General features: G+C 48.2%; 3 protein-coding genes, 1 long non-coding RNA gene and 2 pseudogenes across 39 annotated transcripts in view; 2 read left to right on the forward strand and 4 right to left on the reverse strand.

The window, feature by feature from the left end:
* Positions 1 to 7,241, reverse strand: part of LOC107968213 (uncharacterized) — an 11,830-nt gene extending 4,589 nt beyond the window's left edge. Inside the window, exon 1 of the long non-coding RNA XR_008539055.1 lies at positions 4,197 to 7,241. This is a non-coding gene — a long non-coding RNA (uncharacterized LOC107968213). The remainder of the gene's footprint in view (positions 1 to 4,196) is intronic.
* A 4,631-nt stretch (positions 7,242 to 11,872) lies between these two features.
* VASH1 (vasohibin 1) lies at positions 11,873 to 33,144 on the forward strand. Its single transcript, XM_522911.8, has 7 exons — positions 11,873 to 13,250; positions 20,115 to 20,203; positions 21,354 to 21,410; positions 23,304 to 23,378; positions 26,054 to 26,435; positions 28,109 to 28,221; positions 29,099 to 33,144. The coding sequence occupies exons 1-7, from the start codon at positions 12,942 to 12,944 to the stop codon at positions 29,169 to 29,171; spliced, it is 1,098 nt and encodes a 365-aa protein (XP_522911.2). The 5' UTR covers positions 11,873 to 12,941; the 3' UTR covers positions 29,172 to 33,144.
* A 3,219-nt stretch (positions 33,145 to 36,363) lies between these two features.
* On the reverse strand, positions 36,364 to 86,906 carry ANGEL1 (angel homolog 1). Of its 16 annotated transcripts, none has more exons than XM_054666162.2 (13): positions 86,840 to 86,906; positions 64,514 to 64,628; positions 59,290 to 59,874; positions 58,153 to 58,379; positions 57,664 to 57,733; positions 56,645 to 57,078; positions 55,127 to 55,244; positions 54,617 to 54,657; positions 54,028 to 54,154; positions 53,613 to 53,723; positions 41,426 to 41,495; positions 40,740 to 40,903; positions 37,377 to 39,521 (listed from the first exon to the last, which is right to left on the reverse strand). In XM_054666162.2, exons 2-13 carry the CDS (start codon positions 64,614 to 64,616, stop codon positions 39,361 to 39,363), a joined length of 2,211 nt encoding a protein of 736 aa, XP_054522137.1. In that variant the 5' UTR covers positions 64,617 to 64,628; positions 86,840 to 86,906; the 3' UTR covers positions 37,377 to 39,360. The 16 variants fall into 16 exon arrangements, with proteins under 16 accessions (XP_054522140.1, XP_054522141.1, XP_054522137.1 ...); XM_054666164.2 differs by lacking the exons at positions 64,514 to 64,628; positions 86,840 to 86,906 and adding exons at positions 60,320 to 60,485; positions 62,971 to 63,068; XM_063793779.1 differs by lacking the exons at positions 64,514 to 64,628; positions 86,840 to 86,906 and adding exons at positions 60,320 to 60,485; positions 62,512 to 62,727.
* On the reverse strand, positions 37,846 to 38,481 carry LOC134808379 (uncharacterized; annotated as a pseudogene).
* On the forward strand, positions 75,308 to 119,161 carry LRRC74A (leucine rich repeat containing 74A). 21 transcript variants are annotated; one of them, XM_063793801.1, is made up of 17 exons: positions 75,308 to 75,721; positions 77,279 to 77,407; positions 77,501 to 77,678; positions 80,191 to 80,363; positions 85,193 to 85,300; positions 86,863 to 86,959; positions 93,394 to 93,443; positions 93,791 to 93,872; positions 101,340 to 101,425; positions 102,197 to 102,391; positions 106,254 to 106,349; positions 109,582 to 109,728; positions 114,438 to 114,640; positions 114,837 to 114,944; positions 116,167 to 116,249; positions 116,434 to 116,564; positions 118,984 to 119,161. In XM_063793801.1, exons 3-13 carry the CDS (start codon positions 77,531 to 77,533, stop codon positions 114,474 to 114,476), a joined length of 1,221 nt encoding a protein of 406 aa, XP_063649871.1. In that variant the 5' UTR covers positions 75,308 to 75,721; positions 77,279 to 77,407; positions 77,501 to 77,530; the 3' UTR covers positions 114,477 to 114,640; positions 114,837 to 114,944; positions 116,167 to 116,249; positions 116,434 to 116,564; positions 118,984 to 119,161. The 21 variants fall into 21 exon arrangements, with proteins under 21 accessions (XP_063649871.1, XP_063649870.1, XP_063649858.1 ...); XM_063793800.1 differs by lacking the exon at positions 116,434 to 116,564; XM_063793788.1 differs by lacking the exons at positions 114,438 to 114,640; positions 116,434 to 116,564.
* Positions 119,162 to 135,224: 16,063 nt separating this feature from the next.
* Positions 135,225 to 135,702, reverse strand: LOC101058791 (large ribosomal subunit protein eL22-like; annotated as a pseudogene).
* Between the last annotated feature and the right edge of the window lie 5,788 nt (positions 135,703 to 141,490).

Here is a 141,490-nt window from a genome sequence, read left to right on the forward strand (position 1 = left end):
AGAATTTTAGACCAATATCCCTGATGAACACTGATGCAAAAATCCTCAATAAAATACTGGCAAACTGAATCCAGCAACACATCAAAAAGCTTATGCACCATGATCAAGTGGGCTTCATCCCTGGGATGCAAGGCTGGTTCAACATACGCAAATCAATAAACATAATCCAGCATATAAACAGAACCAACGACAAAAACCACATGATTATCTCAATAGATGCAGAAAAGGCCTTTGACAAAATTCAACAGCCCTTCATGCTAAAAACTCTCAATAAATTAGGTATTGATGGGACGTATCTCAAAATGATAAGAGCTATTTATGACAAACCCACAGCCAATATCATACTGAATGGGTAAAAGCTGGAAGCATTCCCTTTGAAAACTGGGCACAAGACAGGGATGCCCTCTCTCACCACTCCTATTCAACACAGTGTTGGAAGTTCTGGCCAGGGCAATCAGGCAGGAGAAGGAAATAAAGGGTATTCAATTAGGAAAAGAGGAAGTCAAATTGTCCCTGTTCGCAGATGACATGATTGTATATCTAGAAAACCCCATCGTCTCAGCCCCAAATCTCCTTAAGCTGATAAGCAAGTTCAGCAAAGTCTCAGGATACAAAATCAATGTGCAAAAATCACAAGCATTCTTATACACCAATAACAGACAAACAGCCAAATCATGAGTGAACTCCCATTCACAATTGCTTCAAAGAGAATAAAATACCTAGGAATCCAACTTACAAGGGATGTGAAGGACCTCTTCAAGGAGAGCTACAAACCACTGCTCAACGTAATAAAAGAGGATACAAACAAATGGAAAAACATTCCATGCTCATGGGTAGGAAGAATCAATATTGTGAAAATGGCCATACTGCCCAAGGTAATTTATAGATTCAATGCCATCCCCATCAAGCTACCAATGACTTTCTTCACAGAATTGGAAAAAACTACTTTAAAGTTCATGTGGAACTAAAAAAGAGCCTGCATTGCCAAGTCAATCCTAAGCCGAAAGAACAAAGCTGGAGGCATCACACTACCTGACTTCAAACTATACTACAAGGCTACAGTAACCAAAACAGCATGGTACTGATACCAAAACAGAGATATAGACCAATGGAACAGAACAGAGCCCTAGAAATAATGCCACATATCTACAACTATCTGATCTTTGACAAACCTGACAAAAACAAGAAATGGGGAAAGGATTCCCTATTTAATAAATGGTGCTAGGAAAACTGGCTAGCCATATGCAGAAAGCTGAAACTGGATCCCTTCCCTACACCTTATACAAAAATTAATTCAAGATGGATTAAAGACTTAAATGTTAGACCTAAAAACCATAAAAACCCTAGAAGAAAACCTTGGCAATACCATTCAGGACAGAGGCATGGGCAAGGACTTCATGTCTAAAACACCAAAAGCAATGGCAACACAAGCCAAAACTGACAAATGGGATCTAATTAAACTAAAGAGCTTCTGCACAGCAAAAGAAACGACCATCAGAGTGAACAGGCAACCTACAGAATGGGAGAAAATGTTTGCAATCTACTCATCTGACAAAGGGCTAATATCCAGAATCTACAAAGAACTCAAACAAATTTACAAGAAAAAAACAAACAACCCCATCAACAAGCAGGCGAAGGATATGAACAGACATTTCTCAAAAGAAGACATTTATGCAGCCAAAAGACAACATGAAAAAATGCTCATCATCACTGGCCATCAGAGAAATGCAAATCAAAACCACAATGAGATACCATCTCACACCAGTTAGAATGGCAATCATTAAAAAGTCAGGAAACAACAGGTGCTGGAGAGGATGTGGAGAAATAGGAACACTTTTACACTGTTGGTGGGACTGTAAACTAGTTCAACCATTGTGGAAGTCAGTGTGGCGATTCCTCAGGGATCTAGAACTAGAAATACCATTTGACCCAGCCATCCCATTACTGGGTATATACCCAAAGGATTATAAATCATGCTGCTATAAAGACACAAGCACTCGTATGTTTATTGCGGCACTATTCACAATAGCAAAGACTTGGAACCAACCCAAATGTCCAACTATGATAGACTGGATTAAGAAAATGTGGCACATATACACCATGGAATACTATGCAGCCATAAAAAATGATGAGTTCATGTCCTTTGTAGGGACATGGATGAAGCTGGAAACCATCATTCTCAGCGAACTATCGCAAGGACAAAAAACCAAACACCGCATGTTCTCACTCATAGGTGGGAATTGAACAATGAGAACACTTGGACACAGGAAGGGGAATATCACACACCGGGGCCTGTTGTGGGGTCGGGGGAGGGGGGGAGGGATGGCATTAGGAGATATACCTAATGTAAATGACAAGTTAATGGGTGCAGCACACCAACATGGTACATGTATACATATGTAACAAACCTGCACGTTGTGCACGTGTACCCTAAAACTTAAAGTATAAAAAAAAAAGAAAAGAAATGCAGGTTCTCAGACCTCGCCCAAATCTGCTGAGTAGGAAACTCTCGAGGCAGGGTCCAGCCATCTGTGCTGTAAGGAGCCCCCCAGGTTCTTCTGAGGCACACTCAGGTTTGAGAAGCCCTGCTTTATCCAACCCAGCAAACACTAACAAGATGCTACTTTAGTCCCGACTCAAGAAAATTTGGAACCTGACCATCTTTGTTGTCCCTAACCCAGCCTGCCTGTGATGGATGTAAACAGGCCACCCTTCTCTCTCATCTCCAGGGACTACCTCAGTGGTCCCATCACTTTTTCCCTGTCTTTCCCCACAGCAATAAGGGAGTGAACAAGAGTGTTCTGTGAGCTGGACAGAACAGGAATGTCAACGTTTCCTCCAGGGGGTTCGCCTAGGGCCTGTTTGCACCTGCAGGTCTGACCCTGTGGAGCTAAACCCCCTACAAGCTTCATAACTAATGTTCCCAAAGCAGGGAGCATCTGGCCATGACCCCAGAGAGAAGGGATGAGGACAGAGGTAAAAACAATCTCAGGACCCAGCCTCGGATGTTATGTTTCTTCGCTCCTCCTGCAGTAATAGAGCGTTATTTCCCTGCTGGCAGATGCAGAATCACAAGCTGATTGTGCACTGGGCTGGAGTGCATATGCCACCCATTTGTCTTGCAGTCTGGCTGGGCGCTCTGCCCTGTTCATGGGAAGCCTTCTCTCATTGCTGAATGCCAAGCAGGCTGGATAATCACCCCTCAACGGGGAGAGGATCCACCAGAAACACTGTCTTCCCTTTCCCAGCACAACTGATGGGTAGGAAGGGCACTCTCGCCCCCCTTCACCCCACCCCCACCAAGCCAGCTGGAGCTGGCTGCTGCCTATGTTCTCCTGTGAGCATATCACAGGGGTAGATAGAGCCCTGTGGGCAGCACGATGGGGAAAGGGCATTCTTGGGAGGCAACAGAGCACAGTGGTGAAGAGAGGAGGCTCAGCAAGGTCTGGGTTCAAGTCCTGCCTCCTTCCCTACTTAGCAGGGTTGTGAATTGGGCACGTTTCTTCCCTCTCCTAAACTTCATTTCCTCCAGAATGGGGATGATAAGGACACCTTTCCTCTAGGGGTGCTATGCAAAGCCCTTAACACAGAGTTAACCCCCAAATGAGTGTCTGTAGTTGATGGCAGCTGTTGATGATAAAATAGATACCCTAAAAAGCCCCCTGGAAGGAGAGTAGATGAAGGACAGAAAATAGGCATTAAACACAGACTGAACACAAAGGCCACAAAGGAGCTGGGTACTGAGGAAACTTGCAATGGATGAGAAGCCCCCAGCCTGCATTGCAGCCCGCTAGCAACTGTATGTCGCTGTAATTTGCTTTGTAAGTTGATGCACTCAACCACAGGACAAATGCAAAGACCAAATTGGAAAATCTAAGTGGACACCCTTTGTCAAATGGAAAAACATTAGACGAATGAGTGTTTTCTTCCCTTTTTTGTTTGCGAAATCCTTGTCTACAAAATCTTTATAAGCCTAGGTTGAAGACCCTTTCTTACCTAAAACCAGTGGTTCCCAAGTGGGAGTGAGTGTCACAATGGGAAAGGTTGCCACTGGCATCTAGTGAGTACAGGGCCTGAATGCCACTAGCCATCCTACAGTGCACAGGACAGGCCCCACAACAAAGAAGTGTGCAGCTTTAAATATCAACAGTGCTTAAAGCCAAACACGGTTGCCTAGATTAGAACAAATCACTCACTCTGTGCTCCTCAAACACCTTGTTGAAGCCTGGTTTGGAGAACTGGCCTGAGTCTGCCAGGTCTTGTGGTTAGCTGGTAGCCTCCTGGTACCGCAGAAAGGGCACAGCTTCTGAACGTGCTCAGCCACTCACTGGCCATGACAGAGGAACAGTTGTTTAGCTTCTCTCAGGCCATTTCTTCATCTAAAAAATGGAAAATAGAATCCCCATTTGCAGGATTATGGTAAGGATTACATAAATGCAGAGCCCCTGGCCCATGGTAAGGGTTCAAAAAGTTATTGGGATGTGTCATCTTCAACGCAACCTCAGGGGGCCATAGCACTGTCTTACATATCTGCATCTCCTGCAGCAAATTATGCTACACCATGCATATAGTATAGGCACTCAGAAACTTGTCGAATTAAAGTGAAGTCTCCCTTGAGAACCAAGCCTCAAGAAATAAACCCAGCCCACCTCATGGATCTATAGACTTGCATCTTGTAAATGGTTTTGATCTAGTCTTCAGGATGTACCAGCATCTCAGAACTCCCTCTGTTTCTCCCTGTCTCCAAGTCTGGGTCCTATCCATTGAACAGGGAGGCTGAGATCAGACTTTGATTCTTTCGGGGACACCCAGAGCCTTGACCACAGCTTGAGAGCAACTACCACAGCCTGACCATTCCTGCCTGACTCAATCGCCGATCGCTCCCCGACTATCCAAACACCTGCCACAGTGCATGGAGAAAAACGTTGGGGGAAATACCATGTTTTCTAACAATGGGAGGGATACAAGTCTGGATGAGTGTGATTTGCCTGGAAAAGAGAGTGGCCATCACCCAGTCCTTCAAGTTGAAGACAGCTTTTCTAAATACACACCCCATCCACAGCCACCCATTGACACACACAGCTTGGCCACACCCTGAAACAAATATGGGAAGACCTTCTCTCTCCCTTTTGCCACTGCAGTGCTTTCAAGGGCTCACCTACTACCAGCTTCTTCCCTGCTAGTGGACACATCAGGGAAGGCAGACTGGGCCAGGAATCAGGAGAGCCCTGAGTTCAAGTGTAATCCCACCACCAGCTGGCTGTGTAATCCTAAATCCTGTCACTTCTCTGAGCCTCAGTATTTTATCTGTGAAATGAGAGTTAGACAAGAAAATCTTGAAGGGTCTTTCAAGCTGTGCTCTACTGCACTCTTTTTTTTTTTTTTTTTTTTTTTGAGACAGAGTCTTGCTCGGTCGCCCAGGCTGGAGTGCAGTGGCACCATCTCGGCTCACTGCAAGCTCTGCCTCCCAGGTTCACGCCATTCTCCTGCCTCAGCCTCCCGAGTACCTGGGACTACAGGCGCCCGCCACCATGCCCGGCTAATTTTTTGTATTTTTAGTACAGACAGGGTTTCACTGTGTTAGCCAGGATGGTCTCGATCTCCTGACCTCATGATCCACCCGCCTCGGCCTCCCAAAGTGCTGAGATTACAGGCATGAGCCACCGCGCCCGGCCTACTCTGCACTCTTTCTACCAGCAGTCGTGGCTTTGCTCCCACGTGGACCTGCTGAATGAGACGCAGACAAGCCCTGATCCATTCTAAGACCAGCCCTTGCTGCTTGTCAAGGCCTGGATCTCCTACTACTGTATAAGGTGGCCCCCAGAGAATGGCAGGGGTGAGATCTCTCTGTTAGAGTTCTTTGGAATGGACACAATGAGTCCTGGCCCTTCCGAGCCCCTGGAGGCCACACCAGGCTGCCCGGGAAGTATCAGGCAGAGATCAGATTGCAAAGATACATGGCAACACAGCCACTCTGCCAGCCCACGGGAATCCAGGCCAAGAATAGATAATGCTTATACCAAGCATGCATCATCATTGCTAGGTGTCTTAGAACTAACTGCTTCAGGCGCCACATTGCTCTTAGCTGCTTCTTCCAAATCCCTCAGTAAAAGGAATCCAGGCATAACCATCAACAAAAAGAACTCAACTCCAAATCTGCGCATCTGTCTTATCCCCAAGTCCCCCTTTCCTCCAGGCCCCTAGTACTGTCACTGAGCTCAGGTAACAATTGTCCGGATCATGTCTGGAGCTTCACCAGCACAAAGCTTTCTTTCCTATGTGAAGCCAGAGTAGAATGCTGCCATCTGCCAGCTGCCCCACGCTCTCGGCTGTGGGGTAGCTGCAGAGCGGTGTAGGGGAAAGAACATGAACTCTGAAGTTATCATTTCAGCTGTGCCACCTTGAACAAATTACAATCCTCGATGGCTCTGAATCTCAGTTTGCCCACTTGTAAACTGATGTCAGCAATACCTACCCTGTGAGATTGACCTGGGAATTAACTGAAACTCTGCAGGTAAAGCACCTGACCTACACTCGGGGCTCAGTGAAGAGGAACTATTTTTATAGACTTTCACTCACTTGGCTGAGTAATTCAGTTCCAGAAACAAAACGGACAGTTTGAGAAAGCAGTGATTTAAAATGAATCCCAAGCCAGAGGTCCTTTTGGCACTTTACCTGAAGTGAATTGGATTCTGTTTGGATTAAGGAAAAACAGACTTGTTCTCTAAGAATTTAGCAGTCAATTCAGACAGATGCCAAATCCATGAAAAACTCTCTGATTTTGTCACGCAAACCCCAGAGCGGAAGTCAGACCCATGCAGATTCAGGTTTTCCGGTGACCTGAAGCAAATCGTTTCACTGGCCAGTCTAGATTTCAGTGGTTCCAAGCCCAGCTACCATTCGCATTACCTGGAGAGCTTTTCTAGACTATGGGTACCAAGCCCCACTCCAAACCAGTTTCATCAGGATTTCTGCAGGGTGCAGACTTAGGATCAAGAATTTTAAGAGCCGCTGGGGTGATCCTAATGTAAGCTCCACTGGACCAGAAGTGCTCCAAGATCCCCGCCAGGTATCCCTGGTGCCTACAACCATGTACGATTCAGAGTAGATATTTAGTGTATGTTTATTGAGTAAATGAATGAAGATTCTGACTCAACTTTTTGCTGTTTTCATGTTCATAATTTATGAGGTAAAAGAAGAAAAGAAAAGGAGTTTAATCCCAAGAAAGAATCACAGAGCAGAACTGTCCAATAGAAATTTCTGCAATGGGCCAGGCGCAGTGGCTCACGCCTGTAATCCCAGCACTTTGGGAGGTTGAGGCGGGTGAATCACGAGGTCAGGAGTTCAAGACCAGCCTGGCCAATATGGTAAAATCCCGTCTGTACTAAAAATTACAAAAAATTAGCTGGGCACAGTGGCAAGTGCCTGTAATCCCAGCTACTGGGGAGGCTGAGGCAGGAGAATTGCTTGAACTTAAGCGGCAGGGGTTGCAGTGAGCCGAGATTGCATCACTGCACTACAGCCTAGGTGATAGGGTGAGACTCCATCTCAAAAAAAAAAAAAAAAAAAGAAAAGAAAAGAAATTTCTGCAGTGAGGGACATGTTCTATAATCTGTACTATTCATTACAGTATCTATGAGCCAAAATGGCTACTGAGTACTTGAAATATAGCTAGCGTGATTGGAGTAACTGAACTTTTAATTCTATTTAATGTTAATTAAATTCAAATTTAAATAGACACATATGACTTCTGGCTACCATACTGAACTTCTGGCTACCATTGCAGAAATTTCTTTTCTTTTTTTTTTTTTTTTTTTTTGAGATGGAGTCTCACCCTATCACCTAGGCTGTGGTGCAGTGATGCAATCTCGGCTCACTGCAACCCCTGCCGCTTGAGTTCAAGCAATTCTCCTGCCTCAGCCTCCCCAGTAGCTGGGATTACAGGCGCTTGCCACTGCGCCCAGCTATTTTTTTGTAGTTTTTAGTACAGACGGGATTTTGCCATATTGGCCAGGCTGGTCTTGAACTCCTGACCTCGTGATTCACCCGCCTCAGCCTCCCAAAGTGCTGGGATTACAGGCGTGAGCCACTGCGCCTGGCCCATTGCAGAAATTTCTATTGGACAGTTCTGCTCTGTGATTCTTTCTTGGGATTAAACTCCTTTTCTTTTCTTCTTTTACCTCATAAATTATGAACATGAAAACAGCAAAAAGTTGAGTCAGAACATCTACCTTTTATAAACACATCTATACCTGTGTGCCTCCATGCCCCTCTTTTACTAACAGCACCCCATTTACCTTTAGGGCAGTCCTTCTCCCCCAACCACCTGTAGTCTTGGCTAATGAAATTGCCCCATCCTCCTCTAGCCAAGGATCCAAGCTAAGTCAACAGACTCTTCTCTCTGGAAATTTCACTCTAGCTTCTGTGTCACAAGAATAGAAAATGTGTCAGAGCAGATTAATATGAGTGTTGATGCCCTAAGACAACATGCGTTCGTTTGCAGACCATTAGTCCAGAGTGTGACGATAACAAATGTGGCACATGATATGAGTTAGGTGTCATTATCATCATCCTTGTCATCATGAAAGTGACTTGTACCCAGCAGCTCGGATGTGCCTGCTCCTGTACTAGGTATGTAATTTGCCTAGCTTCTCTTATGCATCCTTTCTTCATCTGTAAAATGGAAATCATACTCATCCTAACTCTTCCACGGTTTTTGTGAAGACAGCAAAAGGAATAATTGTCATGAGGGCCGGGTGCAGTGGCTCACGCCTGTAAGCCCAGCAATTTGGGAGGCCGAAGCAGGCGGATCACTTGAGGTCAGGAGTTGGAGACCAGCCTGGCCAACATGGTGAAACCCCATCTCTACTAAAAATACAAAAATTAGACAGACATGGTGGCAGGCACCTATAATTCCAGCTACTCAGGAGACTGAGGCAGAGAATCACTTGAACCTGGGAGGCAGAGGCTGCAGTGAGCAGAGATCGAGCCACTGCACTCCAGCCTGGGTGACAGAGCGAGACTCTGTCTCGGGGAAAAAAAAAAAAAAAGAAAGAAAAGAAAGAAAAATAACGGTCACGAAAGCTTTGAGCCAAATAAGGAGTTACCCAAGTGTCTGTTGGAGGAGTTGTTCCCAAGGCATAGGTGTGGGGAGTCATGGGAGGGCTTGATGAAGGACCCAGGATCTGAGACCAATTCACAAGTTGTGCCATACCAGGTTAAGTCACTTGTTCTCTCTGGGCTTTTGGCTTAGATAAGACTGGGTTATACACATCTCTTTCCAGTTTCACCATTTTCTAATCTATTTGCAAGCCCCCTTGCCTGACGCATACCCTCTTCCACTTCTATGCACACATGCCAGAAAATTCTCTAGCCTAGTCCATGCTGACCTTGTACCCAACTCATTTCTTCTTTTCCCAGCTCCTCACCTGACTGGGAAGTTGCTCTGGGTATGCACTCCCACAGCTTCCTGAATAACCCTCTGGCAGAGCACCTTATGGAAATCATGCTTAACTATCTCCTCCACTAGTAGGCCATAAGTCCAACTAGAGCAAAGGCCATGTCCCTCTTGTTCACTACTGCATCTCCAGTGCCTAGTACAGAGTCAAACACATAGAAGATGTTCTGTGAGTACTTACTCTTTGAATGAATACCCAACATCTATTTTATTTGTTATTTCAGAAAACACATGGTATTATCTCATGCTGTGTAACAAGTTAGTCCAAAACTTAGCAGCTTAAAACGAGAATAGTCACTTATCCTCTCTCAATTTCTGTGGGACAGAAAGTCAGACAGGGCACAGCAGGGCTGGTTGTTCTCTGCTCCATGTCTGGGACCTCAACTCTAAGACTTAAAGGCCGAGGGCTGGCAAGATCTGAAGTCTCCGTTTGCCATGATCTGGTGATTGACTCTGGCTGTTGGCTGAGAGCCCAGCAGCAGCTGTCAGCGAGAACACCCTCATGTGGCCTCACCATGTGGCTTGGGCTTCTTCACAACATGGTAGCTGGTTTCTTCTGAGGAACCAAGAAGAAGCTGTCTCCTTTTTATGACCTGGTCTTAAGAGTCATACAGCTTCACTTTCATCACATTTTATTCATTAGACACCAGTCACCAAGTACATCCCACATTCAGGGGGAAAGGAATTAGATCCCATCTTTTGAAAAGAATGGTCAAGAGCTTGCAAGCCAGTTTTAAAACCAGCACCACTTGGCTAACACAAGAAGCAATGTATAGAGTGAAAAACAAGTGTCTGAAGAAGTAAGACTTCTGTTCACATTCTAGCTCTGCCACTTACTAGCTGTGTGAGTTTGGGGAAATTACCCTCTGAGACTTGGTTTATACAATACAGGGTGATAGTTGTTGATCCCTAGTGACTTTTCTATGCTTGGAGTCTTCTTGCCTTAGTGAGTTTAAGAAGATCCAGGCTGAACTAACTTTCTTGGAGTCTTGCAATCCTTCCCATCACTGATAACCCTTGGTTTCTGACCCCGGAGGTAGTAAGAGGTTGCTATGGGAGCACAGGGTACCCAGAAAGTTCAGATACTAGGGACAGCTTTAGGGAACAGATGTGAAACCACTGAGGCCCTGGGGTCTCTCTAAGGCCTTTAACCCAGCCCTTGTGTAGTAACCTCAGCTTGTCAAGAAATGCAACGACCCCACAACTAAGGAATCTGAATCTGCCGGCTAAGGCCAAGGAATCTGCATTCTCCCACAAGACTGTGATTCATGCCAACTACAGGCAGGGGAGAGGGGGAGCGTCTTAAAGCACACACTCGGCCGTCTCTTCCTAAAGTTCTTGGCTTCAGCCTAGAGATAGTGCCTTTCTCACCATTTACAACTCTACGGCATGAGGGAGGCGGAGGGTGCGTCCAGTGCCCAACCACGCACCACAGCTGCTTGTACTTTCACCTTCCTCTAGGCCAGCCGACCCTCCCCAAGCATTGCCTCCCACGCCCACGTCGCGGTCCCACCCTGGTCCGCGGGGTCCGGAGCGTCCAAAGCCCGGTCTAGGCAGATGGTCTAGGGGTGAGCTCTGCGCACCCCATTCCCACCAGTGCAGGCAATCGAATAAAACAGGGTGACTTTTAACCCTTTTCGTTTCCAGAGACAGTGACCCCCCGTCTCAATCCCTAGATGTCCTCCTGTAAGAACTGTGCGCGCTGGGAGGGACTCTCTGCGCTCACTCACTGTGACCACCTCGGCTGAGATATGGGGAAACTGAGGCCTACAGAGGGAAGGGAACTGCTGAACGTCCCAAAGCAACACAGGCACTGAATCCGGTCTAGAATCCCAGTCTTCCAGGCCAGTGCTCTCGGTCCTACCGGCTCAGGGCCCCTGCGAAGAATCTTTTTCAAGAAATTCCCGACCGCAGGAATTCCTTCTGCGCTAGGAATCTCCATGGAGTTTGCGCTCCCTCTGGCACGTTGAAAACGTCCTCCGCAGCTTCGCACCGGCTTCGCGGCGCCCTGACAGCTGGGTGAGGAGGGAGCGAATGCCCACCGGCGTCCTTGGGGTAACTTGGGACAGAGGCACCGCCGCGGGGGGCGGAGGACTGGGCGCGAAGGCGCTGGCCCTTTAAGGGGGGGACGGAGCGCATGCGCGGCGCGGGCCGGAGTCGAGCCCGGTGGGCGGCTGGCGGGCAGGGGACGCGGTCGGCGGCAGCGGGGCCCAGGGGCGGCGGGGCTGCAGCAGCGGCGGCCCCAGCTTCGCCGAGCAGCGATCGGCTGGTGGGCTCCTCGTTGGCGGGCTGCTCCCCAGGCACCAGCGCAGCGCGCGCTCGCCGGCTTCGTCACTCGCCTCCAGCTACATCCGCCGGCCGAGGCTGCGCAAGCCTCCGGGCTTGCGGTCCCCGCCTCGCGGTCCTTCCTCCACCCTCAGCCAGGGCAGCTGCAGCCCGAGCGAACAGCCACGGAGCATCCTCCGCCCGCCCGGGCCGCGCCACCGCCCATGCTGCAGCCAGTCCCAGGCAGCGACCCCGCGGCCGCAGCCCGCCGCTCAGTGACCTCAGCCTGGCCCCTGCGCGCCGCCCGAGCCGGTCCCGCTGAGCCGCGGGCCCCGTGCCCTGCGATGGCTCGGCTGGTGCAGCGCGGCGCCAGGTGCCAGCCGTCCTCCCGCTGAGACGCGCCCGAGTGGGGACCCGCTGGGCCTCGGGGCTCGCAGCCTTCGCCTCCCCGCCGCGCCCGCTCCCTTTCTGGGGACTCCGCCGCTGTTTCTGGGGACGAGGGGACAGGGGACCCAGACAAAGCCCACTTTGTGCGGGGAGTTGGCCGCAGGCGTGGAATGTGCGCGTCGGCGCGCGCCCCCTCCCCGCTCCCCGCCAGCTGCGAGTCTTGGCTCCCGGACTTGTCTCGTCGCGTCGGAGAAATCGCCCCCCAGCGCCGCTCTCCCGCCCGGGGGTCTTGGTTCGGAGCTCGCGCGGCCGGGAGTCGCCTCGGTCTTCCTTGGGGCGCGCGCAGATGTGAGCGTGCGAGAGTTGTGTAGGGGATTTTGTTCCCTCCGAAACTGAGACCCAGGGCGCCCAGTGGGCACCCGTGCCTTGACTCTGTCCTTTCTGCAGCCGCTGGTCCGAGCTGTCTGGCCTCAGTTTCCCTCCGACTTTTCTCCGCGCTGCCAGCCCTCACTGCTGCCCGTCATTGTTCTCGCAGTTAGATGGGGGTGCTTTGTGACGGCTGCCAAGTTGGGGTGTGTTCTCTTTATTCCGTTTTTCAAACAGAACAAGGCCTCCAAGGCTGACCCCAGACAACCCACCCCCTCGGACCCTAATTCACCTTATTGCACTGATTTTTTTTATCAAGTCGTATTTTATTGTACAGGAGCCACGCCCTGATTTCTTAAAGGCGCCTTGCACTCTGGCCATGTGTTATCTCTGCAGCTGGTGTGTGGGAGGCCTCTTGTGAGCCACTTGTTTTCCCGCCTCCACCACCCCCCTCGAAAATTTAGGGATGCCAGGGGGGAAGAAGGTGGTTGGGGGTGGCAGCAGCGGTGCCACTCCAACGTCCGCTGCGGCCACTGCCCCCTCTGGGGTCAGGCGTTTGGAGACCAGCGAAGGAACCTCAGCCGAGAGAGATGAGGAGCCAGAAGAGGAAGGGGAAGAGGACCTGCGAGACGGAGGCGTCCCCTTCTTTGTCAACCGGGGTGGGCTACCTGTGGATGAGGCCACCTGGGAAAGGATGTGGAAACACGTGGCCAAGATCCACCCCGATGGAGAGAAGGTGGCGCAACGGATCCGTGGGGCCACAGACCTGCCCAAGGTGAGACACACGGGTCGGGGGGGTGACAGCACAGTCTAGGTTTTAGTGACTTTGGGGCTAAGAGTAAAGCCACACTCTCCTCCCACGGCGCAGGGGACCACTGGCTCGGTAAGATCTTTAAAATGCAGAGATATCATACCTGTCTAGGAGAACTTTCTCTCACTGCCATTCTAGGAGGGAGGTTCACATACATTGTCTCCAGGAGGCCCTCCCCGCTGTCTTTTAAAATGCCCACGTTTTACAGGAGGGGACAGCAGCAGATGGAACTAACAAACACAGTAGGATGGCTTGACGTCTCATTTGCTTGATGACACTTGCCAAGCCAGAGAACTGTGAGCAGACAAATGTAATGAATGACTAAGGAGATGCAGGGCTTCATATGTTGAGAAAATATTTTCGTGCATTATGTCATTGAATTCTCCCAACAGCCTTGTGACGTAAGTACAGTTTGGATTCCCATTTTACAGATGAGAAAGCTGAAAACTCAAGTAGGAACTCGAGATCCCACAGCCAGTAAGTGGCAGAACTGAGATTCAATTTCAGGTCTTCAGGAGAAGGGCGGGGGGTGGTGGTGGAGGGAAGTGTCCAGGTCCTCTTCTCTGTTGGACACTAGATTCAAGCACATTAGAAGAGGTCTCATGGAGAAGCATAAAATGAAGTAATTTTTCTGTGTTGGCTGTAACTCCTCCTCCATGACAGCTATGCTTCAGTTGTGTCACCAACGAAAACAGAGGCTGTATCTCATTCATCTTTGTCTTCCCAAGGCCTCCTGTGTGCCTGGCACAGAACAGGCACTAGTGTGTGTGTTTGCTGAATGAAAGGGTATTTGAGAGTTTCTGTGCTGTACGCTGCTATATGGAAATACATGCCAGATATTTAAAAAAAAAAAAACATGATCAAGACTAGGAGGCACTTTGCCAAATGCAGATGCCTGAAATCTCCAAAAAAGAGCCCTTTGGACTGAGTTCAGAGCCCAGTGCTTAGCCCTGCCTGCCCAGGTTGGAAGGAAGGGGGCTAGGAAGAATGGAAGTTAGTGTGAATTAGACATGAGGACAAGTGGCCCGTTTTGTTTTTACCAAGTTATTGGTACAGCCATCAGAAAGTGTCTTCTGGGAAAAAGAGAATCAAAGGTTGAAGGTTAAAATACTGCCTAATGTTTCCAGGGGAAACAAAATGTAGATTGATTTGGAATGGCCGCATAAATGTGCTCTGCACTGACTTAGTATTTATTTAGCTAATCCCCTAGAGTTGGATGTTGTTTCCAGTTTTATTCCTAAAATGAATACTATGGTGAACATTCTAAAATATAAATTTTGGGGTTCATCTCTGATTATTTCCTTGGGAAAAATTCTGAAAGCGAAAGTATTGCGTCAAAGGATATTGACATTGGTAGGGGTCACCTGCTTATCTATATGGCCCCTTCCACCTATTTGAGATGCAGTTTTCTTATCAATAAGATGAGGTTGATTGTGGGGAAGAAATGAGAGACTGTGTGTTAAAGTATTTGACAAACTGTAAAGCCCCAAACCAGTACCTGGTTATTGGATATCAGTTACCTTTTTTTTTTTTTTTTTTTTGAGATGGAGTCTCACTCTTTCCACCAGGCTGGAGTGCAGTGGCACGATCTTGGCTCACTGCAGCCTCCACCTCCCTGGTTCCAGTGATTCTCCTGCCTCAGCCTCCTGAGTATCTGGGATTATAGGCACCTACCACCACACCTGGCTAATTTTTGTATTTTTGGTAGAGATGGGGTTTCATTTTCAACATTTTGTCCAGGCTGGTCTCAAACTCCAGACCTCAGGTAATCCACCCACCTCAGCCTCCCAAAGTGCTGGGATTACAGGCGTGAACCACTATGCCCGGCCAGACATCCATCACCTTTACTTATGTGCTTTATCAAGCGGCAAGACTAGGTTTTGCTCAGATCATTTGTCCCGATGAGGCCAGAGTCACACCCTGCTCCCACATGAACAAGTTGGGCAGCTCTCCAGCCATCTTGCTTATGTCTAAATCAGGCCATAAAAGAGTGTGAATGGTTCCCTGCAGAACTGCCACCACTCCTGGGAACTAAAAAAAAAATAGTGAGCTCACTAGTAACTGGTCTGTAATGTCATTTTGTCATCTTCAGTCCTCATGTGCAGGAAAGACACGGATGAAGGAAGTCTAGGGGTGGGGGCTGTGTTGTGACGGACCCCTAGACTTCCATCGCTAGGGTAGAAGGAATTTTGTGAGAGGTTTGGAAAAATTTGAACTTCCCCCTCTTCAAACCACAGATCTCAGATAAATCGCATGAGTCTGCATGAGGTCCCTCCTCTATCTGGGCTCTGAGTAGAAAGGTACCCTTAGAGTCTGGGAGTGCAGTGGAGTCCAGGAGGCCTTGGAGAGAAGCAGCGTGGGTTGGGTGCCTGGGTGCCAGGGTGCCAGTGGCAGGGTGGGCTGACCCCGCCCTTACCATCCCTAGGGGCCATGCCACTGGAGCTGGCACAGGGTCATTCCCTACAGCGGCCACACAGTGTGGGGCTCAAGAAGTGTTTTGTTGGGACTGTACAATGCTTTAAAAGGCCACTTGAGCCAAAATTTAAAATTGGGAGATTTCTCACATAAAGATCCAGATTTTTGGCATCTTTTCAGAAAATAAGAAGACTTGGGAACACATGGGAATCTGCAGTCCCACGTGGCAGCTGTCAGCTGGGGCTGGGGAGTGAGTCCTACTCCCCCATCTTGCCACTGTCTCCACCACTCACCTACCAGGCCTGCCTGCCCCGTGTATGTTACTTGCCCGGCCCCTGCATGTGGTTGAGTCTGGGACCCCTGCAGGCTGGTGTCATAAAAGGAGAGCACTCTGGAGTCAAAGCTACCATGTTCAAATCCTTGATCTCCCATAACTACTTATATGAGGAAGACAGGCAACTTTCTTGTGCCTCAGTTTTCCGCAGCTGTGAAATGGAGCTAATAGCAATGCCCATCAAGAGGATGTTAGAGGAATTAATGATGCAAAGCATGTGATGCTTCATTAAGTGCCTCTAATAGATACCCAGTAATGGAGCAGGGAGTGAGTGTTCATCGACACCCCACTAGCGCTTTGGAGAAGCAGCCTTTACAGGGATGATGCCAGTATGTTATAGGGCAACAATTTCTAGAAAGATCCCAAATCCAGCAACAGCTTAGGCTCCTTGATAAGAGTCTGTCCTTGATGTTTCAGGCTTCCACCCCCTTTAAAAGCTTAGTGGCCACTGACCCCAGACCCAGCTGCTGAAGGTCTTTTATGGTCTCTTATGGCTCAGGCCACAGAGCTCCTGCAGAATGGGAATTTGGACATCTCCTCTAGCTACTTATTATGACTCCAGAGTGCTTTCCTTTGATTTATTTATGAGACAGAGTCTCGCTTGGTCACCTAAGATGGAATGCAGTGGCACAGTCATGGCTCACAGCAGCCTCTACCTTCTGGGCTCAAGTGATCCTCCCACCTCAGCCTCCAGAGTAGCTGGGGCTACCGGTGTGCCCTACCATGCCTGGCTAATTTTTTTATTTTTTGGTTGAGATGGGGTCTCTCTATATTGCCCAGGCTGGTCTCAAACTCCTGGGCTCAAGCCATCCTCCCGCCTCAGCCTCCCAAAGTGCTGGGATTACAGGCAGGAGCTACTACACCCAGCCTGGACATCTCCTCTAAAAGGGTAACGTTGCTGGGATTAGCATGTGCGAGGCACACTGATAATGATGACAGTGAACACAAATTAAGTCTGTGCTGTGTGCCTGACCCTGCTCTAAGGCCTCGACCTGCAGCATCTCATTCGCACTATAAGGCTGATTTTGTGTTGGTGCCCACTTTATAAATGAAGTGTCTGAGGCACAGGGGAGGTCAGGAGCTTCATTAAAGTCACGACTAGGCCGGGTGCGGTGTAATCCCAGCACTTTGGGAGGTCGAGGCAGGTGGATCACTTGAGGTCAGGAGTTCGAGACGAGTCTGGCCAATGTGGTGAAACCCCATCTCTACTAAAAATACAAAAATTAGCTGGATGTGGTGGTGCATGCCTGTGATCCTAGCTACTCTGGAGGCTGAGGCAGGAGATCACTTGAACCCGGGAGATGAGGGTTTCAGTGAGCCGAAGTTGAGCCACTGCACTCCAGCCTGGGCGACAGGGTGAAACTCTGTCTCAATAAATAAATAAATAAATAAATAAATAAAAAGTCACGACTGTAAATGGCAGAGCTGAATATCCATAGTGATGATCTAGTTGGAGACTCAGCCCTATTGCCCTCTAGGCCACACTTTTTGGGCACACACATCCAGCCGCAAGCTCTCCCCACCTCCCCCAGGCCTCATTGTGTTAGATTGAAATAGACCCCTCCAGTGAGAATGTCTCTGTAGAACTCAGGACTAGGGGTTCCTGGAGCCGGGGGAATCCTTGGCCTTGGCTGTGGAGGAGGAGTGCTCCCTGGGGAGATCTGGTGGCTATACCACTCCCCCTTACCTTGCCCCACTTAAACCCACCACTCAACAGTGAGGAAATATTTCCCGACTCCTGTTTCGGAGGTGGGGGTGAGGGGCAAGACCTAAAATGGGCCTGGTCATTTGCATACATAGAATCTTTCTTATTTGTGTTTGAGTGAACGAGTCTATGTGGGTAATGAACATTCAGACAAAAAGGTGCAGGTGCTGTCTGCAGTGGGGTGACATGAGTCAAGGAGCTAGCCTCGGTGATGGTGGCCTTAAGGTCTTGCCTCTGAATCCCCAGGTATTTTCTTGACCTTCCTTCTCCCAGAGCAGCCAGCTCCTGGGTCCTTTGTCTGCACAGCAGGTGCTAGTGCTTTCGTGGGTACTGCCTGGTCCCGGCCCAGGCCTGGCTCTGGGTGAATGATCCAGTCCTGGGACTGCAGCTCCCTTTTTGCAGCTTCTTGTGGGAGGGTGTACTACAATCTTTATCCCAAGCTCCTCAAGGTCACTGGATCCCCACTTGTGCATGGGGATGATCTGCCTGCTTCCCTGCCTGGCAGGGGCTGCCACCTGCAGAGATCAGGTGACTGGGTGGATGTGCCATGCTATTTAAATTGCTAAGTAATTCCTCTAATTCCCCTTCCACCTCCCCACCCCTGTATCCTTGACATGGGGAGGCCAGGCCAGGCCCTGGGGCCCATTTGGTACACAGAGTGGCCAGACAGGAAGAGGGGGGAGCCCCCCACCCCGGGTTTTATCTTGCTGGTGACTGTAAGTGGTGGTGCCAGTTTGGGGAGGGGGAGCAATGTGAAAGGGAAATGGATCCCTCCAGACAGAGACGTCAGCGGCTCAGGAGCCAGGGCAGCCAGTGCGGTTGCTAGGGACTCCCCAGACAGGAAGGAGAAGACCGACGGGAGGGAGGGCGAGGAAGTGCAGGCGACGCTGTGGCCCTGGACCAGGGCCCCTTCCCTCCTGCGTCTCCACCCCTTAGAGGAGGTGTCTTTCAGACACTGTCCCGTGTGCCTGTGCCATCAGCAACACCCCAGACATGAGTGTGCAGTGATAACTGGAGTGTCACTTCCCTCCTTGTCAGAGCCCCAGCCACTGCGGTCACATTATTTAAAAAGCTGGGCTGGCATCTCCACCACTCGAGAGCCTCCCAAGGAAAGGAGGAAAAGAGCTTCATCCTTCCCTCCTTACCCAGCCCTACCCCCTTCCCTTCACACGTGCCCCTGAGCACAGACTGTGACTCTCAGCAGTCCCGTCGGGTGGGTGGGCTCAGTGTGGCCTTGGAGGGCCACGTGGAGGCTTGGGGGCAGGGGGTGGGACCTCTCTATGTGGGGAGCCTTACAGCTACTGTGCTGGTGGCCAAGGGGGAGCCCTGAGGGGTGGGCCTTGTCCCTGGAAGTCTGGTTCTTCTACCCAAGGAATTCTGTTCTGAAACCTCGGAGGACCCTAGCTGATGTATCTCTTGGCCTCCTTGGCCTCACTGACTTGTTGGCAGCCAAACTGCCAGATCCGGGCTCCCCTGGCTGGAGAGGGGCCCATACTGGCATAATGGTCTCTTTTCTGGAGACTGGAGGCTGAGGGAAGCCTGGGGGTCAGCTGTTCTTGACCTTACCCCCAGCAGCCTCCAGGCTCCCAGGCATCGGGAAACACTGCCTGTTCTCTCCTCCGCCATTTCTGGGCTGGGTGCTGGAAAGTGCGTTCTGGGGAGGAAGACTGTCTGGGTACCTGGAAACCTGTACTGATTAGGTGTGGAGCTGGCAGGAAAGAGAAGACTTGGAGGAGGACCCGGGCCCTCTGTGCATGCCCCAGCCACAGAGCTACAGCAAGACCTGTTCCAAAATATGTCCTTCTGGCCTGCTACCGCTGACTGACTCCTTGACAGTTCAAGTTGGTGCTCTGGAAGGCATGGCGAATATGCCCATGATACTGGGTGGGTCCCCTACCAAGGATGCTCACCCCCCTCAGGACCACTCCCAAAGCCTAGGGCACCACCTGAGAAGATGGGACCCCGGATATACCAGCTTTGATCCGGCACTTGAACCACAGCAAACTTCAAACCTAAAATAACCCCAATATTATATTCTTAAGTCTTGAAACTAATGAATATTTAAAATTTAAAATAGTCAGTGAATTAACCTATGTTTTTCTGAAGTTATTAAAGAAGCATAAAATTGGAACATCAGCATACACTCTGAATGAGGAATGCTGTTAAGTCCCAGGAGGGAAGGAATGGCTGGGCTGGGGCCCTGGCAAGAGTCTTCGAATGAGTGGGGTGCCAAGAAAGGAAGCTCAAGTGGGAGGGAGGGGAGGCTGTGCCTCCCCGGGGTGGGGTGCCTCTGGGGCCAGTCCTAGGTGTTTGGTGGACTGGAAGCTGCAAGGTGAGCCTCTTCTTGTGACCGGAGCTCTTTCTCTGTCCCCAGATCCCCATACCGAGTGTGCCTACGTTCCAGCCGTCTACACCTGTCCCTGAGCGCCTGGAAGCTGTGCAGCGCTACATCAGAGAGCTGCAGTATCCTCTCTGGTCAAGGGTCATGGCCACCTTCTGGCCGGTGTGGTGGGCCTTGTTTCCGGGCAGAGCTGGAGAGGTATCAGCAGAGCCGCCTCATTCCACAACGCCAGGGCCACCATTCACGTGACATCTCTGTGCTCCCTGGTGCTGTGGGACGCGGCGCGTGTGCCTCCTGGGTGTCGGAGGAATTTTGTCTGATGAGTGCAGGGCCCACTCTGCACTCTCTGCCACCCCCTTCCCGCTCCTGCCATGTGATGGGGTAAAGAGAGGAAAATGGGTCCTGAGTGACTTGCTGGTGGGGTGGCCAAGTCTAGATAGATCTCCTGCTCTGTTGTCCACCCAGCCCTAGCAGAGGGGGAGAGAGGGAGCTGCCTTGGGGCTTTTAAAAGTCTGATTTTGAATAAAGGGAAAAATGGCAGAGAAAAAGGATTTTCTGCTCCAGGAGGTAACTTCAGGATCCTAGAATTTTCTCCAGTTCTTCTCCTTTTTTTCCCTGGCAGTAGGATGGTTGGCCAGCAGGGGAAGAGCTGGGCTCCCCTGGGTCCAGATTCCTCTGTGTCCCTGCTCTGGGCCCTCTAGCCCCTGCACCCTGCCCCTGCACCCTGCCCCAGAGCTGTGTGTCCTGGGTCCTCTCTCCCAGGCTTCTGGCTGCAGAGGTCAGAGATGGGAGAGCTAGGCATGGGTCCTGGGTCGGGAGAAGCCAGGCTGATGACTGCAAATCGGGTCCAGCTCCTCCTTCTGCCAGTGGGGAAACCGGTCCAGTGAGGCAGGTGGCTGGCTCAGGAGCAATTAAAGGCTGAGTTGGACCCCCTACCCTAGCCTCCTCTCAGTTCCTGTGGCTTCTCAGCTGGTTGGAAGATGAAGTGCTATAGGGCGCTGTTCCCAGCCACAGCCTCTTTCTGGCCCTCGCCGAACTGGTCGCCTGCTCCATGTCTCTTGTCCTAAGAAGAGAAGCCAGGGGAGAACAAGGGAGAAAGCCAAGGAGGGTGAGGGAGAGGGAAAGAGAAGGAGGCGTGAGGCGGGGAGAAGAATTCATGCTGTGCCCCCATCACCCCTCCAGGAGACTTGGCTCTTGAGCTTCAGGATAGGCAGGAAGAGAGGGTCAACCTCCTTCAGGCCAAGCTAGGAAGCCCTTAACCCGTGCGCACAGGTACAATCACACAGGGACACAGTTCTTTGAAATTAAGAAGAGCAGACCTCTGACAGGGTAAGTATGGGGAGGCCAGTCCTCTGCCCCAAGACTGGCTTGGAGCTTCTTGAAAGCCCTATAGTGCACCTTGGAGAGGAAGTTTATGGGGCAGTCAGGGAGTCTTCTGAAGGAAGCCAGCCTTTGGGGGCAGGTGCCACCCTGGGGCCTTATGGATGTCATAAAGAGAAAAATCCGGCTGAGATGAACAGCCAGGGCTGCCTTGATGAAAAGGAAATCCCGGGTCCATGCTGAGCTAGAGGGTGGGAGAGCCGCCCCCAGCTCTTGCCTTGGCCAGGAGAGAGGGTGGTCCTAGGTGGATTGTAGGTGAGCCTCAGATCTTTTGTTTTTTAGTGAGAGGTGGACCTTGCAGGAGAGAGCCCTCCCCCTTCTCTGTTCTGCGGCTGCCGCACTCCCCATTGCTGGTTCCCATTGCAGGGTACTTGCATGGTCACCCCATTTGCCTTACTCCGTGGACTCTTTTCTGGGCATTGAGTAGCAGGCTCAAGGTCTGAGAACAGGGAGCTCCCTGGAGAGAATGTTGCATCTCTCACTTCCCATCCCGCCACCCCATGTGTAGCCCCCTGCCTGGATTCACTTCCCCTGGAAAGTTTCTGCCCATGAAGCCCTGAGGGCAGAGGAGAGTGAAGAGTGAATGCCACAGCTGGGTCTAGGGGCTCTGCCCCAAAGATGCCCACAGACTTAAGACCCCTGGGCTTTAAAAATTCATGTGAATTGGCCAGGCACGGTGGCTCACACCTGTAATCCCAGCACTTTGGGAGGCCGAGGTGGGCGGATCATGAGGTCAGGAGTTTGAGACCAGCCTGGCCAACATGGTGAAACCCCATCTCTACTAAAAATACAAAAATTAGCTGGGCGTGGTGGTGGGCGCCTGTAATCCCAGCTACTTGGGAGGCTGAGGCAGGAGAATCGTTTGAACCTGAGAGGCGGTGGTTACAGTGAGCCGAGATCACGCCACCGCACTCCAGCCTGGGTGACAGGGCGAGACTCTGTCTCAAAAGAAAAGAAAAAGAAAAAGAAAAAAATTTTAATATGAATTTTACATCTTGCCCCACACATAATCTATGTTTGCTTCTTTGTGAAAATGCATTTAAATGGCTTATTAGCAAAATTACTTAATTACACCCTCTCCAAGGCCCTGGATGGAGTCCACCCTCCCTATCCCCAAAGCTTTGCTTTTGTTGGCCTGTGGCTGCTGTGTGCTGGGGAACCACTCCAGCCTTACTTGGCATGGAGGAGTCTGGGTGCCCTCCTGGGCAAAGCCAGTGACCAGGCTGAATTCCCAGGCTGGGGACAGAGGGAGGAACCACGCCTCAGGGAAAGGCTGTCTTAAAATGGCCTGAATTCCAAGTTCAGGAGCAGATCTGTAGTCAGCAGGTAACTATCTGCCTAAGATCCCACATCCAGGCTCAGGCAGCTGCAGGGAGGCAGTTGCAGTCAATTAACAAGCTCCTGGGAGAAGCCATGGTTGGGTCAGTGGTGTCTACTGTGCTTCAGAAGGGAAGAGATCGATGCTGACGTCCCTCCTCCCCCGACTGCCTCGCAGAAGGCCCCAGCCTGGTGGCTGGAGAGAAGTTGCCCCCAGCTTCTGCTGCCCTCCCCCAGAGCTCTTTGGAGCAAGAGCCAGGCGTGGGAGGTGGAAGTGAAAGAAGGGAAGAGCAGGGAGAGTGGGCCTCCTTCCTATCAGCAGTGGCCGCCTCTTTCCCACCCCCTCAGGCTCCAGACTTCCGTCCGTCGGGAGTGTGGAGGGAGGTGCTGGGCCTGAGCTGAGAGCAGCTTAGGGGGCAGCCTCTGTCCTTCTAGCATTTCTAGTCCACCCTGCCCCCTCCTTCTCACATTCCCCTGGAGGGGCTGGAGGCGCTGTCCTTACTGACCTGCCTCCCTTTCCCACAGGCTGATGGACCTGGCCAAGGAAATGACCAAAGAGGCCCTGCCAATCAAATGCCTGGAAGCCGTGATCCTGGGAATGTATCCTTCCTCGCCTGAAGGGGAGGGGTCCGGGCTTCTCCGGGCCTCAGCTTCCTGCTCTGAAAGTGAGGGTGGGGTAGGTTGAATGGGTTCCAGGGCTCTCCCATATGCAGTCATCTGCTTGGCCCCAAGATGGAGAAGCACCCCACTAAAGTGGAAGAACCCCCCAAAATGGAGGAGCCCTGAGGTCCCAGTACCCCACATCTCAGTTGCTACCTTCCCAGGCTTACCGGGCAGCTCTTTTTTGAGTCACGTGGATACAGGGACCCTGTTTTCTGAACCCCAAATCAGGGCACAGTGTCTCACAAAGACAGTTGTACCATTTCCAAGAACTAGACAGTCTGGGAGGCACAGTTGGAATGCCCAGATGTTGGCATTTCCAGAACATGTTGATTTCTGGACGAGATATTAAAGCAAAACTGCCTTAAAAAAAAAACAAAACCACAAACAAGGTTTTCCAGTCACACCCCCGCCTCCAACCCAAAGGGCAGAAGTGGGGCCTGTAGCTGAGTCACCAGGGTAGCCCTGGAGACAGACCAGCCACCAGGAGAGGCTGTCCTCCCCAGCCCCACAGTCAACAGCGGGAGAGGAGGAAGTGTTTATGGCTGGTTCTCCATCCTAACTGGTCAATGCCTGAGCCCTACCTTTTCTTCTCAGTCATTTTATTATTAAAAATTCATAAATACACGTGAAACCTAGAACAACATCATGAACTCCTGTGCACCCATTACTCAGCTTCACCAACTCAAAGCCAATTCTGTTTCATCTCTTCCACCCTGCCCGTATTCTTTACCAGCTTTTAAACATTTTGCCTGTGCCCCTGGGGTAGGCAGCCCACTGGGCTCAGTGCTGCAGAGGAGCACAGATTAGGTGGGAGCCAAGAGGGTGACGGGGAGGGGGTCTGATGGAACAGGAGTCCCATCTGAGGGCAGGTCCTGGGAGGACTGTGATCCAGGGGTCCATCCCCACCCCCCACACAGACATGCCTGCCTAAAGTTCACACAAAGAGGCTGCAGGTGCCCTTCTCTTCCCGCAGAGGTCTCGGAGGGAACGCCACTATGGCAGGCATTTGCTAACAGGGCAGGCCCATTTCTGGAGCCCGACATCCCTGCCCTGTTTATGGGGTTCTTTGCTGGGATAAGCCTGAGGCCACCCGAGAAATTCAGGCTGCAGGCAGTGCCTCCTTCATGTCTTCACGTTCACTTCTCCCTCAGGGGTCACACACCAAAGTGGAGGCTCCCACCCTCATAGGAGAGAGACTGGTCCTTTTCCCCAGGAGGACACACAGAAGTCACTCCAGGCAGGGTCCTATGGTCTCAAAGCTTTTCAGGGGTCACCTGGTGGCTTGTGGGCAGGAATAAAATAGGAACAGCCCCCATCTGGGTGAGGGGCTCCTTCTCAGTGTCCCCACAGCTCCCTCAGGCACAGCGCACGCCGTGGTTCTCACGTCTTGTCCTCGCCGCACTCTGAGCCTCTGCAGGGCCGGGCTGTGCATTTCTCATCACTGTATCCTTGGTCATTTACAAGGAGTCAGGCTCAGTAAGCATTGGTAGAATGAGAGTAGCGCTGGAGGGACCGTGGCATAATGTCTCAACACAGACTTTAGGGTCAGGTTGACCTGGACTTGAATCATGGCTGGGCTGCTGACTCACTGTGTGACCCCCAAGGAAGTTCCTTAACATCTCTGAGCCTGCGAGTCCTCCTCTGCAAAGGGGGATAGTGGCAGTGTGTAGAGTTGTTAGGACAATGGGCCGAGCCGGTGCCGTGAGACGCAGCACAGTGCTGGACATGGTGTCTGCTGCACGCTTCTATCCATTCATCTCCTTCTACCCATTTGTTCGAGAACTTTCACTAAGTAACTGTTGTGTGCCCGGCTTGATGCTGGGCCCTGAAGAACATGACAGACAAGGGCCCTGTGCTTGGGAGGTTTGCATTCTAGTGGAGGAGACAAAATAAGCAAGTAAGGAAAAAGAAGCAGTAAACACTGGTCATGGTGAGAGTGCCGTGGAGGAGGTGGACGGTGGCGCAGGCTCAGCTTCAGTCCTGAGCAGCAGCCAACTTTGGCAGGCAGGGGAAAAGGCCAGTGTGAGACACTCAGGTGGGAGGCCCCGGGGGCTGGAGAGGTGAGCAGGTGGGGCAGAGGTGTAGGAAGTGGGAGTGGGCCTGGGGCTGGCTGGGGGCACCTCCCAGGCCTCAGTAGTACACGTGATTGTATTTGAAGGGCCACAGGCAGGGGTGCATGTGGATATGGGGAGAGGACAGGGTGAGGGTAAGAGAAGAGTGAAGCCGTGTCTGTGGCCTGTGTGTGTGCCAAGGTGCGGGATGGAGGACAAGGTAGTGAGGCAGGGGAGGGAAGGCTTCTCTTCCGTCCTTGGGCCACTGGGCTCTGGAAAGCCCTGCAGTGTGGCACCAGCCCTGCTGGACTTTAGAGCGGTGGCCACAAATCCCTGGAAGCCCCGTGCCTATTCGAGGTTCCCTTTATTGAGCTCCAGCTGGATACCAGGCTCAATGCTAGATGGCAGGAATACCAGGAGGAGAGGCCAGGCGTATGGAGATGAGCAGGACTGGTGTCTGCACCCCAAGGCTGGTGGTGCGTGGACCCCGTGGCTCCCGGTCCCAGTCCCTCCCGGTGTGCTGGCCCCGTGCTTATCTTTCCTTAGCGGGGCACTGGCCAGTTACCTCACCAACAGCATGCCCACCCTGGAGCGCTTCCCCATCAGCTTCAAGACTTACTTCTCAGGGAACTACTTCCGCCACATCGTGCTGGGGGTGAACTTCGCGGGCCGCTACGGTGCGCTGGGCATGAGCCGGCGCGAGGACCTGATGTACAAGCCGCCCGCCTTCCGCACGCTCAGCGAGCTCGTGCTGGACTTCGAGGCCGCCTACGGCCGCTGCTGGCACGTGCTCAAGAAGGTGAAGCTGGGCCAGAGCGTGTCACACGACCCACACAGCGTGGAGCAGATCGAGTGGAAGCACTCGGTGCTGGACGTGGAGCGCCTGGGCCGCGATGACTTCCGCAAGGAGCTGGAGCGCCACGCCCGCGACATGCGGCTCAAGGTCTGCCCGCCTTCCACACCCTCGCCCCCTCCCCCGCCCCAGCAGAGGCGATGTGAGGATTGAGAGGACTGGGGAGCTTCTCAGGGGACTGGGGTGCTGGGACCTTGCTTAGTGGTCGATATTGTTCAGGTGGTCCCCTGGGGTGGGCAGACCAGGACGGCTGCGGAGGGAGGAGGTGGGTGGGCTGGGTTTGGATGGTGGTAGGTGTTGGGCACATGGCAAGGTCACTGGTGGAGAATCACGGCCTGTCTGGAGGGTGTGATCAGGTGCTGTGATGGGCAGCCTCCCCACTCCTCCTGTAACACATCCTGACTCTGCCCCCCAACCCTAGCAACCATTAAAGGACTAGGAGGTGGTCAGAAGAAAGGGAAGTCAGACCATGTGGAAGACAATGAGGGCAGTGTTCCTTCTTCCTCTTCCCACCCACACTTGAGCAGGAGGTGATAGGGAGTTGGGCTGGGGACTGTTGTACCAAAAACAGCTGGGCTGAGCTGTTGAGCCCTAGAGCCTTTCAGCAGGCAGAATTCTGACATCTGCCTGGGTTCTCCTGGGGCTGCCAGGGCCCCCTGCTGGATATCTCCATAGCTCAGTCACTGCTGCACTGTGACTGCCCCTCCAGGCAGCCTGGAGCCTCCGCCTCAACCACCGACCTCTGCACTCCCAAGTGCACTGCTTCTCTTGACAGCCCTGGGAGGCCAGCGGGTGGTAGGTGGTAGCTCCATTTTCAGGGTTGGAAGCCCAGAGTCTTGCTCACAGGCAGTGAGAGGCAGATCAGACTGGAGCTCAGCCTCCTGATGGGGTGATGGGGAACCCAGGTGTGTTGCAGGTGCCTGCAGGTGTCCTGGCAGGGGTTTGTAAGAGCTACGGCTGCCCTAGCCATTGCCAGCCCTAGGCCAAGATCTCCTGGGGTGACAGTGCCTTCCCCTAGGGCAGAGGCAGGCTGCAGCCAACCCTGCGTTAGAGAGGGGCTGCTCTCTTCTGCCCCTGAGCTGCCGCTCCCCACCTAGCTCTGGGTCCCCCAGCACCCTGGCTCTTGCTGCTCAGTTTGCTATCGTGTCTTTAAGGCATCAGATTGGATCTAGGGTGAGAGCCAACAGTTCCCTAGTGTTTAGAGCTGTGATAGATTCCCAGCCTATTCAGTGCTAAACACTCACCTGTGTTACTTGCCCCTCTCCAGCGCTCCTGCATTTTGAAAACTCAAGTCAAGCTGACGGTGTGCCATATAAAGGATGACTCTTGTTTTTCTCATTTTTTTCTTAAGCAGAGCTAAAGCTACCAGTCTGACTTCTCAATGGCTGGAGATAACCAGCATCACCCTTGGGGTGAGTGGGATCTCAGCCCCAAGTTCAGTGTGGGCTGCTCCCACAACTGGCACGTTTACCTGGCCTTTGTTGGGGACTTTTTGCAATATTATGGTATCTCAGTGACTTCCCCCACTTCCACTCTGCCTTCAAGAGCCCACAGGGATTGGACAGCCCCATGGAGGAACTCCTGCTCTGGCAGCTTTAGTGCCTGGGAAATAGGTTGGGAAAGATCCAGACAGGGAAGAGCCATGCTTGAGGTTCCCCGGGCCTTCCCCAGGGCAGCCTCCAGGGACCTGTGGCTCCTGGAAGGAGAGGTTGGGCTCCAGGGCAGTCCTGGAGTGATGCTGTTGCTTCCTCCTCTGCACCTAGATTGGCAAAGGGACGGGCCCTCCCTCTCCCACCAAGGACCGGAAGAAGGATGTTTCTTCCCCGCAGCGGGCCCAGTCCAGCCCCCACCGCAGGAACAGCCGCAGTGAAAGACGGTGAGAGAGGGACCACGCCTGGGTGGGTCCAAAGAGGGTTTTTTTCCTTTCCTCTCATCGTGTGGGTCCCTCTTTTTTTTTTGTATCTCTCTCCCACCCTTCTCTCTTTTTCGCTCCCACCCAAGGGAGGTGACTTGGGATGGTGGGTTTAGAGGTTTGTGTATTGACATTTCCCACAGCAAGGCAGTTCTACTTCCCCAGAGAAACCAAACTCTGCTAGCCCACTAGTCTGAGCATGGGTTATGTGAGAGAAAAGGTGGAAAGGATGGGGCCCCTGCAAGGCAGTGAGCCACCCAGGAATGTCATGGGGGAGGGCGTGAATATTAGATGGCTTTGAACATAACTTTGCCCCCCACCCAAGAGTCTGGTTTTTGTCTGTATCCAGGTAGCAAGAACAAGCCATTGAAATACCAGCTCTCCTCCTCTGATTTCAGCTCCTACACATCACTCTGACTCTTGCTTTAAATATAATTGTCATTCAGGAGCCACCTCTCTGGTATGAATTCAGGGGTGGGGTACTAAGCAGGCCTCTGGCACCAAAATATCCATCATCTGTGACTTTTATCTAAGAGGCTTTTGTAGACGACAGATTCCCCTCAGACAGATTTATACTTTAAGCTGTTACCTACCAACTGCAGCCAGATTAGCCAGCCTCCAGCAGCGAGAAAGCCTGTGAGAGCGAGCCGGGGCCACATTCAGACAGCACAGGCGGGCCAGGGTGTCCAAAAACACACTTCCATACGCACTGTGCTGTGCGTTGGAGGGCCACTTGGAGAATGTGGCCGGGAAGCCACCAGGCAGCCGCTGCTGGCTCCCCAACTCCATCTCCCTAACAGACCACTCACTGTCCTCCCGCTCTGCTCTCTTCCTCCCACAGGCCCTCGGGTGACAAGAAGCCTTCCGAGCCCAAAGCCATGCCAGACCTCAATGGGTACCAGATCCGGGTCTGAGGCGGATGCCAGCACCCCAGGCCCCACCCACTCCTGGGGGCCAGGATCCACCTGCTGGAACCAGCCTCATGCATGGGGAAGGCGGGGCTGGTGACAAGGCAGGGCAAGAGGCTGCAGGAAGAGTGTGTTCCAGCTCAGCCCCGCAAGCTGCTCTCGCTCCCACTGAGCCAAGCCCCCTAACTTTGGGCCTAGAGGCCGTTAGTATTTTATTTGGAGTTTTTAACTCTACAACTGAAGTTTAAGGTATTTGGGGAAAACTTAGTCCAAATGGATCTGCTGATGGTGGGAAGGCCAGTGCTTAACAGATCCATGTGTCATGGGGCCAGGTGAGGGAAACTGCTGGTTCTGCTGGTGCCTCTGCCCCTGGCTTCTCTCTGGGAGTTGGGTGCATCTTATCAGTGGGAAATCTCCCAGCCTTACCAGGCCTGTGATGGGGGGTGGGGGTGGGGTGGAGATGTTTCTCCAGTTCTGCCTGCCCTGGCAGAATCTTGACCCAGGGAAAGGGAAGCAGGGTAGGAGTCCTTCTGAGAAAGGTCTGTGTAGCCCATTAACCAGGAGCTTGGCACAGGCCACATCTGCCCCAAGAGCATGAGCTCGTGGCTCAGGAGAGCCTTCAGGCCCTTGAGGCCCCCATGGGCAGTGCTGTGTGGGCAGAGGAGGGGTGATAGGAGAGCAAGCCCAGGGAAGGACCTCTGGGCAAAAAGTTCCCAGGCCCTAACTGCGTCTACTTGCTTAGTCCCAGCTCTGCCTGTTGCTCTAGCCCACAGGCTCCCTGCGGAGGGTCTGGGCTTGGCGGAGGACCCAGAATGGCACTGAGGCCAGCATGGCTGTGGGAGTTGAGCAAACCCTGGGTGCCAGTCCAGGAGCTGTGGCTGGACATGGGGTGATGGGGCGGGATGCTTGGGCCTGGGTCTCTCCGCCAGCAGTGCCAGGAGCCCTTGCTGGGGAAATCAAGACCAGACTAGGATGCTTCTGCCCCAGGCCTGCCTTCCATTCTTTAACAGCCCATCTTGGCTTGGGGTTGCAATGATGGCTGGGCCAGTCACTTGTGGCAGGGCATCAGGGCCCTGGCAGGGAAGAACCTAGGCACCTGGGGTTGTCCCCAGCCTGCCCGTCAGCATGAGATACCCAGTGGGAAAGTGAGAGGATGCGGAGAGGTTGGCAGAGCCAAGGGTAGGTTCTGGAGGCTCAAGCAACAAGGAGGTGCAGGGAAAGGGTGCAGTGCAGCCACTGAGGGACAGCTGGGAACTGGGGGATGCAAGTGAGAAAGGGATGTGGGGGAGAGTTCAGGATCAGGCTGCTTGAGGAGTAATGGGTTACCTACAGCAGAGACGAGATGGCTGTTTGTCAGGAGGCGGTAGAAAGGTAGAAAGGATTCAGATTATGGAAGGGTAAATGGATGAGATGACCATTAAGGTTTTGTTTTACTGAGAGGCTGTAAGGCTGCAGAAGGGCTGGGGGGCTACACAAGGAAGAGCAGAACTAGGGTTGTAAGCTCAAATGACGAGCAAACGGTGAGAAGGAGGCCTGAAGGGCTGTGTGGGGACTGTGGCTACCTGAAGAGGGCACACCCTGTTAAAGGGGCCACAGCTGCTCAGCTGTTCTTACAGTGCCGGCCCTGTGTTGCCAGATTGTCTGCTTTGTCAGAGGCCAGAATTCTGACTTTTTATGTGAAATAGGATTTTTAAATGCTGGTGATCACTTAAAAAAAACTTAAAAACCCAATACTGGCAAAAGAGGATGCCAGTTTGCAATCCCTGAAGTAGAGAGAGCTCGTGCTGGGGAGAAGTCCACCAAGATGCTCTGAGGTGGGCTGTAGCAAAGTCCTGTTTCTCAGAGCTGGGCTGGGCTGGGGTAGGATCCTTGCAGCTGAGGAGGAGGAAAAGCCACTGAGACCCCTCCCAGAGCGGGACAAACCAGAGGCCCTTTGCAGTTGCTGGGTCACCAGCGGGGGTGGCGCATGGAGTATAGACAGTGTAGCTCTTGGCCTGCCAGGGAGACGGATGGTGCCTTCGAAGCAAAGAGGAAGGGAAGGCAGAACCAGGGATGCCTTTGCTGATGAGAGTGCCTGTCAGGGAAGGCGCCACAGGCTGGCAGCTCTTCAAACCAGCAGCGCTTGACCCAGAGCCAGATCCAGCATGACCTGGCCAGAGGCACCCTGGGAGGCCAGCTGGTCAGCCCCTTGCCTCCCCAAGTTCCCCCTGGGGTCAATGAGCCCTGGGAGGATGCCTAACCTAACTCCAGCCAGACTAATAGGGGCATGGTGACCCTTGACTCACCATCCCATCCCAGCTTTCAGGGAGTGGGGGTAGTGTGGTCTCCATGTTCCTACTATGCCTAAGAAGAGATGGCTCACCTTGGGAGGTGCCAGGCTGAAACTAGGTCCTTTCCGGGTCTGGATGCTGCCACTCAGGAGCAGGGGCGTGGCCTCAGCTGCCTCTGGGAGCTTCCCGGGAATGACAGGGTTTGAGGGGAGTAGATATGAGAGGGAGCCGCTCCTGGTTCTGGAGTCTTAGGAGGTTCCAACTTGCAGGATCCTTTCCCAGAGCCCTCCATGGAGAAAACAGCAAAATGAAGCCCTTACCTGCTTGCTGTCTGCAAGGGAGGGAGCCGAGCCCCAGCTGATAATCCCCCAGCACTCACCCTTCCTGAGCTGAGACTTCAGGGCTGTGGAGACCAGCACAGGACATAGTGGTGCTTTTTAAATTTATTTTTAACTGGTTCTCATATGTAGCAACCCCTCCTCCCCTCCTGGGCGTGTTTACACAGGCTCTGCTCTGGGGGCTGGCCTGGCTGTGAGGTTTCTGGGGAGGCAGAGAGGCAGGGACTTTGGGGCCTTAGTCACCATCCATGGTATCACCTCATCTCACTTCCTGTGAGGGAAGGGCCTGGCTGATGTGATCCCAGCTCCCCCCAGTTCAGGACTGTCTTCCAGCTCCTTTGCCCCTGGAGGTGGGGGCTGCTGGCTGAGGAGGGGTCAAGGTGAGTTCAAGAAAGCTACCTGTGGAAAATGGACCAGGTTGGGGGGGTGATTGCAAAGTCTCCCCAAAGCCTGGCTCCTCATGCTCAGTGCCAGGGGCAGAACACTGGGGAGCCAGGTATAGAGAGCCTTCCTGTCATAACTGCCAGTCCTCTTCCTCCAAGGCCTCTGCATATTCTCATGTTCCCCTCACCCATCATGCCAGCCACCCCTATCCCTCTTCTAGCAGGGCCAAGATGGGGACAGCAGCAGCCCTCTGGCCTTGGGATGCGATGATAAAGCAAGCCTAGGGCCAGGGTTTGGGGAGCAGAGAGAGCCAAGAAGTTGACCACGTGTGATTTCCAGCCCTTCCCGCTGGGACTTGACTTCCCGGGTCAAGGAGTCTGTCTCATTCTGGCTGGTCGAGTGACCAGAGGCCTGTGTGAATGTGTGCACCTGCTTTTCCTGCCTGGAATGTTTTCTGGCTCAGCTGCAGCAACATCTGTGAGCCCAGTGTCTGCCCTGTGTCCCTGGGCTCGCTCCAAGTGCAGGAACATACATGCAGGGCCCAACATGATGATGGTGTGAAGGGCAGGAAACAGTCCTCTGAAGGAGTGGGGAGGTGGGCAGTCTGCCCCCGCCAGGTACCATCGCCTCCTGCCAGCTTCCTTAGACCAGGCAGGGCTGCCATGGTGCTAGCTGCAAGTCCATCAGTATTGACCGTCTCGCTCCATCTTGGTCCTCCGGAGTCCCAAGTTTCCCTTTTTCATCAAATCTGACAAGAGAGAAGAAACATGGGTGTGCTTGGCCCACAGGGCCTGGTGGTGATGGACCTCCCCGCTCCCTCAAGCTCTGGATGGCTGCAGTGTTGTACTAGACTTTGTTCAGGCTGTTCTCATCTCAGTATTGCCCCTTCCTTTCACTTTCACACTTCATCTCATTCCTGTTGTCACTTTCCCCGAAACGAATAAAGTCTCCCCAGCTCCTGCTGTGTGGGCTGGGCAGAAACCACAACACGTAAGCCTTGTCTCCTTTCCTTTGGAGCTGGGGCCCGAGCCCTCCCCCAGCCCAGCGGCATTAGCCCCATTGGCTCTGGGAAGAGCCTGACCTGAGGTGAGCCTGAAGCCAGGGAACAGGAAACCTCCCAGCCCCTGCAGTCATGATGAAACTTCTGGGGTTCCAGACTTTCTCAGCCTGCTGAAGCCCCTCAGGCCTTGTTAACCCTGATCTGTGAGCAGTGCTTTCCCCCTCTCTTCACACAGTGGGCCTGGCCTCCAGAGGCTCAAGTTAGCACCCAGGATGTATTCCAGGACCCTGCTCTTCCGGTCTCAGTCCACAGCAGTCCATCAGGAGCAAAGGAGAAATGAGGCATGTTCTCCTGGGAGATGAGTGTAGCTCAGGAAACCATAGCAACCTTCTCATCACTTGACATCCAGAACCCATGGTGTGGAAAACACTTCGGGTCCCATCCATCACCCCCCATTCTTCCTCTCTGTTGTCCCTCCAGCTCTGGACCTCTTCCCACACTTTCAGACAACCCCAAACAGTTGAAACCAGACTTGCACAGAAAATATCTTTTGGATTTCACAGCATATTTCACCCATAACCCTTCCTGCCCTTGTCTCAGCTCTCCTTTCATTCAGCTTAAGGGTAAAACCCAGACCTGTGAGAGAGGAAACAGTGTATTTCTTTCTTTTCATCCCAGCCAGTCCCCACAAGATCGTGGCTAGAAGTGTAGCTTCGCACCGCCAAGACCCCCTCATTTTCAGTGGTGTGGTAGTGACCGGGGGAGGAGGAGGCATGGCAGCGGGAAAAGGAGAGGTGACTTGCAGGAATCCATAGACATCTGGGACTGTACACCAGTAAATGGAGGCAGTTTTGTTACAGGCTCCTTTAAATCCAGCTAAAGCATTACCCAAAAAAAGCACTTCAAAGTAACCAGAATTTATGAATACCTTGCATTGCACACCCTTTCATAGATGCAGTGTTGTAATTTTCATATTTAAGTCCAGCTAATATGATACCAAGTAAAGGGCCTCAGGCTTCAACAAGACAGGTTCATACACAGTGGGGCCCCTGGCCTGCTCTTGTACAAATGAGGGGCTGGGTAAGTAAGTGCTGGGGTGAGAATCTCTACGTAATGAGTCAGGTAGGCTCTTTGTGGACACTGGCCATTTTCTTAGCAGAAGGAAATGTCATTGCAGACTCCTGGAGGATCAGAACCCAACCTGCTTGGGGGTGGAAGGGGTTACCTCATTTCCTGCTGTCCCATTCCTCAGGCTCACAGCACGCACCTGCCTAATTTAGGCACGTGACTAACTGGGTTAGACCTTTGGGTGCAGGTGGCCCTTCTCAGAGGCCTGACGATGAAGGGGTTGAAGCTCTGCTGCCCCATTTACCAGGAGCTGGCATTTGGACCACTACCGTGGAGGTAGTGACAGGAAGCAGTCATACCAAGAACCAAGCAGAATGGCCCAGAAGCAGGCTGCCTGTAACCCTTAGTGTCTGCCAGCAAGGTGAGGGGACCAGCTGTTGAGGCCTGGCAGAAGATGAGGAGAGGCCACGTCAGGTCAGCTGGCAGGTCACCTCTCTGAGCCCCGTCCAAATGACAATGTGCACACAGATATACAAACTTTTTCCAACCCTGAGCCTGAAAGGACTTGGTTGTTGGAAGCACAAAACCTCCAAGAATTTTAAGTGTAGGCTCTGTTCTTCTCTCCACAGCGAGCTGAGGCTTCAGGCCTTAGGGTCATAGGAGCTGACTGGGGATGGGACAGAAGTGCAGAGTTCCCTCCACAACCCATGAAGTCCACATTCTCTTGCTTCCAGCAGATCTGCACCCTCACCACCATGCTGCCATCTGGCTGGCCCATACCTGGAACAGTCTTGTCTAGCACATTTGCTCAGGAGGGAGAGGAGAGGGGATGGACCAGAGTGATGGGAGCCCAGGGCTGCAGGGCAGCTCCCCCTGGTGGACCCTAGAGGCGGCCCCTCCCACTCCTGGGAGAAGAGAAGCCACACTGTGCATTTCGCAGCCAATCAAAACACAACCCTCCAATAGAGGGTGGAATGGGGTTACCAGAAGCTGGGAAAAGCAGGGGAGGAGAATGAAGAGCAGGTGGATGGTACAAAAATACGGTGAGGACTAAGTTCTAGTATTTGATAGTACAGTAGGGAGACTATAGTTAACAATTTATTGTATATTTCAAAATAGCTAGAAGAATTGGAATGTTCCCAGCACAAGGAAAAGATAAATGCTTGAGGTGATAAATGTCCTTAAATATCCTGACTGGTCATTACACTTTGTACGCATGTATCAAAATACCATATGCAGCCCCAAAATATGTACAACTATCACATGTCAATTTTAAAAAGGAAAAACAAAACAACCAGAACATTCCTCTAGTTAGTAGCTACAACAGGGCAGGAACTGGAGAGAAAAACAAAACAAAAAAAGCAGCAGCCTCCTGACTGGCCATTTCCCTTCTTGGTCTCCAGTTAAAAGCTGCCTCTGAGCTCCCCCAGCCCCAGGCCCCCACCACCAGCCTCTGCCTTCCAAGATAACCTGTCTTGCCTGATCCTGGAAAGGCTTGTGAGAAACTTGGGGTGGTAAGAAATAAACCAAAGGAGATTCTCAAATTCTATCTCTGGGATTTCTGTTTCCTCAGGTGTAAAGGTAGAATCTGAACACCACCTAAACTGCCACCACACAGTGCCACTGTCTTTGCTAGCTGACGTGGAAGTACTGTGTAAACTTAACAGAAGTGCTGTGGAGATGCTAACTGACTGAGGCAACTAGGAGGAACCCTCCCTGCCAGGAAGAGGTTCTTGGGGATATACCTCAAAGCTTAGGGCTTTCAAATACTTCCCAGCCAATGGGCCCAACTGTCCAGCCTGGCTGGGGTAACGATCTACTCCCAACTTCTACCAATAATTCTCTGGAATTCTTAGCACCCTTTTCTTGCCAAAGCCCAAACAAAGCAATTTCAGATCTGAAAATTCTTCACAAGTAGAAGTGATTATTAACTTTAATTTCTATTTCACCAAGGAATGTGAACTGAAATACAGAGAGGTTAAGTAACTTACCTACAGTCACCAGCTGAACAGGCCAAGAGGACAAATGATGTTTCTAATTCCTAGCTGAGTTTTCTTTCTTTTCTTTTCTTTTTTTTTTTTTTTTTTTTGAGATGGAGTTTCACTCTTGTTGTCCAGGCTGGAGTGCAATGGCATGATCTCGGCTCACCACAACCTCCGCTTCCCAGGTTCAAGCGATTCTCCTGCCTCAGCCTCCAAGTAGCTGGGATTACAGGCATGCACCATCACGCCCAGCTAATTTTGTATTTTTAGTAGAGACGGGATTTCTTCATGTTGGTCAGGCTGGTCTGGAACTCCCGACCTCAGGTGATCCACCCGCCTCAGCCTCCCAAAGTGCTGGGATTACAGGCGTGAGCCACCGCACCCGGCCGCTAAGTTTTCTTTTTACTAAATCAAGTGAGGGGATCGCAACCCAGGTAGTGCAATGGAAGCAACCAAGTGGCTTTAAATCAATCAGATTCTCAGAGACTGATTCAGAGGCCTGGTGTGGGTTCTGGGAACCTGTTCAGGTAAGACAGAAAACCAGATCTGGTTTCAGGGCTCCCAGTGGGCATGTGGGCTTGGCTGGTTTTACTGCATAGGGAGGTTGGAAGAAAAAAGCGCCAGCAGAGGTAGGCCTAGGAAGGAAGAGACATTTTTCCAGCGACAGATGGCCCACTGCTCAGCCCTGGCTCCAGAATGCAAAAGAGATCAGAAATAGATGCTCAGCAAGAGGCATGTGCCACCTGCATCATGTCTCATGCAGCTGCCATAGCTTTAACCAGGAAAACACACATCTTATCCCACTTTGCACAGACCCTCCTGAAGTGCAGAAGATACTAGGAGGAGGCATGGGGGGAGCAGATGGAAGAAGAATGAAAAGCAGTCCAAAGAATCATTCTCTCACTTGGGAAGGACAGAAGAAAGCTGTACCCCAACAGTGTCAAGGCAGGAGGCTTCACTCAAGCCCTGTTCCTCCCAGGCCTCACAGCAGTGGGAATTTACCTCAGCTAATAGAGGGAGATCTTACAACACATTTCTCAATCTAGATTCATGTCTTGAGACCCCACCCCAAGATCAAAAGCACCTTAGTCTCTTCCTCTGCCCACCTCATTCTTCAGGCCCTCTCTCAAGGACCTAATCCCTTCAGGATCCTAATAAAATGACCAACATTGGGGGGAAAAAAGGTAAACCTTTATTTGGAAAAAGAGTTTAAATAACAATTTAAAACCCCATTTCATTTTCAAAACAGAAACAAGAAAGCAAGGAAAAGATAATCTATCGAGCACCTGCCCTCTGCTGTGGTTAGCCATTTTAAAGCTGCATTTCCCAGCAGAAGAGAACAGTGATGGGCCCTAGTCCTAGGAACCCACAGGGCACTGTCTTGAGACCCTTTTAGGCAGTGTCCAGGGGACAGACAGACAGAATGAATGGTGGGGTGTAGACAGACCTGGGGCTCAGACAGGCACATGCCCAGTACCCAGGAAACAAAGTTTGAAAATATATACACATAGAAAAATAAATTCCCTAGAACCTAGGCATGGAAAGCTTCTAACCATGAATGCAGCAGCACAATGCAAACTGGGTCTTTGGCTTTCAAAAAAAGGAAAGAACCTTAACCCCTGGCTCACTGTCCCGAACTCAAGTCTCTTGACCACTGTCTTCAGTCCCACTTTGGAGGTCGAGTGAGGCAAGAGCAAGTCAAATCTACCAGGGCCAGCAGCCACTCTGACTTAGGGAGATGTGTGGAGGGGCTGGCCCAGGATCTCCCAAGGCCACACCCCAGCAATGAAAGATTAAGGCATGCAGGTGACACAGTGTGGACTAAGGAGTCCCCTGAATAAGCCAGGGTACCCTTCTGTTAGAGGAGGGAAAGCAGACGCAACAAGCAGCTGAGGCCTTGCTGGACAGAGCCAATCCGCAAGTACTGCCACTTCAAATTCTTGGACCAGTTTTGTCCAAGGCCACCTTTCTGCTGAGGCAGTTTGGCCTGAGCTAAATACCAGGGTTTTCTAGAAAGGAAATGGAAGGGAAGCGGGAGATGGGAGATAGCAGAAAGTAAAAAGTGGTGGAATGAGAGGAACAGAAAATTGCTTCTTAGGAGTGGAGAGGAAAGAGAATCAGCTTAGGTCTTCAGTCCCAGCTGAGGCAGCTGAAGAGTCTACCTGCTCCTTCCCCTACTGGAACTCCTACCCTTGCCCCAGTTCTGCAGGCTGCAGAGTCCAGTGAAACAAGAGTTTCCTGAAGACTCTTTCTCCTCCTAATCCTTAAATAGTTTTAAACCTCATACCACTACCCTAGCCCAATGAACCCCACATAAGGGTTCAAACTTCGCCTCCCTCAGGGAAGCCTGGGGAAAGGGATGGCCCTTGAGAAATTACACCAGGTCTGTGGGGAGCTCTGGGTTGGAGGCACAGGGCCCGCTGGGACAGGTAGCGCATCCCCCAAAATTTGCCACTCCAGGATGTGGGCCCCATTTGTTCCCAGAGCCCAGATGCCGGGCCTGCCCTGGTTGGCAGGATAAATGCCTAATGAAACACAGAGGCTAAAAGGAGAGATGGGGCCATGCCCTGCTGCTGCCTGCTCATACATAGGTACTTGGGTAGACTCTGAACCTGCCCCAGGCCTACAGCCCCAACATGAAAAGTGGACTGGTCAGAGGCAGGCATGGCTGTGCCGAAGTCTCACCCCAAGAGGACACATACATGATATGCATATCTCACATGTGCATGCCTGGCAAGAGGGCTGGGCCCAGAAGTCCTGAAGGCAGGGAAAAGGTCAGGTCAGAAGGTACACCAAGAAACGGCCTGAAAGCAAATAACCAATGAAATCAAGAACTCCCATAACCCTGGTAATTAAAAATCAAGGGGGAGCACTGGATACATGGAAGGAAGGGGGAGCCCCCCTTCTGCCTCTCCCAGGGCCACTGAGTGTGTGGCACAGGATTAGGAAGAGGCTGGGGTGGGGCAAGGACCACAGGCAGAGAACGCAGCCAGGCCTGGAGAAAGTCTAACCATGGGAAAAAGGGAACAAGGAGGGGGAAGGGAGGGGATGTAAGTTTCTTGGATCTAAGTTTCTAGATGCATGGGATTTTTCCACAGTCTCTGATCCAGTGAGCTCTTCCGGAAGAGAAGCTCTCTTCCCCTGGGAGCCCTGTCATGGGGCGGTGACTTCCATCCCGAAGCTGGCTAGCAGGCAGAGGTGGTCTGAAGAGCAGAAGGGGTTGGGTAAGCCATTGGCAGCCCAGAGAATCTCTTCAGAGAGAAGGGAGAGACGACCCAGGAGCTTGAGAGTTCCATCTCGATACAGCCTGTGATCTGGGGCACAAAGCAGAAGCCAATGGGTAAAAGCAGCCGCAGCCACACTGCATGGGCAGGCAGTGGCAGAGTCCTTTGGGAACGCCTTCTGCAGGCTGCATCCCCTTGGCTGCCCACTGCCCCTCACCTCCTCTTGCAGCATCTGGCTGAGGAGGCCCCATTTTCTCAGAGATACTCCATAATATCATCAACGAATGAAGACAGGTGAGTTCCGGGGAACTGGGGCAAGCTGGAGAGCCCACCATTATAAGATCTTTTGATTTTCCAAGAGAAGCTAGAGATCCAGCTTTTCTATATAAAATCTGATTTTTTTTTTTCTTTTTTTTAGATGGAGTCTTACTTTGTTGCCCAGGCTGGAGTGCAGTGGCGCAATCTCAGCTCACTGCAACCTCTGACCCCCAGGTTCAAGCGATTCTCCTGCCTCAGCCTCCTGAGTAGCTGGGATTATAGGTACCCGCCACCATGCCTGGCTAATTTTTTTTTTTTTTTAAGACGGAGTTTTACGCTTGTTGCCCAGGCTGGAGTGCAGTGGCACGATCTCGGCTCACTGTAACCTCTGCCTCCCGAGTTCAAGCGATTCTCCTGCCTCAGCCTCCCAAGTAGCTGGGATTACAGGCACCGTCACCACACCCGGCTAATTTTTTGAATTTTTAGTAGAGATGGGGTTTCATCATGTGGCCAGGCTGGTCTCACTCCTAACCTCAAGTGATCTACCCACCTCGGCCTCCCAGAGTGCTGGGATTACCAGTGTGAACCAGTAATACACGTGCCTGGCCATAACAGTAATACACATGCCTGGCCAAAAAGAAACATTCTTTACACAATACAGGCATGGGGCTGGGAGACTGCTATACTGTGCCCACTGGTATGGGGAGAGGAGACAGAAAATAAGGTCTCTTACCTAACCAAGTCCCCCATTCAGTGGCTGTCATTAAACAAACTCAACCAATTCCTAGATCTCTATTTTTACCTCTAAAATGGGGATTGGGAGTGACTGTCCTACCCTCCTCTCTTTAATGCTGCAAGGGTAAAAAGAGACAAGGCAGGCAAGTGGCCTATGGGGAGAATGATAAGGATGACCAGTGCAAGGGAGGTATGAAATCTGCTCCTTTGCTGGTTAAATCCCAGCAGCTGAAGACATGCTACCAAATGCCTGACCTACCATTAGCTGTTCCCAGGGACCTGGGGGTGGAGGAACCCAGGATCCATCAGGCTTACCAGTTCTGTTCCCATTCTCACAGGACTCAGCTGAGAAGAAGATGTAATCTACTGTCATTCCAAGACCCAATGGCATTGTAGTGACCTCTGGGCGGCCACGCTGGGGCAGGAAGTGGGTATATACTGACGTCAGGTGGAGACAGTGCTGGATGGTACCTACAGTCCTACAGGGATGAAGGGGGAAACATTAGTTAACAAAAATTACTAAATTTTCCCTAGATCACTTTTTCTATGGGTTTTATGAAGATTTTTTAAAAGGATGATCTCAGATGACTCAATCTCAGCCAATTCCTCCCCATGCTAAGAAGGGGCTGGCAGTCTTAGCTAAAATTAGCCTAGAAACACACATTTGTACTGAGACTCCCTAACACTCCTAATCCCCCACTATCTGCTTGTTACCTGGTAAAGTATCCCCAATGTACCCCTGTCTGGGGCCCAGGCCTCTTCTGTGAGGCTTTACCCTCTGAGGAAAGAGTACATAGCCTTTTCACCTGCAGGAACATGGGTGGGTCACCTCTGGCTTCTGCATACCTACATAACCCTCTATAAGTTTAGCAGATATTAGGGGAAAAAGAGCTTATCAAAAAGTGCTCCCCCAAGTCAACCTCAGGACAACCAATGGGAATCTCTCTCTTACACCTAGGCAAGGGCTGGATTGAAAACAGAAGAGAACTGGAGAAGGTTACCTGGAGAAGGCAGGCTCAAGCTCCGATGCATCTTCCTCAAGGACAGACTCAGCCCAACCCGCAGGTCGCTCTGCAGAGGACCAGAGAGAAAAACATTTTCTCATCCACAGACAGTGAAGCAGGATCAGAACCTTTCACCCTAAAATCCCTCTCAGATCCTTGACTGGATTGCTTCAGAAGGATCCAGAAGGAGAAAGGGAGAGAGAAACAGTGAGGAGGAGAAGATGACCATAAACCAAAGTCAAGAACCTCAGAAAGCAGATGTAGGGCATCTAACACAGACATTGTCTTCTGTGGCTCCTCACCTTTGTTTTTCTTTAATTTGATTAAAAAAAAATAAGTCATATAGTCACATGGTACAAAATCAAAATGTAGCAAAAAGTATCATTGAAGTTTCCCTCTCACTTGTCCTCCTCTGCCACTCAATTCCCCTCTCCAGAAGCCACCAATGTTACCAAATTCCTGGTATATTCCTTCAAAGACTTTCTATTACATACCATCCATTGTGTGTGTCTATGTATGTATGCATACATGTATATATACATACATATTACATATATGTATACATCTATAAGCACACACACACATACATATCATACACACGAATGTTAAAAAAGGAAGATACAAATTACCAATATCAGGAAAGAAAGAAGGGACATTAGTACAGATCCTACCAACATTAACAGGATAATAAGGATCAGCAACAGTGACAAGCCCTTAGCTAGACCAAGAAAACAGAATACTCAAATTACTAAAATCAGAAATGAAAGAGGGGCCATCACCACCAACCATTTAGAAATAAAAAATAACTGTAAGTGAATGCTATAAATAACTGGATACCAACAAATTGGATAACTTATATAAAATTGAAAAATTCCTAGAAAGACACAAACCATGCAAAATAACTCAAGAAAAAACTGAAAATCTGAATAGGCCTATAATAAATAAAGAGATTGAATCTGTAATTTTAAAACATCCCACAAAGAAAACACCAGGCTCAATGGCTTCACTGGTGAATTCCAGCAAACATTTCAAGAGGAATTCATACAAATCCTTCACAAACACTTCCAAGAAAAAGAGGAGACACTTCTCAACTCATTCTATGAGGCACTACTCTGACATCAAAACTAGATAAAATGTCACAACAAAAACTATAGACCAATATCCCTTATGAATACAGATGCAAAATTCCTCAATAAAATATCAGCAAACCAAATCCAGCAAAATATAAAATTATATACTATGACCAAATAAGATTTATCCTAGGAATGTAAGCATGGTTTAACATCTGAAAAATCACATAATGTGATATGTCACAATAGAATACTTAAGTTTAAAAAAAAGCCACATGATTATCTAAACAGACAGAAGAAAAACATTTGACACACTCCAACACCCATTCATGAGTTAAAAACACTCAAAAAACTAGGAATAGAAGAAAACTTTCTCAATCTGATAAAGAGAATCTATGAAAAACTCACAGCTAATATCATACTTAATGGTGAAAGACTGAACGCTTTACCCCTAAGATCAGGAACAAGGAAAGGGTGTCTGTTCTCACTACTTCTATTTGACATTGTACCAAAAGTTTTAGTCAGAGTAATTATGAAAGAAAAAGAAATAAAAGGTATCCAGATTGGAGTAGAAGGAATACTATTTCTATTTGCAAGATAACATGATCTTATATAGAGAAAATCCTAAGAAATCCACTAAGAAACTATTAGAACTAATAAATGAATTCAGCAAGATTGCAGGTACACGATCAATACACAAAAATACTTCTATACACTAGCAATGAACAATCCAAATATGAAATAAAGAAAATTCCATCTACAATAGCATCAAAAATGAAATAATTAGGAAAAATTTAATAAAAATAGTGTAGGCACACTAAAAATTACAAAACTTGGAAAGAAACTAAAGATCTAAATAAGGAAAACCAGCCCATGTTCATTGGCCATAAGACAATATTGTTAAAATGGCAATACTTCCCTAGGCAACAGACTGAGTCCCTGTCACACAAAGGAAAGAAGGAAAGGAAAGGGGAGATGGGAAAGAGGAGAGGAGAAAGAGGAGAGGGGAAAGAGGAGAGGGGAGAGGAGGGGAGAGGGGAGAGGAGGGGAGGGTAGGGGAGAGGAGGGGAGGGTAGGGGAGAGGAGGGGAGGGTAGGGGAGAGGAGGGGAGGGTAGGGGAGAGGAGGGGAGGGGAGGAGAGGGGAGGGGAGAGGAGAGGAGGGGAGGGGAGAGGGGATAAAAGGAAAGAGGAGAGAGGAGGAGGAGGAGGGGAGGAGAAGGAAGAAGAGGGAGGAAAGGGGAGAGGAGGAGAAAAAGGAGGAGGAAAAAAGGAAAGGAAAGATTTGTAGATGCCTATCAAAATCCCAACTGGTTGGTTTTTTGGTTTTGTTTTTTTTTTTTTGTCTTTTTTTGCAGACATGGATATGATGATCCTAAATTTCATACGGGAATGCAAGAGACCCAGAAGAGACAAAAATCATCTTAAAAACAACAAAGTCAGAGGACTTACTCGTCCTTATTTCAAAAGTACAGTAATCTATCTTATCCATGGGGGATACATACCGAGTCCCCCAGCGGATGCCTGAAACAATGGATACTACCAAATCCTAAATATACTGTTTTTTTCCTAAACATACCTATGATAAAGCTGACTTTATAAATTATGTACAGTAAAAGATTAACAATAATAAAATAGAAAAATTATAACAATATATTGTAATAAGGTATGTGAATGTGGTCTCTCTCTCCCTCAAAGTATCTTAATGTTTTTGAATCTCAGTTGACCAGGGGTAACTGAAACCAAAGAAGGCAAAATCACTGAGAAGGCGGACTACTATATACAAAACTATAGTAACCAAGACAGTGTGGTTCTGGCATAAGGACAGATACAGACAGGAAGGGAACAGAACTGAGAGTCCAGAAATCCATACATCTATGGTCAATTGATTTTTGACAAGGGGAGAAGTAAATGGAAAGTGACTCATGGGTGTAAGGTTTCTTTTGTGGGTGATGAAAATGTTCTAAAATTACATCATGGTGATGGTCACACAACCCAGAATATACTAAAAGCCAATTAATTATACACTTAAAATGGGTGGATTTTATGACATGTGAATTTCATCTCAATAAAGCTGTTCAAAAAAAAGGATATGGGAATGTTACGAACAACTTCACGCCAATATATCTGATAATTTAGATGAAATGAAATACCCCTTTAAGCCAGGCGCAGTGGCTCACGCCTGTAATCCCAGCACTTTGGGAGGCTGGGGCGGACGCATCATGAGGTCAGGAGATCGAGACCATCCTGGCTAATACGGTGAAACCCCGTCTCTACTAAAAATACAAAAAATCAGCCAGGCGTGGTGGTGGGTGCCTGTAATCCCAGCTACTCGGGAGGCTGAGGCAGAAGAATCGCTTGAACATGGGAGGCAGAGGTTGCAGTGAGCCGAGATCATGCCACTGCACTCCAGCGTGGGCAACGGAGCGAGACTCCGTCTCAAAAAAAAAAAAAAGAAAGGAATGCCCTTTTATATGCCTTATATTCTTCCTGTTAGATTTATTTCTATATTTTTTCTTTTTGTTGCTCTTACACAGTGTATTTTTTTCATTATATCTTTTAATAAACATGTATTTCTATATAGGAACACTACTAAGTTCTGCACATTAATTTTGTACCTATCTACCTTCCAGAATTATCTTAATGCTTAATGCTGCTTAGTTTATTCTCTTGGATTACCAGTTATAAAATAATATCATCAGCAAGTAATAATTTACCCCCTCCTTTCCATTTTTATACTTCTATTTTGCTATATTTCTATTTTCTACTTCTAATTCTGTTGGCTGGTATCTCCAAACACAGTTAAATTATGATAGTCTTGTCCTTGTCTTGTTCCTAACTTTAACAGGAACGCCATTAGAGTTTTTTTCTTTAATCAAGATGCTGTTTGGAGTTGAAATAAATACATTTCAATGGTGTAGGAAATTATCCATTGTTTTCTTAAGAGGGTTCATTTTAAAAGAATCTAGAATAGATGTTGAATGTTAACAGATGTCTCTTCAACATCTATACAGAGGATGGCACAGGTTTCATGTATTTTAGATTTCACATATATATAAAATTATATTAATAGATATCTCAATATTGAACTATCCCTATACTTCTAATAAACTTTAGTTGGTCTGTGGTATATTAGTCTTTCAATATGCTGCTAGATTTTGTTTCCTGATCTTCTATTTAAAATTTTTTGCATCAATATTCATAGGTGGAGAACATTAGAGTCTGTAGTTTTCTCTTTCTGTGTGTTTACTGTCAGGTGTCAGTGTCAATATTATACTTGTTTCATAAAAATAACCTGGCCCCTTTCTCTCTCTGTGCTTTGTAACAATTTAAACAATAATGGAAATATATGTTTTTTAAAGGTTTGAGGACACTCCCTATCAATCTGAGCCTGGTGTTTCTGAGGGACTGTATCTCTGAGAACTTTTCCTATTATTTTTCACTCCATGGTCATTAGTCTATTTAGACAATCTCCATGGGAATCAGTTTTAGTAAATTACATTTATATGCCATCCAAATTTTCCATTTCTTTTGCACTTAGTTGAGCAAAAACAACAACAAAAAACCCTTGTGATTCTTGATTCCGCTGCATCTGGATGCTTGTTCCTGCTCTTTTCCCACTTACATAGGTTAGCTAATGAGCTTCTTTAATCGACAGCTATTTTTCATCCAAGCAACCAACTCTTAAGAATTTATGAGTTCTTCCATTTTTCTGTTTTTAAAATTATTTCCATTTGAATCTTCTTTCCTTTTGCTTTCTTTCAGTTTCTTTCTTTTTTCTAATTTCTTGAATTGGGTGCTTAACTCACTTTCATCCCTTCATATCTATTAATATAATTCTATGATTCTAAATATTTTATGTAATTCTATGAATTTTTTCTTGAACACCATTTTAGCTATAACCAACAAATATAATGGTATTTTCATTATTGTTATTTTCTAGATATTCCGCAATTTCCGTTTAAATTTTCCTCTTTGATCAAAAAGTTTTTTAAATGTCCAGTTCATAGTATTTTTTTTTTTTCTTTTTTTTTTTTTTTTTGAGATAGGGTCTCACTCTGTCACTCAGGCAGGGGTGTGATCACAACTCACTGCAGCCTTGACCTTCTGGGCTCAAGTTATCCTTTTACCTTAGCCTCTCGGTAGCTGGGAGTATAGGCACATGCCACTACGCCAGGCTAATTTTTCTATTTTTCCATTTTGTGTAGAGACAGGGTTTTGCCACATTGCACAGGCTTATTTCGAACTCCAGGACTCAAGGGAATCACTTGCCTCAGTCTCCCAAAGTTCTGGATTACAGGCATGAGCCACTGTGCCCAGCTTTTCACTTTTAACTTATATGTTTATTGCATGTGCTTTATGATCTAACATATGATCAATTCCTAAGAATTTCCTATGAATACTTAAAAAGAAAATGTCCTCTCTGCTGTCAATGTTCGGTGTTTGATATATATGAATCAGATTTATCATCCGACATGTTACTTAGTTATTCTATATTCTTAGTCATCTTTTATCTACTTGATCTGTTGCAGACTCAGAAAGATCAATTAAAGCCTTCTACCTTTAGTTATTGTCTATTACTCCATGTTACAGCCTATGGTTTCACTTTGTGATTGTTGATGCAATGTTATTTGGAGCATAAACATTTTTAACACTAGTATCTTTAAGTTACATCCTTTGTCATTACAATATGCCACACACACACACACACACACACAAAATCACAGTGACCTGCAGGATCTTAAACATGATTTCCCTAGACACCATTCTTACCATGCAGCACTGTGAACAATCAGCACTGCTCTGGCAGTTATACAGGACTCAAGGCTTCCACCTACTCTGCTCCAGGTCACATAAGCTGCTACCTCTACATGAGCTACAGCCTCTTCCTGGGCCCATTCAGCAATAGTAGCAGCCACGCATGCAAGTTCCTCTGCAAGAACTTGGGAAGAGGATCCTCAGTTGTATCACACAACAGCCAGTAAAGAAGCTGGATTTAGGACTTTCCTGCTCTTTATGATGTTAGCTGTAGGCTTGTTAAAAAACAAACAAGCTAAAAAGAACTTTTCTGCTTAGAAAACTGACCAGATAGGCCAGACACAGTGGCTCACACCTGTAATCCTAGCACTTTGGGAGGCCGAAGCCGGGGGATCACTTGAGGCCAGGATTCAAGACCAGCCTGGCCAACATGGTGAACCCCTATCTCTACTAAGACTACAAAAAATTAGCTGGGTGTGGTGGCACACACCTGTAATCCCAGCTACTCAGGAGGCTGAGGCAGGAGAATCACTTGAACCCAGGAGACAGAGATTGCAGTGAGCTGAGATCGCGCCAATGCACTCCAGCCCTGGTGATAGAGTGAGACTCCGTCTCAAAAAAAAAAGAAAACTGACCAGATAGCCTTAGCCTTTGCTGTGTGACTGTGTGACCTTCCAGTCAGTTTGTTAACTAGGAGTTTACAAAAATCGCCCATTAGCAATTGCCTTTTCTGTAATGTGCTAAATTGTGCATAAGGTTTGCTCTTACTTGTTAAAAGACTTAAAGCCCCAAGATTCAGTGTAATGTGCCAGTGTCTATGAGAAAGAAAACACAGTAATTCCTTTTAATGTCTGCTACGGTCTAAATGTTTGTGTCCCCACAACCAAATTCATATGTTGAAATCCTAACCCCCACGGTGATGAAGTGGCACCTTGGGAGGTGATTAGGTCACGAGTGTGGAGTCCTCATGGATAGGATTAGTGCTCTTATAAAAGATGCCCAGAAGAGACCCCTTTCCTCTTCCTCTTCTACCACTGAGAAGATGATGCTCATGAACCAGGAACCAGGCCCTCACCAGACACTAAATTTGCCAGTGCCTTTTTTTGTTTTTTGTTTTTTAAAGACAGGGTCTCTGTTGCCCCAGGCGGGAGTGCAGTAGGGCAATCATAACTCACTGTAACTTCAAACTTCTGGGCTCAAGTGATCCTCCCACCTCAGCCTCCTGAGTAGCTAAGGCTACAGTCGCATGCCACCATGCCCAGCTAATCTTTTTGAATTTTCTGTAGAGATGGGGTTTTGCTATGTTGCTCAGGCTGGTCTCAAACTCCTGGCCTCAAGTAATCCTTCCACCTCAGCCTTCCAAAGTGCTGGGATTACAGGTGTGAACCACTGTACCCAGCCTCTGCCAGTGCCTTGATCTTCAACTTCCTGGCCTCCAGAACCATGAGAAATAAATTTCTGTTGTTTAAAAGCTATCCAGTTTATGGTATCTTATTACAGCAGCCCAAATGGACTAAGACAATATCTTTAAGAACCATACTGGAAAAAAGAAATCAGTTATAATAGAAATGCTGACAATGAGGGAGACTTAAAACTTAAATACCCTTTTTACAAATTATTCCATTACAAAGGGGGTTGGGAGCTGGGCCTGGTGGTTCACACCTGTAATCCCAGCACTTTGGGAGGCCGAGGTGGGTGGATCATTTGAGGCCAGGAGTTCAAGACCAGCCTGGCCAACGTGGTGAAACCCCGTTTCTACTAAAAATACAAAAACTAGCTGGGCATGGTGTGTCGCATGTCTGTAATCCCAGCTACTGGGGAGGCTGAGGCACGAGAATTGCCTGAACCCGGGGGCAAAGGTTGCAGTAAGCCAAGACTGTGTCACGGCACTCTAGCCTGAGTGATAGAGTGAGACTCCGTCTCAAAAAAAAACAAAAACAAAAAAAAAAAAACAAAGGGAGTTGGAAATAGTAAGAATCACAATGTATTTTATTATACACATTGGATGGCACAGAATGCTCCAGTACAATGCAATGTCAGCTTATGGGAAAATCAAACCATCACTACCTAGCACTGAATCTTCCTTTGTACTCAGAGGCTCCCCATTCAAGCTAGTGTCACAGTTAAGTTGTCATGTTTTGAAATGCACAGTTGGGTTGGATGATTCTGGTACTGAACTGGAAATATTGTTAGCATATCTAATCAGAGCCTCTAGAAAAATGAACTCACACACTAAGATCTCGTTGTACTCCATTCATGGCCTCCTTTTTTTTTTTTTTTTTTGAGACACAGTCTTGCTCTGTCGCCCAGGCTGGAGTACAGCGGTGTAATCTCGGCTCACTGCAAGCTCTGCCTCCCGCGTTCACACCATTCTCCTGCCTCAGCCTCCCGAGTAGCTGGGACTACAGGTGCCCGCCACCACACCTGGCTAATCTTTTGTATTTTTAGTAGAGACAGGGTTTCACCATGTTAGCCAAGATGGTCTCGATCTCCTGACCTCATGATCCGCCCGCCTCAGCCTCCCAAAGTGCTGGGATTACAGGCGTGAGCCACCGCGCCCGGCCCATTCATGGCCCTTTTAAAATAAAGATAGTTGGCTGGGCATGGTGGCTCACTCCTGTAATCCTAGCACTTTGAGAGGTCGAGCCGGGAGGATGGCTTGAGCTCAAGAGTTCAGGACCAGCCTGGGCAAGATGGTGAAACCCAGTCTCTACAAAATACAAAAATTAGCTGGGCATGGTATCATGTGCCTATAGTCCCAGCTACTCGGAAGGTTGAGGTGGGAGGATCACACGAGCCTAGGAGATCAAGGCTACACAGTGAGCCATGACTGTACCACTGCACTCCAGCCTGGGTGAAACAGTGAGACTCTGTCATGAAAAAAAAAAAAAAAAATTTAGATTTGAGATTCATCAAGAGCCTGTTCAGCCCTGGGTAGGAGCATTGAACAAATAGAAGGGTACATTCAAAGTATGTGGAGAATAAGTATGTTTACCCAAATCTAATCTCAATTTTGAAAATACTGTTATTTTGCACCGCTGGTGAACTGGCTATTTTGCCCCTATAGAATGAGTCTTTTCTACCTACAAAGTGATTGTCAGTATATATTTTAAAGGTCTTGGTTTAATTTTGTTACTATTTATTTTATGTTTCATTCAAGTACATCACTGATTTAAATAACCTATTCTTACTATGAAATTATCTAAGTGAGATCCTGTTACTGTTTTTATAATCCTAAATCACTGAGCTACGGCTCCCCTGGCTGAACCTGACTGACACAGAATTTACTTAACCCAGTTCCTGCTACCTGCTGGTTCACTCAATACAGGGTGGCCATCATTGTTATCACTATTGCTATTGCCATAGCTGTAATAATACTTTGACTTTGCAATTAAAATAAACTGGGCCACTGACATATTTGTTGCTCTGTGCAAAATGCCAATTCAAGTTAAATTCTTACAAGAAGAGAATAAATTCAGTGTTCATCAGCAGTCCTTTTACTATAGTTTTCCCAGCCATTGCTTGGTTGCCTTCAGTTACTCCTCTAGCAGTTTCTTGAAGAAATGTTGTTAGTTGAGTATAATATTCTTGAACTATATATCCTTTCCTAGAAACCTTAATCCACTGTCTTCTAGAGTTGGATGTCAATATTAAGAAGTCCGAAGTCTTCCGAGTGCACTGGCTCACACCTGTAATCCCAGCACTTTGGGAGGATGAGGTGGGCAAATCTCCTGAGGTCAGGAGTTTGAGACCAGCCCGGCCAACATGGTGAAACCCCGTCTCTACTAAAAATACAAAAAAATTAGCCGTGCATGCTAGCGCATGCCCAGAGCCCCAGCTATTGGGGAGGCTGAGGCAGGAGAATTACTCGAACCCAGGAGGCAGATGTTGCAGTGAGGCACGATCACACCACTGCACTCCAGTCTGGATGACAAAGCAAGACTTTGTCTCAAAAAAAAAAAAAAGTCTGAGGTCAACCTCATCACCGTTAGGCTTCAAAGTACCTCAATCTTTTAACTGCCCAAAAGATTCTTTCATCTTTGACTTCTAGGAACCTCACTGGAATGTCTTAGTATTAATTCTCCTACATTTTTTTTTTTTTTTTTTTTTTTTTGAGACACAGTCTCACTCTGTCACCCAAGCTGGAGTGCAATGGTACGAACATGGCTCACTGCAGCCTTGACCTTCTGGGCTCAAGCAATCCTCTTGCCTCAGCCTCCTGTGTAGCTAGGACCACAGGCATGCATCACCATGCCTGGCTAATTTTTTGATTTTTTTGTAGAGACAGTGTCTCACTTTGTTGCCCAGGCTGGTCTCAAACTCCTGGGCTCAAGCAATCCTTCTGCCTTGGTCTCCCAAGATGCTGGGACTATAGGTGTGAGCCAGGGTGCCTGGCTCCTGTATCATTTTTTACTGAGACACATGTCTTCTTGATCTGAAAATTCACATCTTTTCATTTTGGGAAAATCTTTCTTGGATAATTATCTTTAAATATTTCTTCTGTGTTATTATATTATAGGCTTTCTTCTTTGGGAACTCCAATTATGTATAAGTTAAATCTCCTTTATCTTTCACTACTGTCATTTTCTCTCTAATCCTTTCTAACCTTTAACTTCTCACTGTTTTTTTTTATTTGTTTTGTTTGGATTTCCTTACCTTGTTTTCTACAGTTATCTATTCCTACTTGGGCTGCACACAATTTTGTCTTTATTTTTTGTAATGTTTTTATTTTTTATTCCACTTCTTTTCTGAGCTCTGCAGCTTACATTTCATCTTCTGATGTCTTGCCACATGCCTGAACTTATTTTATAAAGGCAGCTATTTTATTTTTGTGCTCTTTCTTTCATAAAGACAATTTCTTGGCCCAGCGCGGTGGCTCACGCCTGTAATCCTAGCACTTTGGGAGGCCAAGGCAGGCAGACTGCCTGAGGTCAGGAGTTCGAGACCAGCCTGGACAACATAGTGAAACCCCTGTCTCTACTAAAATACAAAAAAAGAAAAAAAAAAATTAGCCAGGCGTGGCAGCATGTGCCTGCAGTCCCAGCTACTCGGGAGGCTGAGGCAAGAGAATTGCTTGAACCCAGGAGGCGGAGGTTGTAGTGAGCCGAGATGGTGCCACTGCACTCCAGCCTGGTGACAGAGTGAGACTCTATCTCAAAAAAAAATAAAATAAAATAAAAAATAAAGACAATTTCTTTATTCATGAGAAAGTAATCGTAATTTCTATGAGCTCCATGGCAATTATTTTTATCTTTGAAGTTAAACATTCTTTATCTGCCTTTTATTTTTCTGTTCCTTTTTTCTTGCAGTATTTTAGCACAGATTCCATGCTTTTCCTTTTTTGACAACCAGCTTTGAATTAGTTGAGGTTTTTCTGCACCAGCTATTTGTACAAAGTTTATATAAGGGAAGGACTGGGTATTTCAAGTAACGGGAATTTTCTTTTTGACACAGGGTTATGTCAGCATCCTTTCAAATCTTTCTCTCTCTCAAGCCAAAAGAGATAGGCAGCTCTACAAATATCTCATCTACCCTCTCTACCACTTGAACAGATTGCTTAATGGAAATATGGCTTGATCCTTGATCAGTCCCTCCTCCACTGCCTCTTAGGATCAAAACGGGTCCAGAGACTCTCCTATCATGACCTGTGCTTTCTACTCTTGTTGAAAAAAAAAAAAAAGGGATTTGGGTTTTATGCTCCACGTGGAAAAAAGTACTCAGCTAGTTCTGAGATCCACATATCCCCACAGATAAGTCTCTCTATACTTCCTCTAGCACCCCTGCACGATCTCCAGTGCTTCTTGCAGGCATTCCTTCTGTGTTGTGGTTCTTGGTGTCAGATATCTTCAAATTTCCCAGTTTTGTCTACAATGGAGTTTACATTTCTTTTTTCCATTCTCCTTGTTGCTTTGAAGTGGTTTCAGAGACAAGAAGGGGAGAATGTCAAGTATACTCTGCTATATTCAATCTGAAATTTCTCAGTAGGAACAACTTTTATTAAAACCAGAACCACTGTCACCTTATGATTTTCAAAGCCCCATCATGTGTAACTTCTCCCCTATATATGCTGTACACATGCTACTCATTAGCAACTTAAGCTTAAAAAGGTTAAATGGCTTACCCAAGCTCTCAAAGCTAGTTACAACCCAGGTGTCTTGATTCCTGGTCCGGCGCTCTTATCACACTGCACATCCATGCAATGGCCACTGAACTCAACTGACCTTCCTTCTAAATATACGTATTACCAGAAGCTAATCTCTAAGAATTTTACTTAGAAAAGAGCAGGAAACCACATAACTGACCAATATCAGGAATGAGGAAGAAAGAAGACCAAGAAACTGGGATTAGTTCCCATTACCTGGCTTAGTATCTGTCACTCCTTCCATAAGGACCAGTCCTACTGGTCGCTGACAAGCGATGCTGCAGAAGCGGAAACGTAGCAGGAAGTCTCGGCCATACTTGCGTCTCTCTGTAAACCAGGAAAAGACATATAGTGAAAGAAAGACGATGAAGCCACATGCTGAGACCTCCTTAGTACCAAGCAACTTCCAGCATAGGTACACAGAGGAAGCATTCAGAAGACAAGGAGATTTTCCAAAGGCTATGATTTAAAGTTGTCCATTTCATTGGACAGCCATTGGGAGGATAGTGAGAAAACAGAGGAATCTGCTAAGAGAAATGAGGGATTACACTTTTTCTTGTCGTTGAGACACCAGCTTTCTCCCAAAATGGGCATGAAGACACAGCCAACCAAGAATGTGACATGTGCTCACCTGATCTCTTGGGGTGACAGGAGGTGACATACTGACAGCAATCAGTGATGCCCAGGGAGCTGGGCCACAGTGGGGCCTGCAGCTTCCTCTGGTAAAGCTGATGGGAGAAGTCTTCCTGTCCAGATACCTGGGAGGAAAAAGAAGGGTGGGAATAAGGAAACCAAGATAGAAAAAGGAAGTAACAGCCCATGTTTTGGGACATGTGGACAAATACAAACACATACAATCACACACTACATACATGGTATAAACAAGCATATAAGTCTCAGGGGCAGGTTAAAAATAAGGACCAAATTAAAACCATTACTTTTTCACTGGCAACACTGAAATGTCCATGAAACAGGAGGAGGGGTAAGAGACTGAATCAAGGGGAATCGAATAGTATGAACATGTGGTTCCCTAAATTTTACCTCTGAAAAATCAATACAATTCTCCTCCACAGGGAATATCAACTCTCAGGGGCTTTAAGTTGCAATGGTTAAAGGTTTATCCTCATCTTTGGATCTTCTGGATCAAGGTCTAATATCCTGAACCTATTACTGGGTAACCACAGGATCAAACCAAATGGGAAAGCACCAAAGCACTTTACCGTATCTACGTCACCATCCTCGGTCAAAGCCAATGAGCAGCCTGGGAACGGACAAAACGTAGTAGGGGAAACATTCGGCAACATCAGTCATCTGCACATCTCCAACGTGTGTAGCAAAAGTCCCTTTATGCCATTTAACAACAACAAATATTTGAAAGCCAAAAGACACTAGCTAGGTGCTGGGGATAGAGCAGCAATAGACAGAATCCCCTTGCCCTGTAAGGGCATAAATTTTCAATATGTCATCAGAAGTAAAACAGATCTGCAATTCAATGGCCACTTAATAGCTGTGTGACTTTCGGCAAGTTAGTTAACTCTCTTGGGTTCAATATCTCCTACTATAAAATGGGATAGGCCAGGCGCAGTGGCTCATGCCTGTAATCCTAGCACTTTGGGAGGCTGAGGTAGGTGGATCACCTGAGTTCAGGAGTTCGAGACCAGCCTGGCCAATGTGGCGAAACCCCGTCTCTACTAAACATACAAAAATCAGCCGAGCATGGTGGCACACACCTGTAATCCCAGCTACTTGGGAGGCTGAGGCAGGAGAATCGCATGAACCCAGGAGGCAGAGGTTGCAGTGAGCCGAGATCGTGCCATTGCACTCCAGCCTGGGCAACAGAGCGAGACTCTGTCTCAAAAAATAAAAAATAAATAAATAAATAAATAAAATGGGATAATAATACCATGTACAATTAAGAATCTTAATAATCACTACCGGTTACTGACTTTGAGCCAGATACTGGAAAACACTTTACACGCATTATTTTATTTAATCCACCCAAAAAAACACCTCTGAGGCAGGTCCCATTATATCCCCCATCGTATAGATGAGGCAAATGGGGTTCAAGAAAGTTAAGTAATTTGCTCAAGGTGGCAGAGCACGGATCTGAACTCGGGACTGTCTGGCTTCAAAGCAAGTGCTCTCATTCACTATGCCTAACAGTGCCTGTCATGTGACAGGCAGTCAGTAAACTCTTTTCCTCGTTCCCTGAGTTCCTTGATTACAGCTCCTTTAGGGCAAGATCATGCCTTTCTCTGCACACATCTGGCTCATTTACATAAAATCCCATGTGCGCAACAGTAATACAATCGTTTTGTGTCCTTCCACCATTGTGCCTTGCCAAAAGTTAGTCAATAAATTGAAACAGTAGGGGCAAAATAGAGGAACAAGGAGATTAAGTGACATAAATAAATCAGCACAAGCTGATAAAACTACGAGGTGTTTGTCATCAACACTCAACAGTTAGAAGGAATGAGATCCATATGCAAATTGCTGAGTGAAAAAAAACAAGCTACAAATGAAACATACAGTAGTGTATCATGTTTATAAAACACACATGGTAGATTACATATTGGCTGTTATAAGCAATGACAGCACAGTATTTGAGGGTAAGAGCTCTGCAGCCAGACCACCTGGTTACAAATCCTGGCTCCACTGCTAACTACCCGCATAACCTAGGGCAAATTACTTCACTTTTCTGAGCTTTAGTTTCCTCATTTATAAAATGGAAGCCATGATGGAAACTGTGAAAACTAATTAGTTAATGAGTATAAAGTGCTTAAAATAGCACATGGCACACAGTTAAGTGCTTAACAAATGTAAACACTGATTACAATATCATAGGAACATAGTTATCACTGTAAATGCAAAGAAAACAAGCTAAAAGACTACCACCAAACTTAGAATGGTCATTATGTGACTCTAAGAGAATAGAATAGGGAATGTGGGTAATAAAACAGGCCTGTGCCTTACTGTATAATGTTTAAGTTCCTTCAAGTATGTACTTACGTATTACTTGTGAATTAAACATATTAATGATAAAAACTGAAAAAAATTCCAATATGCCGAAGTACTCAAGAATTCTTAACTTCCAGGCTTGGGTACAAGCTATTCAACATAACAAGAAAAAGGAGGAGCAGGCCAGAGCAGGTGTACTGAGGTCCCTGCCACAGAAGAAGCACTGATGCTAACGCCTGAATCTCTCTTAGACCATGTTCCCACCCACACCGTGGCCTCTCCCATTTCACCTTCCAGGCTGGCATCCCATGGTATTGGAGCTCTCCATCCCTGATGAAGTTGTAGAGAGGTGAATCAGGGACAGAATTTAGGTCCCCGCACAAGATGATGGGGCAGTGGCTGCCATCTGACAGTCTGGCCACCTTGTCCACTTCCGCCAGGAGAATGGCCATCTGGGCCAGCTTGACATCACCCCGGCGTGGGTTGTAAAGGATATGGGTATTTGCCACACACAGCGGGGCCACCGAGACTTGTCCCAGGCCTTCTGGGACGAGTGGTTGCAGCAGCAACACTAAGCCCACATTATCCCGATTAAGTAGCTCCAAGCCAGGCCGGAAGTACTCCACAGGGCTAGCACAGAGCAGGCGGAATCTGGTAGGCTTGTAGCAGACAGCACAGCCATCGGTTTTACACCCAGTCCTCCTCTTGTAGAAACAGGTAAAGCCTGCAAGGAAAATCCCACCAAAGAGATGGGTCAGAGTCCTTAAAGCCTGAATCCCTTCCAACCAGCACCAGCAGTCCCAGTGTATGCCCCTGAGGCATTGTTCCTGCTACTCAGTAAAGGAGCCTTTGCCACTTCCTTGGTTCAGCAGGTTCCCCCTTACATCGTAACCAGCTGACTGAGGGGCTGGAAGGCAAGGAGGGAAGGGTGTGAAGCAATGTAACATGATAGAAAAGAGCACAGAATCTAGAGTCAGTCAAGCTGGATTCCTAGCTCCACATCTACTAGCTTTGTAGCTTTGTGATTCTGAGGAAGTCACACGAGTTTTCAGAACTTCAGTTTCCTCATCTGTAAAATGGGAATAATAACAGTCTCACCACATTGGTTACTTCAAGGATCAAATAGCAATGTATGTCAGAATTGCTATAAAACTGCAGAATTCTACTTTCTCAGGCACACATGGAAGGAGCTAGCTCACAGGTGAAACTGAGGGTTTACTAAGACAAAAGGAAAGGATGGGGTCTTCAGGAGAGAGTAGACAAGTCTGTGGAAAGAAAAGCTGGCAAGCATCCCAGGGAGCTGCATTACCCATCATTCGCAGAGAGGGTTCCAGCTGCTCCCAGTAATGATCTTCCTGGACTTCCTGGAGACACAGGATCTGGGAAATTGACAAGAAACCCAATCACTCCAGAGTGCTGGAATGTGACCCCCACCCTCTAGGAGCAGGTCCTGAGGCCAGGTGGGAAGCTGCTGGGTCACACTGAAACTTCCCAGAGTCACCAACAGCAAGAACAGGCCCAGACTTAAGCTGAAGAGATTAGAGATGTGCACTGGATTTTCCTGCTCCTTGAATCCCTCAAGCCTCCCTTCCTGCATAAAGGTGCTGGAAAGTGCACATCTAGGGAGATTCTTCTCAGCATCTGCCAACAACTCACTGACACCAGGCAGGCAAGCTCCAGCCCTAGATAGGACTCCAATCATTTGAACAACTATGGGTTGAACTCATCTTCTAAGAGCACTGGGCAACAGCCCAGGTCCAGCAACAATGCAAGATGGCAATTCCCCCTCTTCACTCACATCGGGGTCCCAGTGCTGGAATTCCTGCATGAGGTTCACGAAGCGATAGTTCCAATTGAGGATGTCTGGATGGCAATGTAGATAGAGCTCTGAGCTCTGCTGCATCAGGTCCTGAGCCAGGATGTTATAAGACATCAGAGTGAACTGGAACTGAGGGCCATCTCCTGCCTTCAGGCCCTGAGCATCTGGCTGGGTGGAGAAATCCTCCCATTCTCGCCACAAAATTTCTGCAAAGGATTGGGAGAAGCACTCAATGGCAAGTATGAGTAATGCAGAGGTGCTGCCATCTCCACTCCTGACTCAGTAATATTATGCCTGAAGTTCCTTTTTCCATCTTCCCTGTCACCCATCCCTCTCTGTGGTGAATTGATTTCTATGGACATTCTTCAGATGACATGGTTAGCTCCACAAGGCCAGAGACAATCTTGGCCTGCTCACCACTACATCCCCAGCACCTAGCATCTAATAGATGCTCCATATATGGAAGCTGACACACTCTCATTTTTGATAAATCCATGAATCTCCGGAGAATCACTCAGATGAGTGTGCTTAACAGTCACCTGAGGTTAAAGACATTTCTAGAGTAATTGCAGCCCTAGGTGTTTTCTGACCCCTAAACCTGGAAGAGTCTGTGGGACTAGAAACTATGGTGTGTCCCCATCTCCCCTATGGCATGTGGCAGCATAGTGGATTTCAAATCTATTGACGCCATTCTTCAAATTTTAATGGACTCTCAATATACAACACAAATAAAACTGAGGTAATTGTGACTGAGACAGAGACTAGAGGCCCTGAGACCTCTCTATCCCTACCTCCAGAAAGCCCTAGGGTTACCACCAGAGAAATGACATTGTGGAGAATCAGAACTAGAGTATGCTTTCAGTTCTTCCCCTACCTGGCTTTATGACTTTAGTCATGTTCTACTACCTCTCCGCACTCTGATTATTTCACCTTTAAAACCATGGGGCTGGATGAGATGATCTGTAAGGACCCTCTAGATCTGACATGCCAAGATTCTTAGAAAAATAGAATGCAGTGGCAGAGCTCCCTACCATAGAATCTTCTCTTTAGCAATGGCTCTGCCCACACCTGAGACACCCTGTTCTCTTGGCTCACTCAACCAGTTGTCAGACTCACCATGATATGGTATTTCCACTGCGGGAGGCTGCAACTGCCCCAGGACCTCAAAGGGCCAGATGGAAGCCTCTTCCTGGGGCACAGGCTCAGGTGCTATGCTCCAGGCCAACACCGCTGGGTCCTCTTCCCACTGCTCTGTGGCCAGGGCACCCACTGGGAGGGCAGAACAGTCTGCATACTGGGGGTCCGACTGCATGGGGATAGCTGCCCACATGGAGCCCTCCACCCCCTCCACCTCCAGCAGTGGCTCCTCTCCTAGCATCTCAGGGAAAGGCTCGTCCAGGTTCTCTGCAGCCCGAAGGTCACTCAGCTGCCTGCTGGACCACCTGTCCTCTGAAGCAGCATTCTCTTCTCCAGGATTATCCATCAGAAGTGCCAGGCTGCTCTGGGCTAGTCCTTTATCTATAAGGGGCCCCTCACTTGCAGTTGAGAGCACCTGGCTCAACCCTTCTTCTCGCCACTGCTGCAGCAGGCCCTCACATTCCTCCTGGTCAGGGCCCCGAGGGGCCATGGCAAAGTCGCCCTCTACCTGGGGGGATGAGCTGTTCGCCAGAAGGACATTTTTTCGACATGTGAAGAAAGCATCTAGGAGGAAAGCCAAAATACCAGGTTATAAGACTGTCATCCAACCCACACTATTCTCCCAGCTAAAACATAAGCCCAATAAAAGCAAGACCCATATCCACCTTGCTCATCATTGTACCATCACTGAGCCTGCCCACCTTAATGCCTGATCATCATCATCATCATCAGGGCAAAGTATTCACTATGTGCCAGGCACTGTTCTTTACAAGTGTTGACTAATTTATATGGCAGGGATCTGATAAATATTCAGTGCATGAAAGAACAGCTGTCTCACATAATCTAGAACACAGATGGGCACATATACCCACACTCCTTTTACATGACTTAGTTAAGACTACCATTAACAAACTCTTTGGTTCTAAGAATCACATTACATTGCAACCAGCAACTGACTGTTAATCAGAACTGTGGGTTATGATCTAGCACCAAAATTAATAAAACTGACCTTGAACAATGCCCCTAGTCAGATGAAGTTACTCTTGACTGTAAAATGGGGACAAGAGGCCAGGCGTGGTGGCTCCCAGCACTTTGGGAGGCAGAGACAGAGGCAGCAGGATCACTTGAGGCCAGGAGTTAGAGACCAGCCTGGGCAACATAACGAAACTTCATCTCTACAAAAAATTAAAAATTAGCCAAGTACGGTGGCACATGCCCATAGTCCTAGCTACTTGGGAGGCTGAAATGAGAGGATTGCTTGAGCCCAGGTTGACGCTGCAGCGAGCTATGACTGCCCTTCTGCACTCCCGCCTGGGAGACAAAGTGAGACCTCATCTCAAAAAAAAAAAAAAAAAAAGAAAAGAAAAAAAATAAATTTTAAATTTAAAAAAATAGAGACAAGTTTGAACTAGATAATCTCTGAGCTTTTCTAGCTGTATAAATTCCCTAATCTATTAATGTATTCCAAAAGAAAAAGTCCTAAAGTAGACAGTCTCAAAAATCTATACAATTTACATCTTAGCAAGGGCCCTTAAGCCTTTTCTCAAAGCTACTTATTGTAATAAAATCTTCACAAACTTCATTATCTGCTTTCCCATTCCACAACACATCAGAGGCTATAAATTACAAGGTGCCAACAATCGACAGTAAGAGACAGCTGACATCTCTCTGATACTGCAGCCACCAATGACAGCCAACAGGCAAGAAAGAACGTGGGAAAAACTCTAAAATTAGAGCCCCCAAACTCTGAGCACAGTATTTTGGTGAGAGCAAACAACTCCTACACTCACACACTCAACCATTTATTTACAGCACAGGACGAGTAACATGCACGATGCTGGCCCTCAATCACTAGACTCATTTTATTGGCAATTTTTTTTTAAAGGGAAGAAACCTTAAAAGTGGCTCAAATATTGAAAGACGGTTCAAATATCTTGTTTGGGGTCTATGTATATTTATGTCCTTCTAAACAATGGTTTTAACCACGGTGATTTTGCCCTCGGAAGACATTTAGCAACGTTCAGAGACACTGTGGTTGTCACAACTGCAGCATTGCTACTGGCATCTAGTGGTTAGAGGACAGAGACGCTGCTGAACTTCCAACAATTCACGGGACAGACCCACAACAAATGATCCAAAACGTCAACAGTGCTGAGATTGAGAAACCCTGCTCTAAACCTATGTATGGGCTGGGTCGTTGAGCTTTAGCCTCAAGGACTTCCTGATTATCTGCCCCTTGAAATATCCTCTGTGTATACCAGATGGCAGAGGTTCTTTGGTTCATATGCACGAAGTTACTAGCTTTCAATTTTGGTAGATGTCTTTTGGTGGTGGTGGTGGTGGATTTTCAGCAGCAGAATGATTTTGTTTTTTAAAAATCTTATCTGGAAACCAAATATGCCAAGTAAATATAAGTGGGACTACTGTAATGTCTAGGTGGGGGGGGGGCCCTCCTCTGAGATCCCTAGAACTCTGCTGGTCTGGAAACCTCTGGACTAGTATACTGTATCACTAAGGCATTAGAAGAGCTCCAGGAAAAACAGCAACATAGTTAAAAGAATATGTTTAGTTCTCTGAAAACAATTACTTCTGTGGAGTTTCCCACATTCCTCAAAATATGGACACACAAGACATTCCTGAATTCACTGAGTGCCTACTATATACCAAGCAATGTGTTAACACCAGAGATACAGCGAACAAAATGGACGTGGCCCTGCGCTCCTGAAGTTTGCATTCTAATGGCAGATACACAGTAAAATTTAAAATATTTCTATATGAAATATATATTATCAATGACACACACATTGCGTACCAATTGTGTAAAGTTCCACAAAGGAAAACCACAGAATATACAATTGGAGCCCTCATTCCTAAGTACTTCTTGATCCTGTCCCATAAATGCGAGTTCCATGGGATCTCAGAAACTGATGGTCGCATAAAACCCTCCGTAATTTCAAAGCCCAGAAATAGAGAATGCAGACAAATTATGAAACAATAACGAAATAAACACCCCCTCTTTGAGGTATCGACTGGGCATCGCCCCCACCCCAGCACATCTCCCTCTAAACCGCCGGGAGTGGGGGCAGGAATGCTCCAAAGCTGAGATCTAAATGTGTCTCTGATTGAACGTCCGTTTTTCAACCAAAGACACCGGTGAGCGAGAGCTGCCAGGTGGCAGTGAAAGGCGAGTATGAAGTTAACCTGGGGAAGATCGGTGCGTCCAGTACTTCGGCCATAAACCTCCCAGAGCCGACCCGCCTCGCCCGCCGAGAATTTGGGCACTCGCCTAGGTCCGAGCTACTACCCCTTCCCGACCCCCCGGGGTGCTGACTTGGCCGACCCCACAATTTCTCTGCACCCCCAGGGCCAGGAAAGGGCCCTGCCCGTCCACAGCTCCTCTCCACCTTAACCGCGGCCGGACGCCATCTGACAACAGGCGGGAGGAGGGGCCGCCCACGAGGGACGTCGGCCAGGTCCAGGCCTCGTGGGGTCAGGAGGGGCCCGCGGGGCAGGGGCTCAGGACCGCCTCCCTACACCTCGGCACTGCCCGGGGCACGGTAGTCGTGAGGCCCGGCCAACCGCACGCCGCCCCAGGCCCGCGGAGCCCCGCAGAGGCGGGCCCTGGCCGGGCTCCTGTCTGTCGGTACGCCTGGCCGGTACCTGAGAGGGCGCGGAAGAGGCGCGTGGCCGGCAGCAGCAGGTAACACAAGCACGACGCGATCATGGCCGGCCGCCCGCGCCCGCCTCCGCTCCTCACTGCAGCCAGCAGGTCCTCCCTCAGCTCGGCCCCGCCCCCGGCCCGGTCCGGCCCACGTGGTGCCGCCGCCGCGCTTCAACAACAACTTTATTGGGAGCGCAGGTCTACGGGTGCGCACGCAGGAAGTGGGAGGAGCCGGTTCCCATGGCAACTAGCCTCCCCTAGCACCCGGCTGCCACCCAGGCGTCCCGAATTAAAATTGAGCGCCTCACTGGAGGCCCCATAGTGTTATTCAAAGGCCACAGTTTATTCCCACTTCTGCAGCTGACTAGGTGTCCACCTTGTTACCACACTATAGCCTCTCCGCCCCTCAGTTTCCTCACCTGTAAAATGAAGAGCTGGACTTTCTCTAAGGCTCCACTTAACCTTGACTTCTAGCCCTTCTCGACCCAGAAAGGAAGCGAGTTATTCCCCCATTTCCCCCGTTTTCCTGCCTCTACTTCCCTGTCTCAGATTCTAGGTCACAAATTGAGTCCTACCTTGCTTCAGGAAGTAAGATTTTGTCTCCTTCCCTACTTTCTAAACGGGCCTTCTTTTCCCTAATCTAGAAAAACAGGGTTTCCCATTGGTAAGGAAGTCAAGAAAGAAAGGAGAGAGGACAAAGAGAGGAGAGAGAGAAGGGAGAGAGGAGAGAGACAGAAGAGAGAAACTTCCACAAGGCCAGGGACCAGTTCTGGCTGGTTGTTTGCTCACCTTGAGGTATCTCTAATACAATCCAAGCACCTATTGTAACCAAGTACCCAGCTTGAAAGTTATATTCTTGTTATATTCTTTTATTTCTTTATTTTTGTTCAGTTAACCACTAGGCACCCCCCGACACCCCAGCACCCCCCATACACACTGTTAGCATATCTAATTGTATGTTTGCTTAAAAGTTCCAGAGACTAAATCTTGAAACAATATAGGCATCTGTGGAAATCTCCACCAGGAGATTGCTTCAAGGCTACAGTTAATTTATAACTCAGCCCAGCCCGAGATAATGCCAGCCCATTCACCAGATGGGCAGTAACTCAAGACAAGTCATCAGAACTCGTCATGAAGACCTGCACTGCCTCACCCCTTGCATACCCTCCATGCCAAAACTTCTTAAAGCCTCGCATTTTGCTTGGAAATGTGAAGCAGCTCCATTAAAGCAAAAGCCTGGATCGTTTTTCCCCACTGCTAGCTTTGGTTTATAATAAAGTCAGTCTCCTTCTACCATACCACGACCTTGCTCGTTGGTTTTGCAAGCGGCCGAATCTGCATTCGCTAGCACTACTAGCCACCACATAAGCCTTTACTGACTGGTTGAACAAAGCATATGTCACTAAATGAAGGCCAGTTCTGCCATCACTTCTGTGCCACCTGCGACCTCTTTGAGTCTCTCTTCCCCAGTCCCCCTCCCCCAATCTTCTACCCCAAACAGGCTCTGAAGGAGGGACTGGACAATGCACCCAGTTTCAGTACCCAGTGTCTGAGTTGCACGATTTCCAGTTTGTGGCTGGAGCCTTGGTTGTTCAGGGAAGACTTCTGGGGAGTCACCAGATCCTGGACCAGCTGGGTACATCATAACACTGAAAGGCTAATAGGAGGAAGAAGGAGAGAGTTAGTATTGTGGCCTTCCCACTACTTACCCTTAGTTCTAGAGGTGGCAATGTCTGCCTGCCTTCAGGCAACAGCACTTATCCCTTTGTTTGAGATGAAACAGAGGCCCAGCAATCTGAAGGTTGGGAAGCTGCTTAGAAATTAGTGCACAAATGGTGGATCTACCAAAGGCGCTCCCGAGGTCAGGCCCCCTCCTTTGATGTAGCTTAAGTAAAACCCTCCTTGTACCCTCCTTCCATTTTGTACCATGAGTTATCCAGAAGTCCAAGTTCCAAATCAGATCCTAATCAAGGGTAATGGTTCCCTTATCTCCACTGGGAAAATGCTTTCAAAATACAAATTTCTAGGCCCTACTCCCAGAGTTCTGATTTAGCAGCCCTGGAATGAGGCCCTTAAACACTTACTTATTCCAATGCACGGTTTGGGAACCTCTGCTAAAGGATCCAGTCTCAACTGGGCTGTTCAGTGCACACGTGTGGGCACAATGTGTCAGCCCAACTGATCTATGTTCTTTCAGAGGCTTTTTCTGCGGCCAGTTAAGTGAGGCTTCCCTCTTTTTGTTTCCTGGTCCATAATCAGCCGTGTTGGAAGGTGTAGGGTGATATGAGGATCACAAGCTTTGGAGTTAGACCACCTGAGTTGAAATCCTGGCTCTGCCACTTTTTGCCTGTGGAATCTCTCAGGTTGCCTAAGCTCTTGGGGCCTCAGTTTCCTCATTGTGCCTGACCCAGCATAAACTCTCAATGTTTACTATTGCATTTTTGGATTTGGGCAGAAAAGCAGCTCCAGACGTGGCTGATGTAGGATCTTCTTCCACAATTTCTGGCTAAAATAGAGCTCCTGCCCTCCAAATTGTAATGAGTATTACTAAGCAAGCCAATAACTACAGGTTCCAGGGAGACTTGGCCGAAGGAGTGGAGCCTTAGGCTTCCCCAGTCAGAGGAAAATTACAAGTGCAATCTGCACAGTCTCCAGCCTCATTATTTCAGAAATATCCCAAGAAGAGAGACGATTCCCTCAATTCATTCCAGCTGTGCTAACAATGAAGACAAGTATGAGCACCGGCATCCATCACTACCATGGTTTCCAGGGTGCAGAACCTATGTAATGGAGCAAGTGGGAGGTTTTGCAATACTTTGAGAGACTTAAGATGCTCTCTTAAAGGGACATTTCCAGTCTATAAGAAATTTAAGCCCTTGAGGGCTAAAATTTTACTTATGACAACAAATATATGTGGAATTCCAACAGAGTGGCTGCATTTATTAACTTATTGGTTGAACATGTGCAAATATTGGGGCGGCATAGTGCTTTCTTCAGGATCACAGAGGCTACCAACCAACGCCTGGGACAGTGCTGCCCAAAAGAAATATATTGTGAACCACACATGCAATTTAAAATTTTCTAGTAGCCTCATGTAAAAAGTAAAAATAAATCAATTGATAAAGCAAGTGAAATTAATATAATAATATTTTATTTTACCCCATAGATCCAAAAATTTTGTATTTTAACTTGTAATCAATAGTTCAAGATGAGATATTTTATGTTCTTTTTTTGTACGAAGTCTTCAAAATCCAGTGTGTATTTTACTTGGACATCACATCTGAATTTGGACTAGCCGTATTTCAGGTTCTGAATACTGCAAGGAGCTAATAGCTACCGTACTGAACATGGGCTGTTCTGGAGAGTGCAAACAGCTTCTCAGATAGGATAGGCTGAAAAGATTTGCTCATCTTCAACTCTTATGACAACCTGAGGCCTCTACACTCCTAGTAATCTGCCTTCTCTGAGCCTGATGTTTTCTTTGGGAATCTCAAGATTTATGACTAGGCATTCCCAGAATGTGCCAGATTAGTCTGAATCAATGCATTCATTTGCTCACTTATTCACTGATTCGTGCATCCATGTGTTCATTAGAGATTTATCAGGCAGTCATCAAGGTTTACCCCAACCTCACCCTTGACTTTTCTTGACCTCATGCCCACTCCCCGATTCCTTGAAACTTCAGCCCTGGACTCACAGTCTTCTTCCCTACCTCTAGTCCTCCTGTCACCAGTGTGGATGAGCCATCCTAACCCCTGGAAGCTCATTGCCATGACCTCCTCAATGACCTTCATTTCCATGTGCTTCAGACACTCCCTTCCCTGGCTGCACCTTGGATATGTCATTACTGGGCACTGTTTCTCCTCTGAAATCATAAATTCACACACCCACTCTGATGGCATGGCTTTTTCATGGCTTTCTGCCTCTCCCACTTCTACTTCATCTTTTCTTTTAACTCCATCAAACCCTTGATTTCTCTAGTCTGTCCTTCTCAAGCTTTCCCTCAGTCATCATTTCTTTCCCTATCCAACATGGAATTCCCATGACCCCTCTTTCAAATCACTCTTCCCAATATCGTCAACTCTCCTGCCCACTGTTCTTAGATTATATCTGCATGGGTCAGTAAAACTATTCTTCTTGGCTCTTACATCTGGGCTGCTGAGCAACAATGAATAAAATTACCAACCCCAAAGATTGAGGCCATTAGTGTGCTAGTCTCCAACCTCTCTTCTGCTCGCAACCCTCCCCAGCAATTCTATGCTCTTTAATTAGCTTTCTCTCCCATTCTCACAATGATCATTCTTCTCAAACTTTCTGCCCTATTGCCTCCCTTCTTGCTCTTAGGAGATTATCTCCCCATCAACTTTAGAGAAAAAAATAGAGCCACCAAGTGTAAATTCTCTACTCCCTGTTGCCACAACAATGCATTGACCAGCATCTCTAACCACCTTTTCCTCTTCTCCCAACACAGCAGTTGGCACTTCCACCATGCTCCGGACCCCCTCCCCCTTCCTCTGAGATGATGTTCCTTCTACTAACCCTCTCCTTTCCTTCACTGACCCCTTGTCATCAACATTTAAGCATGCTCAAATCACTCCTGTCAAGAAGCCCTCCTTCAGTGCCAGGTCCCCTCCAGCTAGCCCCTGCGTTCCCACCTCTCACAGCCAATCTTCTTGCAAGAGTTGTCTGCAGCTGCTGTCTACAATTCCTCACTCTTATTCATGCTCATTCCACTGAGATATAGCTTCCACCACCATTACACCACCAAAACTCCCTCCTCACTGTTCCTGATGCTTTCCTTGTTGAGGATAGTAGGGTCCTGCAGAAAGAACACGCCCTAGGCATTATTATTTCTTGAATATTCTGTAATTTTGCATAACTTCCCCCTTCTTGTAAGATTCTCTTCCCTTGGTTTCTGTGACATTCTTGTTTTCCGCTTGTCTTGGTGGATGTCCTATCCTTGTGTCCTTCACTTCTGTTCCTCTCACCACCACCCTTTTCCTGATGATGTTCCTAGGATTTCTCCTTTGGCCTCTCCCCTCCTCTTACTCCACTGCCCCTTCTTGAGAAAGTCTCACCACTCCAATGGCTTCAAATACCATCCATATGCTGACAACTCACACATCTACATTTTTAACCCAAATCCTTTTCCTGGGTCACAGACCCATAAATCTTTTTGCTTGTGGACCTCTCCCAGTGGGCACTCCAGCGGCAACTCAAAGACTCAACCCAGCCAAAGCTGTACTCATCACCTCCCCGCCACCATCCTCCAAAAGACCCCTGCCCCAGCTCCTTTGTTCTCTCCTTTAGGAGTGGCACAGCCATGTACTGAGCTATCCTGGCCCCCGCTTTTTTCTTCTCTGCTTTCTCTTATATATCTGATTGATTCCCAGATCCTTGTGGTTTGGCCTTCTTTGTATTTATTCAATGGGTCCACTTCCTCCAGCCACTCCTGACTAGTGTTGATCCTCCCCTACCTCGATCCATTTTCCACACTGTAGCCAGAGCAATCTTTCCACTGTGTGAATCGTATCAGGTCACTGCTCCCTAAGACCTTTTACTGCAAACTCCCACTGTCCTCAAAATGTCAGCCAAGCTCCTTGGATTAACTGTACAGTCAATGCACCTCCCACCCCTAACTGCTTTCAGACCCACCTCTCAGTACCATGATGGCTTACCTCACAAACCAGTAGTTCAAAAGCAGAACAGTTTAATCAGAGGGTACAGCACATGCTGGTTATGTGGTTTCTGAAATACTAGCCCCACAACAAAATTGAAAAGATACAAATTCAGCTGATTTTCAACAGTGGTCAAAAGACAATTAAATGGCAAAAGAATAGTCTTTTTAATAAATGGCGATGGAACAATTGAACATCCACCTGTGAAACAAATGAATCTCAACCTATAACTTCACACCTTATACAAAAACTAGCTCAAAATGGGTCACAGGAAAAGTTCTGGAAATAGATGGGGGTGATGGTTGCACAACATTGTGCATATACTTAAACTCACTGAATTGTACACTTTAAAATGTTAAATTTAATGGTTAAAATGGCAAATTTTATCATGCATATTTCACCACAATAAAAAAATTAAATGGATCATAAACCTAAATGCAAAAGCCAAAACTATAAAACTTCTAGAACAAAACAGGAGAAAATCCGCATGACCTTGGGATAGGCAAATAATTTTTAGATATGACACCAAAAATGTGATCCATAATAGGAAAAAAAAGATAATATTTGTATAATTTTGACAAAATTTGGCTTTATTAAAATTAAAACTTTTACTCTGTGAAAGACATTGTTAAGCGAATGAGAAGACAAGCCACAGACTGAGAGAAAACATTTGCAAATCCCATTTCTGACAAAAGACTTATTTCCAGAATATATCAAGAATTTGCCAAACTCAGCAATAAAAAAATAAACAACCCAACTTAAAACGAGCAAAAGGGCCAGGCGCAGTGGCTCACACCTGTAATCCCAGCACTTTAGGAGGCTGAGGCGGGCAGACCACCTGAGGTCGGGAGTTCGAGACCAGCCTGACCAACATGGAGAAACCCCATCTCTACTAAAAATACAAAATTAGCCAGGCGTGGTGGTGCATGCCTGTAATCCCAGCTACTCAGGAGGCTGAGGCAGGAGAATTGCTTGAACCCAGGAGGTGGAGGTTGTGGTGAGCCAAGATCACACCATTGCACTCTAGCCTGGGCAACAAGAGCGAAATTCCATCTCAAAAAAAATAGTAAATAAAATGAAGTGAGCAAAAGATCTGAACAAAGAACAAAGGAAATATATAAATGGCAAATAAGCATGCGAAAGGATGCTCAACATCATTAATCATTGGGGAAATGCAAATTAAAACCATCATGAAATACCACTACACACTTACTAGAATGGAAGAACAAAACCAAAAACTGGAAATGGTAAATATTGGCAAGGATGTGGAGCAACTGATGCTGTCATACATTCCTGGTGGGAATTCAAAATGGGCATACACGTTTGGGCACAGTGGTTCACTCCTATAATCCCAGCACTTTGGGAGGCTGAAGCGGGTGGATCACCTGAGGTCAGGAGTTCAAGACCAGCCTGGCCAACATGGTGAAACCCTGTCTCTACTAAAAATACAAAAATTAGCCAGGCATGGTGGCACACACCTGTAATCCCAGCTACTCAGGAGGCTAAGGCAGGAGAATCGCCTGAATCCGGGAGGCGGAGGTTGCAGTGAACCAAGATTGCACTACTGCACTCTAGCCTAGGCGACAGAGCAAGACTCTGTCTCAAAAAAAAAAAAAAGAAAAAAAGAAAAGGAAAGAAATGAGTCCACAGCAATCCCACTCCTAAGTATTTACTCAAGAGAGAAGAAAGCTCATGTTCACACAAAAACCTGCACATGAATGTTGATAGCCATTTTATTCATAATCACCAAAAAAGTGGAAAATATGAAGATGTCTTTCAGCAGGTGAATGCATAAGCAAAGTGTGGTACATCTCTGTAACAGACTATTACTCTGCCATAAAAAGGAACTCTGCAGCAACATGGATGACTCTTAAATGCATTTTGTTAAATGAAAGAAACTAGTTCAAAAAACTACACATTGTATGGCCTCATTAATATAATTTAGGAAAGGCAAAACTATTAGGATAGAAAAGAGAAGGCTGGTTTCCAGCAGACAGGGAGGGACGAGGGGTAAAGGAGGCAGCATGAGAGGCTGTTGAGGGTGATGGAACTCTTTTGAATTGGACTGTGGTGGTGGATATATGACTTCATGGATTTGTCAAAACATGTAGAACTGTACACCACAAAGAATGAATTCTGCCATATATCAGCCACAATAAAATCAACCAGGATATGTGGGGAAAGATGAAATGCAGACTCTGACAAATGAATCTAACTGTATTACAAGTGAATTAAATAACCCACTGAAGGGGGTGGGAAGAAAGAGTTGACCTAAATAACTGGGGAAAAAAGTATTTTGACTGGCTACCATAAGGATAAACAACCACAACTTATATACTGACACCATGCTCTAGTTAGTAAATTTGTTTCTAGGACTATGGCTTAGCAATTCCGAAACTAATTATGTATATATATTAGAGATGAACAAATAAGCAGATATACGGTAGAAAACAAGAGCCAGGTTTCTGGCCAGGAGAAAGAAATGACAAATATGAAAAAGGAGAAGGCATGAATGAGTCATGTAGTGCTAGGCTGGGGATCGAGGCATCATTATAGATGGTTTTTGTTCAATGTACATATATAGATAGACTGGTATGGAAATAAATATATATGTATGTTATGGGTGGGTTAGTTTACATGCACATACACACATTTCCTAGCTCTATTCACCAAAAAGTCTAGAAGTAGTGATACCCACATGGTGATGAATGCACAAGCTCCCAGATCTAGGTTTCCAAATATAATTCTCCTTGGAGAGATAACTTCTTCCTTTTTTTTTTTGAGACAAAGTCTCACTGTCACCCAGGCTAGAGTGCCATGGAAAGATCTCTGCTCATTGCAACCTCCACCTCCTGGGTTCAACTGATTCTTGTGCTTCAGCCTCTTGAGTAGCTGGGACTACAGGCACGTGCCACCACAACTAGCTAAGATAGGGTTTTGCCATGTTGGCCAGGCTGGTCTCGAACTCCTGACCTCAGGTGATCCTCCCGCCTCAGCCTTCCAAAGTTCTGGGATTACAGGCATGCGCCACTGCGCCTGCTCAGAAAAGTAATTTCTGTGACTCCAGAGAGTGAGGAAGGGCTCAAAAAAAGGGGGAGGAGGATGTCAAAAGGGAGCAGGAGCCCACCTGAAGGAACTCTCAATGGCCAAAGTTGGAACTTGAACAGTAAAATAAATGATAGTATTGTATTGTAACCCAAGGAATAAAATAAACCTGAGTCCCTATAGATACAAACAACTGAATAAACAAGTGGCAGAGAGGGACAACTCCTATAGAAAAATTCCAGTTGATAAATGCAAAAGGATTGCGAATACAGAAAATCACCATGAGAACACCACAGTAATTGTTGAGGCACGATCCATTAATAGATGCTAACATTAGTGGGCAAAAATTTAAGCAGAAAGAGGATATTTGCAGAGTCTTGAAGTATCTAAGTCTGTATTCTGTAAAAAAGGAAAAATAGCAACTTTACTGTAGCAAAAGCTGGCAGATACCAACTTGACCAAGTGATCAATATAATACATCTTGACATCACGTACTGCTGACACACACCAAGAAGGGTACATCAACTATGTGGCACCCTTCCCAATAATCATGACAAAAACATCAGCCAAACCAAAACTGGGGACATTCTAAATATCTGACCAGTACTCTTTGAAAGTGTCAAGGTCATGAAAGACAAAGAAAGACTAAGGAAATGTCACAGGTTGGAGGAGATCAACAGAGCCACAATAACGAATGTAATATGGCATCCTGGCACCAAAAAAGGACATTAATGGGAAAACTAGTAAAATCCAAATATAGTCTGTAGTTTAATTAATAGCATTGTACTGATACTAACTTAGTTTTGATCATTTTTCCATGGTTATAGACGTTAACATAAGGTGAAGCTGAGTGAAGAGTAAATGGGAACTCTGTTATATTTGTAATTCTGTTATCTAAAATTATTTCAAAATAAAAAGATTAATTTAAAAAAATGTGCCTGGGGTCGGGCATGGTGGCTCACACCTGTAACCCCAGCACTTTGGGAGGCTGAGGCGGGCATATCACCTGAGGTTGGGAGTTCGAGACCAGCCTGACCAACATGAAGAAACCCCATCTCTACTAAAAATACAAAATTAGCCAGATGTGGTGGTGCATGCTGGTAATCCCAGCTACACAGGAGGCTGAGGCAGGAGAATCGCTTGAACCCGGGAGGCAGAGGTTGCGGTGAGCCAAGATCGTGCCATTGCACTCCAGCATGGGCAATAAAACGAAAGTCTGTCTCAAAAAAAAAAATAAAAAGTGGCTGGGCACAGTGGCTTACGCCTGTAATCCTAGCACTTTGGAAGGTTGAGGCTGGCGGATCACTTGACCAGCCTGGCCAATATGGTGAAACCCTGTCTCTACTAAAAATATGAAAAATTAGCCAGACGTGGTGGTATGCGCCTGTAATCCCAGCTACTTGGGAGGCTGAGGCAGGATAATTGCTTGAACTTAGGAGGCAGAGGTTGCAGTGAGCCAAGATCATGCCATTGCACTCCAGCCTGGGCAACAGACAGAGCAAGACTCCATCTCAAAAAAAAAAAAAAAAAAAAAAGGATACCCTTTAATAATACAGAAATTTTCAAAAATAATAACTTATAAAAAGAGTTTACAGGTATTACATTTCAGGGTTTTTAAAAAATACACATTTTTGGCCGGGTGTGGTGGCTCACACCTGTAATCCCAGCACTTTGGGAGGCCGAGGCAGGCGGATTACGAGGTCCGGAGATCGACACCATCCTGGCTAACACAGTGAAACCCTGTCTCTACTAAAAATACAAAAAATTAGCTGGGCGTGGTAGCGCATGCCTGTAGTCCCAGCTACTTAGGAGGCTGAGGCAGGAGAATGGCATGAACCCGGGAGGCGGAGCTTGCAGTGAGCTGAGATTGCGCCACTGCAATCCAGCCTGGGCAACAGAGCGAGACTCCATCTCAAAAAAAGAAAAAAAAATTTAAAAAAATTATGGTCCTTAAACATTTTTATTTTTTCCAGAATTGACTATTATGCAAAAAATATTGCTGTCAACCATTCTAAAGAAAATATCTGATGATGTCACTCTCCTGTTCAAAAATCTTCATTGTCTCCCTATTGCCTTTTAATTGCATTCCGATCTCACCCTGAAGCTGCCCTGGCCCTGGTGGCCTCCCCTTCTGCTACTCTCTTCACAGCCTGCACTCCTACGCGGGGATCTGCTGCCTTCCTTCATCCTGACCTCCTGGAAATGCCTTTTCCCCAGACTCTACTTGTCCAGAGCCCAAGCAAGTTCCCCAATATGAAGAAACCTCACCCTCCCCTGAACTCCCAGCGCATTTCCCCAAAGACCCTTCTCAGTTTCCCTGCTGCTGTTGGATCCAGGCTGGTGGTGCCTCTATCCAGTGGCTTAGTTGGAGCACCTACCTCTAGATTTTCTCACTCACCCTTCAGTACCTGAGACCAGATGGTGCCGTCCGAGTAGAGCACCCAGAGCCCTAGACCAGGACACACATGCTCTCTGATCCCTCTTTCTCCCCCTTAATGCTTCCTTATCCTCTACAATAGTGTGGGCCAGCCAGATGCCCTGAGGATCACCAGGACTCATGTCTACCTGATCATCCTAGGAGCTGATCACTCTCCCTGGACTGTCTGGTATTTCTTTAGAAGGACCACATGAGATTGGGCCACCAGAATGGTGCTGCCATGCCGATTTAGGGTGACTCAAATTGTTTATACAAGCAAGAACTCTGCCAAAAATATTTGCCCAGGACCCTCACCCTAGGGTGGCCCTGTCAATTCCTATTATGCATTGCACATGCCTTAAAAGGGTCCTGTCTTAATCATGTCTGCATCCCTTCCCCACAGTGGTGCCTATTTTAGCGCCCGTACGTAATAGAGACTCAATAAGTATTTCTCAGCATGAATGCTTGAAGGAATAAGTAACATCTCAGGCATACATATTTCTTCTGATCCATGGTTCTAATCATGTTTTCCCTGCACACATTTCTAGATCTTCCTCATTCTGAGTAGCAAAAAAAAAAAAAAGGAATTTTCACATCCTCAAACCCTCCAGTCACTGACTTGACCGTTGATGTCCTGAAAACTTATCAAGAAAGAACAAATGTGCCTCCAGATTCTCCCGAAACCAAACTGCAACTGGACTTCAACTCCAACACATGTGAGAATGGCCGAGTGTGGGAATGCTAGTTGAACGGTCTCAAGGTAGGCAGCCCCATAGTTTGGATTGAACAATGCTTTGGCTGCAACAAACTGTAGTGATAGAACATATGTTCATTGCGCTGTGCTTTTGATCTTCAGCTCCAAGGTTAAGATGCTCTCCCACGGGGAAAAGAAAAAAGGAAGAAGAGCTGGACAGAAGAAAACTGACTTCACCCGTCACTGAAATACTTCATACCTGAAGCACAGCTCTCTTGCGAGAAGAACATGATGGCAGCTCTTCACAGTCACCTAATTAAGGGGCTTGGGTTGGGTCCTGACTCAGAGGGAAATACAACACCACTGAGAGGAACCCCCCACAGCACCTGAGCACTCACAGCCAAGCCTGGGCTTGGCCCCAGTAGACATATGAGAACAGGTGCCTGCCAGAACCACCCAGAGGGCGGGAAGCCTGGTGTTGCCAGGTCCACCATGTGAATCACAATGACTGCATGAGGTCACAGAATGTTGAAGATGAAATGAAAGTGGCTCCTGAGTCACAAAGTCACAGGCGGGTGGGGATCCTTTCGACAGGGCTCCCAGCAATAGAGCAGTCCCACTCTCCCAGATGAGCTGGAGAAGTAGCTACCTCTCCCAGACAGAGTTGGGGTCAAATTCATGCACATCCAGTTCCCATCAAAGCCCACTCTTCCCAGGGCTTGCTGGGAGGGAAGGATAACTGCAGGCTCCCCTGGGATGCCCCCACGTGAGGGAAGTTCACAGAGTTTGAGACAGAGGTGAATGGACAGGTGTGCTTCTTAGGGAAGCAGTCGAGAGGTGGCAAGAAGTTGGCAGCTGCACTCAAGAGGGTCCTGGCACCATGGACAATGACAAGCCTCTTCAGCCTGAGACAGAAGGTGAAAGGGCATCCCATCTCTCACCACTCAGGCCCGTCCCCGCTGCCTCAGTACAACACCTAGTGATCACAGGACCCTGAAGCCCACTTCTTTCCTCACCTGGGACCCTCTAGAAGTAGGATGATTTGTTATACTGACTGGGGTTCAGGGCTTGGCAAACAGGAAGAATTGGCTGCAGTGCTATGCCACAACTACCTCATACTGGCTCTAGCCAGCTTTAATTTTTATTGTGTGGGCCAGTTGATACCATATTTATAGTTTGAAATCAGTCACATTGGGAATATTTACACCACATGAATTGGCTAACACTATAAATCAGGATGTTTTTGGTGTTGTTTGTTTTTTTTCCTGGAGAATCAATTGTTAAAATTTACCAGCATTCTACTGGTTGAATGGAATTCTAAATTGTTTGACAAGGAAATTAACACTCAGAAATTCATCACTTTTCTAAGGGCACTCAGCAGTCTAACAGCCAAGCTGTTGTCTGTCTTCTAACTACCAGGCCACTGCTACCTGCACTGTGTATCCCAGACAGTCTGGGAGATAAATGTTGGAACCTGGGTCTATGGACAAGGATTAAGAAAGACCTGCATGGACTCATTAGGAACCCCACCATCCTAGAATCTGGGTGGTCAAAACTTGGGACCCCTGCCACAAATGCTCAGCCCACCCAATGAGTAGGTTGGCTAAATTCTGACAGGTCATTCAGAGGCATGGCATGGCTTCTTGAAACTACTGAGTCCTGCCAATGCCTAAGGATTTAGCTCTGGATTTTATGTGTGGCTTCCAGAAGCCCATGGCTTTCAGGAGCCTATGGCTGATCCCAGGTCAATGGCCCAGAGGTGGTAAAACCACATCTAGCAAGTGCAGAGGACTGGTGTGAGGGGAGCTCTGTTCCCAGAAATGAATATGATTAATTCATTACTATGAATTAATCATAGTAATTCATTTCGACCCAAGGGAGATTTTCAAGCCCCTCCTTCTTCCTAATCACAAATCAATGTTAGATTGGAAGGAAGAGAAGCTAAGTCAAATTCTTAGGAATCAAGTTCTCTCTCTTGCTCTCTGGAACTGCTCCTGGTCCATTTTATTTTCTATTTGACCTAAGTTGTCACCTCCCCTGCCCTGCCCTGCCCCTTATACTCCCTGGCACCATTTGTGCCTGACAATAAGGAAGCCTATGTATCGGGACCCACCCTTTCACCTGAAAGAGTAACAGCACACCCCAAAACCCACCCAAACACTTAAGAAGGGGAAAGTGTGAGCAAGGAGCCAATCTCCAAGGCACGCCTCAGACAGGGAAGGGGGAAGGAGCAGCTGGTCTCCAGGGAGCAGAAGGGAGTTGGTTTCACAAGCTCCCGTAGACCCTGCAGCCGGAGGCAGCGCTATTGGGGAAGGGAGGTTTGTAGAGTGGACTTGCCCTGGCAGGGCTTGGCACCTTGAGGACCTGGGACTCAGAGGAAGGGAGCAGAGATGGAGGGGCGGCAGCGGCAGGCTTTATTGGGAGGCCAGCAAGTTTTATTCCTGGCATCAAGGAGATGAGTTTTTTTCTTCCAGATGAGATTGAAATTGAGCCAGTACGACAGAGCAGCGATAAAATGCTCTACTGTGAGGCTGAACCCCCGCCGACTGTTGAAAAAGTGAAACCAGCCCAGGAGAATTCGGAAACAGACCTGGAGATTGAAGGTGAGCATGGGCATTTGGGGGCAGTCAGGGCAGCTTCTCCTCAGAAACTGGAGAAATCTGGTTTCCAGGAGCTGTCATCTCACTCCTTTCCAGAGTCTGCCCTGCGGATGGCCTGTGGAGGAAATGTGGCAGAAAGGCCTGCTCGATTTTGCCTGGAGTCCTCCTCCGGGCTGGCAGGGGAGAGCAGCTGCAGCTTCCCACGCTTGTCACCTGCCTCAGGAGCAGTGCCCTCACGTCGTCTTGTTAAAAGTGGAATCAATACACAAACAAGGTTTTCTAATCTTCTAAATGTTTCCACGTGGGGCATCCTATGCAATCTTTGCAATAGTCCTAGGAGGTAGGCATCTTTGCCCGTTTTCAACAGAAGAGGAACTGGGCCTTAAAGAGATTATAGGCATTGCCCAGGGACAGCGGGAGTTTGCCCAGCACATTGGCTGATCCTGTGTTTGACTCACTCTGATGGTCCTGCCTTCTGTATTCCATATTCCAGGCCCCTGGAGTGTTTCTGTGGCCTATCTTGCATCCCAGTGACTTTCCCACACTCACCTTAGAGCTCTGGTTTCCCCTACTTTTCTTGATAAATCTAAGCATGCCTGGGTATCGGGACTGGCTGAGCTGAAACAAAGACTCTGTTAATGCAAATAACACCTCCACCCTCTCTCTCCTCCCAGTTTCCCCAAGAAGGGAAGCACCGAAAGAGAACACTTGTGAAGCAAGAGAATGACGCTGGTTCCATCTGACAGGGTCAGCCTCAAACTTCCCAGGCCAAGCCTAGCCCAGTCACCCTTCCTCCCCTGTGTCCTTGCAGCTGGCTGGTGGGCAGTGATTCACAGGCAGCAGAGATGGAGGAAGGCCAGTTCTGCCAAATTAAACTGTGAAGTTCATCTGCATAGAGTCAGTTTATAAACCTCCCCACCATGGTCAACATACAACATACATCTTCACCCTTCTACGCAGACCTCCTCACCGCTGACCCCCAGGCAGCTTGTTGCTCTTTTTCTGGCTTCTTGTCCACTTCAAGTCTGTTGCTAACGTTGCTTCTAACACCCAACTTCATTCACGTGGTTGGAGAAGGTAGCAAAGGACAACACTGGATGTTTGGCCAAAGGGTCCTGTTTCTATCTCATTCCCCCATCTCTTCCCCTGACCGCAGCAAGGGCTAACACTGTCGCAAGCTGCCCATAAAATATAACAATAGGGAACACAGCTAGAAAGGGTCAGCATCAAACCCAGCAGAATTAGTCCCAGGGACAAAACCTGGGGGTTACCTTCCCTGCTTTTGCCAACAGGAACCTCTAATGGCTGAATGTGGCACCAAAAACTCTGTCCTGAATGGTAACTCGGGGCTCAGCAGCCCTGGCTCCTGGTGCTCCTGCTGTGGGTGCTGAGACACTGGGAATGGGCAGGGAGGGCATGGGAAATGGGCCAGCTGGGAGCAGTGCTGGCTGTGAGTCTAGAGAAAAGGGGGAGACGAGCCTGGTTTGCTCACTTGCCATGAGCTGTTTTTCTCCACAACAGTGGTTCTCACCTGGAAGCAATTTTGCACCAAGGGGACATTGGGCAAACTAGGGGTAGGGGGTTGCTACTGGCATCTTGTGGGTCCACGCCAGAGATCCTACTAAACACCCTACTATGTATAGGACAGCCCTCAGAACAGAATTATCCAGCCCAAAATACCTGCAGTGCTGAGGCTGAGAAGCGCTGCTGTACAAGCGTCCCAAAGAGAAATCTAATTTGTAGTTGTGCTTGCAAAATCAGCTTCCCTGTAAAGCACTTGTCCTTTCACCAACAAAGCTCCCATTGTCAGCCTTAGATTGTTTGGAGGGGGAGGGGGTTGGCCAAAGGCCCTGGGATCTGAAGGAAAAGCAGATGCAGACATAGACGCCAGCTGGCCTCAGGAAGCCCTGCCATAGGCTGGACTTGCCTAATGAGGACACAGCTGTGGGGCATCCAGAATCCAGGGAGGCCCGATGCCCAGTGACCATGGGCCAGGCTGGCCTAAAGCCTAAGAAATAAAGGCCCCCAGGGGTTAGAATGGAAAGGCGCAGTCCCCACTTCTGTTAGCTGGTTTTAGCATTGACCAACTGTGTGTTATTTGAGGCTAGGTTTGTCGTCGATAAAGCAAGGATGACAGTCCTTTTTATAAGGAAAATGACATGCAAGCTTTTGAAAGAAGAAAGACCATTCACATGCAAGCATGCTTGTTTCTCGCTGATGTGGAGGTCTTTCCATATTCACTGGTTTGCCATTTTGAGAAGTCCACTCTGTCCTAGTTGGGCTTTTTAAATGTTGGTGCCTCTCTAAGTCTTTGGTGAAGCTTTTTTCATGACTCACAACCTTGTGATAGTGGCGGTGAAACTAAAAGTGAAATGAAGACTCCATCAACCATCAAAAGTCATCCGCGTTTGGCCTTTCAGAATTGTCCAAAGGTGGGCAAGAGGGCTTGGGCCTTCTATGTCCTTGATGACCAGTCACTGGATGTGGCCAACCTGGGCAGGTGGGGTGAAGCCCACTGCTCACTTCTAGGAAAGCTTCTGGCCTAAAACCATGGGCCTCATCTCCTACCCAAAGGGAAACATTCATCTGGGACTTTCTGGAGTTAGAGTCTCCCTCTCCCACCATGGACTGACTTCCCAGACAGGAGCAGGCTTCTTAGCACATACCCACAGGGAGAGATCCTCTGGCAGAGGACAGTCTAGACATGAGTGAATGTCACTGGGGCTAGAGGGGAGAGAAGGCAAAGGTGGAAGAGAAATCCTACTTCAGCCCATCTTTCTCTGCAGATGATGATAAATTTTTCACCACTGGACAAAAGGAGCTGTACCTGGAGGCCTGCAAGCTGATGGGTGTAGTGCCTGTCTCCTACTTCATTCGGAACATGGAGGAGTCCTACGTGAACCTCAACCACCACGGCCTGGGCCCCAGGGGTACCAAGGCTATTGCTATAGCCCTGGTGGTGAGCATGCTAGTGGGAGCTCATGAAACCTGGAGGAGGTGGAGGGTTGGCAGAGTGGTAGGCCCAAGATTCAGAGGGCCCCTCCTATGGAGCCTAAACCCACACTTTATGCCCTTATGCCACACTGCCCTGGGCTCTGCTTGGCTGCCAGATGATTTATTTAGCTCCTGGTAGGAGGCTGCTAGCAACCTGGGCCTTAGAAGTCTATGCTCCTTGCAGAGACTTTGAGGAGAAAAAAATAGAAGTCTATATACTCTTTGCTGTTCAGGAAGCAAAGGCACCAGCCCCTGGGCCCAGGAAAAGTGACCAGGCCCAATTATCAATGTAAGAGCACCAACAAAATGCCAGCCTGGGTCTCCATTCCAAAGCTCACCTTTGCTGTAAATGGGTTTACTACTGACCCATTCCATTCAATGTCTGCCTTGTGCAACATTATATTTCATAAAGACCACGGTGTAGAGTAAATCAAGTTTTCCCACAGAAATAGTGTTATCTCTCAGCTTGGTATGACCAAACAAGGACTTGACCTTGAGTTCATCATGACTTTATATAATTATAACTGATTTACACACAAAACTGACTCCTATCACAGAAAAACAGAAAACCTAACAACTGCCTGTCAGCACAGCACTGTTTGTCCACTTAGAAAAGTAAACAGAAAATTCCATTATAAAAAAGCTCAGTAAGGTAGAGAGGTAGATGTGTCTTTAGAGGTGACATTTAAAATTGGTAATAGTTAAATTATCCATGGAAAGAATGAACAGAGAAAAATAAAGAGGACTTACAGGACCACCAGGTTCATATGCTCACTGTGCAGTAAGGACCAATACACTGAAACAGCAGAATTTGCAGCAAAGAAAGAGTTTAATGATCACAGGGTGGCCAAGCAAGGAAATGAAAGGAACCCTTCCATCCATTTCCCTAAGGAGTTCTGGTCTAGAGTTGTTTGTTTGAGACAGGTTTTCTCTGTTGTCCAGTCTGGAATGCAGTAGCATGATCATGGCTCACTGCAGATTTGACCTCCTGAGCTTAAGTGATCCTCCTGCCTCAGCCTCTTGATTATTTAGGACCACAGGTATTCACTACTGCACCCAACTAATTTTTGCATTTTTAGTAAAGAAGGAGTCTTGCTATGTTGCCCAGGCTGGTCTCAAACTCCTGGGCTCAGGTGATCCACCCACCTCAGGATCCTAAACTGCTGGGATTACAGGCATGAGCCACTGGACCTGGCCTGGCCAACAGTTTTTAAGGGGATCTTGGAGGACAAGGGGCTGAAAAATTAGGGTCATTGATTGGTCGGGACAAGGGGGATTAAATCATCAGGAGGTAGCAGCTGCATGCTTTGGTGAGTCAGCTCCTCTTGGGGTCCTTCAGACCAGCTGATGTCAGTAGTAGTTTCACCAGCATCTCAGATGGAAAACTGAACATTTCACAATGTTTGCAATGTTATCTGCAGAGCAGTGAAAAGGAACTATGATCCTGTGACAGAGTCTATGTGGTTCTGGGGCAACAGGCAGCAAACAACTCTGAGGAAGGGGTCAGAGAGCAGCTGACCTCATGACCAATGCTGTGTGTGCTGCAAGCGGGGCTGATTCCCATTTCTCCCCTCCCTTCTTCCCTGATCAATTTTATAAAGTTGATAAGGACAGTTTCAGGACTGAGAAATAATTCTTTAAAAATATTATTTATAAAGGATCTGAAAGAAGAAAAGGAGTCAGTGAATTCAATAGAGAATGAGTGACTGAAAGACAGGAGAAGCTACAGAATGGTAGAGACAGTCAAACACAAGCTGCAGGAAAACTGAGTTGGCCAAGTTCAATGATGCAGACATCTGAGAGAGTGATGAATGAGGAAGGCAATTCTGTGCGTCCATGTCTATTCAGTTATGAAATACATGGCAAGCTCCAAAAAGTCTTGAAATACACTGTCATTGTTGGTTGCTAGAAGGTATAGCAGTCCACCCTTACCCACAGTTTCACTGTCTACTGTTTCAGTTGTTCTTACAGTACAATAAGGTATTTTGAGAGAGAACGAGAGAGAGAGATGCCACATTCACATCACTTTTTTTTTTTTTTTTTTTTGAGACGGAGTCTCACTCTGTCTCCCAGGCTGGAGTGCAGGGTCATGATCTGAGCTCACTGCAACTTCTACCTCCCAGGTTCAAGTGATTCTCCTGCCTCAGCCTCCCGAGTAGCTGGGATTACAGGTGCGCACCACCATGCCTGGCTAATTTTTCGTATTTTTAGTAGAGATGGGGTTTCACCATGTTGGCCAGGCTGGTCTTGAACTTCTGGCCTCAAGTGATCCTCCCTCCTTGACCTCTCAAAGTGCTGGGATTACAGGCATGAGCCACCGTGCCCTGGCAACATTACTTTTATGATAGTATATTATAATAAATGTTCTATTTTATTATTAGTTATTGTTACCCTCTTATTGTGCCTAATTTGTGAATTAAACTTTATCATGGGTAAGTATGTACAGGAAAAAAACATAGTATATTTAGGGTTTGGTACTATCTTTGGTATCAGGCATTTACCAGCGGTCTTGATGTTTTCCCCCAAGGATGGGGGTGAACTACTGTAATCACTGTTAGAATGTAAGTTCCTTGTATGATAGGAAGGATAGGCTTATGTGCTATTCAAGTGCCTAGCCCCCACTTGGCATTGAACGGTGTATTTGTAGAATACATGGTCTTATTTTTCCTCACTTTCCCCAACACACTCATTCTTTCTTAAACATATAACAGCATTTGCGTTTAGCATTTGTGTGCACTTCAAGAAGTGACACAAAATGTGAGATTGCACTGTTTTCCGGGAATGGGAAGAAAGGAGCCGAGAAAGAACAAAGCCGTCTTGAGATTTATCAAGGGTGGAAAGGCTGATTAATGAAGTGTTAGGAACGCACCATTACCTCATGAGCTTCGTGGGAAAAACACGGATGATAATGACATCCTCTCAGGACTTGGACCACTTGTTTCTTAGTAACAGCGGTTTCTGTTTGAGGGGAGTTTCTTCTTCCCCCATTCTCTGTATCATTCATTTGACAATTAATCATCGTGACATTCTGGTAGACTGAACTTCTATTTGCTCTTTGTACTGATTAACTTTTCACATGTTTGTGTTTCCCTGGCCTAGATTAGGAGCACGCTAATAGCAGGCATCGTATTTCATCCTTGTGTGTATCCCTCGACAGCCTAGCACCGTGCCCTTGCATGTGGGGGCAGCAGGTGGTGTGAGAATGGGAATGTTCTCTGTTAATCCTTGTTCCCCAGCAGTGAACACAGATAGTGACAAATACACAATGGCCCATGTGAAATAAATGTGGATGGATTTGGGGACTGGGCCTCCTGCTTCCCCCTGGAATGTGCTGGTCCCCAGTATGAATCTGGCAGTGGTGATTCAACTCATGTTTCTAGACACTCCTAAATAGCACCTAGATGGGAGGCCCCCTGAGCCATCTCCCTCACCTTTGAGCACAACTCAAGGCAATTGAATTTTGCCCAGCCCAGAGAGCTGAGACCAGAAGACATTTCAGGAAGCCCCAGGGTGAACCATCCTGCATTGCAATAGCTTGGACTATCACATTTTCCTTTTTCAGGGGAGAGGGTGGCGGAGGATCAGCATTAACACTCCTTCCACCTGCTACTTCTCTTGCTCCTTAGTGGGCCTTGAAAATGCTCAAATCCAAACCTGTGTCTGTTCTCTGTACCTGTGTGTACTGGGAACAAGGTGGGGAAGGGAAGATCAAAGTTCTGATTAGAGCTAACCCAAGTCCTTCATGCTGCAATGCGAATCCTTTCCTCTCTCTCCTCTTGCCCCTCATAGAAATGCAGACTAGTGGCTCACGCCTGTAATCTCAGCACTTTGGGAGGCCAAGGTGGGTGGATCACCTGAGGTCAGAAGTTTAAGACGAGCCTGGTGAACATGGTGAAACCTCATCTCTACTCAAAAAAATACAAAAATTAGCCAGGTGTGGTGGTGGGCACCTGTAATCCCAGCTACTCAGGAGGCTGAGGCAGGGAGGATTGCTTGAATCCAGGAAGCAGAGGTTGCAGTGAGCCGAGACCACGCCACTGCACTCCATCCTGGGTGACAGAGCAAGACTCCATCTCAAAAAAAAAAAAAAGAAATGCAGACTATCTTGGATCTAGATATTCACCAAAGATTTATATGTCCAATTCCTTCCAAACAGACTTGAGGTCACCTCCTAGTAAAGAGAGTACCAGAGCGAGGTGTGGTGGCTCATGCCTGTAATTCCAGCAACCTGGGAGGCTAAGGCAGGAGGATCACTTGAGCCCAGGAGTTTGAGATCAGCCTGGGCAACATAGACCCCGTCTCAAAAAATAATAATAAATAAATAAATACAAATTAAAAAGAGTGTCCCAGATAAAACTTAAGCGTAAATTAGAAGAAAGGCCTCTGAAGAAAGCAAAATCAATGCTTTAAAGGACCTCCTTGCAAAAATCTTTATGTTTAAATATCCTTATTCAATGTATCAAGTTTTCCTTAATCTTGGAGTAGGTCACAGTTCTGTCCCCTTAGGGCTAAATAGTTAAAATCTGTTTAGCTCATCCTTGTGCCTCCAACTTGTCAGGGTTTTAATTGCTTTCAGGATCCTTTTATAAATTCTCCCAGAATCAGCGTATTGTCCTAGCAAAACTCTACGGGTTGGTTCAGCCCCCGTTCTGGTCTCCTCGCCCTTGCTAGGCCTTCAGAATTCCTAGCCTGCATCTCCACGCCCATTCACATGGCTGGCCCAGGGCGAGCAGGGAACTGACTGGGTCACCAACCACTTCTGTGTCTCTCTCCCTCCCCTTGTGCTGGCTGAAGTCCAACCCGGCTATTACCAAACTGGAGCTGGAAGACAATTGCATCATGGAGGAGGGTGTCTTGAGCCTGGTGGAGATGCTACAAGAGAACTACTACCTCCAGGAGATGGTACTGTGCCCCCCTGTGCTGGCTCTTACCATCATCCCTGGGGATTCACAACCCATTGGAGACAAGCCAGAGGCCCTGCCAGGACCCAGGCTGCCTCTAGGCTCCTGCCCGCCCCTGCCCTTCCCACATGACTTCTTAGAGGAGGGCCACATGTGAGAAGCTGTGTTTCCTATGGCTGTAGGAAAACCTAAGAAACAATTTATGGCTGGGCGCGGTGGCTCACACCTGCAATCCCAGCACTTTAGGAGGCCAAGGTGGGAGGATCGCCTGAGGTCAGGAGTTCAAACCCAGCCTGGCCGACATGGTGAAACCCCGTCTCTACTAAAAGTACAAAAATTAGCCAGGCATGATGGTGTAATCCCAGCTACTTAGGAGGCTGAGGCAGGAGAATGGCTTGAACCCAGCAGGTGGAGATTGCAGTGAGCTGAGATCGCACCACAGCACTCCAGCCTGGGCGACAAGAATGAGACTCCATCTCAAAAAAAAAAAAAAAAACAGAAACCACTTCTGTCTGGACCTTAGAAGCCCTTAAAAATGATAAATGTGGCCAGGCATGATGGCTCACGCCTGTAATCCCGACACTTTGGGAAAGCAAAGTGGGCAGATCACCTGAGGTCAGAAGTTCGAGACCAGCCTGGCCAACATGGTGGAACCCCCGCTTCTACTAAAAATATAAAAACTTAGCTGTGCATGGTGGTGTGTGCCTGTAATCCCAGCTACTCGGGAGGCTGAGGCAGGAGAATCACTTGAACCCCAGAGGCAGAGGTTGCAGTTAGCCGAGATGACGCCACTACACTCCAGCCTGGGTGACAGAGTGAGACTCTGTTTCAAAAAAAAATTGATAAATGTAGCTCTGCATAGTTGCCTTAAAGTGAACTTTCTTAAAGAAAGTAAAGACATGAAATAATGTCATAAAAGACAATGTGCCTAGAGATGGCTGGCGGTGATGGTTACACAATGTGAATATGCTTAATACCACGCCACTGGACACTGAAAAACGGCAAAGATGGTAAATAATATGTTATGCTTATTTTACCATCATAAAAAGAAATTCAAAGAAAAGGGGGAACAACCAATTAAGACAATAATGGCCACTTTATATAAAGTCTCTCCCACTAGCTTAAAAGGACAATTCATACTTCCCAAATCAATGAGTAGAATTTACAATGATTATGCACTCTAAACTCATTTTTCACTGTTTCACTGCCAAGCTCTCCAAATGAAGCCGTTTTGGGTTTTAATACAAAGAAACAAAATAGTATGCTTATCTGAAGCACCAAGGCTAAATTGGGAAAACAGGGAGTCCTTGAAGCCAACTTCAAAAAACTGAGACCAGCTATCCCAAGGGTCCCACCGGGAGGCCCTGGAAAAGCCGGCTCTAGAGCCCGGTTTCCTATTGCCCTTCTCTTCGTCCTTGGCACCTTCCTAATCCTCCTAATCCTTTCCCACCCCAACCCTACTCCCTCAGCACAGGACTCAAGTAAACCACAAAAGACATCATTTTTTCATGAGGGCCCTTTGGTGAGCTTTTTTACATACCGAAGTGTTTTCTTGCCTTTTAGAATATTTCCAACAATCACCTTGGTTTGGAGGGGGCCAGAATCATCTCAGATTTCTTTGAGAGAAATAGTTCTTCTATCTGGAGCCTTGAGCTTTCAGGTGAGCACATGGAAAGGGAGGGAGAAGACACTGGGAATCAGAGGGAGGGAAGAGGGGAAAAACAGAGAATTCAATGTCTCATTGAACCAGACCATGTCCTTCTAGTCTTGGAGACCAGAATACTGCATCTATGCCTGCTAAACCCTCCCAGTCACACTCCCCTAGCCCCCGCCATTTATCATCCATATCTGACATTACAGATGATATATAAACAATAATTTATCATGTACTTTACCACCCAAACTGAATAGGGCACTATTAATTAACTGGAACCACAAGCAAACTGAGATATCTTATACCCAATCACAAACTATGTTTAATATGATTAAGAACATAAAATAAAATCATAAAAGAACAAATCACTTAAAAAGAGACCTCCCCTCCTCTCCACACCAAGAGCTTCTTACAATGAAAAATTTATAGTCACTGATATTAAAGACTGAACAAATAAATTCAATGGCACATTAGTTACAGGTGAATAGAATTAGTGGAAAACATTTTATCTATCTTTGCAGCATAGAAAGACAAAGACATAGAGAATATAAAAGATAAAAGAATGAAACGAATGACTAGTTTCCAGAAGGAGAAGAAATGAATGAGCAGCAATATTTGAACAAATAACAGCTAACATGTTCCCTGAATTGATAAATGTGCAGATACAGGAATCCCAGTAACTCCTAAGAAAGGTATATAAAAAAGAATCCACACTTGATTATATCTCTGAAAAACCATTAACACACAGAGAAGATCTGAAGAGTGTCTAGGGAAAAAATACAGAAATAAAGTTTGTGCATTTTTCTTTATAAAGACGGGTTGTCCCCGTCTCACCATGTTGTCCAGGCTAGTCTCAAACTCCTGGGCTCAAGCAATCCTCCCACCTCAGCCTCCCAAAGTGGTGGGATTACAGGCATAAGCCACCATGCCCAGCCTTAGTTCGTGTATTTTTAACATAAATGTTTTTACATGTCAGTTATTGTTCTCCAATTTTTCTTGTTTTCCACTAAATATATCTTGGATTTCTTTCTATGGCAGAACAAATAGATTTATCTAATTCTCTTGAACTGCTGGCTAGTATTCTGAGTTATGGACATACCATAGTTTATTTAACATCCCCCTATTTGGGAGAAAGGAGATTAAAGTCATTTCTAATTTTGCCTTCAAGTAATGTTTTAAAGGACTTTCTTGTACATGTATCTTTTAGGCACATGTTCTTGTATTTCTAGATCGACACCCAGGAGCACAATTACTGAATATGAAGATGTATCCATTTTTGTGAACTTAACAACTGATTTCCAAATTTCCCTTTAAAAAGACTGCCAGGTTATAATTCTACCAATGGACTGTTGCCTATACCATCCCCAGAAGGGAAATAACAAGCAATTTGTGAATCAAAATGGTTAAGCATGTGGGTGTAGAAGTCACAGTGCTTGGGTTCAAATCCCAGCTTTGACACTGGGCAAGTTTTTTAAACAGTTTGTGCCTCATTTTCTCATTCATAAAATAAGGATAATTATATTACCTCAGATGGTTATTGTGAAGATTAAGTGAATTAAAATCTAAAACTCCTAGAACTATACCTAGTACATAAGTATTCAATGTGTTTCTCGCTATTATTGTCTTTGTTACTGTTACACATTCTATTACTATTGAAATAGAACACTTTTTCAGATGCTCACTTCCACTTCTATTTTCTTTTCTATGAAATGTCAATTGTTGTATGGGGTTGTTAGTGTGACTGAGTTTTAGCCATTCTTCATAAACTATAGATATTCATACTTGAATGTTAGAATGTTAGATACGGCTTTATTTATGGTACTTTCTCAACCTCGACTCACTGCAACCCCCGCCTCCCAGGTTCAAGCAATTCTCCTGCCTCAGCCTCCTGAGTAGCTGGGACTATAGGCGCCCGCCACCACACCCAGCTAATTTTTGTATTTTTAGTAGACACGGGGTTTCACCATGTTGGCCAGGATGGTCTCGATCTCTTGACCTTGTGATCTGCCCGCCTCAGCCTCCCAAAGTGCTGGAATTACAGGCTTGAGACACCGTGCCCAGCCTGTTTATGGTACTTCCTTGTAGCAAAGTTTATATCTTTTATTGATGTCAAGTTTTATAGTCTTTTTCCTTTATGTATTTAATTTTTGTAGCCTGGCTTTAAAACTCTTTCCTAAAGTTTATAAAAATATTTTCCTGAACCAGGAGTGGTGGCATGTACCGATAGTCCCATCTACTCAGGAGGCTGAGGTGGGAAAATTGCTTGAGCCCAGGACTGGCCCCCCTGGGCAACATAGCAAGACCCCATCTGTAAAAAAGAAAAAGAAAAAAAATTAGGTAAAAATATTTTCCTTTATTTTCTTCTATTTTTGTTGTTGTTGTGGTTTCTACTCTTAGCTCTCTAATATATCTAGTACTTGTTTGTGCATGGAATGAAGTAGAAATCAGATGTTTTATTTCCAAAACTGATAACCAGGTACTCCAGCATCATCAATGTAATAATTGATCCTTTTCTCATTAATTTGAAATGTCATCTTTATCATGTATTAAACTCCCATTATAAATATAGGTTTCCTTCTAGAGTCTCTATTTCATTTCATTAATCTATTTATGTATTTCTTTTTTTTTTTTTTTTGAGACGGAGTCTCACTGTCACCCAGGCTGGAGTGCAGTGGCACGATCTCGGCTCACTGCAGGCTCTGCCCCCCAGGGTTCACACCATTCTCCTGCCTCAGCCTCCTGAGTAGCGGGGACTACAGGCGCCCGCCACCTCGCCCGGCTAATTTTTTGTACTTTTAGTAGAGACGGGGTTTCACTGTGTTAGCCAGGATGGTCTTGATCTCCTGACCTCGTGATCCGCCCGCCTCGGCCTCCCAAAGTGCTGGGATTACAGGCATGAGCCACCACACCTGGCCTATTTATGTATTTCTGTGTCAACACTGCATTGTCTTAATATTTGTTTAGAATATTAAAATTATAATTACTACATATTATAAGATGTTGTGACTAATACAAAAAATGATGATGTACTATTTAATATATAAGTTATAAAATCTTATAATAAATATTTTGCATTTCTTTGTTTTTGAGACGGAGTCTCCCTCTGTCGCCCAGGCTGGAGTGCAGTGGTGCCATCTCAGCTTGTTATAACCTCTGCCTCCTGGGCTCAAGTGATTCTCCTGCCTCAGCCTCCCGAGTAGCTGGAATTACAGGCGCCTGCTGCCATGCCCAGCTAATTTTTGTATTTTTAGTAGAGACAGAGTTTTGCCATGTTGGCCAGGCTGTTCTCGAACTCCTGACCTCAAGTGATCCAACTGCCTCAGCCTCCCAGAGTGCTGGGATTACAGGCATGAGCCACTGTGCCCAGCCAATAAATATGTTTTGTGTGTGAGTGGGCAAAGACTACCCCTTTTTTTCAAAGTAATCTTGAATCTTTTTTTCAAAGTAATCTTGAATTTTTTTTTCAAAATAATTCTGCAATCTTGGCTATTAGTATTGTAAGTAATAGTAATCTTGGCTATTCTTGTGCAGTTTCTCCTCCAGGTGAATTTTAGAATCATTTTGTCAAGTTCTATTTAAGAAAAAAAAAAGAAAAAAAACACCTGTTGGGGTTTTGGTTGGGGTTCCATTTAATATTCTAGATTAATTTATGAAAGAACTGACATTCACAATATTGAGTCTCCTCATTTATGAACATGGTTTATCTTTACTCCTTCAGGTATTTTTATATTCTTTTTTTTCTTTTTCTTTTTCTTTTTCTTTTTTAGAAGGAGTTTCACTCTTGTTGCCAGGCTGGAGTGCAATGGCATGATCTTGGCTCACTGCAATCTCTGCCTCCTGGGTTCAAGCGATTCTCCTGCCTCAGCCTACCGAGTAGCTGGGATTACAGGCATGTGCCACCACACCCAGCTAATTTTGTACTTTTAGTAGAGATGGGGTTTCTCCATGTTGGTCAGGCTGCTCTCGAATTCCCAGCCTCAGGTGATCCACCCACCTCAGCCTCCCAAAGTGCTGGGATTACAGGTGTGAGCCACTGTGCCCAGCCCCAGGTCTTTTTACATTCTTGAGTAAAGTTTTAGTTTCTTCTATTATAAGCCTTGCATTATTTATATTAGGTTTATTTCTAGGTCTTCTATTAATTTATCTTATTGGAACAGAATGTTTTTTTCTATCACATTTTCTAATTGGTCATTACCGGTGTGTCTGAAAGCTATTAATTTTTGTACATTAATTCTATATCCAGTCACTTTATTAAATTATCTTATGAGTTCTAACATTTTGTTAATTAATTTTATAGAATTATTTAGATAGGTGATTATACCTGCAAATAATGAAAGTTGTTTCTTTTCCAATATTTATATCTCCTAATTATTTTTCTGGTTGCATTGGCTAAGACCCCTAACATAATGTGTTAACATAGTACAGAAAGTTCTTTGTAAAAATACAAATCACCCAGTCCTATCCCAGACTGGTGAAATCAGAATCTTTAGCAGGAGAAATCTTGGAATCTGTGTTTTATCAAATTTCACAAATAATTCTCTTACAACCAGCTCTGTAGTATCTGTAACCACTGATTTAAACACAAGAATTTGAATAACTAATCACCTAGTTTTATGCATTGACTAGCTTATTATCTCACTTTATTGCACGGCTAACAGACACAGCCAAACAAGTATTTGTGTTCCAGTGAATGCATTCATTCATTCATTCATTCACTCACTTTACTAAGGACCTGTTATGTGCCAAACACTATTTAGGTGGTAGAGATACAAAGCTTATTGAGGGTTCAAAGGAGGAAATTTGGGAATAAGGCTCTATGTCATGTACTTCCCAGAAATCACCAGTGTCTTACATTGCTTAGCAGGGCCACAACTCAGGTAAGGTGAGTGAGCCACTTGCGTTGGTCACAAAATGTAAGGAGTGCCAAAATATCCTGATGAGAAAAATATCAAGACATTAAATAAAAACAGCATCTAGCAGGGATTGAATGGACTGAGGTGAATAAGGTCTAGTCATGTGTGTGCAGGGTCAGATTTTAAAATTATAAAGACACCAGGTGCGAATCCCAGCACTTTAGGAGGCTGAGGTGGGCAGATCACGAGGTCAGGAGTTTGAGACCAGCCTGACCAACATGATGAAACTGTGTCTGTACTAAAAATATAAAAATTAGCTGGGTGTGGTGGTGCACACCTGTAATCCCAGTTACTCAGGAGGCTGAGGCAGGAGAATTGCTTGAACCCAGGAGATGGAGGTTGCAGTAAGCCGAGATCACGCCACTGCACTGCACTCCAGTCTGGGTGACAGAGCGAGACTCCGTCTCAAAAAAAAAAAAAAAAACTTGTTCAATATAGATGATTTTGCACTAATTTTGGTTTTTTAAAATGTTGTATTAGGATATTATTCTTCTTGATTACTGAGTTTTTAGGCACCTCTTAAATTTTGCACGCATGGCAAGTGTCTCACTCACAAGTGTCCCAGTCCTGCTGCTTCAACTTTGATGAGCATTTTTAGGATGTTATAGACTCTAGGCACTAGGCTGGGGTTGATGCTGCTAATGAATGCACAGGGTATGCTACCAACTCCTGGAATTTCATGGCAGAGAGAAAAGGCAATGTTAAAAGAGAGGGTAAACAGTTGCCTTGTTCTCTTTTGTCCACGTAATACTTGCTTTAAGTCCCTTCCTGTCCTGTCCTGTCCTGTCCCTTCCTTTTTTATTTGATTTTATTATTTTATTTTTGAGGTGAAGTCTTTCTCTGTCACCCAGGCTGGAGTGCAGTGGCGTTGTGATCTCAGCTCACTGCAATCTCCACCTCCCAGATTCAAGCATTTCTCGTGCCTCAGCCTCCTGAGTAGCTGGGACCACAGGTGTGCGCCGTCATGCCTAATTTTTGTATTCTTAGTAGAGACAGGGTTTTGCCATATTGGCCAGACTGGTCTCGAACTCCTGACCTCAGGTGATCCACTCACCTTGGCCTGTAAAAGTTCTGGGATTATAGGCATGAGCCACAGTACCCAGCCTCCTTTTCTTTTTTTTAAAACAGGATCTTGGTCTGTCACCCAGGCTGGAGTGCAGTGGCACCAACATGGCACACTGCAGCCTCGACCTCCTGGGTTCAAGTGATCCTCCCACCTCAGCCTCCAAAGTAGCTGGGACCACAGGTTCATGCCACCATGACTGGCTAATTTTTTAAAAAATTCTTTGTAGAGACAAGGGCTCACTATGTTGCCCAGGCTGGTCTCAAACTCCTGGGCTCAAGTGATCCTCCCACCTCCGCCTCCCAAAGTGCTGGGATTACAGGCGTAAGCCAATGCGTCTGGCCCCTACCACCTTTTTTCTGTTTGATTGTTCTAAAGGGAAGTGGACTGGGAGGGGCAGGGGGTGGGAGAGGAAGGGAGCCATGGTCTAGCAGTGCATCACTGACACACCACCCTCACTACAGGAAATGACTTCAAGGAAGACTCCGCAGCACTGCTCTGCCAAGCCCTGTCGGTAAGAGGCAGGGAGTGCAGCCAAGCCACGTGGGCGATGTCCCTGGGAGATCTGGGCAACCTGGGGCTGCTATGGGCACAGTAACGTGAGGCTACTTTCACGTGTTAGGGACTGGGGAGTGTTTAGACCCTGCCAACCCCAACAAAGGCACAGCAAATGGTAGAGCTGTTTATATGGCACTAAGTTCTCCCAGCAGCCATCAACAGTCCAACAAAAAATGCCTAAGACATTGTCTTCACCTAATTTTTGGTACATCAGAGCCCCGCCATCATACTGCCCTGAGATAAGCAAGATATTTGCAATCAGAAGACAAAAAATCCTTCTCTTTCCCCTGTTTGTTTCTGTAGACCAATTACCGAATTAAGAAGCTGGATCTCAGTCACAACCAATTCTCTGATGTAGGAGGGGAGCACCTGGGCCAGATGCTGGGTGAGTCTCCCTGGAGGAAGGGACAGCAAAGGGGAGGGATAGGGGAGGATCGCTTGGCAGTGCGGAATCTCCCTTTTTAACATGATTTTTAAATGTTGTGATTATAAAAGTGATGTAAACATGCCCAAAATACATTCAGAATTTGGGTGCAGTGGCTTATGCCTGTAATCCCAGAACTTCAGGAGCCTGAGGCAGAAGGATTGCTTGAGCCCAGGAGTTCAAGATCACCCTGGGCAACATAGGGACACCCTGTTTCTACAAAATTTCAAAAAATTAGCCAGGTGTGGTGGTGCACACCTGTAATCCCAGCTACTCGGAAGGCTGAGGTGGGAGGATCCCTTGAGCCCAGGAAGTAGAGGCTGCAGTGAGCCATGATTGTGCCACTCCACTGCAGCCTGGGCAACAGAGAGAGACCCTGTCTCAAAAGAAGAAGCACAAGAAGAAGGAAAAGAAGAAGGGGAAGGGAAGGGGAAGAGGGAGGGGGAGGGGCAGCAGCAAACACCTGGACATGGGAAGTAAAACTTTACGATGATTAGAAGAACATAGAAACAACTAACAACTCAGGAAGGCTAAGGACTGTTAAGTATGGCCCAGTAAGCATAAACGGTCCAAAAGCAATGGAAAAAGTACCTTTTGGGTACTATGCTTATTACCTGGGTGATGAAATAATCAGTACACCAAACCCCTGAGATACGCAATTTACCTATATAACAAACCAGCACATGTAGGCCTGAACCTAAAAGTTTTAAAAATTCCCATATTTGACAACAATACATTTGAAACATGCATATGATAAAAAGACACACAACCATGAACAACCTTAAAAGACAAGCAACAGGCTGGGCGTGGTGGCTCACGCCTGTAGTCCCAGCCCTTTGGGAGGCCGAGGTGGGCAGATCACGAGGTCAAGAGATCAAGACCATCCTGGCCAACATGGTGAAACCCCATCTCTACTAAAAATACAAAATTAGCTGGACGTGGTGGTGCATGCCTGTAATCCTAGCTACTCGGGAAGCTGAGGCAGGAGAATCGCCTGAACCCACGAGGCGGCGGTTGCAGTGAGCCAAGATGGCGCCACTGCACTCCAGCCTGGGCAACAGAAGGAGACTCCAGCTCAAAAACAAAAACAAAGACAAGCAACAGACAGGGAGTAAATATTTGCAGCATTTGTAGAGTACAAAAAATAGTATTCAGAATGTTGATAAAAGATCCTTAGCTCAATTAGACAATGATAAATAGCCTCAATAGAGCAATGGTCAAGGCATATGCATAGCAAAAGAAGAAAGTCGAGTGCCCACATCTCTTAACTAGTTAGAGAAATGAAAGGTTCTCCTTGTCATCTTTAAAGCTGTGAAATTTTAAAGCCAGCGAATGTCAAAGGCTGTGGACAACCGAGCGAAATAAGAATACTTCAAGCTGCCGGGCACTTTTGAGAACAACTTGACAGTCCTTGGTAAACTTGAAAATGTGTCTATTCTATGATGCAGAAATTCCCTCCCATCAAAGGGAATTGTCTCAGAGAAGCTCTCACATATACACAGAGAAATGTGTGAGGAGGTTATTACAGCATCACCATAAAAGAGAAAAAAATAAAATAGTAACAACCTAAATAGTCATCCCCAGGCAAATGAGTACAAAAGAGGAAGTTGTCACAGGAGTCTAGGCAAGACAGGAAAATAGCTTGAGCTCAGGGAGGAGGTGGGGATAGAGAAGAGTGAATGAATTCAGAATATACTTTGGGGGTAAAGCCAAAAGGACTTGCTGATGTGAAGAATGGGGGAAGAGAGAGATAGACTCATGGTCATTTTGCTTCAGCTATTGGTTGGATGATGGTGTTGTTTACGTGGATGGAGACAACTCAGGGAGCAACAGGGACAGGAGATAGGAGCCCCGTTTTCCATTTTGGCCACGTGATGTTTGCAATGGCCATTTGACACCTACATAGAGAAGTCAGGTAGATGGTTTGCTATATGAGTTTAGAGCTTGGTGAAGAGATCAGGGCTGAAGATACACATTTGGGGTCATAGGTATATAGATGTATTTAAAACCATGAGGCAAGATGAGGTCATCTAGTCAGGGAGTGTAGACAGAGTTGAGTAGGTGGCCGTCGAACTGACCTTTGGGTCACTCCGACATTTTTAGGTTTCACAGAGGAGGAAGAGGAGTCTGAGGAGTGGTCAGTCAAATAGGAGGGAAACCAGAAAAGCAAGGTGGCAGGAGCCGAGGAAGGGAGCAGTTCAGGAAGAAGATCGACAGTTGCATCAAATGCTGTTGAGAGATCAAATAAGACGAGGATAAAATAGTAACCATGGCACTTGGCAGCATGGAGAGTTAGTGGCTTTGAAAGTCCTATTTTAACTATTCACAGTAACAAAGACATGGAATCAACCTAAATGCCCATCAGTAGTAGACTGGATTTAAAAAATGTGGTGCATATACACCACGGAATACTATGCAGTCACAAAAAAACTGAAATCATGTTCCTTGCAGGAACAGGGTTGGAGCTGGAGGACATTATCCTTAGCAAACTAACATAGGAAGAGAAAACCGAATACCACCTGTTCTCACTTATAAGTGGCAGCTAAATTATGAGAACACACGAACACAGAGAGGGGAACAGACACTGGGGACTAACTGAGGGTGGAGGGAGGGAGGAGGGAGAGGAACGGGAAAAATAACTGAGTACTAGGCTTAATACTTGAGTGATGAAATAATCTGTACGACAAACCCTGTGACACAAGTTTACCTATATAACAAACCTGCCCATGTACCCCTGAACTTAAAATTAAAAAAAAAAAAAAAGAAAGTGCTGTTTTAGTGGAGTGGGTGAGTTATGGAAACCCAAATGGAGGAGGTTGAGTTGAAAATGGAGGCCTGGCACAGTGGCTCATGCCTGTAATCCCAGTGCTTTGGGACGCCAAGATGGGAAGCCAGGAGCTCAAGACCAGCTTGGGCAACATAGTGAGACCCACTCTCTACAAAAAATTCAAAAATTGGGCTGGGTACAGTGTCTAACACCTGTAATCCCAGCACTTTGGGAGGCTGAGGCGGGTGGATCACCTGAGGTCAGGAGTTCCAGACCAGCCTGGCCAACGTGGTGAATCCCTGTCTCTACTAAAAATACAAACATTAGCCGGTGTAGTGGTGTGCGCCTGTAATCCCAGCTGCTACAGAGACTGAGGCACAAGAACCGTTTGAACCCGGGAGGCAGAGGTTGCAGTAAGATGAGATCCTGGGGTGGGGGGAGGGGGGAGGGATAGCATTAGGAGATATACCTAATATTTAATGATGAGTTAATGGGTGCAGCACACCAACATGGCACATGTATACATATGTAACAAACCTGCACGTTGTGCACATGTACCCTAAAACTTAAAGTATGATAAAAAAATAAAATAAAATATTACTTTCAAAAAATAAATAAATAAATAAATAAATAAATAAATAAAAGACGAGATCCTGCTATTGCACTCCAGCCTGGGTGACAGAGTGAGACTCCATCTCAAAAAAAGAAAAAAATTCAAAAACTAGCTGGGCATGGTGGCACATGCCTATAGTCCCAGCTACTTGGGAGGCTAAGGCGGGAGAACTGCTTGAGCCCAGGAGTTAGAGGTTATCGTAAGCTGTGATCATGCCATTGCACTCCAGCCTGAGCAACAGAGTGAGACCCTGTCCTCCAAAAAGAAAAAGAAAATAGGATGCAAAGCAAAAAGAACACTATACGCAACCGCAGAAGTTCTGCTGGGAAGGTTGGAACAGAAAAAGGGGGCAGGAGCCAAGGGAGACATAGAGTCCAAGGAGAGTTCTTAAGGATGGAAAATGCTGAGAGGAAGAAAGAAGAATAAACTGATGCTACAGAAGGAGGAGGAGGTAATTACAGGAGCAAAGTCCATGAGAAGGCTGCAGGCAATAGAGTCCAGAACAAAAGCGCGGAGCTCGCTGGCCTGAGAGAGCAGGAGGGACAGTTCATTCATTGAAAAACGGACGAGGAAAGGGTGGGTGCGGGTGCAGGTAAGTGGGTAGATTTCATGGTGGCATTTGAAGCCTGTCATTGCCGCTATTTTCTCAGTGAAGTAGGAGGCAAGATCTTCAGCTGAAAGTTCAGTTCAGACCACTAGGGTTGATGGGAGAGCAGAAGGTATAAAATACCATATAGGAGGGAGGAGCAACATGTAATGGAAGCACCTTTCCATGTGGGGCAGTTTGAGTCTCTGTCTGAAAACTGAGGTCATAAATTTAACATGAGACAGACTGTGCTCTCTCTTTTGTTTTGTTTTTGAGGCGGAGTCTTGCTCTGTTGCCCAGGCTGGGTGGAGTACAGTGGCACAATCTTGGCTCACTGCAGCCTCTGCCTCCCGGGTGCAAGCAATTCTCGTGCCTCAACCTCCTGAGTAGCTGGGATTATACGCCCAAGCCATCACACCCAGCTAATTTTTTGTATTTTTGGTAGAGATGGGTTTTCACCATGTTGGCCAGGATGGTCTCCAACACCTGACCTCAAGTGATCCACCCTCCTCGGCCTCCCAAAGAGCTGGGATTACAGATGTGAGCCACTGCCCCGGGCCTGTGCTGTCTTTTAAAATTGTTATAATCGTACTGCAAATGCAGCTTTTAAAAACACTTACTATTGCTGGGCGGGGTAGATCATGCCTGTAATCCCAACACTTTCGGAGGCCGAGGCGGGTGGATCACCTGAGGTCAGGAGTTCAAGACCAGCCTGGCCAATATGGTGAAAACCTGTCTCTACTAAAAATACAAAAAATTAGCTGGACGTGGTGACTTGGGTATATAATCCCAGCTACTCGGGAGGGTGAGGCAGGAGAATCACTTGAACCTGGGAGGCAGAGGTTGCAGTGAGCAGAGATCGTGCCACTGCACTCCAGCCTGGGCAACAAGAGCGAAATTCTGCCTCAAAAAAAAAAAAAAACCCAAAAAACAAAAAAAAAAACCCAACACTTATTATTTGAAGTGATTGCTATGTGACAGGCATCAAATTGGGCATTTTACATCAATCCTCATTTTAAAAAATCTCTATATAGGGCCAGGCGTGGTGGCTCACGCCTGTAATCCCAGCACTTTGGGAGGCCGAGGCGGGCGGATCACGAGGTCAGGAGATTGAGACCATCCTGGCTAACACGGTGAAACCCCGTCTCTACTAAAAATACATAAAATTAGCCAGGCATGGTGGCGGGTGCCTGTAGTCCCAGCTACTCAGGAGGCTGAGGCAGGAGAATGGCGTGAATCTGGAAGGTGGAGCTTGCAGTGAGCGGAGATTGTGCCACTGCACTCCAGCCTGGGCGACAGACGGAGACTCCGTCTCAAAAAAAAAAAAAAAAAAAAAAAAAAAAAACTCTATACAGGTTGATATCTCCATCGTACAGATAAGGAAACAGATGTAAAGGAAGGATAAGTAACCTGCCTGGGATCACATGGGTAGTAAGTGGTGAGATCAGAATTATAATCTAACTTGTGTGGCCATTTGAGTGATGCAGGTGTGCAAGGTGTAGCTTAAATGAGGGAACTGGCAGAGAAGAGGAAATAAGGGTAAGAAGAGACTGAGGGAGGGGAGGGGGGAATGAAGGCAGGAGAAAGTTTGTTCCCAAAATTATATAAGGTGTTGTGCACTTTACTAAACACTCACACCCAGGGTTGACACAAAGAGAAGCATGATCAGAACGTAGTGCACTGTCCATGAAAAATAAGAAATAGGCCCGTGCAGTGGCTCATGCCTATAATCCCAGCACTTTGGGAGTCCAAGGCGGGTGGATCACCTGAGGTCAGGAGTTTGAGACCAGCCTGACCAACATGATGAAACCCCGTCTCTACTAAATATACAAAAAATTAGCTGGGCGTGGTGGCGGGTGCCTATAATCCCAGATGCCCGGGAGGCTGAAGCAGGAGAATCGCTTGAACCCAGGAGGCGGAGGTTGCAGTGAGCCGAGATTGTCAAGAGCAAAGCTCCATCTCAAAAATAAAAAAAAGAAAGAAAGAAAGAAAGAAAAGAAATAAGACATTATTCCTGGGCCAGAGGCCTAAAGGCAATTCCTCCCATTCAGTAATGGTTCAAGAGGACTTTAGCCTTTCCATCAATGGCCTCCTTGGCATAACTGCCCTCCCCAAATAAAAACAACAATAATAATGTGTTTAAATAGGATGTTCCAACCCTGTGGAACATGTAAGCAAAATCATCTTCAGGTCAAAACAAAAGTAAGATTTCTGTGCAAACCCAGCTTCTCGCCAAGCCTGGTGCCTCCCCACTTCCAACTGATTGTGCCCCTGAGCCTCTGCTGGAGAGAAATTCTGGAGTCACCACTGCAGCCGTGGCCTGCCATGATAGGCATCATGTGACGTAATATGCCAGGTCCATCACAGCCTTCCTGTGTAAATACAGCCCCTGAAGATGTTTTCCAGCTACGTCTATTTTAATTCATAATATTCCACCAGATAAATAATTCTTGCTTTTATTTATTTATTTTTGAGATGCAGTCTTGCTCTGTCACCCAGGCTGGAGTGCAATGGCGCCATCTTGGCTCACTGCAAACTCCGCCTCCCAGGTTCAATCAGTTCTCCTGCCTCAGCTTCCTGAGTAGCTGGGACTACAGGTGTGTGCCACCACGCCCAGTGAATTTTTGTATTTTTAGTAGAGACGGGGTTTCATCATGTTGGCCAGGCTGGTCCCAAACTCCTGACCTCTGGTGATCCACCTGCCTCGGCCTCCCAAAGTGCTGGGATTACAGGTGCGAGCCACCGTGCCTGGCCAAATAATTCTCACTTTTTTTTTTTTTTTGAGACAGAGTCTCACTCTGTCGCCAGGCTGGAGTGCAGTGGTGTGATCTCCGCTCACTGCAACCTCTGCCTCCCGGGTTCAAGCGATTCTCCTGCCTCAGCCTCCTGAGTAGCTGGGACTACAGGCACGCGCCACCGCACCCAGCTAATTTTTGTATTTTTAGTAGAGACGCAGTTTCACCATGTTGGCCAGGGTGGTCTCCATCTCTTGACTTCGTGATCTGCCCATGTCAGCCTCCCAAAGTGCTGGGATTACAGGTGTGAGCCACTGTGCCTGGCTAATTCTTACTTTTATAAATGATGCCATGGTAAACATCTACAAGCACCTTGCTCTTCCCATATTCTGTGCTGTCGTCTTAGGTAGAGTCTCAGAGGTGAGTAGGGTATGCACATTTTAATGGGAAAATATCTGTGATCAGATAATATCTGCCAAATAGACTATACCAATTTCCTTCCCACCTAAACTATGTAAGGAGGATTATTTCACCACATCTTTGCCAGCTTTGGGGATCATCTTACAATTTTGTGTTTAAATGAATAACTAAAAAAATTATTATCTGAGAATTTTACTTGCATGACCACTGAGTGGTCTTTATCCCCAGTGTCATGGACATCTGTTAACTCTGAGAATGGGTTTTCTGGGCTGTGGGAGATGCTAAGCCGATTCCCTCCCTGTTTCAGCCATCAACGTGGGGCTCACGTCACTGGATCTGAGCTGGAATAACTTCCACACAAGGGGAGCTGTGGCCTTGTGCAATGGTCTCCGGGTAAGGCACTCTCCAGGAGTGGCGTGTGGAGCCCAGTTGAGGACAGCCAGGGCCTCCCATCCTGCCATCCTAAGCCTCTTCCTCATGGTCACCATCAATGAGGGCATACTGGGCTCTCATCAAATACTTTTCAAGTTATTGTTCTCCCTCCCACAATTCCTGGATGCACTTTTTTTTTTTTTTTTTTTTTTTGAGATGGAGTCTTGCTCTGTGGCCCAGGCTAGAGTGCAGTGGCGCAATCTCGGCTCACTGCAGCCACCACTTCCCTGGTTCAAGCGATTCTCCTGCCTCAGCCTCCTGAGTAGCTGAGACTACAGGTGCCCGCCACCATGCCCGGCTATTTTTTGTATTTTTAGTAGAAACGGAGTTGTTCCATGTTGGCCAGGCTGGTCTCGAACTCCTGACCTTGTGATCCACCCACCGCAGCCTCCTAAAGTGCAGGGATTACAGGCGTGAGCCACCGCACCTGGCCTGCACATTATTCTTTAGTATAATCGTATCTGCTGAGGCCAGGGTGGCATCTTTGGATACACTTCAAGAGGACAGTTTAATTAGTGGTTAGGGAATGACCAGAAGCCAAAGGGAGAGAGTCTCATGAGTACTTGAGACTGAGCCCAGCTGGGAGCTCTGAATGATCTGGCAGACCCATCGGTCCTGGGGACCACTGAGCACCCGGTCTGGATGCCAACAGGGGGTAGAAATCGGGACCCTTTTGGTTGGATGAGTCACGCGTAACCTTGATGCTGGTGCTGTTCTCCCCTCTTCCTGGAGGGTAATGTGACCCTGACAAAGCTGGATCTCTCCATGAATGGCTTTGGGAATGAGGTGGCTCTGGCCCTAGGGGAAGTCCTCCGACTCAACAGCTGCCTGGTCTACCTGGATATCGGCGGCAATGACATCGGCAATGAAGGGGCCTCCAAAATCAGCAAAGGACTGGAATCCAATGAAAGCCTCAGAGTTCTGAAGGTAGTCTTCAGCTGGAAAGGGGGTGTGTGTGTGTGTGTGTGTGTGTGTTTGTGTATGTGTTGGGGTAAGTTGGGGGCTGCATAGTACTGGAGAGAATAATTGGGAATATCTGTACTTCATATATGCATGTATTTTTTACCATCTCTTGGCTGTAAATGCAGTGACCATTCTCTACTATAAAGCCAGTGTCACCCTCAGTGCTCCCTGGTGCACTGCAGATCTTCCTAACAGGTCTTCCTTCCTCCCATCTGGGTCTCCCTCAGGATCTTCTCCACATTGCCACCGGAGTGTGCTTTTTGTTTTGTTTTGTTTTGAGACAGGGTCTGGCTCTGTCCCCCAGGCTGGAGTGCAGTGGTGCAATCTCGGCTCACTGCAACCTCCGCCTCCCAGGTTCAAACCATCCTCCCACCTCGGCCTCCGAAAGTGCTGGGATTACAGGCATGAGCCACTGTGCCTAGCCCTCAGAATGTGCTTTTTGAACACAAATCTGACATCCATTCCCCTTCCCCCAGCCCTTCAGTCTCCTGTCTTTCGGCTTAGACCCCTGCACGGCTTCCTGTTGCTCAGATCCCGTTCGCTGAGCCCCAAGTGCCCCTCCAACCTCAGTCCACCCCGTGCTCTCCCTTGCTCTGCACCCAAGACCCCCTGGTCTTCTCTCCACTCCTTTCCTCCTACCACAGAGGCTTGGCCGCTCCACCTCCACTTGCTTGCTGCTGGGATCCTCCGTCTAGGGGACCTGCTCCCAGAGCCCTGCTCCCCACTTCCCATGGAACTTGCTGCCCTTTCTAATTCCATGCATGTGAGGGCTCTTTACTCGCCTGTCATCCCCTCGAATGTGAAAGCTTCATCAGAATGAAGACTGTGTTTGGGCCAGGTGCGGTGGCTTATGCCTGTAATCCCAGCCCTTTGGGAGGCCAAGGTGGGTGGATCGCTTGAGGTCACCAGTTTAAGACCAGCCTGGCCAACATGGTGAAACCTTGTCTCTACTAAAAATACAAAATTAGCCAGGCGTGATTGTGCATGCCTGTAATCCCAGCTACTTGGGAGGCTGAGGCAGGAGAATCACTGAACCCAGGAGGTGGAGGTTGCAGTGAGCCGAGACCATGCCACTGCACTCCAGCCTGGGTGACAGAGCAAGACTCTGTCTCAAAAAAAAGAATGAAGACTGGTTTTGCCCATCATTAAACTCCTCATACCTAGTCCCTCATACCTAGCATAGTGTTGGGCACACTGTAGAAGCCCAGTGAATATTCATTAAATGAATGAATTAATGAATACATATTTCATTTTAAATTACTAGTAGATGCTAATTTATAATATAGATGCTATTGAGCAGTTGGAAAATAAATGAAAGGTGAGGACTTCTATTAATCATCCCCCTTTCTGGGGCACCTGCCAAGAGCCAGCTGTCATTACTCATAGCCTCACCTGGTAATGTGGGCTCTGTTAGCCCCACTTGTCATATGAGAAAACCGAGGCTGTGTGACTTGCTTATGCCACACAAGTAGCAGGAGGCAGAGGGAAGCCTGCTCTACGTGGTTTTCCGTGGCAACTCCAACTCCCTCAAGATGTGAGGGTGGTTGGAGAGACCACAGATGTGAGGGTCCTGAAGAAGGAAAGCAGTGAGGAGACAGTGAGGAAGGGGCTGCCATCTGAGAGGACAACCACGAGGAGCTGCTAAGACAGGAGGAAGCCAGATTCTGACAGGCAGAAGGAGCACAGTGACTACAGACCAAACAGACTGGCCATCTAGTGACCAGGAGATCTGGGAGTCCCAGCTGGGGTGGAGCGGGGCCAGGCACAACTCAGACAGAGACTGACCCAGGCTGTGGGTGGCTCAGCCCCAGTGGCTGAGGAAGCCAGGGACAGTCTGAGAAACTGAATTTTAAAAGATTAAGCAGTTGCCTCAGCAAAATGGCAATAGAGGTCTTTGCTGTTTTGTGGGTATACATGGTTTAAACCATTTTTTACCGCTTTTCTCATTTTTCCACAATGACCATATGTAATGAATATATTTCAATTTTCTAAAATGTTTTAGAAGTAAAAGAGAAAAATTTAAGACAAAACTCTTAGTTTGGCCACCATGGAGACCACATCAACTTTGCCACAGGAATTATCTATGGGTCTCCACATCCAGCCCTGATGCCCCTTACCCTAAGCTTGGAAAAATAAGGAATTCCCATTAGGAAGTGAGTCCAGCAAAGGATTCTAGATGCTGAGCTCCACGAGGTCCAGGCCCTAGTCTGCATTTTCTCACTGGAGTACATCAGAGCCTGGGACGCAGCTGACATATACTAGGGGCTCAGTAAGAGTTTTGGCTGCCTCATGTTGAAGCCACTTAGCTGAAAGCCTTCAATAATGAGAACTATTGTTCATTGACAGCATACTGCATACCAGGCACTCGTTTTAATGCTTTGCCTGAATTGATATGGTAAGTCCTCAGAGCAGCCATAGGTGATAAGTACAAAGTGATCAGGGAATTAATGCAAGGCCAGGCAGCTGGTAAGCAGAGCCACCAGGCTCCACAGTCCCTTCCATTAACTTCCATCCATGCTTCAGCAGCTCCTAGCTCCACTGGGATAATGTCCTTGTTCCTTCTCCAAGCCTATAAGGTTCTCCATGATGTGGCCCATCCCAGCTCTGTGGCCTCATTCTCTCTGCTTCTGCTCACAAACATCTCTTGCTGTTTCACACCCCTATGCCTTTGCACTTGCCTACTCTTTTCTTCTTTGGTGAATCTTGTTTCCTCCTCTGGTTTTGCCCCCCTTCCTCAGACCTCACTAATCCTCATTAGTCCTGCAAGGCTTAGCTCCATGTTCCCCTCCCCTATGCTGCATGCTCCTTTCCTTGCCCCTGCAGTACCCAGGTGTACCTCTGTCACTGCTGTCATAACACTTCTGATGCTATTGGCTTGCTTGCCTGTCTCCCCCAATTACAGTGTTAAGCCACCCAAGGGCAGAAACCTTGCCATGTCTGCCTGTGTGTCCCTCAGTGCTTAGTGCAGTAGCTGGCATATGGCAAGCCTCTAATTAATATGTGCTGGGTGGGTGGATGGATGGATGGATGGATGGATGGATGGATGGATGGATGAGCGGTGAGATGAACAGATTGCTGGCTGGATGGATGGATGGATGGATGACAGGTGGATGGATGAGTAGATGAGATGGTTGGATAAATGAGCAGTTGGATGGACAGATGCATGGGTGGATGGATGGATGAGCAGTGAGATGGATAAGTGAGAGGATGGATGGATGGATGGATGGATGAGCAGTGAGATGGATAAGTGAGTGGATGGATGGATGGATGGATGGATGGATGCATGGATGGATGCATGGATGGATGAGAGGTGGATGGATGAGGAGATGGACAGGTGGATGAATAGATAGATGGTTGGGTGGATGAGCAGTGAGATGGATAGATGGGTGGGTGAGTAGATGGATGCATGGAGGGGAGAGCAGTGAGATGGATAAGTTGGTGGTTGGATGGATGGATGGATGGGCGGATGGATGAGCAGTGAGATGAATGAGTATATAGGTGGATGAATGGATGGATAGATGGTTGGATGGATGAGCAGTGAGATGGACAGATGGTGGGTAGGTGGATAGATGGATGGATGGATGGGAGAGCAGTGAGATGGATAAATGGGTGGGTAGATGGATGGATGAATGGATGGATGGATGGAAGGATGAGCAGTGAGATAGCAGACAGATGGATAAACAAACAGACGGACAAGGAGATAATTACTTACAGTGAAGTCTGGGTGTGAGACAGAGGTTGTGATTTGATGAGATGTAGAAACTGTGCTCTGGGCCAGCCTCTCCTCCCATCTCAGCCTCCTCTTGTCTTGATTCTCCCTCTATAGCTTTTCCTGAATCCCATAAATATGGATGGGGCTATTTTACTTATCCTGGCTATCAAGAGGAACCCCAAATCCAGGATGGAAGAGCTTGATATTTCCGTAAGTGATCAAATGGTAGTTGCTTGCGTCTGGGCACAAGCCAGTGACCCTGTCCACTCTATACTCTGTGTTGGCCAGAGCCAACAGCTCTATCCCTCACAGGCCCTCACACAAGTGCTCCATGAAAGGGTCACTTCTTTTGTTACAGCTCTGCCCTCTCCAGGGATCCTTTTAGGAAGAGTAGCTATTAGTCAGTAACATCATAGTGAGAAATAATTTACCAGATGCTAGAAACTAGGGCTACGAAAACCTGAGAGTAGAGATAAGAAAATGCCAAAAAGAAAGGCAGGAGGACTCCAAAACAGAATTCTTTAACATCAGCTTTGCAGATGAGTGGCCCTCGGTCCCTGAATGGTTCCAGAATCACAAAATTTGTAGAATCTGGGTATTAAAACACATACTTTATTTTCATTTCATGAGTTGGCCTGTTAGACTCAGAGCAGTATTTCTGGGTGAAAATCTCTTGATAAAGGAGGAAAGCCCCAGGAGGTGACTTCAGATCCTGCTGGGAACTCTTGCCTGAATCAGCACACAGGTGGCATCTGATGATAGCCTATACTTGTCTACCATTTTATACTCTGTTTTTCCCAAAGTGATTTTATATATTCCAGCTCATTTTTATCCTACTCTAGAAGGTAGGTAGAATACTGTATTAATTTCCTAAGGCTGCTGTGAAGTACCACACACTGGGTGGCTTAAACAACAGACATGTATTGTCTCACAGTTCTGGAAGCTGGAAGTCCAAGAGTAAGGTGTCAGCAGGCCTGATTCCTTCTTAGGGCTGTGAGAGAGAATCTGTTCCTGACCTCTCCCCTGGCTTCCGATGGTTCCTGTCATGCTTTGGTGTTCCTTAGCTTGTAGAAGCATCACTCCCATCTCTACCTTCTGCTTCACATGGCATTCTCCCTGTCTCTGTATCCAAATGTCCCCTTGATATAAGGACACAGTCTTATTAGATTAGTACCCACCCTAAGTACCTCATTTTAACTTGACCATCTGCAAAGACCCTGTTTCCAAACAAGTTCACATTCATGGGTCCTAGGGGTTAGAACTCCAACATCTTTTTTTGGGAGGGGGCAAAATTCAACCCATAACAAGTACTTTTCCTCATTTTCCCATTTTACATATAAGTAAACTGAAACAGAGTCTCACTCTGTTGCCCAGGCTGGAGTGCAGTAATGTGATGTCGGCTCACCTCCACCTCCTGGGTTCAAGCAGTTCTGTGCCTCAGCCTCCAGAGTATCTGGGACTACAGGTGTGTGCCAACATGCCAGGCTAATTTTTTGTATTTTTAGTAGAGATGGGGTTTCACCATTTTGCCCAGGCTGGTCTCGAACTCCCGACCTCAAGTGATCCACCCACTTCAGCCTCCCAAAGTGCTGGGATTAGAGGTGTGAGCCACTGCACTCAGCCTCCAGTGATGGCATTTGGATATTTAAACCCAAGCTCCTTAAAACTGAATAATTAATACAATGTGGGTTTTTACTTGCCACAGATTTTGAGACATTGTCAAACATAGCTGCTTTTCTTTCCCTTTGTTCTCTCACCTGTCCTCCCTGCCCCAGGCCCTTCTTGTGCTTCCTGGGTCTTCCTCCCTTTCCCCATCCTCATGCTCTGGTTCTGAATCTGCAGGCCAGGATGCTGCCTTCACCCCTGAGTCTCCACTGCAGATTCAGATTTTGTTGGCATCTGTATTTTCCTCTCCCAGGCAGTACAGGTTGGAAGGCATGGACCCAGGCACTGCCTTGGTGTGTTTGAGAGAACATTAGAAATGTTCTCTCAGGCGCGGTGACTCACACCTGTAATCCCAGCACTTTGGGAGGCCGAGGCGGGTGGATGACCTGAGGTCAAGAGTTCGAGATCAGCCTGACCAACATGGAGAAACCCCATCTCTACTAAAAATACAAAATTAGCCGGCCATGGTGGCGCATGCCTGTAGTCATAGCTACCTGGGAGGCTGAAGCAGGAGAATCACTTGAACCTGGGAGGCAGAGGTTGTGATAAGCCAAGATTGCACCATTGCACTTCAGCCTGGGCAACAAGAATGAAACTCCGTCTCAAAAAAAAAAAAAAAAAAAAAAAAAGAAACATAAAAGAAATGGTGCTGTTTAGGCCCTAGATGGCCCATAAACCCGTAAGCTGTGACCACATTGGCACTTAACAAGCCTACCAGAACAAATAGGTCTGAATTAGCCTTCTTTCTTTTTTTTTTTTTTTTTTTTTTTGGGTGTTGGGGATGGAGTCTCACTCTGTCGCCCAGGCTGGAGTGCAATGGCACAGTCTCAGCTCACTGCAACCTCTACCTCCCAGGTTCAAGCGATTCCCCTGCCTCAGCTTCCTGAGTAGCTGGGATTACAGGCACCCACTACCACACCTGGCTAATTTTTTTGTATTTTTAGTAGAAACAGAGTTTCACCATGTTGGCCAGGCTGGTCTTGAATTTCCGACCTCAAGTGATACACCCACCTTGGCCTCCCAAAGTGCTGGGATTACAGGCTTGAGACATCGAGCCTGTATTAGCCTTCTCCTTCCCTTTTGTCAACAATGCCGCCATAACTCTGAACAGTATAGAAATTCCTCTTTTGTAGATGCTCCTAGAACTTTCTCTAGAATCTCTACAAAGCCTTCTGCCCTTAAACAGGGGTTTAATTCTTTGAAAGGGCAAAATGTACTCCGAGCCACATCTGAGGAATGAAGCAGGCTGACCAAACTGGTGGAGCCCAGGTTTGATCAAACACTATTTCACAGGACACATTTTCTCCCATGTCCTACAAACCAGCTCTGAGGGCACTTCCAGAAGGGGAAGTTTCCATTTTGTCCCTGGTCACTTATTGGAATCAGGGATCCTCTTCCAGAGCACTTTCTCTGACAAACAACACTCACGCAGACATGGACATTTCAGGGCTTTGTTTAAGGACTATCTTGCCACTCCAAAGCTGTAAATCATCTGTCAGATGCAGATGCCATCTGAGAGCGGAGCTGAACTGGCAGCAGGTGACAAGCCACCAGCACTCAACAAAAACATCCCATCAAAATTACCCAGGAAACTTACAAGTCAATTTACAAGCTCTAAAATACCCGAACTATCTCAGTCCAGGAGCAGCACTGAGAACAAACTGGAAGAGACAAAACTTCCTGACTTTGGCTTGGGTAGAAGGGGTAGGGTGCACTGGTTGGGCAGGCACAATGGCAGTGCCCTCATCATCATGGGTCCCCTCTCTCCCTGCCACAGAACGTGCTGGTGTCCGAGCAGTTCATGAAAACGTTGGACGGAGTGTATGCCATTCACCCGCAGCTGGACGTGGTATTCAAGGCAGTACAAGGCCTCTCTCCCAAGAAAACCATCTTCTTGTTGACAAACCCCATGAAACTGATCCAGGTGAGCTCCTGCCTTCCTCTCAGGGCCTCCAGGGAGCCCTGGGGAAAGCTGGCCAATGGCTCCAAATCAGTTTCCAGACTTCTCCCTCCCCACAGTGTCTGTACAGCCCTCTCTGATAAGGAATGTCTCAGTCCCTTGGACTGCAGACATGGAATGAATATTCTCTGTGGCTACCAGATCCCTCAGCAGTGCTTCCTGATCTCCAGAGGAAGGGAAGGGCTGAGATCTAGCTGAAGGGGGCGGGTGGACAGAATGGATTCTCCCACCCGGGCTCCTCCACCTGCTAGCGTATGACCAAGGGCAAGTTACTAAAGCTCTCTGGGTCACAGTCTCTTCACCTGCAGAATGGACACAACAGTAGCCACCCAGTAGGATTGCTTGGAAAATCAAATTATGTCAAATGCATGAAGTGCTTAGAAGGATGCCTGGTATAGAACAAGCACCTGCTTATTATAGACATAGTTTCTTTCCAACTGCTGGTAAGGATATCAAGACATCCCTGCGGTCAGGATGGCTATTTGGCAGCTCCAGCCAAAGAGAGACACTTCAGTCCTTTGTTTCCAATGGTAACTTGCCCCCGACTCATGTTTTCTTAGAATATCTCTGGCAATCACAGGAGGCAGAGGTAAAGCTGTTCTTTCCAACAGCTGGTAAGGATGTCAAGACATCCCTGTGGTCAGGATGGCTATTTGGCGGGTTCAGCCAAAGAGAAACACTCGAGTCCTTTGTTTCTAATGATAACTTGCCCCCAACTCATCTTTTCTTAGATTAGCTCTGGCAATCACAGGAGGCAGATGTAACAGTGGAAATACAAAATCAGAGAATATTAGCGCTGAAAGGGATGTTATTGCTCCTCTAGTCCCATTGTCTTGCAGAACAGTGCTCAGACCCTGCTTTGGTGTTTCCACAGCGGGCCTCTCACCCTGCAGTGGGGGCAAGGAGCCTGCTGCTGGCCGCAGAGCGGTTACTACCTGGGGAGCAGGCGTGGGGATGCTGCTCTGCCAATGCACGTTCTGCAGGGTGTGTCCCCGGGCTGCTTCCTGCCCCCAGTGGGTCCGCTCTGTGCCTCAGTTCCTAGAACTAAATAAAAGAGCTCCCACATGAAAATTGTTATGTGAAAAATTCTAGAAGGCAAAGCGGTGTCCAGTATTTGTACAGGTAAGATGACTTCAGATGGAACCAAGGCAAACCTGTTTTGCAAGGGGAGCAGGGTGCTCCAGTGAACAGGAATGGAGCTGTCTGATGCAAAGTGGGGACCCCACCTCTTGTTTTAAAGACACACAGAAAAAGAATCTTGGAGACCACACAAGACATGCAGAGTCCAACATAGCCCTTCCCCTCAGGGGATCAACAATCTCGTTGGAAAGATGGGATGGCTACAGTGACGACCCACAGAACATAGAAAGTTTCATATGGCCAGGCACGGTGGCTATGCCTGTAATCCCAGCGATTCAGGAGGCCAAAGCAGGTGGATCACTTGAGGTCAGAAGTTTGAGACCAGCCTGGCCAACATGGCAAAACCCCATCTCTTCCAAAAATACAAAAATTAGCCGAGCGTGGTGGCAGATGCCTATAATCCCAGCTACTTGGGAAACTGAGGCACAAGAATCGCTTGAACCCAGGAGGCGGAGGCTGCAGCGAGCTGAGATTATGCCACTGCACTCCAGCCTGGGCAACAGAGCGAGACTCTGTCTCAAAAAAAAAAAAAAAAGTGTCATGTGATAAATAATAAATAAGTGACAGAGGCAGAAAATGTAGTCAGAATCCAAATAAGAGATCAACGTAGGATTCGGCAACCAGAAAAGGATGACTTCTTGGAAGAGATGGGAGTGGGTAAGGGCCTTGAAGAATGTCAAAGATTGAGGTGAGCCACAGAGAGTGGGAGGGTGTTCCGGCGAGAGGCTCCTGCCAGCAAAGGTGCTGAGGTGGAACCGTACACAGCATGTTCAGGGGACACTAACACATGACTCCAGGTTCATAGAGGAGCCCAAGAGGCAAAGCTGGCAAGGGAGGCTGGGCTGCAAGTGGCAGCCCTCAGATTTTAGGCTCTGAGTTCGAGTTTGATTCCATCGGGAACAGGGGGCCGGTGAGAGCTGCTGGGCAGTGGATGTGATGCGAATCCAGCAGGATTGAGGAGTTCTGGCAATGGGGAGTGAATTGAAGAGGGTAAGAAAAAAGAGTAGGAAACCAAACAAGCACACTATTGTAGCACTCTCGATGTGGAATGATGGCTTGGCTGAGAATAACAATGGAATTGAAGGGCAGATGTAAGAGCTATCATTATGGAAACATCTCTAGGACTTGGCGAATGGTTGGATATGTGGGGGTGTGTATTGCATGCATGTGAGTGTGTGTGTGTGTGTTGGGATAGGAAGGCCTGTGATGATAAAAGAAACCCAAAGATAACCCAAGATTTCAAGGCCAAGGGACTGAAGGAAAGATTGCCAGAGGCAGGGAAGTGCAGATGGGGAAAGTACCTGCCACCTGGCCCTTACTGTCTCTCCACGTTCTAGCCCCACTGGATTGCTCCCGGATCCTCTTTGCATCAGCTCTCCCTTCACTGCAGGCCTGTGTACGGTCAGGGCAGGTCCTTCCACCTGGAACACTTTTCTTCTTGCCCTCTGGGTCTCGCTCATTCCTACCCGTTCTCAGGTCTCCACACAATGTCACTTCCTGGGGAAACCCTTCTTGGATTCCCTGGTCAAGAGCGAACGCCCTTCGTGTTCCCGAAGCCCTCGGCTTCACCCTTGCATTGCAACCTGTGAACTCCTCCAGGGCAGGGCTGTGTGGGGTCTTAGTAGTAGCACCTACCAAAGTAGCTGGGCAAGGTTCTTAGTTGCTGGCCACAGAATTTACTCCAACTGGCTAAGCACACGGGGGTTTATTACAGGAGAGAGATCAAAGAAATGTCAGGAGGGCTGAACAAACAGACTCTTGTTAGATTCCAGAAATGGCTCTCAAAGCACCCCAACTGAGTTGCCAAGAGTTGCTGCTTCTGCTATAATCAAGAAGCTGCATGATTGCGGAATGCCCCGCTCAGTCATGAAGCAACTACAGCCGCTGCCCACCACCTGCCTCTCTCAAATCAGACACAAGCCTCACACTTACATCTCAGGCAGGTGCTTGGCAAAGGCCATCCATTCTGACCCCCAGCTGCAAGGGGACTTGGGGAATGTCGCTTTCAGCTTTCCAGCCTCTGCATGGATGAGAAGCCTGCTGTGAAGAAACAGCAGTGGGTGCCAAGGGCTCACCCATGGCATCTGCCATAGCGCTCAGCAGCAGTGTGCTGCTTCAGGGCACGAGGTGCACTTTGGATGTGTTGATTGAAGTGCCGGTGGGGTGTCCAGCAGCTGTGGAGGATGGAGAACTGGAAATGTAGCTTTGGGAGGCACTCCGGAAGGGTGGGAGGCCGTGCACTCCAGAAAGGGAAGTGTGGGGAACAAAGAGCAAAGGCCCCAGGGCTGAACCCTGAGGAAATGCTTCGTGAGAAGGACGTTGCCAGAAATAGCTATCGATACAGCAGGACGCTGTCTGGGAGTTTCTGAGAGTGAGAGGAAGGGGGGGGGGGGGTGGCGTGGGGAAGGGGGGTGGCAGGGGAGAAGAGAAAAAAAGTACTTAAAAAGGACCCAAAAGAATACTGTAGTATCGTAAGGCCGGGTGCGGGGAAGAGAAAAAAAAATACTTAAAAAGGACCAAAAAGAATATTGTAATATTGTAAGGCCGGATGCAGTAGCTCATGCCTGTAATCCCACCACTTTGGGAGGCTGGGGTGGGAGGATCACTTGAGGTCATGGTTCAAGACCAGCCTGACCAACATGGTGAAACCCCATCTCTACTAAAAATACAAAAATAGGCTGTGCATGATGGTGCATGCCTGTAATCCCAGCTACCTGGGAGGCTGAGGCAGGAGAATTGCTTGAACCTGGGAGGCAGAGGTTGCAGTGAGCCAAGATCGAGCCACTGAACTCCAGCCTAGGTGACAGAGCGAGACTCTGTTTCAAAAAAAAAAAAGAGAGGAAAAGAATATTATAATGACATTGAAAAGGTGTTCATATGTGAACAGTGGGTTCTGTAAAACAATAGGTTTAGTAGAAAGATGAGAGAGTAGATAGATAGATGTTATACGGATAGATAGAAGTTAGACAGATTGATGTCAGATAGATAGTTAAAAAGATAAAAGGGTCCACACCAAGATGTTACCTCTGTGTGGTGGTATTGGATTTATGGGTGATTTTTAAAATTTTCTTCTGCTAATCTAAAATTGCCTTGCAACGTGAGTAATAATACACTTGATCCTTGAACAACACAGGTTTGAACTGTGCCATTTCATTCACTTTTATGCATTTGGATTTTTTTCAATAAATACAGTCAGCCCTTCGTACCTGTGGGTTCTGCATATGCAAATGTGGATCCAAAATACAGTATTTGAGGAATGAGAAACCCACAGATATGGTGGGCCTGCCTTTTCATATTGGTGGATTCTGGTATCTGAGGGGGTCCTGGAACCAATCCCTTGCACATATCAAGGGATGACTATATTTTTTAAATGAAAAAATGAAATATCCTTTTAAAAATATTCTAACAAAGTATGTTTCCATATGAGCACTGACGTGAAACTGAGAATCCTAGGAATTCGTAGAGCCAAACCGTCACATTATACAGCTGTGATTTAACCTTTTGATCTCTGAACATCCGCCCGCCATCCACAGCACACCGTCTATACCAGTGTTAACAGATCGCGTATGTAGATAATGATCACTGTCCCATCCCCGTGGCACTGCGGTGCCTGAACAGCCTTGACTTCAGTCCTTCCAACTTTGGAACGGAGGGAGCGTCTGTGCAGTGCCAAGGGGCTCCTAGAAGCATGGCAAGCACACAGGAACCATCCCGGCATGCACCTTTGCCACGCCTGGTGGGTCTGCACTCAGCTCTTGGTCTTAGGGGACGCCCAACACCCTGGAGACGCAGGCTCCTCACCTTGGCCTTCTGCCCTTCTTAGCCTCACTAGGCCTGGAAGCATGGGCCGCCCTTTTGTGGGAGGGAAGGGGGACCTGCGATCGTTGTTACAAGACCAAGTGTTTGCTCCTGGTCTCTCCTGCGTCTCTCAGAGCTATGCAGACCAGCACAAAATCACAATCGTGGACTTCTTCAAGAGCTTGAACCCTACTGGGACAATGAAGATGTCTGTGGATGAGTTCCAGAAAGTGATGATAGAGGTGTGCTGGGTCCTAGTGGCAACAGGCTGTGTGTGAGTGTGAGTGTGAGTTTGTGTGTCAGAGAGAGGGGAGAGGAGGAGAAGGAGCAAAAGAGCTTGTGAGCACTTCCTAGAGCTTCCTGGGACAGGCTATGGGACACTCCCCTCATTTATCTAGACCCAGAGGGGAACCTAAGACCTCCCTCAACCCCTGCTGAAGTCATTCCTGTGCTGTGGCTTGATGCCACCAGTGACCCGAGATGCCACCCAGAGACATATGTTCTATCTTGAGGTTTTTCTCCCCATTGCATTTCACTACTGGGCAGATAACAAAGGGAGTGAGAGAGGAGACCACATCCCAAAGTCCCAACATTTCCACCTTAGGCCGTATCATTTTCCTGAAATCTCACATTCTTCTCACTCCCCATGTAATAAAGGTACTGAAAGCCCCCTGTAATGCATGCTTGAAGGGGTCTATCATCAGAGTGTCCCAGGAGAGACTTGGGCCCTGCAGGAATAGGACTCCAGAGGAGAAGTTCCCGGGGCCCAGGCAGGGACGGATAAGGCAGTCGGTGCCCGGTGCCCAGGCCGGGGGTGAAGAGGCTGGCCAGGACTCAGCAGCAGGAAGTGAGAATGAACTTCACAGGATGCAAAGGAGAGTCCTGTTCCCTCCCCCAGTCACTCGCTCCACCTGACTCTGATCTCCTCCTGCCTTATTGCCCCCAGAAAGGGGAGGCCCTTTGGAGTCTGGACAATGACCCATGGGCAGGGAGCTTTTTCCAGCCCCTCCATGCTGTGGAATCAGTTTCCCCTGAGCTCTCAATCAGTTGCCCTCCATGGTCCCAGGAGGAGTGAGGCATTGTGTGGGGTGTGTGTGTGTGTGGGGGTGTGTGTGTTGGGGGGGTGGGGTGTGTGTTGGGGGTGGGGTGTGTGTGTGCGTGTGGTAGTGTGTGTGGGGTGTGTGTGTGTGGTAGTGTGTGGGGGTGTGTGTGTGTTGGGGGTGGGGTGTGTGTGTGTGGTAGTGTGTGGGGGGGGTGTGTGTGTTGGGGGATGGGGATGTGTGTGGTAGTGTGTGGAGGGTGTGTATGTGTTGGGGGGGTGTTTGTGTTGGGGGGGTGGGGTGTGTGTGTGGTAGTGTGTGTGTGGGGGGTGTGTGTTGGGGGGGTAGTGTGTTTGGGGGGGGTGTGCCTAGGGAGGGGTGAACAGAGTTCTATTAACTGCACATGTTCCATCCACCTCCTCAGCAAAACAAGGTCCCCCTGAACCAGTACCAGGTCAGGGAGGTGATAAAGAAGCTCGATGAGAAGACAGGCATGGTGAACTTCAGGTCAGCCCAGGCCCCACGACGCTCCCCGTTCTCTGCAAGGGGCCCTGGCTGGGCTGATGTGAGCTCCTCAGGCTTTCCTGTCTACACTTTATTACTTGGGGCTTCATCCACCTGCCTGTTCCCTGCATGCCAAGGCTGGGCCCCACTGTCTACCCCCCTTCTCATCCCCAATTCACTTGTTTAGCAAAACTTGAGCCCAATCAGGCGCTGCTGGCTGCTGGGCCGGATGCTCGGGATGCCAGCGGGAGGAGCCGGAGCCCACTCACAACCCAGGAGGAGCGCAGGCAAGGGAGCAGATCTTTATGCCCTGGTGAGGTGAGAGGAGCCGTAGGGGTGTGTACCAGGCGCCCTTGCAGCCCAAAGAGGAAGTGTCGCTCAGGCGGGAGGCGGCAATGTTTCAGCCGAGTCTGGCAAGACGGAGACCTAGACAGAGGGCGGAGGCACACAAGCACCAAATGCTAACGATGTGTTAGGGACTACAGGTCCCGCTACTCTGCCATGGCTTGGCAAGTGAGGGATGCTGTATCTTAGACTGAACTCCTTGAAGAGAGAGGACCGGTCCATGATGACGGTGATGCCAGTAAGCAACCCATAATGAGTCCCCGCCACATGCCTGTCCTCTCCACTTGCCCAATAGGCACGCTCTGCAGCCTCATGGTGCCCCATGGCAATGCTGCCATCACCCCACTTAGCAAGTGATGAAACAGAGCTCTAGAGAAGTGCAGAAAAGAAGCCAAGTTCACTGAGTGCAGTAGCCCATGCCTATAATCCCAGCACTTTGGGAGGCTGAAACAGGAGGATCACTTGAGCCCAGGAGGTCAAGACAAGCCTGGGCAAGATAGCAAGACCCCCGTCTCTACTAAAAACAAAAAAAAACACATTAGCTGAACATGGCAGTGCATGCTTGAAGTCCCAGCTACTTGGGAGGCTGAAGTGGGGGGATTACTTGAGCTCAGGAGGCAGAGGCTACAGCCAGCCGAGATTGCATCACTGCACTTCAGCCTGGACGACAAAGTGAGACCCTGTCTTAAAAATAAAAAAGAAAAGAAAAGAAAAGCAGCCAAGTTCTCGCAGCTGGGAAGGGCAACTCTGGCCGAGACTCCAGGCCTGAGGGGTCCACACCTGTTCTGTCTCTCACTGCGCTAGACCTCCCAGCCCAGACGAAGGACACAGTTGTCCCTGCCAAGCCTGGGTCTGCAGCTGAGCTCCCATCTGTCTTGGTGGCCCTGTGGCTGGCCTGTGTTCTTAAGAGCTTCTGGGGAACAAGGCCTCCCATCCGGCCCTGCCCCACGAGCCTTCTCCCAGTACCTCTTTCCTTCGCTCCACTCAGCGTCGTCCACGTGGAGAAACCGCGAGGCAGACAAGAAAGGCAGCCAGACCCAGCTGCAAGCCCTGCTCTGCGGAACAAGGCTGCGGCTGTGCGCGGATCTCCTCTCCCTTTAAAATGAGGAGATAACCGCGGCACCTGGGAGGGGGCTGCAAGGAGTGAGTGGGGGAAATGCACACAGCGGCTGGCACAGGGGGCGTCACTCGGTGGTGACACCGGCATCCAGCAAGAGGGCGCCAAAGGTGGCTCAGGCCCGCCCTGCTTCCACCGGGCCTCCCACTCCTGTGCTGCTCAGCGGCCTGTCCCGTGCCTCCTCACCTGCCCCGTGCCTCCTCACCTGTCCCGTGCCTCCTCACCTGCCCCGTGCCTCCTCACCTGCCCCGTGCCTCCTCATCTGCCCCGTGCCTCCTCACCTGCCCCGTACCTAAAGTGGCACCTCTTGTTCCTGGGGAAGCTGATGGCAAGTGCCCATCTCAGAGGCTCCAGACCAGGTTCCACGTCCAGCAAAGTCCCCAGGTTTGCAGGCAAGGTCACATGGCCATAGAGAGACAGAACTGGGGGTTTGGGTCCCTGAGTCTCAGCGCCTGAGCAGGAGCCCTTGGGGCCACTTCAAAGTGCCCTTCAGATCACACACTGCCGCTTTATCAGCGGTGATTGAAGAGCAGAGTTTTAATTTTTATTGTTGCATGCTCCTTTTCATTTTTGTTTTATGTTACAAATAATATCTCATTGTAAAAATTCTAAACCCGGCTGGGCGCGGTGGCTCACGCCTGTAATCCCAGCACTTTGGGAGGCCGAGGCTGGTGGAGCACGAGGTCAGGAGTTCAAGACCAGCCTGGCCAAGATGGTGAAACCCCCCACCTCTATTAAAAACACAAAACTTAGCGAAAATTAGCCAGGTGTGGTGGCAGGCGCCTGTAATCCCAGCTACTTGGGAGGCTGAGGCAGGAGAATTGCTTGAACCTGGAAGGCAGAGGGTGCAGTGAGCTGAGATCGTACCATTGCACTACAGCCTGGGTGACAGAGTAAGACTCCATCTTAAAAAAAAAAGAAAAAAAGAAAAAAAATTCTAAACCCACAGAAGTATAGCAAGGAAAAAAAATGAAGGTCCATTTTTATCTCCCTCCATAGTTTACTCTGCCTCCCCAAAGAAAGGGCTCTTGCAAACGATCTTAGGTGCACATGTGCATGCCTTTCCCACATACTTATCATAAGTGTGTGTGTGCGCACGCACACACATGCACACATGTGTAGTGGGGGAGATATAATGGTTAACAGCATGACCTCTAAGGCCAGAGATGGGTTTACAAATGGTCTCCTTTGGATTTAAGCCTGTCTTAACATTCTCACCCATCAGCCATGAGGCTGTACGGGTGCTCAGCATCTTTCCCTTACCTTTCATACCAGTTTCTTGAACACGATGAAGCCATAGCAACAAGTCTGGTCTAGAAAGAAGTCTCGGCGAGAGGAGTCCTCGCAAGTCGGATGGTGGCAGGGAGGAGAGCAAGAGGTGGCTGAAATCTCGATGGACAGATGCTGTGGCAGGGGCTGGGCACAAGCAAATAAAGTCTGGCTTGGTTCTGGGTGTCTTGGGCTGCTGGTGGTGTGCCCGTCACCAGGGGGGCCACCTTCTGCTTTTAGTGACCACCAGGGGACATGTCAATGCAGCCTCATTAAGAGCTGCACAGACAAATTGGGAACGTGATGGGGTTGCTGGGCAGCAGGGAAAGAGCCTCAGAGAGCAGGTCAGAGCATGAGGGCAGTTGTCACAGTGATTAGAACCTGAGTCCAGGGGAGACTTCCTTGGTGGGAGGCAGTGACAGGGGGAACAGATGCTGAGGGAATGAGGGCAGGGGCCGTTAAGAAGCAAACAAATGCTGTGGGGTCACAAGGAGGGAGCCAGGACAGGAGACCAAGAGAGTAGGCATCTCATCCTGGCCACATGACCTTGGAGCCCCAGTGGCTCCCCTTGAAAATGGAGCAGCTGAAATAAAGCCTTCCCAGTCCGGTCTAGGAGTCTATCATTCTGCATTTCACCTTTAAATTCCTTGAGAAACTGGGGAGACAGGAAGAGCTTAGCGAAGGAATAAAAGGAATAGCCAAGAACAGCATTCACTGATTAAGTGGGTGGAACAGGCACCTTCGGGAGTTTTGATTGATCTTACCAGACACCATTGTAGATTAGCAAGGCAGGAACTTTCTTGTGCCCCTCTGCAGCCCCATGTAGTGCTTGGCACATAGTAGATGCTCAATAAACACCTGTGAAATGAACGAGCACATTCACCGGTGGTTGTTTGGGGTAAGTGGTGGAAAGTTGGGAAAGTTTAGGGGGCGAGGGAAGGCTGATATTCGGTAACCCACGCTTTGGCGCAGCAGCGAAGGGTCTAGGAACCAAGTCACTATCCCTTGTGTTTCACTTGGCTTCACCAAGGGTGGAGGTGAACACCAAGACCCCTCTGCACATGCAGCGGAATTATTGGAAATAATTTATGTCCCCACTCATGTGCCGTATTGCCCCCCTTTCTCTTCCTTATTAAAATCTTAGCCTTTATGAGGTTTAGGACCACGAAAGAAGTTTCTAGCAAGACTCATCCCTCCCTAGTGCACATTTCCCCCAGCCTAAGCTCACTGGGGAAAACAGAACTGAGGAGAAGAGTGAGAAGGGTGGGTCACAGCAGCCCTCAGAGGAGCTTCCCCAGCACTGCCGGGAGGAGAGGGAGGCCTTCAAGGCCGGCAGGACCTCAGAACAAGTAGCTGAGCTGTGCCCTGGAGGCTGACTCTTGGTCTGGGCTCCCAGCCTGGCAGAGCTCCCCTGCCCCAAACATAGCATGAGGGCATCAGAGCAGCAGCTCGGTAGGGACCCCCTGGGCTGGGACCAATGACCCCCAGCAATAATCAGTGTGGACTGGTGAGCAATAGGTAGAGGGCCTCTCGGGACAAGTGGGCACCACAGAGGCTGCTCAGTGGCACCACCCTGAGCATGTTCCTGAAATGGAATTTCCATCAACTGGGTGGATTAGGGGCTCAGAGTCAAAATGAGGATGATAAAAGGAATATAAAGAAACGCAAAGGCCAGACGCAGTGGCTCATGCCTGAAATCCAGCACTTTGGGAGGCCGAGGCAGGCTGATCACCTCAGGTCAGGAGTTCGAGACCAGCCTGGCCAACATGGTGAAACCCCATCTCTACTAAAAATACAAAAATTAGCCAGGCATGGTGGCAGGTGCCTGTAATCTCATCTACTCAAGAGGGTGAGGCAGGAGAATTGCTTGAACCTGGGAGGCAGAGGTTGCAGTGAGCTGAGATCACGCCATCGCACTCCAGCCTGGGTGACAAGAGCAAAACTCCATCTCAAAAAAAAAAAAAAAAAAAAAAACAAAGAAAAGAAAATGAAATGCAATAAGGAGTCTATGGGCTGAAACATCTACCATAACATCGGGTGCTCTGTAGACATCTGCTCTATCTCCCCAAATAAAGTGAAGTCCTTGTCGTCTGGGATCATGTCTTTTTTTTTTTTTGAGAAAGAGTCTCGCTCTGTCACCCAGCCTGGAGTGCAGTGGTGTGAACACAGCTAACTACAATCTCTGCCTTCCAGATTCAAGCAATTCTCATGCCTCATCCTCCCGAGTAGTTGGGATTACAGGCTTGCACCACCATGAGCAGCTAATTTTTTGTATTTTTAGTGGAGACAGGGTTTCCCCATGTTGGTCAGGTTGGTCTTGAACTCCTGGCCTCAAGTGATCTATCTGCCTCGGCCTCCCAAAGTGCTGGGATTACAGGCGTGAGCTGCTGTGCCCGGATGGGATCATGTCTTTTAAATCTGTTATAATCCATAAAATTCTCCAAGTTCCCTGCCTGTAACTGAGTGCCCAGGTGGAACCCTGAGGGTTATGTGTGGGTAAGAAGGAGAGGCTATGAAGTAGCAAAATGTGTGATGGACAAGTTATAAATTTGTAATGCTTATGGATCAATAAAAACACATTTTTTCGAGATAATTTTGTTCTCATCTTTTGCATAAAATGGAAAAGGCAGCAGTTGTTCTTATCAAATCTTATTTTTGTTTGGGTGGCTTTGGCGAAATGATGGAGATTACAGGGAAGTTAAAATCTCCCCCACACCCCACCCCAACCCTCCAGGCCACCCCTTGACACTCAAGTAAGAGATGGGTGGCCAAGCCCAGCTGCCTCAGCGGCCCTGGGAGCCTCCAAAGGTGGAGTAATTCCCACTTGTGGCCACTAGGTGTCAGGTCAGCTCCAAAAGTCATCCGGAGAATTGTGCTTTGCCTTCTCCTAAACTTGGGGTCTTAGCAAGTTTCTCTGATCTCCCAAACTTCTGCCCCTGAGGAACGCCAACTTGGAATCTGAGCCTCGAAAGGTCCAGCAGCCCAACCCCTGGGCAGACCTCTCCAAGGCTCCGTGTCCTCATTGTGACCATCTTGCACCCTTGTTGTGAGGAAGAAAATCAGGCACCCAGGAAGAGCTCCATGAATATTTATTCCTCTTCTCCAGTCAGCCCGCCCTGGAGCTGGGCAGACCGCAGAGAGGAGTCCTGCTCCATGAGGGCAGGACTGCACAAGCGCTTTGTCAGTTTGGCAGGTCAGGAGGCTGGCAGGCAGGAGGACCCCAGCAGCAGCTGCAGCTTTCCCATGGAGGACGAGGCAGAGGTAGAGGGGCCTTGCAGGAGCAGGAGGGGCGTCAAGGTCAAAGATGGCTCAGAGGCGCTAGCCCAGCCTTCAAAGGTGGTCAGGCTGCAACCCAGAGAGACGGCACCCTGTGCTTGCTGTCCTTCCATACCCGACTCAATGCGGCTTCATGCACTCACTCCTAGCATCCTCACAGTGATTCTGCATAGTGAGCACTGTAGAATCCCCATTTTGCAGCCAGGGAAACGGGGGCGGGGGGAGGGGGGGAGCGTGGAGAAGTTAAGCATTTTGCCCAAGGTGCCCCAGCCAGTAAGTAGCAACGCCAAGATCCAGGCCCTGGCAATACAGCTGTGGCTCCCTGAGGGCTTAGCCACGATGCCTCCCCGCCCCTCTGCCAGGCTGGACTGGCTAACGGAAGGGGGCAAAGGCTGAGATGGTGCTCTGTGTGGCCAAATTCTCAAGGGCAAGTTGAGCACTCTCCCCACCAGCTGCATGGCTCAGAAATTGTGCTGGGAGCAGGTGGGAGAAGAGGAGTGTGGATATCTGTGTACTAGAACTATGAAGGGATTAAGCCTGCGAATTCTGGCATTTGACACTCCTGGGTTTGAATTCTGTTTGGCTTCACCAATTACCATCTCTGACTCTGAGCAATTCATTTATCCTCTCTGAATCTCAGTTTGCTCATCTGTAAACAGGAATGTTAGTGGTACCACCTCCTCTATAGGGTGTGTCCTCTGTGGCTGGAGCAAATGGAAAGAAGGAAAGCATGGTGGAAGTGAGTTCAGAGGGAATGTGTTCAGGTCAGGTGGGGGCTTGAAGGCCATCAGAGAACATGGCTGTGAAGATTTAATGAAATCACATACATGAAACACCAAGCCCAAGGCCTGGCATACAGTAAGTGCCTAATATAAGCATGCCGTCCTTACAGTGGTGTTCCACTCCTAAGAGGGAGAGGTATGGGGAGCTGGAGGACCAGCAGAGCACAGGAGGGACCAAACTGAACAGCTATCTTTGAAACACCCAACTAATAGGTGTTGGAAATACCATGGGGGGTGTTCCAATCTCAGGCCATGGCTTCAGGCTGGCATTAAAACAGAAGAATTTGTCCATGGTCTTGGAGGGTGGGGTGGGAAGATCAGGGGCCAGCAGCACTGGGGGGTGTGGTGTGGGCAGCGCAGGATCATAGGCCTGAAAGAACAGGAGACAGAGAGACATCCGGCATTTTTTTTTTTTTTTTTTGGCTTCCTACCTGGACTGAAAAATGCCCCACCTTACAAGTCTTGGGGAAGGCAGCTGGGACATAGGATCATGCCTACCCAGATAGCCACTCCAAATACAGGAGCTGGCACCAAAGAACCAAGGGCCACAGAGAATTCCCTGTGGTAGCTGCAACGTTGAAGCTCAGTGGAGTTCCCAGTGCAGCTGTGGTAACGGTGCAGGGTGTCATTCATGGTCCCGGGCCTGCGGGTTCACGATGCAAACTGCAGCCTCTGGTGTCTGACTATGGTGGCAGCTGTGGTGTCCTCAGGCGACCAGGCCTGCCTTGCCAAGTGGGGGCTTGGGATTTGTTTTGTTTTGTTTTAAACAAAAGAACACAATGACTGGCAAGGCCAGCCTGTGCCCTAAACACGAACTCCTGCCCAGTGGCCTTGAACCATTCTTCAAGAAGCAGGTGTCCTGGAGGGGAGGGAACCCAAGGGCAGCTGGGGTGAGGCTGCCCCAGGCCCGGGAGCTCCTTTTATGGAAGGTCATCCAGGGAACCCTCAGAGAGCTTTGGCTTGTGTTGCCACCACCCTAGGCAGTCTGTGGATGAAACAGAGTGACTGGCTAAATGCTGTGGGGTCCAGGCTACCTGAGACATGACTTGTGCTTGTGTGGATGTGTTATTTGATGATAAATAATATAGTTGGTCTTCTTCCCGGTTCTTGGCACAGAGCTTCAAAACCCTTGTAATTTCCTGAGAGATGAAAATCTTTGTTATGCTAAAGAGGTGGCTCAGGGTGGACCCCTAGATCACTTTAGGCAGGTGCGGGTCACCAGAAAGACCACCCACAGGATTAGAGGTTGGTACTTTTGGCCAACAGACTTCCAGGAAGGAGAGAGGGGGCTGGAGATTGAGTTTAGTCATGTGGCCAGTGTTCACTCAAGCAAGCCTAGGCAATGAAACCCCAGTAAATACTCTGCACACTGAGGCTCTGCAGAACTCCCTGGTTGGTGAACACATTGAGATGCCAGAGGCTGGCAATCCCTGATTCCGTGGGAAGAGAACATGGAAGCTCTGTGCTCCCTCCCAGACCTTGCCCTCTGTCACTGTTCGTGTGCCTGTTCCCGAGCTGTATCTTTGTAGTAAAGCTGTGATTTTGTAAGCACAGTATCGTGCTTTCAGTGAGCTTTGAGTCATTCCAGCAAATTATCAAAACTGGGGAAGCAGTGGGGATGCTCACATTTGTAGCTGACTGGTCAGAAGTGCAGGTGGTCTGGGTGCCCAACTTGCAGCTGGTACTGAAACAGAGGCAGTTTTGTGGAGGACTGAGCCCGAAAACTAAAGTCTGCTGCCAACCCTAGGGGGATTAGTGTCAGAACTGAATTGCAGTTACTCCCATTGGTATTCCTCCAGGTGGGATGGAAATGGAGCACATGTACACAGCAGCATACTCGCATTTGAATTTCAGAGATGGGGTGTGTGTGCTCCAATGTGCCCATGCCCCAAAAGAGGGGCTTGTCTGTGAGCTAAGTCCAAGCCCCTCCTGCTTTCTGACCTGCGTCTAACAACCCTGATTCAGTGCAGCCACTCCCGGCTGTACCTCTGCTTTCCCAGCAGAGGGTGCTCCAACCTCACAAGTACCCCATCTCTGTAGCCTTTCCCAGCTCCCTAAGGCTCAGCTGAGATGCACAGAAGAAAATAGGACCCCACACTGGCTCAGGGAAATCAAATTCTCATTAGGTGCCCTCAGAAAAGCAGCAATGCAGCCGGCTTCAGTGACACAGATTGCACTGGGGGAGCCTGGGCCATAGCCTTCAACCTCCCTGCGACATCCAGGTTCTGTGGGAGCTGAGCTTATACAATTTAGGGGCCCTCTTTAAAAAAAAAAGAAATACAACCAGGTGCGGTGACTCACGCCTGTAATCCCAGCACTTTGGAAGGCAGAGGCGGGTGGATCACCTGAGGTCAGGAGTTCTAGACCAGCCTGGCCAACATGGTGAAACCCTGTCTCTACTAAAAATACAAAAATTAGCCAGGCATGGTGGCAGGCGCCTGTAATCCCAGCTATTCAGGGTTGGGGGGCAGGGGGCGCCGAGGCAGGAGAATCACTTGAACCCGGGAGGCAGAGGTTGCAGTGAGCTGAGATGGCACCATTGCACTCCAGCCTGGGGGACAAGAATGAGACTTTGTCTCAAAAAAAAAAAAAAAAAAAAATACAAATTCACAAATACAATGTTAGGGATAGAAAGTGGATGTTTAGAATGAGGGGGAAGAATCACAACAAATGACACATTTTCTTAAAGCTGACAAGACCGTAAGCATCAAATCCCCCCAGGGCATTGGAAGGGGCCTCACTGCAGTGCAGGTCCCTGCAGCTTGAGTTTTCTTAGCTTCTCAGCAACTCTGGCCCACCTGCCACATCTAGTAGCTGCAGGAAGGGAAGTCCAGGCAAGCAACCAGACACCTTCTGAATACAACTACAACCTTGTGAGTAGCTTGTCTATTTCTCCACGCCTCTCTCTTCTTCCCTGTCCTTGGAGCAGCCAGCTGTGGTCACATAATAAACATGGGTGAGATGCTATCCCTTCCTTCCCTCTCTGTCAAACCCAGGAGGCTGCCACCCACCCCCTCTGATTTTGAGGAGCGTGAGGCAGTTCTTTGGGCTTCTCTCTCCTTGAGTCCTTGCCCCGCAGTGGGTCTTCAGTCTACTAAGTGTTATTTCAAGACTGTAGGCCGGGCGTGGTGCCTCACACTTAGTAATCCCAGCACTTTGGGAGGCCGACGTGGGCGGTTCACGTCAGGAGATCGAGACCACGGTGAAACCTCGTCTCTACTAAAAATACAAAAAATTAGCCGGGCATGGTGGCAGGCGCCTGTAGTCCCAACTACTCGGAGAGGCTGAGGCAGGAGAATGGCGTGAACCTGGGAGGCAGAGCTTGCAGAGAGCCGAGATCGTGCCACTGCCCTCCAGCCTGGGCGACAGAGCAAGACTCTGTCTCAAAAAAAAAAAAAAAAAAAGACTGTAAAACCCACAGCCCCAAAATGCCTTTCCCAATTGCACTGTGATGCAAGAAATAACCCCTTCTAGAAATTAGTAGGGAAAAAACAGAAGGCAAATTATCTGGGGTAAAGGGGGAGAATGCACATTTATTTATACTAAAGTGTAAATGACTTCACTGACATTCAGTAAATACTTATTAAGGGCTCTCTGTGTGTCCTGTGCTGTGTGGGTGTTTGGGATACATCAGTGAATAAAAAAAGACAAAACCTGTCTCTCATGTGAAGTTTGCATTCTAGCAAGAGAAGACTGACAAATAATGTAAGAAATAAGTGAATCATACAGTATATTAGAAGTGCTATGGGGAAAAATAGAGCCAGGAGGCTGGCAGGCTTGCAGGCCGTGTGGGAAGCCACGCGGCGTCTGGGGGAAGCACTTAAGAGGGCACAGCTGAAGCAAAGGCCCCATGCAGGAGCCCTTTGGTGTGTCCCCTGTGGCTAGAGCAGATGGAGGGAAGGAGAGCAAGCGTGGTATAAGCAAGTTCAGAGGGAACATGGCCAGGTCAGGTGGGGCCTTGTGGGCCATCAGGGAACGTGGGTGTCTAAAGGAGACGGCTCTGCAGGGTGAGGGCAGAGTCATAGCATACTCCAAGACCTTTTTAAAATGTTAGTGTGGGTCAGGCACAGTGGCTCACACCTGTAATCCCAGCCCTTTCGGAGGCTGAGGCAGGTGGGTCACTTAAGGTCAGGAGTTCGAGGCCAGCCTGGCCAACATGGCGAAACCCCATCTCTACAAAAATACAAAAATTAGCTGGGTGTGGTGGCGGGCACCTGTAATCCCAGCTACTCAGGAGGCTGAAGCAGGAGAATTGCTTGAACCTGGGAGATGGAGGTTGCAGTGAGCTGAGATCACACCACTGCACTCCAGCCTGAGTGACAGAGCAAAACTCTGTCTTTTTTTTTTTTTTAAAAAAAAAAAAAAAAAAAAAAAAAAGGTTACTGTGGGCCAGACACAGTGGTTCATGCCTGTAATCCTAGCACTTTGGGAGGCCAAGGTGAGAAGACTGCTTGGGCTAAGACCAACCTGGCCAACATAGCAAGACCCCATCTCTGTTTTTTTTTTAAGAGAATACCGTGGCTGGTGTGTTGACAACCAACTTTAGGGATCCCAGGGAGAATCAGGAAAATCAACTGAGAAGCCATTGCAATAATGCAGGCAAGAGAAGAAGGTGGAGGCAGTGGAGGTGATGAAATGTGGGCAGAGCCTGGATATATTTTAAAGGTGAAGACAAGATTCCCTCACACATGGGATAGGGACTGTTAGAGAAACATGAGTCAAGAATGCCCCCGAGGCTTGGGGCCTGAGCAATGGGAAGGATGAAGTCTTCATCACCTGAGATGGAGAAGACACTGGTGGAGTAGATTTGGGTGTTGGGAGGTAGAGAGAAAGAAAATCAGGAATTACTTTGGGGAAGTCTACTAGGTATTGTGGAGAGGAGTCAGGTGGGCATTAGAAATACAAAAATGGGCCAGGTGTGGTGGCCTGTAATCCCAGCACTTTGGGAGACTGAAGTAGGATGATCGCTTGAGCCCAGGAGTTCAAGACCAGTCTGGGCAACAAAGTAAGATCCCGTATCTACAAAAAAATCAAAAAATTAGCTGGTCATGGTAGTGTGTTCCTGTGTTCCCAGCTACTCAGGAGGCTGAGGTGGGAGGATCGCTTAAGCCTGGGAGATCAAGGCTGCAGTAAGCTGAGATCACGCCACTGCACTCCAGCCTGGGTGACAGAACAAGACCTTGTCTCAAAAATTAAAAAAAAAAAAAAATCCAAAAGTGGGCTTTGGCTGGGGGGTGAACTAGGGTGCATATTTGGGAGTGCTGTGTGTGTAGATGTTATTTAATGCCATGAGGCCAAATGAGGTCCCGAAGGGTCTGAGTGTGGACAGAGAAGAAAAGGGACCAAGGCCCGAGGAACACCAGCGTGATGAAGACTGCCAGGAGGGAAAGACCCAGCAAAGGGGACTGAGAGGAGAGCCCAGTGAGTGCACAGCCCAGAGTGTGGGGTTCTGGAAAGTGACCAAGCAAAAAGGTGGCCCCGCAAAGTCTTTCCCAAAAACAGTAGGGGTGGGTGGGCAGTGGGAGGACAGCACAGGTGGGCCCCAAGTGTCTGATTGACAACAAAGGAAGGGGGCAGGCACTAAACTCCAACTCTCCCAACAGGACCCCACTCTAGTCTTTGGTTGTCACTGTCACACCAGAACTCAAGGACTCTCTGTCTAGCTGGGAGGAAATCAGAGGTAGGAGACACTGGGCAGAAGTCATCAATCTCATGGTCTCCAAGACTAGGGCAGTTTCTCCTACAACCCCTCCTGCCCACTGGTGTGCCCACATCGCCAGGAAAATGGCTCCAGCCGTAGCAGTGGGCATCGGTCATGTAGCAATTCCCTTATCAGTGCTGCCTCATAAGCATCAGGTATAGTGGATGAAACACTGGGCTTAAAGACCTGGTTCCAGCCCGTGTTCCCCCTTCCCCAGCTCTACAACTCCACACCCTTCAAATCTGAGCTCAGTCAGTACCTCTTCCAGGGAAACCTTCCCTAACTTCTCAGTATGGCTTAGGGAAGACTCTTAGATCAGTGCTTCTCAGTGGAGGGTGGGCTGGGCAACTTGACTCACACCCGTAATCCTAGCACTTTGGGAGGCCATTGTAGGAGGATTGCTTGAGGCCAGGAGTTCAAAACCAACCTGATGAGGGTGATTTCACTTCCCTCCCCAGCAGGACATTTGGCAATGTCTGGAAATGTTTTGGGCTGTCATAGCTTGGAGGAGAGGTGTAGGGGTGCATCCAGGGGCTAGGGGCCAAGGACGCTGCAAAACTTCCTGCCCTCACAGTAATTTTTTAGGCCAGAATGTTGATCATTCTGTGGTTGAGAGCACCTGTTCTAGATAAAGCAGGGGCAGATAACCTCTTTCCAGCTCCATGCAATTTCCTCTGTCCTGTTTTCTACTGATACAGAACTGAGAATGCAGGCTCCATTTCCCAACCTCCCTTGTAGCTATCCATGCCCATGTGACCTAGCTGAGCCAATTAGATGTAACAGGATGTCTGATGGGGGCTTCTGGGAAAGCTTTTCCTTCTTGATAAAAGGAACAGGTACAGGAGAGCCTGCCCTTCCACTCTGATTTTCAATAAGTGGATATAATGCTTGGTATTGTGGCATCACCAAAAGCATTGAGGATGGCCGAGCAGAAAGATGGGATGAGGCAGTCTCGCTAGGCAACACTGTCCCAATCCCCTCCCTGTCAAGTGAACCAATAAGCATCCTATGTCACCAAGCAAGGTGGCTCATGCCTGTAATCCCAGCATTTTGGGAGGCTGAAGCAGGAGGATTGCTTGAGCCCAGGAGTTTGAGACCAGCCTGGGCAACATGACAAAACTCCATCTCTACACGAAGTACAAAAATTGGCTGGGCATGGTGGTGAGCACCTGTAGTCCCAGCTACTCAGGAGGCTGAAATGGGAGGATTGCTTGAGCCCAGGAGATCACAGCTGCAATGAGCCGAGATCACGCCACTGCACTCCAGCCTGGGCCAGAGTGAAACCCTGTCTCAAAAAAACAAACAAACAAACCCACAATCACATCCTATGTCTAGGATGAGTTGATTTCTCTGTTATTTGTAGCCAAAAGCCCCCTAGGACATTCGGGCCCCTCCATGTGTCCCTGCACACTAGCATCCCTCTGTGATTGTTGTCTGGTGGCATGTTTTCCTCCCCTACTGGCCTGGCAGCCCCTTGAGTCCAGGGCTGTGCTTCCCCTGGTGGATCTGCCTACTTAGCCTGGGACAGAGGAGAGGCTCAGAGAGGATTCTAATGAATACATTTAAAGGACAGTGAGTCCGCTCTCAGCAGCCCAGCTGTGGGGTTTCCTGAATGCCTCTCTGGCAGACACACCGCCCCAGTAGGCTGGCAGTGCCTGGTGTAAATATGTCTGGGGTGAACGCCCTCAGATGCTTGAGACAACAGAAGTGTTGGCCTGGAGGCTGAGGTTCCAGCAAAACTGTGAAAGCAGATGATCCAGCTGCACCGTGAAAGCCAAGGACTGAATTGCTCCATGGAGCAAGATTGGAAGCACGCTACAAATGTAGATATTTCTTCCAGGAAAGGCCTCCCTGTTGAAGCCCTCCCTGCTACCCAGCCCATGCAGGGCCAGACTCCTCCAGCTGCCCATGACCCCTGCCTTACGGGGCTGGGGAAGTAAGAAGCCACCCAGGAACCAGCTGGCCCAGTGAGGTCTTCCATGGAGGAGGGACCTTCCCAAAGCCCCAGGAGTGGGGACTCTTGATAGGGGGACGGAGAGGGGGAGACAGGGCGTCCTTCCCCCTTTCCCTAATCTCCTTCCATGAAGTCAAGGCCAGTGCTATCTGCTTTCCAGCCTAGACTGGGCGCAGGGCTCTATCTGGGTCTGTTCCCAGGACCTTCACCAGCCTTCCAGAAGTTTGTCAAGAGAGACCTCGGGTGACAGTGAGGTAGTGTGCGCAGTGGTTTAGCGCACAGGCTCAGGATCAAGCTGACCTGTGTTGGGATCCTGACCCAGTGGTCTCCTTTCTTCCCGCATTACCTACGGAGGTCCTATTATGTGCCAGGCACTGTGTGTAGCACCAGAGTCACGATGTTGAACATCACATTGGCCAGACATAAATGCACATGGCAGCTCTGCTCAGTGACACAGAGCTTAGAGCCTTAATCAGGGAGGTGCACATTACACAAGTAGCCCCCAAACATTCCCACTGTGATGACCCCCACATGTGGGCTGACATAGTGGCTCTGTGGGCTGGAAGCAGTGGCTCGGTTATCTGAATCTTGTTATTATAATAAGAGGACCCACCTCCTTGGCTTTTGTGAGGATAGGTGCAGGAGGTGCCCCGAGACCACTTTGCCCCTCACCAGGCCCTGACTAAGTGCTCCCTGGTGGGAGGGGTGGTGGGTCTTATGGTCCCTGAAGCTGGTGGCAGACCTGGAAGCCTGGACCATTGGCTGCATCCTGCGGGGCCTGCCAGGGCAGAGTGGTCATTCCACCTTCCCCAGGGCCTGGCCTTTCTCTGCTATTGGAGAGATCATTTCCAGACCCTGTGGACGGCCTGCCTGCTTCTGCTTCCCCTGACTTCAGCCCAGCTGGGGCTGCCAGTGTCAAGCAAATCCTGGATCCCAATCCAAAGCCCTGGCCTCTCCCTCGTTCAGGGAACTGAACAGCCCAAGGGTGGCCATCCTGCCCGGTTGCCGGCGGAGCCAGCTGCTATGCATCGGCTGCAAAGAACAAAGTGCCCCAGCTGTGGCTGCAGGGAGGCCTGGCCTGGAACTGGCAAAGTGCCCCCAAAATCCGCTGGCTCCCCCCCCTCAGGAACGCTGGCGCTAATGGGTAACAGAAGGCCAAGGCAGGGACTTCTCCCTGGCCCACCGGGAACACTGAGACTAACAGATCATGGGCAACGCAGGGGAAGCCCTGGACTCAGCCACCACCATCAGCCCTCCCTTGGCCAACTGGGATGGGTGGGACTGCCTGGGATCGGGAGGCTCCAGTCCTCCCCGTTGCCTCAGTTTCCCTGGGAAGAAGGTCGAGATGGAGCATTAGACACTTCCACTGAGGACACTGTGAGAAGCGAAGGAGAGGGAAGGGTGGAGGTCCGCTCAGACTCGCCTTCCAGCCAAGGTCTCCACCGCATCTATGGTCCAGGAGAGAGATGGTGAGGCCGAGGAGGGCCTAGGGCTTTCCGGGGGCAGGGCCAGTTTTGTGGGTGTTCAACCTGTGTGGTCACACGAGGCTCTGCACATGGAAGGATCGGCCACTTGGCTTCATGCTCTGTTGTCTCCGTCTTGAAATTCTTAACAATTTTTTAACAAATGGCCCACACATTATCTAGCAGACCCCATCTAGGGTGAGGACATTTATACACAAAGGGCCTTGCTGTCTGGGAAACAGAATCGGAGGGTGTTGGAACAGACAACCCATCCTTCTGCCCCGCCCCAACCCCCACCTCTCCACAGCTGGAAGGAGAAAGATGAAGAATCCGGCAGGGCCTCCTTTCGAGGTTGGCCAGGTGGCACGTGGGTTTCCGGAAGAGAGGAGAGAGAGGAAACAGCCCTGACCTCCACAGGCTGCAGGTGGGGTCAGGAAGAAAGAAGGGCAGGGGCCAGGGGAAGATAGGCCCCTCCCTGCCAAGGCCCTCCATGGGTGGTGGGCAAGCAGGTGAGCCACTTCAGCTAGAACTCGCTGTTGGAGGAGGCTGCAGGTCTGAGGTGGGCACAAGGGGAGTGTGGGGCGGAGGGTGGCGGTGGTGAGGCCTGGAGCCAGGATAAAGCTCTTGAGGGCCTCCGCCAGCAGGGCCGGCCCAGGCCCGCTCTGACCTCTGGTCTTATTACAGAAAACGGGTCCCGATGCAGACCCCAAGAGAGAGTTCTTGGATCTCGCGCAAGAAAGAATTCAGGGGGACTCCGCAGTGCAAAGCAAAAGCAAGTTTGTTAAGAAAGTAAAGGAATAAAGAATGGCCACTCCATAGACAGAGCAGCCCTGAGGGCTGCTGATTGCCCATTTTTATGGTTATTTCTTGATAATATGCTAAACAGAAGGTGGATTATTCATGCCTCCCCTTTTTAGACCACATAGGGTAACTTTCTGACGTTGCCATGGCATTTGTACACTGTCATGGAGCTGGTGGGAGTGTAGCAGTGAGGACGACGAGAAGTCACTCATGTCGCCATTTTAGTTTTGGTGGGTTTTGGCTGGCTTCTTTACTGCAAACTGTTTTATCAGCAAGGTCTTTATGACCTGTATCTTGTGCTGACCTATCTCATCCTGTGACTTAGAATTCCTAACCGTCTGGGAATGCAGCCTAGTAGGCCTCAGCCTCATTTTACCCAGCTCCTATTCAATATGGAGTTGCTCTGGTTCACACCCCTTTGACAGTCTCAGCCAGTAGGCAATTCAGAAACTCCCCCAGCAGGCAGCCGGCCGGGTGCCTTGCTCCTCCAGCATGGGCCTGGCTGACTCCTGGTTTCCACCTCCCGGATGTGGCCGGCTGCTCTTGTGGCTCTCCTGTCCCTCACAGTTGGGCCAGGGTCAAGCAGTGCTGGGACATAAGCTGGCAGGAGGGGAGTGGGCCCCAGGTCCCAGACCAGGGCTGGAGAGGATCCGGGCTCCACAGAAGAGGGTGGGAAGGGAACCCCACCCTGTATAGGAGGCAGGGAGAGTGGAGATGCAGCCCAGGGGATCTGCCTGAGGCCTAGCCCAGACACTGGCCCGACTCTCGGAAGCCAGGCCACCCCGTCTGCCTTCCCTGGCAGAGCCGGACCAGGCTGGAGCCAGAGTGCCTGGGCAGGGCACACTCAACACCCGCACCCTGGTTCCCTGAGGCTGAGGGCTGGACCAGCCAGACGCCTTCCTTTGCACCTCCCAGGACCCAGGCTGCGAATCCCTTCCATTCAAATGCACATGTTCCCGGGAGGCCGGGAGAGGGTGGGCTCAGGTCAGAATTTCATTCCTCACACTCGTCAGAGGTTTGTGAACAGCCAGCCCAGAGGAAAGCCCAGAGGGCAGGGCGGGGGAGGAGACTGAAGGGACCGGCTGCGGGAGACAGGAAGGGTGGACCAACCCAGCACTTCCACACTGGGCCTGGGCAGGCCTCACCCCCAGCCCCACCTCTGCCCTCTCCTTCCCACTCCCAGCTCAGGCTCCTGGGCCCCTGGCACTTTCACAGCCCCTCCTGGTTTCCGGAGGTTTGCCGAGGCTGCTGCTCTGTCGCTGCCGTCCTTCCACATATCCTCTCATTTTCACAGACAGGGAAACTGAGGCCTGAAATGTCAGTTGAGGCCAACAGCTAAGTGACAGGGCAACAACCCAAATGCCCAAGCCTTCTGCTGCCAGCTTCCCAGAGCCCTCTGGGCTGGGTGGCAGCGGCACAGAGCGACGTGGAGCTCTGGAGGCAGATCCCGGCTCTGCCACTCCCTGGCCTCAGGACCCTGGGCAACTCAGGGCAGCTTTCTCACCTGTAAAGGAGGAACTCATGGCCCCCTCCCAGGGTGACTGAGAACACAGGCTTCCGTAAGGATGAGGAGGGGCCGGGCACTCCTGGGTCATAGGAAGTGCTCAGCCAGTGGATACCACCCCTTCCACGGCAGAGACTGCCCATGCCTAACACATTTCCACTGCCATTGGCAATCCCAGGCTCGTTTCTCAGACTCGGGTATTTTCAGGCTAGAAAGGACCTGGAAACGTGTCCTTGGAAGAGCTCTGGACCCGTGTTTTTCCCTAAGCAGCTGGTCCAGCCACCGCAGACACAGATGACAGGTGTGCTGACTCAGTAGGACCCAATTCCAATTGCCTTCCATTGTTGAAAGAATCTAAAAGAACCTTGACTCCCCTCCAGGTCTACCCAATCTACAAACACTGCAGAGCACAAATGAATGAAGATTCATTGTCTCCTTTAAGAACCAGAGGGGTCCCCCTTCCCGTGCAGCAGGAAAAGCTCACACAGAATGAAAGCTATTAGGTTGGCAAATTTCTCCTTCCTCCTGGGGGTCAATTCAATTTCAGACCTGCCTAGGGATGGGGGATGGTGTCTTTCTTGTCCACCCACTCCACCTCCCCACCCATCTTGGGGAGAGAGGACGTGCCACTACTGAGCCCAGGCGTGATGTGTGGACTCTCCAGGGTGACAGGGATTTTTTTTTTTTAAGAGAAAATGCTCTTTTTTTTTTTTAGTTCCCAAGTTTTATTCAAGAACTCATACAAAATATTCCAGATAAATGAAATTTAATCCTCTTCTTCGTCCTGGTTAATCTAGAAGTAACGTAATTCGTAACTCTCTTTGCTGTTAGCAAGTATGCGCAAGCAGTCACATAAATTATTTTTCTTCAAATATTTTTTGGTGAGATATTTCAAATACCTTTTGCAGAAAGTCACCTTGGATGTCACAGTGATCTTGCTCTTGCTCCTTTCGTTGGTCACCACCCCTCCACCAAGGTTCCCAGCTTTTCCGTTCACTTTGATCCTTTCTTGCAAAAACCGCTCAAAATTGGCAGCATCCATGATTCCATCTTCTACAGGGTGGGTGCAATCAAGAGTGAACTTCAGAACCTGCTTCTTTTTTTTGTCCCCCTTCGCCACAAGCTTTTTCACAGGAGCTATGGTGGCAGCGGAGTTAGAAAGGGAGCGAGAAAATGCTCTTTTTGTCTTTCCATTGAGAAGGCACCTCCCATGCTGGTGTATCCAGGGAGTGGAGACCATCACCCTTCAACAGAAGCAATGAACTTTAGTGAATATCATGTTTACATGTGTTTTATGCAAAGCACCACGCTTGGTGGTACCATGGGGAACAAAGAGATAGCTAAGATAAAGTCCTTGCCCTTAAGGGTCTCTTAATATATTTTAGGTCACAGACACTTTTGAGAATCTGAGGAAAGCTATGAACTTGCCCCAGAAAAATGCAACGCACACACACACACACACACACACACACTCAGTTCTGTATCCATTTCAGAAGGTTTGCTGGCCCTCTGCAGCCAATCCGCAGACCTTCATAGACCCAGGATTAGGAAACCTTCCTTAAAGACACGCACAATTATCTCTAGAAGAACAACCGATAGGCAATTTCAACAGAACACAGAAATGAAGCCAGGCTATGACAGTGAGCCACCAACTGCTCTGGGATTGCAGCAGATGACATCAAGAATCGACATTGTAAATCTCCATCACGATCAGGGAGCCACAACCAGCTGGCCCTGGAGGACCGGCACCGTGAAGGGAAAGGGCCCAGAGCCTGAAGGCAGCACAGTCAAGCATCTGGGATCCACTCCAAGCCGCGAGAAGCAGGAAGTAACAGATCCCGAAGGCTCTAACAGAATTCTAAAGAATTCCAAATTACAGTTGCAAAGAAAGATACTTCTATCTGGATGTCCCTAGGAAGAAGATTGGAAAGCTCATTAGAACACAGGTTAATGTGTTAACTTTAACACAACCTCCTTTTCCTGAAATTCTTATGCACACTAAAGTTTATGTGCATAAACTGAGACCCGTAGAAGACAATGTATCCAAGGTTACACCGCCTGTTGGTGATAGGACTCGAACCCACAACCCCTAATTTCCCCCAAAATGGTCTTTCCTCAACACTGAGGCAATGGGTCTCCCAGAGGTGATATTCACAAATTAATGCATACTAACGTTTATGTGCATGAGAATATCAGGGAAAGGAGGGAGTGTTCAAAGTGCAGACATATGCCCTTCCCCTCTCACTCTAGGGACACAAGAATCTGCCTTTTATAGCATCCCATGTAACGCAGCTAATCCACAGACCACATGTATGTGGCCTCTGAGTGAGGGGGAGCTCTCATGTTCAAGAAGATTCATCTTTGGGGGCTTCCTTTCTGGGTGAAAATCACAGAGCTACTAGCCTGATAGAGCACAGATATAATCATGCCACCTCTCCCTGGAAGACAGCACATCATCTCTAAGCCTGCAGGACTTGGGGCTCCTGATGGGAAGGTGAGGGCAGGAGGACTGAGCTTGCCCTTCACTCAGGGAGCAGGGTAGAAGCCAGAAGTTCCCTCTCTGCCAGCACCCTAGACGACCCTACTCATTCCCCAGCGCTGGGGGAGGGGCTGCTTCCTACCCCTCAAACCTTTTCCCCGCTAGCTGCAACAGATGCCAGCTCCACCATGTTGGTCATGCCCACTCCAGCCCCACCCTCATCTACGCTTGGACTTTGGGAACATCTAGTACCTGTGCTCACTGGGGGCCTCCCAAGCTGGGGACTGGCAGGGCTGAACCTGGGACTGGGGTTGGGAAGAGGAAGGTAGACAAGGAGGAGCAGGGAGCAGTTCAGAGCCAGAAGCAGTTCTGCACAGCTCTGCACAGCTCGGCGGGAAGAGCTGGCGCGAACAGGGCTCTGGCTAGGTAGACAGAGGGTCTGAGTCTATGCAGCTGTGAACAGTCCAGGGTTGAAGGGGGAAGGGACACAGAAGGGATGAGAGCACAAGCTCCAGGCCCCATGGCTCAGAGACTATCAGGCATTTGCCCTGGGCCAGCCTGAAGGTGTAGGGGACAGCAGGTTTTGTTGCACTTGGAAACGAAGCTCAGTAGCAAGGAAACATGGGAATATACACATGTACACTCATGTACGCACATAGGTACACACACAGGTACACACCTGTTTGGAAGATGAGGATGGAATCACAGGATTCTGTCAAAAACTTCAGAGCTCACCTGGCCCAGCGCCCTCATTCTATAGGTAAACAAACTGAGACCCATAAAGGACAATGTATCCAATGTTACACCGCCTGTTGGTGATAGGACTCGAACCCAGAGCCCCTAATTGCCCCCAAAATGGTCTTTCCTTAACACTCAGGCAATGGGTCTGGCCAGAGGTGATATTCACAAATTTTAACAACCTGCACAGCAACACAGCCCCAGCAATCAGAATGGACATTCCAACTGCGTTAGGATCCCGGAGGCCCGCTGAGATGCTCTTTTGCTTGCTGGATTCAGAAGAAGTCTTGGGGTCCCAAGGAAAGCAGGCTAGGACGATGAAAGAGTATTCAAGGGGCTCAGGGATGGCTGTTTGCTAACTAGAATGAAAGTATTTCAATACATTAACAACACTGTATTGATTGGCTGTCAGCCCTAGAGCCAGGAATCTCCTCGCCAGGGGAGCCGAAGGAAAGAGACCCATTCTTCTCCTTTATTTTTATTATTATTATTATTATTATTATTTTTGAGATGGAGTCTCTCTCTGTCACCCAGGCTGCAGTGGCGCAATCTTGGCTCACTGCAAGCTCTGCCTCCCGGGTTCACGCCATTCTCTTGCCCTGTGTGCTAAGCAAAAGAGTTAGGACTTAATCTTCAAAGTCATGGGTAGCCACAGAAGGATTATAGAAGGAAAATTATTTGATCAGGTTTTCATTTTCTCTTTTTCTTTCGTTCTCTCTCTCTCTCTCTCTCTCTCTCTCTTCTTTAGCTCACTGTAACCCAGAATTCCTGGGCTCAATTGATCCTCCCACCTCAGCCTCCCGAGTAGCTGGGACCACAGGCACCTTGCTAACAGATTTTTATTTTAGAAAGATTACTTTGGCCAGGCACGGTGGCTCATGCCTGTAATCCCGGGACTTTGGGAGGCCGAGGTGGGCGGATCACCTAAGGTCAGGAGTTTGAGACCAGCCTGACCGACATGGAGAAACCCTGTCTCTACTAAAAATACAAAAAATTAGCCAGGGGTGGTGGCATGTGCCTGTAATCCCAGCTACTCAGGAGGCTGAGGCAGGATAATCGCTTGAACCCAGGAGGTGGAGATGCAGTGAGCCGAGATTGTGCCACTGCACTCCAGCTTGGGTGACAGAGTGAGACTTTGTCTCAAAAAAAAAAAAAAAGAAAGAAAAGAAAAAGAAAAAGAAAGATTACTTTGGCAGTGATATGAAGGGTAATTTGGAAAGTGGTATATTAGTTATCTATTGCTACATAGCGTATTATCTCAAAACTTAGCAGCTTAAAACAATGAATATTTACTATTTCACATGGTTTCTGAGAGTTAGGAATCTGGCAGCAGCTTGGTTGTCATTCAGGGCTTCCTATGAGGTTGCAGAAAGCTGTCTAAAGGCTTGACCAGGCTAGCAGATGTGCTTCTAAAATGGCCCACTTCCATCCGGCTATGATATCTGTCACCCCATTGATTGCCAGGGTTGATTCAGCTGATCTGGATGGTGCGGCAGGTGTCCCCTTCCTCTCTCACTGCTCCACATATGTCCTTCCCGAAGCTGTGCGCTAGGTTGAAGAGGACGACCTTCCCCGATAGAGGGCTTTGGTCAAGGGTATATGAGTGGCTGTGCTCCCCTGCTAGAACTCCAAACAACTTCCCAAAATGGCCCACTCATCTGCCATTCACAGAAGGCCTCAGTTCCTCACCCCATGGGCCTCTCCATGGTGCTGCTTGCAACATGGCAGCCAACATTGGAGCCAGTGATCCAAGAGGGAACATGGGGGAAGTCACAGTGCTATATGACCCAATCACATACAATCACTTCTGCCATATTCGATCTGTTAGAAGTGAGTCAGTAAGTCTAGCCTCCACTCAAGGAAAGAGGAATGAGCCTCCATCTTTGGGAGGGAAACCTGTTGAAGTTCTGCAGATATATTTTAAAACTGCAGGCCAGGTGTGGGGCTCACACCTGTAATCCCAGCACTTTGGGAGGCCGAGGTGGGTGGATCACCTGAGGTGAGGAGTTCGAGACCAGTCTGACTAACATGGTGAAACCCTGTCTCTACTAAAAATACAAAAATTAGCTGGGCATGGTGGCACATGCCTGTAATCCCAGCTACTTGGGAGGCTGAGGCAGGAGAATCACTTGAACCCGGGAAGTGGAGTTTGCAGTGAGCCGAGATCATGCCATTGCACTCCAGCCTGGGCAACAAGAGCAAAACTGTCTCAAACAAACAAACAAACAAACAAAAAAAACCCTGCAAGGTGGTTAACTAGCCTATAGGCAGAGAGACCGGTTAGATTACAGGAGTGTACCAGGAGAGAAATGTAATGGTCTGAACCAAGACAGGAGCACTGGAATGGAGAGGAGGGGCATCTTGAAAAGTTGTTACTAGAGAGATGGCTTATGGGGTGCAGGGAACTGTGATAGGCCAGGGCCAATTAGCAGGAGCAGCCTTTGGAGCACACACCTTTGGAGGCAATACCCCAGACATCCAAGGTCAGTCTGAACTGCCTCCACCTGCAGACAGAAGGGTGGTGGGCAATGCTTGACCAACAGGCCCCCGAAAGTCTTGGATTATGGTAGGTTTCTGCAGCAGCTTGGGGGTGGAGCCAGCACTAATCAGACTGGAACTTCCTGGAACCCAGTGGTGAGAGCCTCCAGAATAAGATTAGGATGAAAACAGCTCCCCCCTAAACCACACAGAACACAGGAACTGCTGGTAGACAATCATAATGGCAAAGCAACACATTCTGAGTCAATATGTCAATGACAATAGCTTCACCAAACATTCTGGATGTGGCAAGTATCTGTGTTCACTCACTCAACAAAGATTTGCTGAATGTCACCATGTCCCAGGCATTCTGCCAAGCCCTGAAGAGAAAACCTAAGATTTTTTTTCTAATTTTATTTATTTTTTAGTTATTTTTATTTTTATTTTAATGGAGACAGGGATCTTGCTAATGCTGACCACTCTGGTCTCAAACTCTTGGCCTCAAGCAATCCTCCTACCTCAGACTCCTAAGGTGCTAGGATTATAGGCATCACAGTGCCAGGCAAAACTAGGATTTTTTTTTTTTTTTTTTTTTTTTTTTGAGACAGAGTCTTGCTCTGTGCCCAGGCTGGAGTGCAATGGCGTGATCTTAGCTCGCTGTAACCTCTGCCTCCTGGGTTCAAGCAATTCTCCTGCCTCAGCCTCCCCAGTAGCTGGGATTACAGGAATGTACCACTATGCCAAGCTAATTTTGTTTTTTTAACGGACTTTTGCTCTTCTTGCCCAGGCTGGAGTGCAATGGTGCAATTTCAGCTCACTGCAACCTCCGCCTCCCAGGTTCAAGCGTTTCTCCTGCCTCAGCTTCCCGAGTAGCTGGGATTACAGGTGCATACCACCACATCCAGCTAATTTTGTATTTTTAGTAGAGATGGGGTTTTACCATGTTGGCCAGGTTGGTCTTGAACTCCTGACCTCCAGTAATCCACCCCCATCAGCCTCCCAAAGTGCTGGGATTATAGGCGTAATTTTTGTATTTTTAACACAGATGGGGTTTCGCCATGTTGGCCAGGCTGGTCTCGAACTCATGACCTCAGGTGATCCACCCACCTCAGCCTCCCAAAGTGCTGGGATTACAGGCATGAGCCACTGAGCCTGGCCCAAAACTAGGATTTAAAATAAAATCAGACTGCTCAACAGTGATGCTGGAAGCTAGAAGACAATGGAACAATACTTTGAAAGTTCTGAAAGAAAATTATGTCTAACCTGCAATTTTATATCCAGCCAAACTATCAATCAGCATGTGAGGAGAGTAAAAACATGCAAGCCTTCAAAATTTT

The sequence above is a fragment of the Pan troglodytes genome, chromosome 15 (assembly GCF_028858775.2).
Source record: "Pan troglodytes isolate AG18354 chromosome 15, NHGRI_mPanTro3-v2.0_pri, whole genome shotgun sequence".
NCBI classification, from domain to species: Eukaryota; Metazoa; Chordata; class Mammalia; order Primates; family Hominidae; genus Pan; species Pan troglodytes.

What these genes read in the sequence shown, in the direction of transcription:
- VASH1 (XM_522911.8), top strand. Translation starts at nt 12,942, where the DNA reads ATGCCAGGGGGGAAGAAGGTGGTTGGGGGTGGCAGCAGCGGTGCCACT. An exon ending in CGCTACATCAGAGAGCTGCA is followed by an intron (nt 20,204 to 21,353) that starts GTATCCTCTCTG and finishes CCGTGCGCACAG; the next exon opens with GTACAATCACACAGGGACAC. An exon ending in AAGAGCAGACCTCTGACAGG is followed by an intron (nt 21,411 to 23,303) that starts GTAAGTATGGGG and finishes CCTTTCCCACAG; the next exon opens with GCTGATGGACCTGGCCAAGG.
- ANGEL1 (XM_054666165.2), bottom strand. Translation starts at nt 63,034, where the DNA reads ATGATCGCGTCGTGCTTGTGTTACCTGCTGCTGCCGGCCACGCGCCTC. An exon ending in AGTGGAAATACCATATCATG is followed by an intron (nt 58,380 to 59,289) that starts GTGAGTCTGACA and finishes AATCCTTTGCAG; the next exon opens with AAATTTTGTGGCGAGAATGG. An exon ending in TGAGAATGGGAACAGAACTG is followed by an intron (nt 36,727 to 40,739) that starts GTAAGCCTGATG and finishes TTACCTGAACAG; the next exon opens with GTTCCCAGAACCCACACCAG.
- LRRC74A (XM_001163223.6), top strand. Translation starts at nt 75,483, where the DNA reads ATGCACATCCAGTTCCCATCAAAGCCCACTCTTCCCAGGGCTTGCTGG. An exon ending in CTGGAGCCTTGAGCTTTCAG is followed by an intron (nt 86,960 to 93,393) that starts GTGAGCACATGG and finishes CCCTCACTACAG; the next exon opens with GAAATGACTTCAAGGAAGAC. An exon ending in TGCTCTGCCAAGCCCTGTCG is followed by an intron (nt 93,444 to 93,790) that starts GTAAGAGGCAGG and finishes TTGTTTCTGTAG; the next exon opens with ACCAATTACCGAATTAAGAA.